The sequence below is a fragment of the Oncorhynchus mykiss genome, chromosome 6 (assembly GCF_013265735.2).
Source record: "Oncorhynchus mykiss isolate Arlee chromosome 6, USDA_OmykA_1.1, whole genome shotgun sequence".
In the NCBI taxonomy this organism is placed as follows: Eukaryota; Metazoa; Chordata; class Actinopteri; order Salmoniformes; family Salmonidae; genus Oncorhynchus; species Oncorhynchus mykiss.
Genome location: NC_048570.1, coordinates 77,966,230 through 78,110,408, shown reverse-complemented (window position 1 = coordinate 78,110,408; position 144,179 = coordinate 77,966,230). Strand labels below are relative to the sequence as shown.

The following is a 144,179-nucleotide window of genomic DNA, read 5'->3' as shown; positions in this document are numbered from 1 at the left end:
TATAAATGCACCTGCACTGTGATAGTCTCAGAGGTCCGTCAAAAGCGCAGAGAGCATCATGAAGAACAAGAAACACACCAGGCAGGTCCGAGATACTGTTGTGAAGAAGTTTAAAGCCGGATTTGGATACAAAAAGATTTCCCAAGCTTTAAACATCCCAAGGAGCACTGTGCAAGCGATAATATTGAAATGGAAGGAGTATCAGACCACTGCAAATCTACCAAGACCTGGCCGTCCCTCTAAACTTTCAGCTCATACAAGGAGAAGACTGATCAGAGATACAGCCAAGAGGCCCATGATCACTCTGGATGAACTGCAGAGATCTACAGCTGAGGTGGGAGACTCTGTCCATAGGACAACAATCAGTCGTATATTGCACAAATCTGGCCTTTATGGAAGAGTGGCAAGAAGAAAGCCATTTCTTAAAGATATCCATAAAAAGTGTTGTTTAAAGTTTGCCACAAGCCACCTGGGAGACACACCAGACATGTGGAAGAAGGTGCTCTGGTCAGATGAAACCAAAATTGAACTTTTTGGCAACAATGCAAAACATTATGTTTGGCGTAAAAGCAACACAGCTCATCACCCTGAACACACCATCCCGACTGTCAAACATGGTGGTGGCAGCATCATGGTTTGGGCCTGCTTTTCTTCAGCAGGGACAGGGTAGATGGTTAAAATTGATGGGAAGATGGATGGAGCCAAATACAGGACCATTCTGGAAGAATGATGGAGTCTGCAAAAGACCTGAGACTGGGACGGAGATTTGTCTTCCAACAAGACAATGATCCAAAACATAAAGCAAAATCTACAATGGAATGGTTCAAAAATAAACATATCCAGGTGTTAGAACGGCCAAGTCAAAGTCCAGACCTGAATCCAATCGAGAATCTGTGGAAAGAACTGAAAACTGCTGTTCACAAATGCTCTCCATCCAACATCACTGAGCTCGAGCTGTTTTGCAAGGAGGAATGGGAAAAAATTTCAGTCTCTCGATGTGCAAAACTGATAGAGACATACCCCAAGCGACTTACAGCTGTAATCGCAGCAAAAGGTGGAGCTACAAAGTATTAACTTAAGGGGGCTGAATAATTTTGCACGCCCAATTTTTCAGTTTTTGATTTGTTAAAAAAGTTTGAAATATCCAATAAATGTCGTTCCACTTCATGATTGTGTCCCACTTGTTGTTGATTCTTCACAAAAAAACAGTTTTATATCTTTATGTTTGAAGCCTGAAATGTGGCAAAAGGTCGCAAAGTTCAAGGGGGCCGAATACTTTCGCAAGGCACTGTACGTCAGCTGCGACAGTAAAATAAATAACTGACACCCTTAACAGAAAATGATTTGCAACGGAAAGCTTAAATCTGTGTCCCTATTGGTCAAGTTCAAGTGGTAACTCCCAGTTTCAAAATGTCTTCGCCCTACTAAACATGACCCCCCCCCCCCCCGCCTGGCTTTCACTAATCTACACGAGGAGATTTATTTAACTAGGCAAGGCAATTAAGAACTTTTTTTTTTTTTTTACAAAGGCGGCCTACCCCGGCCAAACCCGGACGACGCTGGGCCAATTATGCGCCGCCCTATGGGACTGCCAATCATGGCCGAATGTGATTCAGCCTGGATTCGAACCAGGGACTGTAGTGACACCTCTTGCACTGAGATGGAGTGACTTAGACCGCTGTGCCACTCGGGAGTTCAACTTGAGGGAAATAATTATGTTAATGAGGGGCTCTTATTTCAACACACTTGCCGTTACCCACAAGCACCATCTCACTGCACAAAACAACACTAGGCCCCCTATATCATCATATGCAAAAAAAAGATAATTTTGTTGAACCCTTCATTGCATCTATTGTCTACAGCTATCCTGAACCTATCACACCCTAAAAGGGATGAGATGTTTGAGTCCTCGTGGTGACCGGGACCAAGATGCTGGTTTGTTGGGCAGGTCTGTCTTTCCACGTGGAGCTGTGGGATCCCATGCCACTTCAGGGCCTGGTACGCTACATTTCACCATAGTGTGATAACATCTGGGTTAGGGAAGGACTGATACACACAGGAAGCTCATTAGCTGAGGTGGGCCGGTCAGATAGGGGCCTAAGACAACTGACTGGCTTTCTCTGAAAAGACTGGCTGCCAAGGATCCAGAGGTCAATGAGTCATCATCTGGGAGCCATGACAGATGACACACACTGTATGTCATATAGGTATCAACAGATACTGTAATGTATCTGGTAACATCTATGGTATAGAACCCAGTCATTGAAGTAGTCCCATAGATAATAGGACAAATATTAGTCAAGGAAAGTCTAGACTGACACAGTTGAGTATGTGACAAAGAGAGGAACAAAACAGCCCAAACAGGTTGAGGCGCTGTGGAATTCAAAATTATTCCTCTGTTTCGGGTGGTAGAGCATCATTCTCAGAAGCCATCGGATATTAAACATTTTTCTGTCACCTCAGACAGTGACATGCAAATATCTATCACATTTGTTTAGTTACCAAGAACCCTCTCCACACACACGTACAAGCAGGAACAGAGCAGGATGTGAAGGTAGTTGTGTTCAACCTAATGCATGGTGGGTGAGGTGTGGTGTTTGTTAGCTCACGGCTGTTTTCACATCTATGCAGCCTCACCTTGCACAACCAGCAGCAGGATAAGGAATAGAAACAAATGGTTAAGGAACTAAGCGACACACCCTTTACTCTATCCTCTCTGCCAAACCAGCATACTATTAGAGCAATGTCCAACAGGACAGACCTAACAAAGGAAACAGGTCTTGATAAATATGCCAACACTAGCAGCAAGGCTGTCAGAATAGGAAATGTTAACATACAAATGAGAACGTGCATAGACGGTCACTGTAATATACCTGACCTGGCCAGCCAAACCATTCATTGATTACCATTGGTTTCATTTTCCCCCAATGGGAGGTTCTCTGCTGCACTGTGCCATGGGTGAGTGAGGTAGGATTTTACCCTTGAACCTGGCCCCATCTGTGTTAGCTCTGTGGTATAAGCTATAGCTGGTGTGTTTGCATGGTGTTGAGGCTGGACCCAAGGAGAGAAGTAGAGCAGGGGTGGTGATGAGGCTCACGATAAGGGAGTAGAGAGTACCAGGCAGTACTCATGGCTAGGTCTGTTACAGTCACACCACTGTCCCAAACTTAAGTAATTTTATGACTGGACTGTGGAGATTAGATGTTTACAATCCTGGCTCTGTAGAGGATCCTCTGGCTTGTTCTCTACAAGGTACAATGATGTTGGAGAGCAGGAAGGGAGAAGACCGAGGGAGTGTTTTATTGCTGCTGGCACTATCTTTCATTATCTGCTTCTGCTGTGCACCTGCCCCAGTGCCTTCACAACCTGGAACAGGGTGACGCTGTCCCACCTATGAGAGAGACTTAGCAGCACAGAGAGCTGAACACGCTTTGCTCCGGGGTCCCTGGCACAGAGCAAGTCAGAGCCTGTGTACTATCACTGCACTGATCTGAGGCTCTTCACACTCAACACTGGCCCTAATAAGCGAGGGCCTAAGACTGACTGGGGTTCAATGAGTCAAAATCCCAAATGTCTTCCAGACAAACCCATTGATCTGAGAACAGTTAGAGAAACTACAACAGGATTCTGACTTTTTATTTTTTATAAATTCAATCTTAGGGAGAAAAACTTGTTGATATGTTGAATGGAAGGCAGGCTACAAGCCCACAAGGAACAGTAGGTATTTTAAGTCTCCCCCCCCAATGGAAAGGGTGCAGCCCAGTTCTAATCTCTATCGCCATTTTTCTCAGACTGAAGAAATATTTCACCAAAGAAAACAAATCTGCGTCCTTGGCTTGGCTACTCTGGCCTTATGACATTGACAGGTCCACTGAGATATGGTCTCTGCTAGGTTAGTTAGCTATTCCTACCTACAACCCCAAAGGCAGTCTCTCCTATGACTCACATTAGCTGAATGTAGCTTTATCTCCATTCCGCCACTGACTGCCTGACTTAAATCAATAGACAAATAAATAAACTAAACCTGACCAATGGCAAGAGAAAGTGACCTAGCAGACAGAGGTAAGCCAGTAAAAATGGATTGTTCTGGTTAATCTTTAAAGGGTCCACAGACTCACAAAACAAATGAATTGGGACGGCTTGCTGGTATAGAAACTCAAACTACAGATGACTTCAGCAACCAGAAATCAGCAGTGAGAGAGCATCTTGCGGTATGGATCTACTCTAAATCTATATTGTGTCAACAGCAAGAGCACTGTCAAACTCAGGAGCTATATTGCAAAACATTGTTGTTGAGGAAGGACTGGTCACTTCAACAAACCTGCTTGTTGCATGGGAGAGGACCACAGCATTGAGTCAGACAGCATCTCTAATCGTAACCCTAAATCACAAGGAGAGCCTGGTAATATGGGGTTTTCAATGATTGAAATACTGCTGGGGGCGGGGATGGGATTCGGTGTAACTACCTACCTACAGAGTGCATACAAATACTCTCAACACTGCAGGCAGACAGAGCGGTTGAGAAACACGTTTGGCAACATACACCCTTCTTTTGTCAAAACATACCAGGGGAGGTGGAACCTGAAAACACTTTTACATCCTGGTCATCATAAACAGGAACAGACTGCCTTCTCACAACTACCTGGCCTGAGAAAACAGGTGCTGGGCTATGGCAAGGGGTCTCTGTCATTCCCACACTTTCTCTCTCCGTCCTCTACCCAGCAGGGGTATTTCTTTGCATTCCCAGGTAAACATTCAGTCTTCCAGATGTCAGCAGCTCGCATCAGTCTGGGACAAGACTAGACCTGCTTGCCTCCCCGTCCCTACCTCAACCCCACGGCAGTCACTGCTTAGCCAAGCAAGCCTACTCAAACCAGCAACTACACTGAGCCGGTCCCAAATGATACCCCATTCTCATAGGGCTCTGGTCAAAAGTAGTGCACTTTAGGGAATAGGGTACCATTTTGGATGCACCTTCTCACGGCCTGTCAAAGAGTTTAATAGGCCAAACAGCAGCCAAACCAAGTGGAATAATTTGTAAAGGTCAGATACCTTTCAGGGGTTTCCATTTGTTGAGAAAAATCGACACACCTTGACATTTACCTAAAGCTTCATCATCAAGCTTGTCCTGTTACCTCCCTCCAGGTGGTTGGTGACACAGACCATTTGAATGCTGTCATTCTTATCATGCATGATTGTTTTTGCCAGTTAAAGTTCAGCCATTATCATATTAGAGATTAAATCCTTTGTTCAGCATCGTAAGCTTTTCTTTGAGTCAGGTTTAAAATATTTAAGTCTGAGAATGCAGGAAAGCAAAGGACAAGACTCCAGATTTGAGTCCTAAAATGTTTTAGGGCCTGAACAGGAATCTTCACCAGTAGCCTAATCAGTCTCACCTGTTGCAGAACTTTGTCCAGAGGTTCAGCCTTGTAGAGTTCCTCCACAGACAGCCCAGTCTCCTCTTTACTCTGGTCTGTCAACTCCAAAGAGTCGGGCTTCACAAGACGTCTCTGAAGTTTCCCAACCTGTGAACGGAATCAGTGTTTCACCATGGCATGTGCCACCCATTTTAGTTATGAACTACAGAGTACAGTTTGGTGAAAACGCAAATAATTTCCCAAGTCAGCACTAAACATAACAGGCCAATTTTATGAACTCAGACCATCAAACAAGCAGTTAATTAACAAAGCACAGTTGCCAATGTCAAGGCGTTGACATATAACCAAAGGTATGCTATCTTTCATCCTATATTTAAAGCATTTCACTGAAGTTAAATCTGACAGGTGTAGGCTACACACCCATGAGCCTATCGGTTGGATAAATTGAGGCCCATGCGCACTTTTAAAACTGTGACCCACAAATAATTACAGAACGCGTACCTTTGTTGATTAATATGTCAGCTGTCAAGTTAAAACATGAATCCACTACTTAGACACAAAAACACTAAAAAGTCAAGAAACCTTTACAACGGGTGAGAAAGTCCGTACCTTTTTCTCATGTAGATCCACAATTTGCCACACCAAGAGAATTATTTCCCTCTCATCCGAACCCAGTTTACCCCCATTTGCACCAGCTGTTGCCCCAAAGAACACCACCAGAGTATCACTGTGCGAAGCCATCAGGGACCACAAGGGTAAAAACTACAATTAAAAGCAAAGATGAAATAAAAATAACACGAGGATCCACCTTTTTCCAGTGATAAGAGAAGCAAACAAAAGGTCTGGAAATTCAATTGAAGTCAAGTAAACGAATAGGGGAAAAGAAAGATTACTTTCAAGAGGACACGAAAGAGATTTCGACCAAAGACTCTACCTGATCAAGTACTTGAGCGTGTTCTATCCAGAGATACTGGTTTAACTGGTAAAGAAAATTGGAAAAAAAATCCCTGTTTTCTTTTACGCAAACTCCATGACAAGCCTAGAAAAAAAAATCTGCCTCGCTATTTTTCTGAGTTACCTGTGTCTGATTCAGCCGCTAACTTTCAGTCAAGCTCCCAGAGGAGTTGGCCTATTGGCCGCTTGGCAAAGGTGAGGGCGGGACATAGCGCACCAATACCTATGTAACCTAACCTGATTGGTTTAGCATGTTTGGCGGAAGTAGTAGCAAATAAGAATCCGGCTGTTCACACATCTTTGAAGTAGCACAGCGCCTAAAGCCTCGATCACACCGACAGTGAGCTTGCGATTTGGCACACCAGAAGAAAGGCTACATTCAAATCAAATTCAAATCAAACGTTATTTGTCACATGCTTGGCAAACAACAGCTGTAGACTAACAGTGAAATGCGTACTTACGCGCCCTTCCCAACAATGTAGAGAAAACCAGAAAAATAATAACAGGAGGAATACATAAACAATGAGTAATGCTATATACATGGGGTACCAGTTCCAAGTCGATGTGCAGGAGCACGAGGTAATTGAGATAGATATGTGCTTATAGGTAGGGATAAAGTGACTAGAAAAATATAATAAACAATAGCAGCAGTGTGATGAGTCAAATGCAGTCTTTCAAAGGGGGTCAATGCAGATAGTCTGGGTAGTTATTTGGTTAACTATTTAGCAGTCTTATGAAATTGGGGTAGAAGCTGTTCAGGGTCCTGTTGGTTCCAGACTTGGTGCATCAGTACCGCTTGCAGTAGGGTAGATGAGAGAACACTGTGTTTGCCTTGCAGCATTGCTTTGCACAGGCAGTTGCAATGCATTCTGTGTTCTGTGTGGTGCATAGGTTGGATATATCTATGGTATGCATCAAATTGTATGTGTAGACTTAACAGAAATAGTAGCAAAATGACAATGTTAAACTTTTGTTGAATGCATATCCAGTAAAAATGCTGGATTACATAATGATCAAGTTTGACTGCAGAATTTATTACCCAGCATTGATGCAATGCGATGCAATGCGTCTGTCCATGTTTTTCAAAGAATATAGGAATGTTAGCTTCTCTTGTGCCAAGTTTGAAAGTGAAACTCTGTTGCACCACCTAATACAGAAAATACATGTATGTCCCTGGCTGGTAATGACTAACCATCACCAGGTTTGTCAAGCTCCTATTTATGCTGGCAGCATACCACCCTGCGTACCACTGCTGGCTTTATTTTGAAGCTAAGCAGGGTTGGTACTGGTCAGTCCCTGGATGGGAGACCAAATGCTGCTGGAAGTGGTGTTGGAGGGCCATTAGGAGGCACTCTTTCCTCTGGTCTAAAAAATATCCCAATTCCCCAGTCCAGTGATTGGGGACACTACCCTGTGTAGGGTGCTGTCTTTTGGATGGGACGTTAAACAGGTGTCCTGACTCTCTGAGGTCATTAAAGATCCCATGGCACTTATCGTAAGAGTAGGGTGTTAACCCCGGTGTCCTGGCTAAATTCAGAATCTGACCCTCAAACCATCACGGTCACCTAATAATCCCCAGTTTACAATTGGCTCATTCATCCGCCTCCTCTCCCCTGTAACTATTCCCCAGGTCGTTGCTGTAAATGAGAATGTGTTCTCAGTCAACTTACCTGGTAAAATAATGAATAAATTAAAAAAATAGAATCAAATAATGTATTTGTCACATGCGCCAAATACAACGGGTGTAGAATTTACTGTGAAATCCTTACTAACGAGCCATTTCCCAACAATGCAGAGTTAAAAAGGAAAGAGGTTTTAAGGAAATAGTAACAAGATAAAATAGCAATAATGAGACTGAATACAAGGAGTACCGGTACTGAGTCAATGTGCAGGGGTACGAGGTAGTTGAGGTAGTATGTACAGTTGAAGTCGGAAGTTAACATACAGCAAAGCACCCCGACAACAGGATGCTGCCACCCCTGTGCTTCACGGTTGGGATGGTGTTCTTCAGCTTGCAAGCCTCCCCCTTTTTCCTCCAAACATAACCATGGTCATTATGGCCAAACAGTTGTGTTTTTGTTTCATCAGACCAGAGGACATGTCTCCAAAAGTGCGATCTTTGTCCCCATGTGCAGTTGCAAACCGTAGTCTGTCTTTTTTATGGCGGTTTTGGAGCAGTGGCTTCTTCCTTGCTGAGTAGCCTTTCAGGTTATGTCGATATAGGACTAATTTTACTATGGATATAGATACTTTTGTACCCGTTTCCTCCAGCATCTTAACAAGGTCCCTTGCTGTTGTTCTGGGATTGATTTGCACTTTTCGCACCAAAGTATGTTAATCTCTAGGAGACAGAACGCGTCTTTTTCCTGAGCGGTATGATGGCTGCGTGGTCCCATGGTGTTTATACTTGCGTACTATTGTTTGTACAGATGAATGTGGTACCTTCAGGCGTTTGGAAATTGCTCCCAAGGATGAACCAAACTTGTGGAGGTAAACTTAGTGCATGTAAACTTCTGACCCACTGGAATTGTGATACAGTGAATTCTAAGTTAAATAATCGGTCTGTAAACAATTGTTGGGAAAAAATACTTGTGTCGTGCACAAAGTAGATGTTCTAACCGGCTTGCCAAAACTATAGTTTGTTAACAAGAAATTTGTGTAGTGGTTGAAAAACGAGTTTTAATGATTCCAACCTAAGTATATGTAAACTTCCGACTTCAACTGTACTTGTAGGTAGGGGTAAAAGTGACTAGGCAATCAGGATAGATAATAAACAGTAACAGCAGTAACAGCAGCGTGTGTTTATGTGTGTGGCATCAACGTGTGTGTGTGTGTGTGTGTGTGTGTGTGTGTGCGTGCGTGCGTGCGTGCGTGTGTGTGTGTGTGTGTGCGTGCGTGTGTGTGTGAGTGCATGTTGTCTTAAGTAGTCTATGTGTGTTGGTGTGTCAGTGTAGTATATGTAAGTGTGTGGGTAGAGTCCAGTGAGTGTGCACAGAGCCATTGCAATTAAAAACGGTGTCAATGCAAATAGTCAGGGTAGCCATTTGATTAACTGTTCAACATTCTTATGGCTTGGTGGTCGGATCTGTTCAGAGAAACTGGTTGTGTGAGTGACAGCACACCTGTGTGGAAGGACATAAAATAACTCAACGGTATGTCTTGGGAAAATGTCTCATAAAATGCATTGTATTTCCTAAGGCTTATACATACAACATACCAGTGGTGGAAAAAGTACCCAATTGTCATACTTTAGTAAAAGTAAACATACCTTAATAGAAAATTAAAATTTCTCTCAAGTAAAAGAGAAAGTGACCCAGTAAAATGCTACTTGAGTAAAAGTCTAAAAGTATTTGGTTTTAAATATACTTAAGTATGAAAAGTAAATGTAATTGCTAAAATATACTTAATTATTGAAAGTAAAAGTAAAGGTATAAATATATTTTTTTAAATCCTTATATTAAGCAAACCAGATGGCACCATTTACTTGTTTTTTTTAATTGACGGATAGCCAGGGGCACACTCCAACACTCAGACATAATTTACAAACAAAGCATTTGTGTTTAGTGAGTCCTCCAGATCAGAGGCAATAACTGTGGATGTTCTCTTGATAAGTGTATGAATGTAACGAGTACTTTTGCGTTTCATAGAAAATGTATGGAGTAAAAATAACATTATTTTCTTTAGGAATGTAGTGAAGTAAAATTAAAAGTTGTCAGAAATAGTAAAGTAATGTACAGTTACCCCCCAAAACGACTTAAGTAGTACTTTCAAGTATTTTTACTTAAGTACTTCACACCACTGGAACATACAGTATGATGTGTTGCATGCAATATTTTTCCTAAGGCTTATACATACCTCATAGCTAGGCTACAAGAAAAAAAACTTCTGTACATTCCTACAGGTACTTGTCCAGGCACATGGCACACGTCTGCTGCCTCTTGGGAGCCCTGTGAATTGTTAATCCATGGCCTGGTTCCCAGGATGGTGTGTTTTGTTGCTCTCTAGGCCCATTCCTTCTGTACTTTAGGTAACTATGGGCTGTACACAATACAAAGGAAAGGACTTTTGTCTCATCACCTCTTTTCACCCTATTGTTTCCCCAAGCCTCAGGAGTGGTGGATCCCTTCACATTGAAATTCTTCTGGTGAAGGTCTCTCTCTCTCTCTCTCTCTCTCTCTCTCTCTCTCTCTCTCTCAGCCTCCCTCGCACTGAGTGTATGAAACTCAGATGAAAGCTTTTAGGCCCTGCTGTGTCAGAGAAAGTGTGTTTAAGACAGTATGTGGTTGGTGGTTTCCTATATTACAGTGACTGTGATGTATGATGGGACTGTGATTTATGATGTCTCATAAAATACATTATATTTCCTAAGGCCTATGCATACAACATACCAGTGGTGGATGATGGGACTGGGATGTATGATGGTACTGTGATGTATGATGGGACTGTGATGTATGATGGGACTGTGATGTATGATGGGACTGTGATGTATGATGGGACTGTGATGTATGATGGGACTGTGATGTATGATGGGACTGTGATGTATGATGGGACTGTGATGTATGATGGGACTGTGATGTATGATGGGACTGTGATGTATGATGGGACTGTGATGTATGATGGGACTGTGATGTATGATGGGACTGTGATGTATGATGGGACTGTGATGTATGATGGGACTGTGATGTATTTTTTATTTTTTATTTTATTTCACCTTTATTTAACCAGGTATGCAAGTTGAGAACAAGTTCTCATTTACAATTGCGACCTGGCCAAGATAAAGCAAAGCAGTTCAACACATACAACGACACAGAGTTACACATGGAGTAAAACAAACATACAGTCAATAATACAGTATAAACAAGTCTATATACGATGTGAGCAAATGAGGTGAGATAAGGGAGGTAAAGGCAAAAAGGCCATGGTGGCAAAGTAAATACAATATAGCAAGTAAAACACTGGAATGGTAGATTTGCAATGGGAGAATGTGCAAAGTAGAAATAAAAATAATGGGGTGCAAAGGAGCAAAATAAATAAATAAATAAAATACAGTAGGGAAAGAGGTAATTGTTTGGGCTAAATTATAGGTGGGCTATGTACATGTGCAGTAATCTGTGAGCTGCTCTGACAGTTGGTGCTTAAAGCTAGTGAGGGAGATAAGTGTTTCCAGTTTCAGAGATTTTTGTAGTTCGTTCCAGTCATTGGCAGCAGAGAACTGGAAGGAGAGGCGGCCAAAGAAAGAATTGGTTTTGGGGGTGACTAGAGAGATATACCTGCTGGAGCGTGTGCTACAGGTGGGAGATGCAATGGTGACCAGCGAGCTGAGATAAGGGGGGACTTTACCTAGCAGGGTCTTGTAGATGACATGGAGCCAGTGGGTTTGGCGACGAGTATGAAGCGAGGGCCAGCCAACGAGAGCGTACAGGTCGCAATGGTGGGTAGTATATGGGGCTTTGGTGACAAAACGGATTGCACTGTGATAGACTGCATCCAATTTGTTGAGTAGGGTATTGGAGGCTATTTTGTAAATGACATCGCCAAAGTCGAGGATTGTTAGGATGGTCAGTTTTACAAGGGTATGTTTGGCAGCATGAGTGAAGGATGCTTTGTTGCGAAATAGGAAGCCAATTCTAGATTTAACTTTGGATTGGAGATGTTTGATATGGGTCTGGAAGGAGAGTTTACAGTCTAACCAGACACCTAAGTATTTGTAGTTGTCCACGTATTCTAAGTCAGAGCCGTCCAGAGTAGTAATGTTGGACAGGCGGGTAGGTACAGGTAGCGATCGGTTGAAGAGCATGCATTTAGTTTTACTTGTATTTAAGAGCAATTGGAGGCCACGGAAGGAGAGTTGTATGGCATTGAAGCTTGCCTGGAGGGTTGTTAACACAGTGTCCAAAGAAGGGCCAGAAGTATACAGAATGGTGTCGTCTGCGTAGAGGTGGATCAGAGACTCACCAGCAGCAAGAGCGACCTCATTGATGTATACAGAGAAGAGAGTCGGTCCAAGAATTGAACCCTGTGGCACCCCCATAGAGACTTCCAGAGGTCCGGACAGCAGACCCTCCGATTTGACACACTGAACTCTATCAGAGAAGTAGTTGGTGAACCAGGCGAGGCAATCATTTGAGAAACCAAGGCTGTCGAGTCTGCCGATGAGGATGTGGTGATTGACAGAGTCGAAAGCCTTGGCCAGATCAATGAATACGGCTGCACAGTAATGTTTCTTATCGATGGCGGTTAAGATATCATTTAGGACCTTGAGCGTGGCTGAGGTGCACCCATGACCAGCTCTGAAACCAGATTGCATAGCAGAGAAGGTATGGTGAGATTCGAAATGGTCGGTAATCTGTTTGTTGACTTGGCTTTCGAAGACCTTAGAAAGGCATGGTAGGATAGATATAGGTCTGTAGCAGTTTGGGTCAAGAGTGTCACCCCCTTTGAAGAGGGGGATGACCGCATCTGCTTTCCAATCTTTGGGAATCTCAGACGACACGAAAGAGAGGTTGAACAGGCTAGTAATAGGGGTGGCAACAATTTTGGCAGATAATTTTAGAAAGAAATGGTCCAGATTGTCTAGCCCGGCTGATTTGTAGGGGTCCAGATTTTGCAGCTCATTCAGAACATCAGCTGAGCAGATTTGGGAGAAGGAGAAATGGGGAAGGCTTGGGCGAGTTGTTGTGGGGGGTGCAGTGCTGTTGACCGGGGTAGGAGTAGCCAGGTGGAAAGCATGGCCAGCCGTAGAAAAATGCTTATTGAAATTCTCAATTATGGTGGATTTATCAGTGGTGACAGTGTTTCCTATCTTCAGTGCAGTGGGCAGCTGGGAGGAGGTGTTCTTATTCTCCATGGACTTTACAGTGTCCCAGAACTTTTTTGAGTTAGTGTTGCAGGAAGCAAATTTCTGCTTGAAAAAGCTAGCCTTGGCTTTTCTAACTGCCTGTGTATAATGGTTTCTAGCTTCCCTGAACAGCTGCATATCACGGGGGCTGTTCGATGCTAATGCAGAACGCCATAGGATGTTTTTGTGTTGGTTAAGGGCAGTCAGGTCTGGGGAGAACCAAGGGCTATATCTGTTCCTGGTTCTAAATTTCTTGAATGGGGCATGTTTATTTAAGATGGTTAGGAAGGCATTTGAAAAAAATATCCAGGCATCCTCTACTGACGGGATGAGATCAATATCCTTCCAGGATACCCCGGCCAGGTCGATTAGAAAGGCCTGCTCCCTGAAGTGTTTCAGGGAGCGTTTTACAGTGATGAGTGGAGGTCGTTTGACCGCTGACCCATTACGGATGCAGGCAATGAGGCAGTGATCGCTGAGATCTTGGTTGAAAACAGCAGAGGTGTATTTAGAGGGCAAGTTGGTTAGGATGATATCTATGAGGGTGCCCGTGTTTAAGGCTTTGGGGAGGTACCTGGTAGGTTCATTGATAATTTGTGTGAGGTTGAGGGCATCAAGTTTAGATTGTAGGATGGCTGGGGTGTTAAGCATGTTCCAGTTTAGGTCGCCTAGCAGCACAAGCTCTGAAGATAGATGGGGGGCAATCAGTTCACATATGGTGTCCAGAGCACAGCTGGGGGCAGAGGGTGGTCTATAGCAGGCGGCAACGGTGAGAGACTTGTTTTTAGAGAGGTGGATTTTTAAAAGTAGAAGTTCAAATTGTTTGGGTACAGACCTGGATAGTAGGACAGAACTCTGCAGGCTATCTTTGCAGTAGATTGCAACACCGCCCCCTTTGGCAGTTCTATCTTGTCTGAAAATGTTGTAGTTTGGAATTAAAATGTCTGAATTTTTGGTGGTCTTCCTAAGCCAGGATTCAGACACAGCTAGAACATCCGGGTTGGCAGAGTGTGCTAAAGCAGTGAATAGAACAAACTTAGGGAGGAGGCTTCTAATGTTAACATGCATGAAACCAAGGCTATTACGGTTACAGAAGTCGTCAAAAGAGAGCGCCTGGGGAATAGGAGTGGAGCTAGGCACTGCAGGGCCTGGATTCACCTCTACATCGCCAGAGGAACAGAGTAGGAGTAGAATAAGGGTGCGGCTAAAAGCAATAAGAATTGGTCGTTTAGAACGTCTGGAACAGAGAGTAAAAGGAGGTTTCTGGGGGCGATAAAATAGCATCAAGGTATAATGTACAGACAAAGGTATGGTAGGATGTGAATACAGTGGAGGTAAACCTAGGTATTGAGTGATGAAGAGAGAGATATTGTCTCTAGAAACATCATTGAAACCAGGAGATGTCATTGCATGTGTGGGTGGTGGAACTAATAGGTTGGATAAGGTATAATGAGCAGGACTAGAGGCTCTACAGTGAAATAAGCCAATAAACACTAACCAGAACAGCAATGGACAAGGCATATTGACATTAATGCTCAGTCGAGTGATCAGAAGGGTCCAGTGAGTGGAGAGGTTGGTTGGGGGTCACGGCGATTTAGACAGCTAAATCGGTAGCAAGCTAGCATAGGAGCAAGCTAGCATAGAATGGAGGTCTGTTATTAGCCAACTCTTGCGTTCCGTCAGTAGATTAGTGGGTTTCCGTGTGGTAGAGGGGATGAATCCAAATCACACAACAACAACAAAAATAAAAACAATAGATATAGTTATAGAGGCCCAAGAAGAAAAATAAATAAAAATAAAATAAAAATTGTCCGATTGTCTATTCAGATAGCAGCCGATAAGATAGCCAACGGCTAGCAGGCCGCAGATGGGCGCCCAGGCAACGTTGCGCCGGAGGAGCCAGCCGGACAATTCCCTCGGGTAGACAACGTCGGCAGTCCAACTGTGAAGGCCCGGTGGGGCTCAGCGTAGGCAGCAAAACGGGTCCGGATAGGTGACTGCAGCCCAGGAGTGATTGATGGAACTCTTCAGCTGGCTAGCTCCGGAACAATTGATGTTAGCTCCGGAATCGACGAAAGCCGATAGTCACACGGATAGCAGCTAGCTAGCTGTGAGATCCAGGTATGGATGTCCAGAGCCAGCGGCCCGAAATCCGGTATGTTCCGTTCCGAGCCGCGCTGCGCTGCACCGCGGCGTACAAAACTGGCGATAGATTCTCGAGCCAAAGGACAGCCGATGACCACAAACCGTGGTTATCTGAGTACTAACGATTAGCCAGGAAATAAGCTAACTAGCTTCTGAACCAGCTTCAGAGTAGCTTCTGGACCAGCTTCTGGCTAGCTCCCGGCTAGCTTCTGGCTAATTTCTGGCTAGCCTCTCGGAGGATTACAGATCTGAGGTAAATAATACTTTTTTATATAAATATAAATTGGTGAAGCGGATTGCAGGAGAGTGTTCTGAAGATGAGTTTTTGGAAAATTAAAAATGTATGTGAAAAAAAAAAGTTGTAAATATATCTATATATTTATATACACGACAGGACGAGGACAAAAATACGTCTGAACTGCTATGCCATCTTGGGATGATCTGATGTATGATGTGACTGTGATGTATGATGTGACTGTGATGTATGATGGGACTGATGTATGATGGGACTGTGATGTATGATGGGACTGTGATGTATGATGGGACTGTCATGTATGATGTGACTGTGATGTATGATGTGACTGTGATGTATGATGGGACTGTGATGTATGATGGGACTGTGATGTATGATGTGACTGTAATGTATGATGGGACTGTCGTGTATGATGGGACTGTGATGTATGATGTGACTGTGATGTATGATGGGACTGTGATGTATGATGGGACTGTGATGTATGATGTGACTGTGATGTATGATGGGACTGTCGTGTATGATGGGACTGTGATGTATGATGGGTCTGTGATGTATGATGGGTCTGTGATGTATGATGGGACTGTGAAGTATGATGGGACTGTGATGTATGATGGGACTGTCGTGTATGATGGGACTGTGATGTATGATGGGACTGTGATGTATGATGGGACTGTGATGTATGATGTGACTGTGATGTATGATGTGACTGTGATGTATGATGGGACTGTGATGTATGATGGGACTGTGATGTATGATGTGACTGTGATGTATGATGGGACTGTGATGTATGATGGGACTGTCATGTATAATGGGACTGTGATGTATGATGGGACTGTCAGGTATAATGGGACTGTGATGTATGATGGGACTGTGATGCATGATGGGACTGGCATCTATTTCCCACTTGTTTTTATCTACACATAACGGGAATTGCCATAAGGTAGTCGGTTTCTATGTTTTGTGTTTCCTTCAGTGAGTGTTAATGGTGAGAAACTTCAATTCTGAATGAACTTGTCCTTTCTCTCAAGACTAGAGAGACAATCCTACTCTGGCAAGCTGTGACTTGGTTTACATGTGTTTGACACCCTGCTAACTTTTTCTCACGCACTGACGGTTGTTTCCTCATTTTGCACCACACGTTCAGAGCTTGGCAGAGTCCTCTTGCTGATGTGCACTGCACATATAACTCACGTCACACCATTTACCCACTGTAATTTCCCATAATTACATTGTCACACCAATAACTGGGACTCACAGAAAGTCAAAGAGGAGATGATAATCAGTGTCAAACCTGTTTACACCTCATTTTCAGTGTGCAGTTGAGTGTAGCCTATTACACTCTATGCAAGAAACATCAGTGAAGCAAGACATGAGCCAAGGCCATTGGTTAGTTGACAGTCATATGATGTAGGTAAGCCTCAGGCTGTTTCGGCCTCTGTCAGTGTGACACAAGTGGATTTTAGTCAGCAGCCCCAGGCCCCAGAGCAGTGATGAAGACCAGAAGTGAAACTGTGAACTCCACAGGAGCCACAGGCTCATCCTCACATAGACTGACCAGGCTGGCTGAAACATTCACATTGATTGGTTAGGCTTAGGTTCAGACAAGACAGGAGCACCTGCTGGGGCAGCAGCAAGCACCACCACACCCACAGCTGTGATTACTGGAGACAGTGTCACAGTATAATTTTTCACAAATATACAGAGGGTAAAAGAGATCACCGCACCCCTTACATTAATATTGTACATACTACAGGAGCAGGTGAAAAACAATTTAGGCAGTGTTGTCCTGTAATTGGGTTGTGTTGACACAAGCTGCCCTGCCCAGCCCTGGAGTAGTCTCCTGCAGTAATTCTTCCATTCAGTGTGTGTGCGTGTGTGTGTACGTGTGTCTGAGTGACAGCGTGACACATTGAATAGAGCCAAGCTTACTGGAGCAGGATGAGACAGAGCCCCGTCTGACTCCCAGCCAAACGCTGTGTGACTCACTCCTTCAGAAGAATACATGCAGAGACACTGTGGAGCCTCTTGACGGTCAACACAGATATAAAGCTAATCACATCTTACCTAATATATAGTGAAATTACACCTTAGCGTACATCTTTTAGGCGGGTTCATTTCCAGTTGATTGAAAAGTTATGTAGAAACTGTGCTATTAAATGGAGAGAGAGGACAATGACTTGTGAATGTGTCAGAATTCCACAGTCATTGGAAAATAGGTACACTGCCACCTATTGGACTATAAGGACTGATGGATCATCATTTACAATCAATAGTATGATATTGATGAAAATAAAATGTATCCTATTTGAATAAAATGTTTAACTAGATTTAGCTGACATAGGAAACCCCCTAGCCCAACAAAAACAATGTAGTTTTCTCTCCAATATGACTGTGCCAAAGAGTAGTACACAATTCCTCATTTCGTCAATGGTCAAAGGGGACACAAGGCAGGTTTTCATGTTGCAATCTCCGTAGATGAGAGGGAAGTTGAAAGCATGACTCGTGCTGTCGCTGAACAGATGTTTCGTGTAGACCGGAACAACAGAACTAGAGAATTTATACTTTCTAACTGAAAAAACATTTTTGTAACACTTTTAATTAAAGCGATAAGGCACAAGGAGGTGTGGTATATGGTGAATATACCACGGCTAAGGGCTGTTCTTAAGCACGGCGCTTTGTGGAGTGCCTGGACACAGCCCTAAACCGTAGTATATTGGCCATATACCACAAACCCCCGAGGTGCCGTATTGTTATTATAAACTGATTACCAACGTAATTAGAGCAGTAAAAATAGATGTTTTGTCATACCTGTGGTATACGATCTGATATACCATGGCTGTCAGCCAATCAGCAATCAGGGCTTGAACCATCCCAGTTAAAAATGGTCTTTGAAACACTTTCAACACATTTTTTTAAGTGATATTTTTTTTAATAAGTATTATTTTATTTAATAAATGCATAAAGGACTCCTGAGTGGTGCAGCGGTCTAAGGCACTGCATCTCAGTGCAAGAGGTGTCACTACAGTCCCTGGTTTGAATCCAGGCTGTATCACATCCGGCCATGATTGGGAGTCCCATAGGGCGGCGCACAATTGGCCAAGCGTCGTCCGGGGTAGGCCGTCATTATAAATAAGAATTTGTTCTTAACTGACTTACCTAGTTAAATAAAGGTTAAATAAAATATATAAATAAATATGGCATGGGGTACATACACGTGTTCATTGACTTCAACTATAACAATGAAATGATCAGTATGAAGACAGTTGGAAAGCTCAGTATGACAGGAAGAGGCTGATATCTGTGGTTGCCGTTATCATTAAGGCTAAAGCTGTGGGTGAAATATATTCTATCCAGATCAGGAGGGTCTAAAATAAATGTATTGAGGCAAGGCCTCAAGATAAGCAGCTGAATACATACAGTACACTCAGTCATTATACTCGTATCATATAGCTTCAGACAAACGTATACAGTGACACTATGTTATTTTTTTCTATGAAGCTCTTTCTTCTGTGGCACATGGAATATAAAAACATTTGAGCATGAAATGAGCATTATACCACAACCGAAAAATGTGTCTAACACAGTGGGGCCTACATAGAAAAATGTGTCTAACACAGTGGGGCCTACATAGAAAAATGTGTCTAACACAGTGGGGCCTACATAGAAAAATGTATCTAACACAGTGGGACCTACATAGAAAAATGTGTCTAACACAGTGGGGCCTACATAGAAAAATGTGTCTAACACAGTGGGGCCTACATAGAAAAATGTGTCTAACACAGTGGGGCCTACAAAGAAAAATGTGTCTAACACAGTGAGACCTACATAGAAAAATGTGTCTAACACAGTGGGGCCTACATAGAAAAATGTGTCTAACACAGTGGGGCCTACATAGAAAAATGTGTCTAACACAGTGAGACCTACATAGAAAAATGTGTCTAACACAGTGGGGTCTACATAGAAAAATGTGTCTAACACAGTGGGGCCTACATAGAAAAATGTGTCTAACACAGTGGGACCTACATAGAAAAATGTGTCTAACACAGTGAGACCTACATAGAAAAATGTGTCTAACACAGTGGGGCCTACATAGAAAAATGTGTCTAACACAGTGGGGCCTACATAGAAAAATGTGTCTAACACAGTGGGGCCTACATAGAAAAATGTGTCTAACACAGTGGGGCCTACATAGAAAAATGTGTCTAACACAGTGGGGCCTACATAGAAAAATGTGTCTAACACAGTGGGGCCTACATAGAAAAATGTGTCTAACACAGTGGGACCTACATAGAAAAATGTGTCTAACACAGTGGGGCCTACATAGAAACATGTGTCTAACACAGTGGGGCCTACATAGAAAAATGTGTCTAACACAGTGGGGCCTACATAGAAAAATGTGTCTAACACAGTGAGACCTACATAGAAAAATGTGTATATGTTAAAAATTATTTCAAATGTTAATTCAAATTCACTACAGGTAAAATGATATACAGAACCTATTTTAATGTTTTTATATGCATTATGTTTGACATAGACATTACTAACAATTGCTATTCTACATTTTAAGTTAATTAACATATAGAAACAATGTGACAAATCAAACTTTGTAATTTACACACAAAACTCTTTATCAAAAACATGTGATAAACATCATTTTCAATCTCAGGAAGAAACATTTTCACATACATTTATAAGTACATCCATTTGTTCCTTAGGCTCTGTGACACACTGGGAGCTGTGGCTCTGGGTCTGAGAGATGCTTGGTCTCTTGGTCACAAAGAACAGTTCTTTAGTCCCCTCTCCAGGAGCTGTGCTTGAGATGTGCCAGAACAATTTCTGAATGCCTGTCTCCCTCAGAGAACTCCGGAACGTACGTGCCACAAACACATAGAGCAAAGGGTTGACCGAACTACTGATGAACACGAGCGCTCCAGCAATGAAAGTCATGGTGGTTCTGACGCTCTCTATACGCGCTGCGGCCTCTCGGTGGGACCCCTTGATGGTGAGGATGACGAGGGAGAGCACGTTGCCGACGTGGTGAGGGGTCCAGCATAATGCGAACACCACTACCATGCTTGCAATCAACCCCATGGACTTACGCTTGGACTTAAAGGTCATCTGTGCGATGCGGCTGTAGAGACAGCTGTAGCAGACCACAAGAATGCAAAAGGGGACAGCAAAGCCCACCAGCGTCTCCAGTAGAACACACACTGCCTCCTGGCCGTCTGAGGTGTAGTCCCTGTACAGGCAATGCTCCTCCCCAGGGTCCCCCTCCACCACCTGGGTGGGAAAGACCGGGGTGCTGAATAGGAACGCAGCAGCCCACAGAACAAGAAGAACTTTATTCAAGGCCTTCTTCCTCCTCCAGCCGGCTGAGGCAAAGGGGTGTCGGACAGCGACAAAGCGCTCAACGCTCATGAGGGTGATGAGGAAGACGCTGCTGTACATGCAGGTGTTGATGACGTACACCATGGCCTTACAGGATGCCTCCCCGAACACCCAGGAGCGGGCCAGGGAGTAGATCCACAGGGGCAGGGTGATGAGCACCAGCAGGTCTGCAGCAGCCAGGTGGAGGATGAGCACCACGGTGTGGGAGCGCTGCTGGACGTGCCTCAGGATGGTCCAGATCACCAGCAGGTTCCCTGGGACCCCCACCAGGAACGACAGGCCCAGGATCACACAGGCCACCACTGTCCCGCCAGGAAACTCATCAGGAGCCATGGTGGACTCTGAAGCTGAAGACAGCTGATGATCGAACGGTTCTGGTTGATGCTGCCGATCGCCTTGCCTCACCTCGCTTTACGTGCCTTCTATCTGGTGTACATACTCAGACAGAAAAAAAGTGCTGCACCAGCAAGCTTTCACTTCCCTTTAACTTTGCTGAGGAGAACAGGAAAGAGGTTGGTTTTTCACAGAGCCATCACTCTGTGAGAGACATAGCACTGAGTCATCCAGTGGGTCCTTATTGTGGCACTGTCTGGAAAAATATATATTCTGAGCTATTTTAAGAGTTCAAACAATTGTATTGACCACAAATGACTTTTATTGAAGTCATATGAGCTTGAGATCAGATGATATGTTTTTATTGTGATCAAATAGAGTAAGGCAGTGTGTTATTTTATGTAACATGAATTTCAAGACAAAATAAAGGTTAAATAAAATAAATCAAATAATATTCAAGGAATTGTAACATGACCATGAATAAATGTTATTTAGATTATACCACTTTATGAGAAAATGCAATCGCTTTATTGTGTTGAAATAGTCACAATTGAATTACTTGTGTGAGCTTTTCTCACCGTATATCACAAGGACCACAACAATATCTACATTTTGTACCATGATCATAAAAATACAACTGTTAATCAAACTTCTAGATTCTAGACATATTTATTTCTCATCAATGCTGACATCTTAATCAATGATCAGGTCACAGTTTTCATTTGACATTTTAGTCATTTAGCAGGCGCTCTTATCCAGAACGACTTATCCAGAATGCTCTTATCCAGCGCCACCATCTCTGTAGTCCTACACGGTAGTTATGTCTGTGGTATTGTTGCAGTCTGGCCTTACTGAGGACATTGTGTTTTCCAATCCTATTGTGTTGCCAGATCCTATTGTGTTGCCAGATCCCCTTAGCTTGGAGGAGGTGTGTGAGAAGAGTTCCTGGAACAGCCTGATCATGCGGGACTCCTGGAGACTGCCCTGGAAGTTCCTTGCAGCGAAGGAATAGAACACAGGGTTCACAGAGCTACTAATGAAGGCCAGCACTCCAGAGATAAACACTATTGCAGTCTGGGCCACTGAAACAGGCACAACATCATCTGGATCCTCTGTCAGGATGCTGACTAGGTCTACAGTGTTGAGGACATGATGAGGAAGCCAGCAGAGAACGAAGGCTACCACCACACACACTACTGATCAGAACTGTCGACTTCTGTTTGCTGCTGCCGAAATGCATTGTCCTCATGTGTGTTGCTACTAGACAGGAACAGACAGCCAGGGTGGAGAAGGGGACCACGAAGCCCACCAAGGTCTCCAGGCATAAGAACACCACCTCTTGGGCCACTGAGCTGTACTCCCTGAAAAGACACTGCTCAGTCCCATCGATCTCATTGATGGAGCGGGTAAGAATGGATGGGATCCCTAAAAGGAAAGCCAGAACCCAGAGTCCATAATGGCCTTGGTCTTCCAACGCAACATCTTGAACGGGTACCGGATGACAAGGAAGCGCTCAACGCTCATGAGGGTGATGAGGAAGACGCTGCTGTACATGCAGGTGTTGATGACGTACACCATGGCCTTACAGGATGTCTCCCCGAACACCCAGGAGCGGGCCAGGGAGGGAGTAGATCCACAGGGGCAGGGTGATGAGCACCAGCAGGTCTGCAGCAGCCAGGTGGAGGATGAGCACCACGGTGTGGGAGCGCTGCTGGACGTGCCTGAGGATGGTCCAGATCACCAGCAGGTTCCCCGGGACCCCCACCAGGAACGACAGGCCCAGGATCACACAGACTACTGATCGCCCTATGGTTGATGTTTCATTAAACAATGCATCATCATCGTCTGAGATGGAGGAGCCCGAGCTCTTCATTTTGCACTGCAGTCAACTGCTGTTTCCTAAGAAATAATGATTTTGTCTGGGGAGTACTTCCTTATATCACCCTTGGCCTCAAAAGCAGTAACGGTCACTTTACTTCTGTAATAAAACAAACAAGGGTTTCTGAGTGTGACAGTAATGTGGTTAGCTAGATGTGACAAAGAAAAATGAAAAGGTTGTTAAATATTTGATGTATTTTGTATTGTATTTATTTTTTACAGTAGATTATGTATGCCTTCCCCATTACAGTTTATACAATAATAATTTTTTGTGCGTGAGTGCATTGTGTTGGGCGCATTTTACATTGATCCCCCCTCCACCCCTCCCCCTTTTTTTGCACGCAAGCATGCACACACACACACACACACATGCATATTGACACCACACACACACACACACACTACATACGCTCACACAAAACACACACATGCATATTGACACCACACACTCACATATAGACACACTTTCACACTTTTTCACTCTTCACATGCACTGTTGCTACTCTGTTTATTATCTTTCCTGATTGCCTAGTAATTTTTACCCCTACCTACATGTACATATTACCTCAACAACCTTGTACACATTGACTCATTGTGCACATTGACTCGGTACCTGTACTCCTTGTATATACTGTAGCCTCGTTATTGTTAATTTATTGTGTTAACATTTTTGCTAAAGAAAAATAGTTTCTTACTTTTTAACTCTGCATTGTTGCAAGTGAGCATTTCACGGTAAAGTCTACACCTGTTGTATTTGGCGCATGTGAAAAATAACATTTTATTTGACATAGGGTTGACTCTTTTCATTGTTATTATTGATTACTCTACTGCATTGTTGGGGAAGCTAGTGCATAAGCATTTGACTGCAGCTTTTATACCTGCTGTAAACAGGGTTTGTCATGAATTAATTCAACAAATGTATTAGATTTTATGGATGGGTAGGTTACGTTCTGAATGTAATCTATTACAAACTAGTAATCAGTAATGTAACTAGGATAACACAAACTCAGTAACATAATCTGATTACTTCCACAGTTACCAACCTGTCCAAAACTGTAATCCTAGTTACATTACTTTTGGATGACTGTTTCCTTAAGAGTCATTAGAAAAAAAGATAAAAAGGATCCATCAAACTAATTTGGTGTGTCGTCATACTAGTCTCTGACTTGAACAAACTTAAACTTGCACCTTTTTTATGTTGAATTGAAAGTCATTGAGAAAACAGAGACGTCAGAATTTATTTTTTGCAAACATCCTTTCTGAATAAAAAAATAATCATATAGTTTTTCAAAAGCATCTGTAATCTGATTGCAATATTTTTAGCTGGTAAAGTAAGTGATTACAGGTAGTTGTTTTTCCTTATTAGACATGTAGTTGATTACGTGTAGTGTACCCCAACCCTGATTTTACTGGACAACATTGCACTTGATAGACTCTTATTTTGAAAGTTGTGATGACGCTCAGAATTTCATGTCCAGGGGCCTGTTGCACAAAAGTAGAATTAAGACATCCGGGATAAATGACTCAGCTGAGCTCAATGAAGCCAAAACATGTGCGTCCAGGCTTAATTGGTTGCACAAAAACCAAGCCAGGATGAGCAGACACGGATTCATTAAGCCAGGTGAAACCAATCCTGGATAGGTGCGCGCTCACGGCTCACTCAAATAGACCCCGCCACAGATCACAGATTAACTGATTTACCATGGCAACTAGAGCCGCGTACTTTTCCCCGTCGGAAGCACAAATCCTCATGGAGGCATACGAGGAGGTAAAAGATATAATTAAGAAGAAAGGCAACACCGCCACAGTGATAAAGCAAAGAGAAAAAGCGTGGCAAAGTATTGCAGACCGCCTGAATGCGTAAGTAGTGCACAATTACACACTCACCGCTCCGCTGAAACATCACAATTACAATTCAAATATTTAATTCACATCTCCAAAAATGCAGTTGTACTGTAATTATGAAACGGTTAATTTTTTTTATTGAAATGCACTGCAGATATGAGTGAAATTGTGTAAAGTAACTCCATCACACTGTATAAAGCTATGATAAAATTTTTGATATTTTTACTGAAAACAAGACAAAAATACCAAGTAATTTTTTGCAGTGTGACTCCATTAAGTGTGTGTGTGTGTGTGTGTGTGTGTGTGTGTGTGTGTGTAGATTAAACATGAACGGGCCAAAACGGACATGGCAGCAGGTCAAAATCAAATACAAGAACATTCTGCAGAATGGTATGGTCCCTGACTAATATTTAACAAAGCACAAGCATATATTGTACCCAGAAGGTGCCTGCTCACACATTGTCTGTACTGTTTTAGCAGTGAAAAAGAATACCCACAGACAAGGCACGGGTGGTGGGTCACCAAAGCCTGACCTTACCCCAGCAGAGGACATGGCCTTGGAGCTAAATAAAGGCAGGCCCGTCTTAGAGGGGATCCCTGGGGGGAAAGAGACGAGCATAGGTTCCTCCCAAGATGCCACCCGCTTCATTCAAGGTATGTCCTTCCATCTCTACATGGGATACAACCACATTCATATTGAATCAATTTGGACTGTCTGACTTTGGTTTACCTATTGCCTTGCAGTGTCTGGCAGCACTGTGTTCCTGTTAGAGCCACCAGCACAAGCACCAGACGATGCTGATCCAGTGAGTACTCCATCAAAGGCATACTGTAGGCCTGGCATGTCTTGTCTACTAGCTTCAATATGAATCCGATTAAATGTGATAGGGTGAAGGCCCCAGTGCAGCAGCAACAGCACATGATGGAGACGATGATGAGGAGGAGACCATCTCTCTGGATTCCAGAAGGCATGAGGTATCATGTTAAGACTGTGAAAGTACTATTTACTCTACAATGGTGAGGAGTCCTCATCAAAATCAAAAAATCTAATTTCTTTTACAGGACCCAGATGCTATACAGTGGGAAAACCAGCCTGGCAACATAGTGCGTATTAATAAAAGGACACCACATCCTGCCAAATTCCAGCTGCGCTAATTGTATTGTGTTCACAGAGCTCACAAGCTATCAGAAAGTTGTATGGCAACCACCTCCGGTGCCAAATAGAACTGGCAGACATAGACATTCAGTACAAGAAGAAAAAGATGGAAAATCTTGCACTGGAGTTCGAAATAAAAAAGAGGACAATTAGGAAACTGGACCTTGAAATAAAAAAACTTGAGAGGGAGGTGAGATATGCCTTCAATGTACACTGTATGCTAACTGTAACACAAATGTATTAATCATTATTTTTCTTTCCTCCCCCAGCTCCAAGAAGATGACACAGCTCAAAATAAAAATTAGGTATATTCTCGTAAAGTCAAGTGAGCCATGACATATGAGCTCTTATTGTGAGCACACAGGACGGTGGCATCTTTCTAAGGTTTTTTTTATTTTCCCAGCAATCAGTACAACCAAGTCATCGTTATAAGGCATCGCCCTCTTTTGCCCACCCCCCCCAGCACCAGGTGTGGCCACTAGCCTATATGAAGGCCCAAAATTGTGTGTTCCTTTCTGCTCTGACAATGGCATGCCCATTCGTGCGAGATGTGGTGGATGAAGAAGCACTTGTGCTGAGGAGAGCCTTCAGGTGAGAAAGGGTCTTCAGGGACCGGTTGGACCCACTGGCCTTCCCTGATGACCATCTATATGAAAGATACAGGTTTTCTGCAGATGGCATCAGGTATCTATGCAGACTACTGGGTCCCAGGATTAAGCACCGCACTGCACGGAGCCATGCACTGAGTGTGGAGCAAATGGTTTGTGTGGCCTTGCGCTTTTTTGCTAGTGGAGCCTTCCTGTACTCAGTGGGGGATGCAGAACAGCTGAACAAGGCCACAATTTGCCGCACAATAAGGAGTGTGTGTCTGGCTATCAAAGCATTAGCAGATGTCTTCATCTCCTTCCCTGGCCACAGAAGACTCTGTGACATCAAAGAGGAGTTCTATAGGATTGCAGGTAAGAGGATCTACAAATTACAGGACAACTGTTAACACATAGTAGGATACTCATTACTTTGTGTGACAGGTTTCCCCAATGTCATTGGTGCAGTGGACTGCACACACATAAGGATAAAAGCCCCCTCAGGTGCCCATGAGGCCGATTTTGTGAATAGGAAATCCTTTCACAGCATTAATGTTCAGGTGAACATAACTTTTTGATATTGTCCATTGACGAACACTCTGCATTGCCAGTGATGTGCATTGATTGGTGTAATATTCCTCATCTTATGATTTCAGATGGTCTGCAATGCTGACTGTGTGATCAGCAATGTTGTGGCAAAATGGCCTGGCTCAGTCCATGACTCCAGAATCTTTCGGGCCTCTGAAATCTATCAGTGCCTATCACAAGGTAAGCCACACAACCCCTATTTATAACCATCATGGCTGTGTCAAGAATATCACTGTGTTTATGAGGTAGTAATGATGAGATTTTGTGTTGACAGGTGAATTCTCTGGTGTGTTGCTGGGAGACAGGGGGTATGGCTGCCAGCCTTTTCTCCTGACACCTTTCACAGACCCCCAGGAAGCACAGCAGGCCTACAACCATGCCCATGCCAGGACCAGGGCCAGAGTTGAAATGACCTTTGGCCTCCTGAAGGCACGCTTTCACTGCCTTCACAAATTAAGGGTCAGCCCTGTTAGGGCATGTGATATTACTGTGGCTTGTGCTGTCCTCCACAATGTGGCCTGCCTGAGGAAGGAGAGGGCCCCCAGAGTGCCACCAGCCATGGACTGGGACAATCCGGCAATCTTCCCTGATGACGACAGTGGTCGGCTGCTGAGGGACCAATATGTGTTGAATTATTTTAGTTAGTATGTGTGCTTTCAATTTTGGTTAAATATGTCCTGCGGTGGCAGAGGAATTTGGGTTTTTTTGGGTTCGTTTTTTGACGAATTTGGCCTCTTATGATGTTTGTGCGGTATACTGTGTGTAATACAAGGCTGCAGGGAGGCTACTGCATCCATTCATTTGTCTGTTCAGTTGATGTGTATGGATTTGTCCTGCATTTATTTTAGTGTGCAGACATGCAGGGTGTGTTATACACATTCAAAGGTCTGTATATGTATCATTTTGTATAATATGCTTAGATTCTGTGCTTTCCATCTTGTAGAGTCACTGTGACTTCAGTTTTGAAAGGAGCTGATGGTTTACCTGCTTTGTTTTGTCCTTATTCAATAAAGGAACATAATGTTACACATTGTGTTTTTATATTCATATGGAATGTGTATTTGTTTATATGACAGAGTACTAGGGCCACACTGAAGAAAAAGGATAAAGTCATAAATTTATGAGGCTGGTTCTTTCTGCAGAAAAGCTACATATTGTTTTTACAGTTTTGATACTTATGACAATGTGATACTTAATATTCTGGCACATCAGCATGTCTTTGTTTATGAAACCATACTGAAGTACAATTTCACGAAATGCCCCACATCTGTCATTTTAACAACTGTCCTCCTTTAAAACAACTGGTTACAATATTATGACTTGTGTTTTTTTCCCCTCTGTGGCCCTAATATTCTAGCATTTTATATATAGCCTTATAGTCTATGGGAAACTGTAAATTATCTAATGATAGCAACATCATCTAAAAATCATTTTTTTATCCAAAATCATTGAAATTAATGATCACAAACGTTTAAATAACAGTGGGTCTAGTTATATGTGATAACAATGTATAGTGAGCAGTGAAATAACTATTGGTTTCCATTTGTGGTGACTGCTGACTGACATTAGGGATGAGATTAAATAGATCCTGGAATTTAGCCTGGTCTGGAGCAGGCTAGCTCCACAGAATAAATCTCCATGGTAATTTATACCATAACATATCCTCCTGCCCCCTATCCATCTTTAGTGCAACCGGATTACGGATCAATTGAGCCAGGATCACCAAGATATCCTGGCTTAATCCCTTATCCTAGTTTTGTGCAACAGGCCCCTGGGGTTTCAGCATAGATTGTTTTTCAACAGCCAGTGAGAAATAAACAAGATGTCGTCAACATATGCCGCGTTCATACACTAGACGGAACTAGGAAACTCGGAAATGTCCGACTTGCTAACTGGTATACACGTGCCGCGGTCAACGACTTAGAAAAATGGAAATTACCGAGTTTCCTAGGTCCGCCTAGTGTGTGAACGCAGCAATAACAACGGATCGGGGAATTTTAACGTAGTCTACTGTCAACCTCAACAAGAGGAAATTGGATGTTGGACATGAAGTTAGCTAGTTAACGTCAAATTGATTAATTTGTAAGTTGAGTGAAATGTCTTTGCTCAAATTTGAACCAGACTGGTTCGGTGTATTTCATAATCACCAGCTGGCTAACTAGCTAGTGCTAGCTAGTTAGCAACCTCTACCGAGTACGGAAACTGATAGACTCTGGGACAGGTAACGTTAGCTAGCTAGAGAGTTTGGACTTTTTAACTAGACAGCCAGCAAGCTAAAGTGCTAATTTATAAGCAATATCAGGTCCTCTATAGGAGTTTATTGTTTTATTTGAACTATACAACATTGGGTAGCTAGCTAGCTGTCTAAACTTGTAGCTAACAGCTAGCTAGCTTCCATGCTAACATTAGTCCAGCACTCACTAGCTAGCTGGACCAAAATGGACGTTGTTTTGATAGCGGTAGATAGGTAGTTAGCTAATAACAATATGAACTTAACTAGCAAGTTTAGCTTCTCAGCTAGCCCTCTACCACTGTCTCTGGTCAGTGAAACAACACTAGAAACTAGTACTAGACAGAGAGGGCTTGTTGCGCAGGCTTACTACCGTTACACTAACTAGCTAGTTCCATGCATTACCATTACCTACAGTAGCATTACTAATTTGTTTTCCTTCCCTGCAGGTTGTGGACAGAGCTAAGGTGTGGTGAAAAACAGTGTCAAGCCTATTAGGCCTAACTTCACAAGTCTTGTCTTGTGTGTGAGAGACCTCCAATATTAACATTCCAATGCCTCTGCTATTCCTGGAGAGGTTTCCCTGGCCAAGTCTGCAGACCTACACAGCGCTGAGTGTGGCTCTGCTGGCTGGAAGCATCTTCAGCGCCTACACTACTGTGACAGAACAGGGGTTTGGGGTTCCAGACATGGACGAGCCTCTACCACCGGCACCCTTAGTAGGGGATAATAGAGGCGGCCTAGAACATGTGACTAGCGATGATGTTGTGGGTGCAGATACAGAATTGGCGACCACTGTTATGTGGTACCTGGTCACTGACAGTCTCTTTGTATGGGTAAGTCTTATTTAAGATAGGCTCAACTCAGCCAAGCAGCCAATATTGTTGTTACGTTACTTAGTTGTTACATGGTTGCTAAGTGGTCTGCTCTTCTCTACTCCTCAGGTGTTGGTGAATACAGCTTTCTGTTCCCTGATGTTAATTGCTAAGATGATCCAGTGCATGGTTTTTGGGCCCCTTCGAGTCAGTGAGAAGCAGGTGAGGCTTGGAGTTGTGGTGGTAACCTAATAACTGATATTTGGGATAATTTGATGTCACCTTATTGAAGGTTAGGCATCTAACTGTGTTTATGTAAACAATAGTACAAATGTCCTTCACAAGTAGTCCACAAAACAAGATTTTATCATTGAAACCCACACTGGTGTTTTGAGTCTATTAGTGTACTCTGACCACTCCATCCATGTTCTAATGTCTTGACCTCTCCTCTCTCCACCCCTCTCTCTTCCCATCTCCTCTCTACTCCACTCCCCTCCTCTCTCTCCTCAGCACCTTAAGGACAAGTTCTGGAACTTCATCTTCTATAAGTTCATCTTTATCTTCGGGGTGCTGAACGTTCAGATGGTGGAGGAGGTGGTCATGTGGTGTCTGTGGTTCTCTGCCCTGGTCTTCCTCCACCTCATGGTCCAGCTGTGCAAGGACCGCTTTGAATACGTACGTCTTATCAACCTCTAACAGTACATTTTAGTCATTTAGCAGACGCTCTTATCCAGAGTGACTTAAATTGGTGCGTTCATCTTAAGATAGCTTAACACTTTACTGTAGGTGTTTTTATGAATGCATTCATAAAGCCTTTATAATAGCTATATAACATTTGTCATAAGTAGTTTTAAATAATTATGAGTAACGGCATGATATAAAGGTAAAAAAAAAAAAGATTGTTATAAAACTAGTTATATTGGGTAACAAGTGCTATTACACAGTATGCATGACAACTTATTAGAGTACTGAATAAAAAATAAAAAACTGAAATAAGGAAATGACAAAATGTAGATGGGCCCACCCACTGTACTGTAGGGAGAGTGACCTTGTTGACTTGTTTACCCTGTAAACATATATACCTATGTTAGATGCCAGTGATATGACGCTGTTGGCTATACATTCAGTCACAGTGATTGCCATAGACCTGGTCTCTTTCTGGTCCAGGCCAGACCTATTAATAAGCCTAGTTCTTGCTGTATGTATGTAGGCCAGGGTCTTAGGTTTAGCTAATGTTTCAGTCACTTCATAGACTCAAACTACAGAGTGGGGGACTACAAAAAAACTTAAGATGAACATTTAGGTAGTGTGCTGTAGCTATAGGAAAACAGAACATCACACCATATTGTGAAGAATGACATCTCTTTGTCTGCAATCAATGGGTGTTAGGTTTGACCCTTATCATATCAGCTGACATGGTACCTGTTGTAATGCTGTACTTTGTTGCTGCTGTCTGCAGTAAAAGTTAGATGAAAGGCTGAATAACAAGCCTGTATGTGTGTCACTGTACCTGTGTCAATATTGTGTGTCACTAGACATGTTATTTGAGCATGTGTTAGTAGTACAGTATGGGGCTGCAGTGACACTGCCCAGATAAAGCTTACCTCTTGACCAAAAACATGCTCAACGGGAAAGTCTAGTACCCATGAAGTCTGCAACCACCCCTAAATTGTTATTCTGTGTGTCGGTCGCTCTTTGTATGAAAGTACAAGTTATATGTAGGTGTGCATGTCCGTCTACATCTGTGTGTGTGTTTAGTAATTTCTCTTTCTGAATGAGTGTATACAGTAGGTTAATGTGTACCTGTTCCCCCTTGCAGCTGTCCTTCTCCCCCACTACTTCTATGAACAGCCATGTGCGTGTCCTTACCCTACTGGTGTCCCTGCTGCTGGGCTGCTGTGGTCTGGCTGTGGTCTGTGGTCTGCTGGGCGCTGCCCATGGCATGCACACCCTCTCCTTCATGGCTGCCGAGGTGAGGACCTAACCCTAAAGAGCTCACCAGCATGTAGTCCTAATAAATGGAAATTAGTTACCTCTGGTTCATTCAGAAATTCCTATGGGGAAAGAATAGGGTTTTAGAATAGACACCGAAAATAAGGTCTGAGGTTAACACAGGCTTAGGATATGTTATTCATTTTGTTCTTTGAGAGAATATCAGTCAGTTAACATGACCCTAATGAATTATGAAGCCTTTGTGCTTTTTCTGATTACATAAATGTTTCAAAATGCACAAAAAGTGACGTTAGCTGATGAAGATTCTTATAGAACAAAACGTTTCGGATCTCCTAAGACTACCATCCTGCAGGAGTTTGTTCCAGCTGTTGTTTTATTGTAAGTTACAGTAACAACGAGGTTTACTCAGTCACAAATTAGTATTACGTCATTGTCATCAGTTACATTTGTTTCCCACAATAAAGGATGTATAAAATACTTATGTATAATTCCTATGTCTTTCTCTGTCTTTCAGTGTCTGCTGGTTACTGTGCGGACTGGACATGTCATCATGAGGTAAGACCCTTCCTTGCAGAATGCAGACCCTTCCTTGCAGAATGCAGACCCTCTTGCACTGCAACACAGATGACGTAGCGGATCTAGAATGAACCAGTTCTAATATTAGCGTACTATTAGATGTGTTACCATGAGCACCCGTTGAAAGACTGCTTTGTGCTACAGAAGGTGATCATGATGACTTGCAGTCAGCTGTATTGGAGCGGTTCATTAATTCGTTATGCTAAATCATACAAAAACCCTGTAAACAGGAGCCAAGTGTATGAGTTGTTGCTTTGCTTTGTGTTGTCTGGACACCCATAGCATTAAGCGCATATCAGAGTTCCAACCATGTACGCACAGTGTTCTAGAATGTTGGACTGTTGGCTTTTGCACTTTTTGAATTCTCAATGCGGATCAATCAATTTCTCCAACTGTCAACACATTAAAATGAATAGAGGAGCGCGTGCGCAGAGCTACGTTGGTTGGGCATTTTGGGGAGGTTCGCGTTCTGCCTGGCCCAGTGAGAGTTACGCTAAGTGATGATCTACAACTACTGATTAGCGCAAGCAAAAATAAGTTGATGCTGGTCTGGCCTTAATGACTATGTACTCTTATCTCCATCTGGCACAGTTGAGGACTGGTGAGCCTGGTTCCTCTCGACAGTGGCAAGAAAGTATGTGAACCCTTTCGAATTACCTGGATTTCTGCATAAATTTGTCATCAAATTTGATCTGATCTTCATGTAAGTCACAACAATAGACAAACATAGTGCGCTTAAACTAATAACACACACATTTTTGTATTTTTCTTGTCTACATTGAATACATCATTTAAACATTCACAGTGTAGGTTGGAAATAGTATGTGAATCACAAGGCTAATGACTTCTCCAAAAGCCGATTGGAGTCAGGAGTCAGCTAACCTGTAGTCCAATCAATGAGATGAGATTGGAGATGTTGGTTAGAACTGCCTTGCCCTATAAAAAACACTCACAAAATTTGAGTTTGCTATTCACAAGAAGCATTGCCTGATGTGAACCGTGCCTCGAACAAAAGAGATCTCAGAATACCTAAGATTAAGAATTGTTGACTTGCATAAAGCTGGGAATGGTTACAAAAGTGTCTCTAAAAGCCTTGATGTTCATCAGTCCATGGTAAGACCAGTTGTCTATAAACGGAGAAAGTTCAGCACTGTTGCTACTCTCCCGAGGAGTGGCCGTCCTGCAAAGATGACTGCAAAAGCACAGCGCAGAATGCTCAATGAGGTAAAGAAGAATCCTAGAGTGTCAGCTGTACGACTTACAGAAATCTCTGGATAATGCTAACACCTCTGTTGACGAGTCTACGATATGTAAAACAATTAACAAGAATGGTGTTCATGGGAGGACACCATGGAAGAAGCCACTGCTGTCCAAAAAAAAACATTGCTGCACATCTGAAGTTTGCAAAAGTGCACCTGGATGTACCACAGCGCTACTGGCAGAATATTCTGTGGACAGATGAAACTACAGTTGAGTTGTTTGGAAGGAACACTATGTGTGGAGAAAAAAAAGGCACAGCTCACCAACATCAACCTCATCCAAACTGTAAAGTATGTTGGGGGGAGCATCATGGTTTGGGGCTGCTTTGCTGCCTCAGGGCCTGGACAGATTGCTATCATTGACGGAAAAATGAATTCCCAAGTTTATCAAGACATTTTGCAGAAGAATGTTAGGCTTTCTGTCTGCCAATTGAAGCGCAACAGGAGTTGGGTGATGCAACAGGACAACGTCCCAAAACACAGAAGTAAATCAACAACGGAATGGCTTTAACAGACGAGAATACGCCTTCTGGAGTGGCCCAGTCAGAGTCCTGTCCTCACCCCGATTGAGATGCTGTTGCATGACCTCAAGAGAGCAGTTCACACCAGACATCCCAACAATATTGCTGAACTGAAACAGTTTTGTAAAGAGGAATGGTCCAACATTCCTCCTGACCATTGTGCAGGTCTGATCCGCAACTACAGAAAACATTTGGTTGAGGTTATTGCTGCCAAAGGAGGGTCAAGCAGTTATTAAATCCAAGGGTTTGCATACTTTTCCCACCCTGCACTGTGAATGTTTACACGGTGTGTTCAATAAAGACATGAAAACGTGTAATTGTTTGTGTGCTATTAGTTTAAGCGGACTGTGTTTGTCTATTGTTGTGACCTAGATGAAGAGCAGATCAAATTCTATGACCAATTTATGCGGAAATCCATTTCCAAAGGGTTCACATACTTTTTCTTGCCACCAGTAGGTTTCTTCCTAGGTTCCTGCCTTTCTAGGGAGTCTTTCCTAGCAACTGTGCTTCTACATCTGCATTGCTTACTCTTTGGGGTTTTAGGCTGGGTTTCTGTATAAGCACTTAGTGACAGCTACTTATGTAAAAAAGGGCTTTATAAATACATTTGATTTGTGTTGTGTACAATTCAAAAGCATAAGTGCTAAAATGTTCAAATAAAAAGGAATGATTGTGACCAGGGCAGGGTTCTGACTAAGGCTGTTTCTCTGCAGGTACACCATTCACCTGTGGGATCTGAACCACCCAGGCACCTGGGAGAGTAAGGGTTCCTACATCTACTACACTGACTTCATCATGGAGCTGTCTATGCTGTCTTTGGACCTTATGCACCACATTCACATGCTGGTGAGTGACAGAGCTGGGAGCACTACGGGATGGTATTAGTAAGGGAACTAACTGAATGGGTAAGAGCACCAGTGAGAGGCACACAAGATGGCTGACTGAACTAGCCTGAATTTAAAATAAGGGCTCTATCTCAATTTGTCTTTCTTCGATTCCTTGCATTCTATCTCCTCGCCTTCAACTGAATTGGAGAAGAAGGTCCATAGTGTCTCCTCTCAGATGAGAGTAATCGAGGAAAGATGAATTGAGAGAGAACCACAGTATTCAGTTAGATGAGAGTTGTTTGATTGTAGAGCTGTTTTAACATTTGACTCCCCTCAGCTCTTTAGTAATATCTTAGAGCTGTGTTTAATATTTGACTCTCTTCAGCTCTTTAGTAATATATTAGTTGTGTTTAATATTTGACTCCCCTCAGCTCTTTAGTAATATATTAGTTGTGTTTAATATTTGACTCCCCTCAGCTCTTTAGTAATATATTAGAGCTGTGTTTAATATTTGACTCCCCTCAGCTCTTTAGTAATATATTAGTTGTGTTTAATATTTGACTCCCCTCAGCTCTCTAGTAATATATTAGAGCTGTGTTTAATATTTGACTCCCGTCTCCCCTCAGCTCTTTAGTAATATCTTAGAGCTGTGTTTAATATTTGACTCCCGTCTCCCCTCAGCTCTTTAGTAATATATTAGAGTTGTGTTTAATATTTGACTCCCCTCAGCTCTTTAGTAATATATTAGAGTTGTGTTTAATATTTGTCTCCCCTCAGCTCTTTAGTAATATATTAGAGTTGTGTTTAACGTTTGACTCCGGTCTCCCCTCAGATCTTTAGTAATATATTAGTTGTGTTTAATATTTGTCTCCCCTCAGCTCTTTAGTAATATATTAGAGCTGTGTTTAACGTTTGACTCCGGTCTCCCCTCAGATCTTTAGTAATATATTAGTTGTGTTTAATATTTGTCTCCCCTCAGCTCTTTAGTAATATCTTAGAGCTGTGTTTAATATTTGACTCCCCTCAGCTCTTTAGTAATATCTTAGAGCTGTGTTTAACATTTGACTCCGGTCTCCCCTCAGCTCTTTAGTAATATATTAGAGTTGTGTTTAATATTTGACTCCCCTCAGCTCTTTAGTAATATATTAGAGCTGTGTTTAACGTTTGACTCCGGTCTCCCCTCAGATCTTTAGTAATATATTAGTTGTGTTTAATATTTGTCTCCCCTCAGCTCTTTAGTAATATCTTAGAGCTGTGTTTAATATTTGACTCCCCTCAGCTCTTTAGTAATATCTTAGAGCTGTGTTTAACATTTGACTCCGGTCTCCCCTCAGCTCTTTAGTAATATATTAGAGCTGTGTTTAATATTTGACTCCCGTCTCCCCTCAGCTCTTTAGTAATATCTTAGAGTTGTGTTTAATATTTGACTCCCCTCAGCTCTTTAGTAATATATTAGAGTTGTGTTTAATATTTGACTCCCCTCAGCTCTTTAGTAATATCTTAGAGCTGTGTTTAACATTTGACTCCTCTCAGCTCTTTAGTAATATATTAGAGCTGTGTTTAATATTTGTCTCCCCTCAGCTCTTTAGTAATATATTAGAGCTGTGTTTAATATTTGACTCCCCTCAGCTCTTTAGTAATATCTTAGAGCTGTGTTTAATATTTGTCTCCCCTCAGCTCTTTAGTAATATATTAGAGCTGTGTTTAATATTTGACTCCCCTCAGCTCTTTAGTAATATATTAGTTGTGTTTAATATTTGACTCCCCTCAGCTCTTTAGTAATATATTAGTTGTGTTTAATATTTGACTCCCCTCAGCTCTTTAGTAATATATTAGTTGTGTTTAATATTTGACTCCCCTCAGCTCTTTAGTAATATATTAGAGCTGTGTTTAATATTTGACTCCCGTCTCCCCTCAGCTCTTTAGTAATATATTAGAGCTGTGTTTAATATTTGACTCCCCTCAGCTCTTTAGTAATATCTTAGAGCTGTGTTTAATATTTGACTCCCCTCAGCTCTTTAGTAATATCTTAGAGCTGTGTTTAATATTTGACTCCCGTCTCCCCTCAGCTCTTTAGTAATATCTTAGAGCTGTGTTTAATATTTGACTCCCGTCTCCCCTCAGCTCTTTAGTAATATATTAGAGCTGTGTTTAATATTTGACTCCCCTCAGCTCTTTAGTAATATCTTAGAGCTGTGTTTAATATTTGACTCCCGTCTCCCCTCAGCTCTTTAGTAATATCTTAGAGCTGTGTTTAATATTTGACTCCCGTCTCCCCTCAGCTCTTTGGTAATATCTGGCTGTCCATGGCCAGTCTGGTGATCTTCATGCAGCTGAGGTATCTGTTCCATGAGGTGCAGCGCCGCATCCGACGCCACAAGAACTACCTCCGTGTCATCAACAACATGGAGGCCAGGTCTGTCTACTGACCAGCCTACTGATGGCTCTCACTGTCTTGTATATAATACATCCCTACTGTTACTTATTAGTTGATGGGTGGTGTTCTTTCAGTCTTAGCTGAGACTCAGTGTATGAAGCTGTAGCAGTGTGTGTTGTGTGAATCTAGTCTCTCTGCTTTCTTATGACGGGCTATCTAGCTGTTAGCTATTCATGAGACTAGTGCAGTTGTTGATCTAGATTTGTTATCCTCTGTACCGCTCAGGTTTGCAGTGGCCACAGCCGAGGAACTGGTAGCCAACAATGATGACTGTGCCATCTGCTGGGACACCATGCAGACAGCACGTAAACTGCCCTGCGGACACCTCTTCCACAAGTAAGAGACTGACCCAGCCACCTTGGCACCTCACACTTGATTGAATGTGGCATTATGTGGGTGATGTTTTGATTGACACTAAGAGTGTTGTGTCTGTACCTGTGTTTGATACGTATCTGTGTACATTAACGCTCCTGTTTGCTATTCCTCAGTTCCTGCCTGCGGTCGTGGCTGGAGCAGGACACGTCGTGTCCAACATGCAGGATGTCCCTGAACATCAGTGGTGATGGAGGCCCGGCCAGAGGCCAGCAGCAGGGGGCTGGCCTCCCACTGGAGAACAACCTGGGCCCCGCTGCAGACGCCAGACCACACCTCAACCAACACAATCACTTCTTCCACTTTGATGGTAAGTCCATACAGACTTGTTTTACAACACAGGTGATCTCACTGAATGGACTACTCTATTGAGTATGGTTGATGATGATGATGATGAGTTCTGGCATATAACATGTTGATAGTCACATAGACAGACATCACACTGTTAGACATTTCTTATAGTGCACATTTCAGGTAGTGATTATTGTGGTGATGTCTCCTCCCAGGCTCCCGCATCGCCAGCTGGCTGCCTAGTTTCTCAGTAGAGGTGATGCACACAACTAACATCCTGGCTATCGCTCAGCAGGCCAACAACTCTCAGCTCAACACCATGGTGAGTCACAGCCTTACTCTAATCCCCTCCTGGGACACCAGGGGATTCTCCTTTCAGCATGTTTTTTAGTCCTGGACTAGGTTTAATCCTTCCAAGAGGTCTCGCAAGCATCATCTGAGCTTTGAAGATTGTTTTTACACCTGCCCTTCATCAACAGCTTTGTTTTCAATGTTCTCATTGCAGCAATATGACTTGACTAGAATAGAGGTGGCTGCTGGGTAACATAGTGTTCTACTCCCCACAGGCCCATCAGATCCAGGAGATGTTTCCTCAGGTTCCCTACCACTTGGTGCTGCAGGACCTGCAGTTGACCCGCTCTGTGGAGGTCACCACCGACAACATCCTGGAGGGACGCATCGTGGTGCCCTTCCCTGCTCTGGTAGGTCCTCCAGTTCAGTTCATTGGGTATTTTGGCCATGGTGGTCCACATATAGACCCCAGAAGGCCTACACTTTCCCCTTGTGTGTGATTGTACTGCATCTTTCTGAGGGTTAGGTTGAAAAAGAGAGGGAATGAGTTCAGGATCTAGTCAAATGTGTTTAAAGGTGTATACTGTGGTGTTAACTGGTGTTGATTAAAGATGTCTTGCCTCTACCACTCCAGGCGGCTGAGCGTTCCCCCGTGCAGGTGAACCCAGGCCCAGAGGAAGGGGCAGGAGCCAGTGGGGGGGTGGATACTGCTCCCAGAGAGCTGAACAACCTGGAGGTCAGAGGGAGCCGTTTCTCCAAGTCTGCAGAGGAGAGACAGAAGATGCTGCTGCAGAGGAAGGATGAGCTGCTGCAACAGGCACGCAGGTACTGTACTGTCACCACCGGCAATACTAGACCAGTCTGTCAAATGAAACAGGTGTATTCAGTGAGGGAAAACCTTCCCAGCTTTGCAGATAGAAATATAGCCTACCCTATTCAACTTCGCAGACAATCATATCTTATTACGCAATCAATTTCTGTCTGAATGTTTTGCAACTGTGACCCGGCATCCTGAACAGGCCTCAGCTGACAATCTTTTCAAAATAAGAGTCTTAGATGAGAGCAAACACCTGTTGCTGTCTTGGTGGTGGTTTCTTGTCTGTTAGGTCAGGGTTCAGTCACTGGCTCTTTTACTGAGTAACTACAGTAGCAGAATAGCTCTATTGTAACTAAATACCTGCGATCACTGTTATGTTTATAAGGACACACCATAGCAAAAGTTTAGCAAAATTACATTTCTTATTGGACTGGTTCAGACAGTTTCTCCCTGCCATGAGCATTTCCTTATGTTTCGTGTCTGCTGAACACAACCCACATTGACCTCAAATAAATAAAGGTAAATAAAATTCATTTCCCCACAGGAGATACTTGAGAAAGAGCCCAGAGGACGAGGAGGACCTGCCCACTCTGGAGGAAGACGCCCCTGTCTCAGACGTGACCATGCTGAGACGCAGGACCATGGCAGCAGCTGCAGAGAGACGCATGCAGAGCCAACCAGACCCTGCTCCCTGAGACTATACTGGGCTGTAAACTCCCACCTGGACAGTCTCGCCTCGAACCCACACCTAATGCCCTTGGAGTGTCCACCAAACTCCTCACGTCCCACCTAAGAGGCACCTCCAACGAAAGAGCTCTTTACATTATATGATCAATGGAATTACCTAAATAAAATGACATTACATTACAAAGTGTTACAAGAAGCATGGGCTTTGGCTGCACATGGCACAGGGGCTCTGCTGTTTTAGGCTGCCCTAGTGAGATATGAGAACTGGGCCTTGGGAATGGTACCAGCCTCCTCTGAACTTTCACCAGGCACCAGAGGCTTAATTGGACATGGATCACCAGCGTTTTAAAGGAGTGGTGGGTGTCTGTCTGAGTTTCTGAAGTGCACACCTGTCATCACATAGCTCTAGCCCCCCAGCTTCACTAGACTTACCTGCCATTCTCTTTACTGGCCATGATGGGGAAGGAAAGAGCATGGTGTCACAGTCCGAGGATGCTGCTGAGGTTAGTTAGGGTTTGTTAAGGTGCATTCGCTACATACAGCTCATAGTGTAATGGAGTGGGACATAGTTTGTATTGGTTTTATTCAACAACAAAAATATTTGTGTTGTAGTGGGCTGAGATTGATATGAGATTGATTCATTTGTTGGGTTGATAACAAACTGATGTTATTTTATAAAAATGGAGTGAAAACTGTGAATTAAGAGTAGGTTTAATAGATTAAAACATTGTGAAGCTTTTTTTATTTTAATTAAGAGAATGTCACTTTAGTATTACAGCCTCTTTGAAATATGAATGTACTTTATCCACAATTTGATTTGACCTTTATTTAACTAGGCAAGTCAGTTAAGAACAAATTCTTATTTTCAATGACGGCCTAGGAACAGTGGGTTAACTGCCTGTTCAGGGGCAGAACGACAGATTTTGTACCTTGTCAGCTCGGGAGTTTGAACTTGCAACCTTCCGGTTACTAGTCCAACCACTAGGCTACCCTGCCACCCCATAATGCTGCAGAGAGAGTAGAAGAGTTTAAATTCTGGCCGTTGTGGAGACCTGGTTGTTAATAATGTGTTAAAAATGTCACATATCCACCCAAGAAAGAACACTAACTAAATAGCAAGACGGAATAGTTTTGTCTCCTGACAGACAGTAAAACTCTCACCAGTACAGCGTTATAGAAGAGTGGCTCCCTGACCTCTAGGTCAACCAGTGGTTTCTATCTGCGGTGTGTATACCTCTAAACCTCTAGGTCAACCAGTGGTTTCTATCTGCAGTCTGTAAACCTCTAAAACTTCCCAAAGCATACCTACACTGTATTAAACATCCATTGCTAGAGGTACAGAAGACTGTATGGGCTCAGGAGTTGGGTTGAGGTTGGAATACTGAGGAACCTATCTGATTCACTCACTCACACTCCATTCCTACACTCCATGTACTGGTAGGTTCATTCTTGCAGACGATATATAGGCCTATGTGTTGGATGTCTTTGATAACTCTAAAGGCTTTTTAATGTTGAGTGGGTGTTGTGTGTGAATCACAATGGAATGCTTTAGTTTACTTTTACCCCAAAGAACATTGATCCCATGAACTTCCACATGATGCAGATGTCTTTCTTTGAGATGAGCATCTTTTTGTGTGTTTGGTTGGTGCAAAATATTTCTCTTTCAGCTTGTTTCATCTGTGGGATTGTAAGAAGTTTCTACTAACTGTGTTTCAGTGAAGCACCTTTTGTCAAAAACAAAATACACTAGTCTGGTTTTCATTGTTTCAAGCTATTTATTGATCAACTAATATTTTCATATCCATGTCATATTTTTATATTCACAAGGGGTTATTTTTGTAACCATTGTATATTTGATCTAATCAAAAACATGAATGAATCTTTTGGACTGAGCTTTCCTCATATTTTGTGCCTAAATCAAGAATAGTTATATGGTTTGATTGTGTAAATAATGTAGTTTTTGTAAGAACTGCTCAAGTAACATGAACAAATTATCAATAATAAACAGAGCTTCTCTACAGCCTTTTAACAAACTAGTTTTTCTTTGCCTCCTATGGATAGGCCAAGTACCCCTAGGTGTCCTAATACCCCAGGTTGGGAACCACTGCTATAGACATTGAGTAATCTCTTTCTAGACAGATGGGTTGCCTCCCACAATGTTACCACTGAGGGAGCTTGATTCAGCTGAACCGCAGTGCACCGGGCTATGCAGTGAGGGAGGAGCACCCTTCTCAAATGGAACAGTAATCTGCTCCGCTTGGTCATGTTGTCAACAAGGCAGCATGATGCATCGTTCAGAAACCTACATCCTCTTTAACCATTTTTTTTCCTAACTCTTTCATTGGGAATGCAGATAGTGTTTTTATCAAAAGCAATAATTTTTGCACGTGAAAACAGAGTCCTACAATTTATTCAACATGCTTAACCTATGGCCACTTTTGTTTTGAGCCGAAATGGAGCACCTGACTCACGCCCGGGAGGCAGCCAGTTCCAAAACGAATGCAATCTACACTAACCCAGTTTAACCAGGTCATTAATCAAATACCCTCAGTGTTCCAGCATACACACCTAGGTCTGGGATTTCTGAGATTAGGCTATGAGTACAATACTTAAAGGGGCAATCCTTAGTTGAAATAATAACAAAGCGGTCGCCCCCCTCTGTTCCGGTAAAAAGCTCAAGGATGGGCCTAGATAAATGTAACCACTCTCAAATGCATAGACATAGCTGTGGATGCAATATATGAACCTTATAGTTTTAAGCATGTTTTGAGGCTATACAGTGTTTGTTTACGTTTACAAGGTTTACCAACATTGGAGAAAAGCACGTTTATATTTTGGGTTCTGATGGGGTATGACAGTTGAATTAAACTCATGAAGCATAAATTCTATATTATTTAAAAAATCAATGGGTACATATTAATTTATATATCCAAAAATGTATGTGGCAACTGCAGATTGTGCCTTTAAAGGGCTGGCTTCCTGGACACAGCTGGACAAAAAAACATGACCAATGGGGATTTCCATTGAAATCATTTTTATTTCTAGATCTAGGTTTAGGCTAATCTATCTCTGGGAAACTGGCCCATAGTGTTCTTAGTTAGATTGGACAGTAGATGGCACTAATCCCATCTCTATGACCACACTGCGTAATGTACTCGATCTATTATATACGTTACAGTACGATGTATTTCAGTTACTCACGTAGCCTACATCTGGGCGGAGGGAGCTAGAAAGTTCGCATTATTGAATTGTGATGTTCGGATTTAGCTGATCGAACAACTTGCACTGTGAGTTTTGTTTTTCTAAAAATACTTTACTGTTTAAATAATTATGTTGGCTAGATTTACTGAATTATTATGTTTTTTTTAAATAGAATTTCCGTAATTTATAGGCCTATTTGCATCATATTTTTAGTTACGTGATGTTTTTGTTCACTCGTTAAAACTGTTAAACCCATTAACTGTAAAAGTTACTTTAAATGTTATGTTCAAATTTAAACGAACTACAATTTTTAACGATTAATGAAGCCTTCATAAACCCTTTATAAAGCCAATAGGCCTATAGATGCTTATGAAACCATCACTAAAGCGAAAGTCAGCAGAATAAATAATAACTAAGCCGTCATCCCGCCTATGTTGCAGTAAAAAACTGAGGGATACAGCTGGAGAAATGTAACCACTCTCTTATTCATAGACAGAGCTATGTATGCAAGGACTGACCATCCATAATAACATTATATTTAAACAATAAGGCACGAGGGGTGTGCGGCTAAGGGCTGTTTTTAAGCACAAGACAATGCAGAGTGCCGTGGTGTATTGGCCATATACCACAAACCCTGAGGTGCCTTATTGCTATTACAAACTGGTTATCAACGTAATTAGAGCAGTAAAAATAAGTGTTTTGTCATAGCCGTTTTGTCATACCCATATGACAAAAATAAGTGTTTTGTCATACCCGTGTCTGGTATACCACGGCTGTCAGCAAATCAGCATTCAGGGCTTGAACCACCCAGTTCATCATGTAGTTTTAATCATGTTTTGAGTGTTTGTTCACATTTACTTTATTTACAAACATTGGAGTACAACAGGCTTATATTTTGGATTCTGATGGGGTACGACAGTTGAACTAAACTCATGAGGCATTCTATACATTTTATTCTTCAAGAATCAATCTGTACATATTGTAAAATCTATTGGTCGCTAAATCCAGAGAAAATACAGACCATGTAAAGAACTGTTGGTCACTAAATCCATAATGGGCTCCCGAGTGGCGCAGCGGTCGAAGGCACTGCCTCGTCACTACAGACCCTGGTTTGATTCCAGGCCGTATCGCAACCGGCCGTGATTGGGAGTCCCATAGGGAGCGGCACACAATTGGCCAAGCGTCGTTCGGGTCTGGCCGGGGTAGGCCATCATTGTAAATAAGAATTTGTTCTTAACTGACTTGCCTAGTTGAATAAATGTTACATAAAAAATAAAAATCTGTCTAGACCAAGAAAAAACGGTTGGCTGGTATGCCCTCACCCATCTGAGCGGTTGGCTGTGAATGCCCTCACCCGTCTGAGCGGTCGGCTGTGAATGCCCTCACCCGTCTGAGCGGTCGGCTGTGAATGCCCTCACACGTCTGAGCGGTCGGCTGTGAATGCCCTCACCCGTCTGAGCGGTCGGCTGTGAATGCCCTCACCCGTCTGAGCGGTTGGCTGTGAATGCCCTCACCCGTCTGAGCGGTCAGCTGTAAATGCCCTCACCCGTCTGAGCGGTTGGCTGTGAATGCCCTCACCCGTCTGAGCAGTCGGCTGTGAATGCCCTCACCCGTCTGAGCGGTCGGCTGTGAATGCCCTCACCCGTCTGAGCGGTCGGCTGTGAATGCCCTCACCCGTCTGAGCGGTTGGCTGTGAATGCCCTCACGCGTCTGAGCGGTCGGCTGTGAATGCCCTCACCCGTCTGAGCGTTCGGCTGTGAATGCCCTCTCCCGTCTGAGCGGTTGGCTGTGAATGCCCATCTGTTGAGTTAGGGCATTCACAGCCGACCGCTCAGACGGGTGAGGGCATTCACAGCGTCTGAGCAGTCGGCTGTGAATGCCCTCACCCGTCTGAGCGGTCGGCTGTGAATGCCCTCACCCGTCTGAGCGGTCGGCTGTGAATGCCCTCACCCGTCTTAGCGGTCGGCTGTGAATGCCCTCACCCGTCTGAGCGGTCGGCTGTGAATGCCCTCACCCGTCTGAGCGGTCGGCTGTGAATGCCCTCACCCGTCTGAGCGGTCGGCTGTGAATGCCCTCACCCGTCTTAGCGGTCGGCTGTGAATGCCCTCACCCGTCTGAGCGGTCGGCTGTGAATGCCCTAACTCTGGTTTGGTTCTGTCCTCTATAGTGCTGTCCAGTTAGAACCTGATGTTGAGGCCCATCACAGTACTCTTGACAGTCACCACCATACACACACACGCAGACACATCTGTTTCCATTTGAAGAGGTTTATATGGATTTGGTAATCTGATTGACGTGGGATCTTATTGTTGTGGTTCTATAAGCCAAAGATTTTCACACATGTTAACAGTATTAGTTAAGGATTATAACTATACACTATACCTATATGTACATAAATAAATGGAAATGGCATTACACTTACAACATGTCTATAAAGGGCTATAAACACAGTATCAATATAAACATGAACTTAAACATTCTCCTCTTGGAGAGAGAGAGAAACCAGTTACTTGGCACAACATTCAGACATTCCTGTTGCCGTCGACAATACAAAGCTCTCCAAAACATGCGTCTTCTCCCTTCGGATGATGATAACAGTCTGATCTGAGTGGGTGGGTACGGTGTTCAGAGTCCAGATGCACATTTCCAAGAGCTCTGATTGGTTGGGAATGGCAGGGCTATGATGGGTGAGGGATAACGAAGGTAGGCTGAGCAGCCAAACTAACGGGACTGAAGGGAAACTGAAGGGACTGTGCGGTGAAGTTAGGTAGAGAGGCGAGGAGCAGGACGGCCTTTTTACGCATACTATTAATTTGTAAAAATAAAATGTATGTAGCCTGTGCTGATTGCCCCTTTAAGCAAATTTCATACTTCATAATTAGTAGCAAAGGATCACATTTGCCAAAGCCCTGGATTTATATATAGGCCGAGACCTTTCATATCACACGTTATACAGTATTACTTTGTTTATAAATTATGTCAAGCTTATTAAGGCTTTATGAATGCCATATAAGCAGAATTGCGCCGGAGGAAATGGTCGCCATTTTATGGGCTCTAACTTATTTTTTACATAATGTTTCTGCCACTGTCTCTTATGACCCCCGAAAAGAGCTTCTGGATATCAGGACAGCAATTACTCACCTCGTACTGGACAAAGATTTTTTCTTTAAGGAGTCGGACGCCAGTGATTTACTTCAGACACTGGACAAGTCCCAAATCCCCATCATTTGCATGAAGAAGAGACAGATATCGGTGACATAAGTCGTGGTGCCTTGTAAGAATTCGACTGCAAGTGGGTAATCCGCCTCTACCATCAGTCCTATTAGCCAACGTGCAATCATAGGATAATAAAATGGATGAGCTCCGATCAAGACTAACCTACCAATGGGACGTTAAAAACTGTAATATCTTATGTTTCATCGAGTTGTGGCTGAATGATGACATGTATAACATACAGGTGGCTGGGTTTTCCGTGCATCGGCAAGATAGAACAGCTGCCTCCGGTAAGGCAAGGAGTGACGGTCTGTGTCAATATGTAAATAACAGCTGGTGCACGAAATCTAATATTAAGGAAGACTTGAGGTTTTGCTCGCCTGAGGTAGAGTATCTCACACTATTTACCAAGAGAGTTTTTCGTAGCTGTCTATTTACCACCACAAACTGAAGCTGACACTAAGACCACACTCAACGAGCTGTATAAGGCCATAATAAAACAAGACAATTCTCATCCAGAGGCGGCGCTCCTAGTGGCTGGGGACTTTAATGCAGGGAAACTTAAATCTGTTTTACCTCATTTCTACCAGCATGTTACATGTGTAACCAGAGGGAAAAAAACTCTAGACCACCTTTACTCCACACACAAGGATGCGTACAAAGCTCTCCCTATCCCTCCATTTGGCAAATCTGACCATAACTCTATCCTCTAGATTCCTGCTAACAAGCAAAAACTAAAGCAGGAACTACCTGTGACTCGCTCAATACGGAAGTTGTCAGATGACGTAGATGCTAAGCTACAGGACTGTTTTGCTAGGACAGAATGAAATATGTTCCGGGATTCTTCCAATGGCATTGAGGAGTACACAACATCAGTCACTGGATTCATAAATAAGTGCATCGATGATGTCGTCCTAACAGTGACCGTTTGTACATACCCCATCCAGAAGCCATGGATTACAGGCAACATCCGCACTGAGTTGCCGCTTTCAAGGAGTGGGACTCTAACCCGGACGCTTATAAGAAATCCCGCTATGCCCTCTAACAAACCATCAAACAGGCAAAGTGTCAATACAGGACTAAGATTGAATTGTCCTACACCATCTCCGTCACTCGTCGGATGTGGCAGGGCTTGCAAACTATTATGGACTACAAAGGGAAGCACAGCTGCGAGCTTCCCAGTGACACAAGCCTACCAGATGAGCTAAATGACTTCTATGCTTGCTTCGAGGCAAGCAACACCGAATCATGCATGAGAGCACCAGCTGTTCTGGATGACTGTGGGATCATGGTCTCAGGAGCCGATGTGAGTAAGACCTTTAAACAGGTCAACATTCACAAGGCTGCAGGGCCAGACAGATTACCCGGACGTGTACTCAGAGCATGCACTGACAAACTGGCAAGTGTCTTCACTGATATTTTCAACCTTTCCGTGACCAAGTCTGTAATACCATTATGTTTCAAGGAGACCACCATAGTCCCTGTGCCCAAGAACACAAAGGTAACCTTCCTAAATGACTAATGGCCCGTAACACTCATGTCTGTAGCCATGAAGTGCTTTGAAAGAATGGTCATGGATCACATGAACACCACTATCCCAGAAACCCTAGACCCACTCCAATTTGCATACCACCCCAACAGATCCACAGATGACTCAATTTCTATTGCTATCCACACTGCCCTTTCCCACATGGACAAAAGGAACACCTACGTGAGAATGCTATTCATTGACTACAGCTCAGCATTCAACACCATAGTGCCCTCAAAGCTCATCACTAAGCTATGGACCCTGGGACTAAACACCTTCCTCTGCAACTGGATCCTGGACTTCCTGAGGGTAGGTAACAACACATCTGCCACGCTGATCCTCAACACTGGGCCCCACAAGGGTGTGTGCTCAGTCCCCTCCTGTTCTCCCTGATCATGCATGACTGCATGGCCAAGCACAACTCCAACACCATCATTAAGATTGCCAACGACACAACAGTGGTGGTCACCAACAACGATGAGACATCTTGAGAGCATCCTGACTGGTAACATCACTGCCTGGTATGGCAACTGTTCTGCCTCCGACCGCAAGGCACTACAGAGGGTAGTGTGTGCGGCCCAGACCATCACTGGGGCCAAGCTTCCTGCCATCCATGACCTCTATACCAGGTGGAGTCAGAGTAAGGCCCTAAAAATTGCCAAAGACTCCAGCCACCCAAGTCATAGACTGTTCTCTCTATACCACGGCAAGCAGTACAGGAGCACCAATCTAGGTCCAAAAGACTTCTTACAGCTTCCACCCCCAAGCCATAAGACTCCTGAACAGCTAATCAAATGGCTATCCGGACTATTTGCATTTTTACGCTGCTGCTACTCTCTGTTTGTTATCTATGCATAGTTACTTTACCTCTACCTACATGTACAGTACCAGTCAAAAGTTTGGACACACCTATTCATTCCAGGGGTTTTCATCATTTTTAATATTTTCTACTTTGCACAATAATAGTGCAGACATCAAAACTATGAAATAACACATATGGAATCATGTAGTAACCAAAAAAGTGTTAAACAATTCTAAATATATTTGAGATTTGAGATTCTTCAAAGTAGCCACCCTTTGCCTTGGTGACAGCTTTGCACACTCTTAGAATGTCTTTGTGAGACGCAGAGTAGGTGAACAGATGATCTTTACATGTGTGGTTCCCACCGTGAAGCATTAAGAAGGAGGTGTGATGGTGTGGGGGTGCTTTGCTGGTGACACTGTCAGTGATTTATTTATAATTCAAGGCACACTTAACCAGCATGGCTACCACAGCATTCTGCAGCGATACACCATCCCATCTGGTTTGCGCTTAGTGGGGCTATCATTTGTTTTTCAACAGGACAATGACCCAACACACCTCCAGGCAGTGTAAGGGCTATTTGACCAAGAAGGAGAGGGGTGAAGTGCTGCATCAGATGACCTGGCCTCCACAATCACCCAATCTCAACCCAATTGAGGTTTGGGATGAGTTGGACCGCAGAGTGAAGGAAAAGCAACAAGTACTAAGCATATGTGGGAACTCCTTCAAGACTGTTGGAAAAGCATTCCAGGTGAAGCTGGTTGAGAGAATGCCAAGAGTGTGCAAAGCTGTCATAAAGGCTGTCATAAAGGTGGTTACTTTGAAGAATCTGAAATCTAAAATAAATTTGGATTTGTTTAACACTTTGGATACTACATGATTCCATATGTGTTATTTCATAGTTTTGATGTCTTCACTGTTATTCTACAATGTAGAAAATAGTAAAAATAAAGAAAGACCCTTGAATGCGTAGGTGTGTCCAAACTTTTGACTGGTACTGTATATATTACCTCAATTACCTTGACTAACCTGTGCCCCCACACATTGACTCTGTACCGGAATCCCTTGTATATAGCCTCACTACTGTTATTTTATTGTTGCTCTTCAATTATTTGTAATTTTTCTATTTTCTAACAACAACAAAAATATTCTTAAACTGCATTGTTGTTTTAGGGCTTGTAAGTAAGCATTTCACTGTAAGGTCTACTACACCTGTTGTATTCGGCACATGTGACTAATACAATTGGATTTGATTTGATAAAGAGTTTATACATTGTAGTTTGTTTAAAGTGGTACCAAAAGTTAAAAGTACTGGACTAATTGAAGTTACCACGTCTTAAAATAATTTTATTTATAGAATATGATATCGTGGATACTCCATGGAGGTGATTTTCTAAACCTGGGGACGAACTTGATGCTGTGTTTTCTCTGTGGGATGACATCGGGAGATCCTACAACAGGAAGTGCATTTGGCTTGATGACAAAATATCCTTTGATTGATGGGTAAGTAAACAGAGGAAAGTTGTCTTAGTTATTCTATTCCTAAAATAGAGACAAGTTTATCCTACAGTATCCCTTATTATTGGTTGATGATATATTTGTCTGTGCATAGATACATAGACCTTTTTTGCCATACCATATGCATGCAGCCTAAAATATTAATAGCTCATGGATTTTCAACAGTAAACTTTTGGAACTTCACCACCAAGTATCCAGAACAAGTGCGGTTCCAAATACAAATACTTATCATCCCATACTGAGTAATTCAGTATGTAACTCGCCCACACACACGTGGTACTGTATGGAGCTGTCGCTTTAGAAATTTGATACATAAAAATGTCTCCCTCCGGCTCCACCTTGAGTCCCTCGCCTCTATTACATCTGACTGCCTCATCTCTCTCTCTCCTAGACATAATGACCTAGCTTTGATGCTGAGGATTCTCCACGACAACAGACTGAGTCAGGTTGACCTGCACAACATCAGCAAAGTGGCCACGGACATCAACAGACTCACAACAGGACATGTCGGCGCTCAGGTAGGTTAATATATGGTTAATAGTAGCCTAAGTGTGTGTGTGTGCGTGTGTATGCGTGTGCATGTTTGTGTGAGTGTGTATGTGTGTCCGTGCATGTGCACACTGAGTTGTACTAAAGCCATAATACCCTTCTAACTCAAGTGTTGCTCTCTGACCCCCTGCTTTGTCTCTGCCCCATCCCATGCTCTGATCAGGTGTTTGCAGCCTACGTGTTGTGTGGCGCCCAGGCGAAGGATGCTGTGAGGCTCACACTGGAACAGATAGACGTGATCAACCGTATGTGTACAGAGAACCCAGAACTGGAGCTAGTTACATCTGCTGAAGGTATGATTCAGCCACGGGCTGATATTTTTTGGTGAGAATGGTCGTTGGCCGGTAACATAATTATAATAATTTGTACACTGTAAATGGACCACAAATAGGCCCAATAAGAGATATCATTTGAAAATAACAATAGTTTCATACTTTGATTACATTGAGACATGATCATGTTTCTTTTTTTAGTTGTGAGAATACTTGGGTTAGTTATTATATATTCTTTCTGAATTCCTGGGGATTTTAGTATTTGTTCTCCCTAAAAAAAACTAAAAGTGTACGTACAGTGCCTTGCGAAAGTATTTGGCCCCCTTGAACTTTGCGACCTTTTGCCACATTTCAGGCTTCAAACATAAAGATATAAAACTGTATGTTTTTGTGAAGAATCAACAACAAGTGGGACACAATCATGAAGTGGAACGACATTTATTGGATATTTCAAACTTTTTTAACAAATCAAAAACTGAAAAATTGGGCGTGCAAAATTATTCAGCCCCTTTACTTTCAGTGCAGCAAACTCTCTCCAGAAGTTCAGTGAGGATCTCTGAATGATCCAATGTTGACCTAAATGACTAATGATGATAAATACAATCCACCTGTGTGTAATCAAGTCTCCGTATAAATGCACCTGCACTGTGATAGTCTCAGAGGTCCGTTAAAAGCGCAGAGAGCATCATGAAGAACAAGGAACACACCAGGCAGGTCCGAGATACTGTTGTGAAGAAGTTTAAAGCCTGATTTGGATACAAAAATATTTCCCAAGCTTTAAACATCCCAAGGAGCACTGTGCAAGCGATAATATTGAAATGGAAGGAGTTTCAGACCACTGCAAATCTACCAAGACCTGGCTGTCCCTCTAAACTTTCAGCTCATACAAGGAGAAGACTGATCAGAGATGCAGCCAAGAGGCCCATGATCACTCTGGATGAACTGCAGAGATCTACAGCTGAGGTGGGAGACTCTGTCCATAGGACAACAATCAGTCGTATATTGCACAAATCTGGCCTTTATGGAAGAGTGGCAAGAAGAAAGCCATTTCTTAAAGATATCCATAAAAAGTGTTGTTTAACGTTTGCCACAAGCCACCTGGGAGACACACCAAACATGTGGAAGAAGGTGCTCTGGTCAGATGAAACCAAAATTGAACTTTTTGGCAACATTGCAAAACGTTATGTTTGGCGTAAAAGCAACACAGCTGAACACACCATCCCCACTGTCAAACATGGTGGTGGCAGCATCATGGTTTGGGCCTGCTTTTCTTCAGCAGGGACAGGGAAGATGGTTAAAATTGATGGGAAGATGGATGGAGCCAAATACAGGACCATTCTGGAAGACCTGATGGAGTCTGCAAAAGACCTGAGACTGGGACGGAGATTTGTCTTCCAACAAGACAATGATCCAAAACATAAAGCAAAATCTACAATGGAATGGTTAAAAAATAAACATATCCAGGTGTTAGAATGGCCAAGTCAAAGTCCAGACCTGAATCCAATCGAGAATCTGTGGAAAGAACTGAAAACTGCTGTTCACAAATGCTCTCCATGCAACCTCACTGAGCTCGAGCTGTTTTGCAAGGAGGAATGGGAAAAAATGTCAGTCTCTCGATGTGCAAAACTGATAGACATACCCCAAGCGACTTACAGCTGTAATGGCAGTAAAAGGTGGCGCTACAAAGTATTAACTTAAGGGGGCTGAATAATTTTGCACACCCAATTTTTCAGTTTTTGATTTGTTAAAAAAGTTTGAAATATCCAATAAATGTTGTTCCACTTCATGATTGTGTCCCACTTGTTGTTGATTCTTCACAAAAAAATACAGTTTTATATCTTTATGTTTGAAGCCTGAAATGTGGCAAAAGGTCGCAAAGTTCAAGGGGACCGAATACTTTCGCAAGGCACTGTATGTGAATGTGTGTGGTTTCGTGTGTGAATGTCAGTGTAGTGTGTGTAAGTGAGTGTATGCTGTATATAGTGTATACAGTATATAGTCTAGCGAGTGTGTATAGAGTCAGTGCAAGATAGAGTCAATACAGATAGTCCAGGGATAGTCCAGGGTAACCATTTAAGGAACTATTTAGCAGCCTTATGGCTTGGGGGTAGAAGCTGTTCTGTAGCCTGTTGTTCTGAGTGCCCATGCTCTGGTACCGTTTGCAGGGCGGTGGCAGAGAAAACAGTCTATGTCTTGGGTGGCTAAAGTCTTTAGCAATTTCTGGGAATTTCCTATGACACTGCCTGATATAGAGGTCCTGGATGGCAGGCAGCTCGGGCCAAGTGATGTACTGGGCCGTCCGCACCACCCTCTGTGGCGATTTGCCATACCATACCAAGTGATAATGCAGCCAGTCAAGATGCTCTCAATGGTGCAGCTGTAGAACTTGTTTGAGGATCCGAGGGCACATGCCAAATCTTTTCAGTGTGTGTGGACCATGTTAAGTCCATAGTGATGTGAATGCCAAGGAACTTGAAGCTCCCAACCTGCTCCACTACAGCCCCAACGATGTGGATGGGGGCGTGCTCTCCCCCTTTTTCCTGTAGTCCACGATCAGTTCCTTACTGACATTGAGGGAGAGGCTGTTGTCTCTGATCTCATCCTAGTAGGATTTCTCATTGCTGTCGGTAATCAGGCCTACCACCATCGCGTTGTCAGCTAACTTGATGAAGGTTTTGGAGTCGTGCGTGGCCACGCAGTCGTGGGTGAACAGGGAGTACAGGAGTGGACTAATCACACAACCCTGAGGGGCCCCTGTGTTGAGGGTCAGCATGGCGGAGGTGTTGTTGCCTACCCTCACCACCTCGGGGTGGCCTGTCAGGAAGTCCAGGATCCAGTTGCAGAAGGAGGTGTTCAGTCCCAGGGTCCCGAGCTTTGTGATGAGCTTGGAGGGGACTATGGTGTTGAACACTGAGCTGTAGTCTATGAACAGTATTCTCTCATAGTGATTTCCCCTCTTGTCCAGGTGGGAGAGAGCAGTGTGAAGTTTAATTGAGATTGCATCATCTGTTGGAGTGGGTCCAGGATGTCTGGGATGATGGTGGTGATGTGTGTCATGACCAGCCTTTCAATGCACTTCGTAAATACAGATGCGAGTGGTACTGGACGATAGTCATTTAGGCAGGTTACCTTGTAGTTCTTAGGAACAGGAATAATGGTGGGCAGCTTCAAACATGTTGGGCTTACAGACTGGGCAAGGAGACACTTGCCAGCTGGTCTTCTGGCCTGTAATTTACGCTCTCTGAAGTAATTTGATGAGTTTTCCAAATGGATCTTTCCACCAGCATATGGAAATGCGTGGATGTGTAAGTGGGTTGATGCCTGGTAAAAACATATTTCTGCCCAATTTACAGCAGTATGATGATGATGATGTGTGTGTATCGTGTGTGTATTCAACAGGACTAAATGACACTAAGAGGATAGCATGTCTGATCAGCATTGAGGGAGGTCATTCTATAGACAGCAGCCTGCCAACCCTGCGTATGTTTTACCAGCTGGGGGTTCGCTCCATGGCCCTCACACACACCTGCAACACGCCTTGGTGAGCACATGCACACATGCACACACACACGCACACACACACACACATGCACGCACACACACACACACACACACACACACACTTATGACCTCCTCGCAGTCATCAAACGAGCAAAAGGACAATATAGGAATAAGGTGGAATCATCTTAAACAGGCTCCGAATACCACCGAATACCAACAGGCTCCGAATACCACCGAATACCAACAGGCTCCGAATACCACCGAATACCAACAGGCTCCGAATACCACCGAATACCAACAGGCTCCGAATACCACCGAATACCAACAGGCTCAGAATACCACCGAATACCAACAGGCTCCGAATACCACCGAATACCAACAGGCTCCGAATACCACCGAATACCAACAGGCTCCGAATACCACCGAATACCAACAGGCTCCGAATACCACCGAATACCAACAGGCTCCGAATACCACCGAATACCAACAGGCTCCGAATACCACCGAATACCAACAGGCTCCGAATACCACCGAATACCAACAGGCTCCGAATACCACCGAATACCAACAGGCTCCGAATACCATCGAGGCTCCGCCGGCAGACATATTCACAGTCATTTCCAACCTCTCCTTGTCCCAGTCTGTAATTCCCACGTTTTGAGATGACCACAATCCTCCCTGTTCCTAAGAACTCTAAGGCTTCATGCTACAATGATTACCGCCTTGTAGCATTCACTTCTGAAATCATAAAGTGCTTTGAGAGACTGTTTATTGCACACATTATCTCTACCATCCCAGCCACCCTAGACCCACTCCGATTTGTATACCGCCCAAACAAATCCATAGATGATGCAATCTCTATTGCTCTCCACACTGCCCTCACCTACCTAGATAAGAGGAATACCTATGTGAGAATGCTGTTCATTGACTACAGCTCAGCGTTCAATCTCATCAATCTCACCAATCTCACCACCAAGCATAAGACTCTGGGTCTGAAAACCTCCTTCTGCAACTGGATCCTGGTCTTCCTGACGGGCCGACCCCAGTTGGTGAGGATAGACAACATCACCTCCAGTACGCTGACCCTCAACACAGGGGCCCCACAGGGGTGTGTGCTTAGTCCCCTCCTTTGCTTCCTGTTCACCCACAACTGTGTGACCACGCACGACTCCAACACAACAGTGGTAGGCCTTCACCCCGGCGGTGATGAGTCAACCTACAGGGAGGAGGTCAGTGACCTGGCAGTGTGGTGCCGGAGCAACAACCTCTCCCTCAACGCCAGCAAGACCAAGGAGCTGATCGAGGACTGCAGGAAACGGGGGGTGAGCACGCCGCCATCCACATCAACGTTGCGGCAGTGGAGCAGGTAGACAGCTTGAAGTTCCTTAGTGTCCAAATCACTAAAGTCTTAAAATGGTCCAAACACACACGCACAGTCGTGAAGACGGCGTGACAGTGCCTTTTCCCCCTCAGGAGGTTGAAAAAGTTTGGCATGGGCCATCAAATCCTGAAAGATTCTACAGCTCTACCATTGAGAGCATATTGACTAGTTGCATCATTGCTTGGTGTGGCAATAGCACCGCACTCGATCGCATGGCACTACAGAGGGTTTAGGCAGAAAGCCCAGTGCATCACTGGGGCCGAGCTCCCTGCCATCCAGGACCTCTATTTCAGGCAGTATGAAAAGAAGACCCAGAAAATTGTCTAAGACCCCAACCACCCAAGCCATAGACTATTTTCTCTGCTACCGCATGGTAAGAGGTACCGGTGCATCAAGTCTGACACCAACAGGCTCTTGAACAGCTTCTATCCCCAAGCGATACAACTGATAAATAGCTACACGGACTGAGTTTACCTTGTATCTTTATTTACCTTTTATTTCAATATTTGCCCTCTCACAGAGTGCTACACACTCACACACACTGTCACTCCAACACACACACAAACACTCACTCCTTAATTTGCTCACTAACACATACATACAGTTGAAGTCGGAAGTTTACATACACTTAGGTTGGAGTCATTAAAACCCATTTTTCAACCACTCCACAAATGTGTCGTGGCAGAATCAGAATTATTTAGGTAACATTTATAAATAAAATGCTTTATTTATTTTATTTTATGCTTATGTGAGATATGTCATTAGAATGTCTATTATTGGATAATACTGTTGGCCGGTTGCAGTTATCTGTTCTCTGTCAGGGTTCAGTTACTTGGGCCGCAGAGAGGGGAGAGGTCAAGCTTGTCTTCATATGTTAACATATCTTTTAAACCATGTGAAGGGGTGATCGAGGGGGAACAAATTATCTCTTGGCTCCACAATGTCTGTGTGCCAGTCACTGTGTCTCCAGAATGGGAGTGTCAGTTAAAGCTTGGTCGCAAATGGGTCTTCCAAATGGACAATGACCCCAAGCATACTTCCAAAGTTGTGGCAAAATGGCTTAGGGACAACAAAGTCAAGATATTGGAGTGGCCACCACATAGCCCTGACCACAATCCTATAGAACATCTGTGGGCAGAACTGAACAAGAGTGTGTGAGCAAGGAGGCCTACAAACCTGACTCAGTTACACCAGCTCTGTCAGGAGGAATGGGACAAAATTCAAATTTATTTACATAGCCTTCGTACATCAGCTGATATCTCAAAGTGCTGTACAGAAACCCAGCCTAAAACCCCAAACAGCAAGCAATGCAGGTGTAGAAGCACGGTGGCTAGGAAAAACTCCCTAGAAAGGCCAAAACCTGGGAAGAAACCTAGAGAGGAACCAGGCTATGTGGGGTGGCCAGTCCTCTTCTGGCTGTGCCGGGTGGAGATTATAACAGAACATGGCCAAGATGTTCAAATGTTCATAAATGACCAGCATGGTCCAATAATAATAAGGCAGAACAGTTGAAACTGGAGCAGCAGCACGGCCAGGTGGACTGGGGACAGCAAGGAGTCATCATGTCAGGTAGTCCTGAGGCATGGTCCTAGGGCTCAGGTCCTCCGAGAGAGAGAGAGAAAGAGAGAATTAGAGAGAGCACACTTAAATTCACACAGGACACCGAATAGGACAGGAGAAGTACTCCAGATGTAACAAACTGACCCTAGCCCCCCGACACATAAACTACTGCAGCATAAATACTGGAGGCTGAGACAGGAGGGGTCAGGAGACACTGTGGCCCCATCCGAGGACACCCCCGAACAGGGCCAAACAGGAAGGATATAACCCCACCCACTTTGCCAAAGCACAGCCCCCACACCACTAGAGGGATATCTTCAACCACCAACTTACCATCCTGAGACAAGGCTGAGTATAGCCCACAAAGATCTCCGCCACGGCACAACCCAAGGGGGGGGGGGGATGATCACATCAGTGACTCAACCCACTCAGGTGACGCACCCCTCCCAGGGACGGTATGAGAGAGCCCCAGTAAGCCAGTGACTCAGCCCCTGTAATAGGGTTAGAGGCAGAGAATCCCAGTGGAAAGAGGGGAACCGGCCAGGCAGAGACAGCAAGGGCGGTTCGTTGCTCCAGAGCCTTTCCGTTCACCTTCCCACTCCTGGGCCAGACTACACTCAATCATATGACCCACTGAAGAGATGAGTCTTCAGTAAAGACTTAAAGGTTGAGACCGAGTTTGCGTCTCTGACATGGGTAGGCAGACCGTTCCATAAAAATTGAGCTCTATAGGAGAAAGCCCTGCCTCCAGCTGTTTGCTTAGAAATTCTAGGGACAATTAGGAGGCCTGCGTCTTGTGACCGTAGCGTACGTGTAGGTATGTACGGCAGGACCAAATCAGAGAGATAGGTAGGAGCAAGCCCATGTTATGTTCCAAAATTCACCCAACTTATTGTGGGAAGCTTGTGGAAGGCTACCCGAAACGTTTGACCCAAGTTAAACAATTTAAAGGCAATGCTACCAAATACTAAGTGAGTGTATGTAAACTTCTGACCCACTGGGAATGTGATGAAATAAATAAAAGCTGAAATAAATCATTCTCTCTACTATTATTCTGACATTTCACATTCTTAAAATAAAGTGGTGATCCTAACTGACCTAAGACAGGGAATTTTTACTAGGATTAAATGTCAGGAATGGTAAAAAACTGAGTTTAAATGTATTTGGCTAAGGTGTATGTAAACTTCAAACTTCAACTGTATATACTGACTCTACACACCTGCACACTCACTCACATGAAAGCTGCTGCTACTCTGTTTATCTTATATCCTGTTGCCTAGCTCCCTTACCCCTATACATATCTACCTTCATCACTCCAGTATCCCTGCACATGGAATATGGTATTGGATATGACTTTTTAAGTATTTCTTGTACAGTATGCTTACTTATTTACTTTATTGTGTATTTCGTATTTCTTCTTATTTCTTGTGTTTTTTTGTTGTTGTAATACATTGTTATTGATTATTGCATTGTTGGGTTTTGAGTTTGCAAGAAAGGCATTTCACTGTACTTGTGCATGTGATATTAAAACTTAGACTCATGCACAATATTTGTTATATTTTGGTTTGACATCATAGTTTCTTGCTACTGGGCTGAAAAACACAGTCGTTTTTTATTGCTTCAGGGCTGAGTCCTCCTCAACAATTTATGATGTCTATCAAAGAGAAAATGACAGCCTAACAGACTTCGGTAAGGTAAGGTCAACCTTTAACACTAAGTCTGTGTTCAAGCCAATACTTGTAGCCTACGCTGGTCACTTCAGGCGTAATGACATTTCGGTACACTTATGTCTTCAGGGACACCTGAAGTCAACAAGCTGGAGAGGTTAGAACGCAGGGGCGGTCCCTTCAGGCCTCCTACATACTTTTACACAGACGAGTTATATTTGCATGATTGACATGATTTATTATTCATCATTGGCTCCTGCATGTGATGGACCAATACCTCACGAGGCTTCCTCTCTCCAAGTTGAGACCTTGAAACTGAAATACCTGAAATAACTGAAACAGTCAGAGTAATGTTCTGGGTGTACTGCCAAGTTGCTTATTAGTGATAGAGAGGATTCCTCCATACACGTTCAGTCAGTCACTCGCATGAACCCATCCAAATGGTTATTAGAAAAGCAGCATTGATTTGATACACAAACATAACATTTTCCTTCACAGTCTCTAGGAGTTGTACACAAACATTCTTGATCCTTGACGATTTTTAGGGAGCTGTGTAAGACTGATGTGATCCTCAGTCGCAACTGAGCGTTTTACTGTTTGTAGTGTTTACTGTTTGTAGTGTTTACTGTTTGTAGATAAGTGGCGCAGTGTTGTATGTTTGTCAGCAGATATGCACAATGACGTACATAGAGCACGTAATATATAATTACTGGGAAACTTCACAGCAAGTGGTAACATGCTTTTCCTGTTCTCTCTCTCTCTCTCTCTCTCTCTCTCTCTCTCTCTCCCTCTCTCTGTCTTTCCCTCTCTCTCTGTCTTTCTCTCTCTCAGGATGTGGTGAAGGAGATGAACAGATTGGGGATGATAGTAGACCTGTCCCATAGTTCCTGGGCCACAGCCAGGGCAGTACTGCAGATCTCTAAGACTCCAGTTATTTTCAGCCACTCCTCAGCCCATGCCGTGTGTAACCACAGCCGCAATGTTCCTGATGACCTGCTCCGCGAACTGGTGAGACCCCTGGCAAGAACTTTCTGTCTCTGTCTGTCTCTCTCTTTCTCTCTCTCTCTAACACTCCTCCATCACTCCCCCCTTTCAACCACCATCGGCACGGTCACTCATTGTGGGTGGCCTGTGTTTACTCCTTATCAGGAGAGTCTTTTGGAATTATATTTTGACGATGTGTCCTTTCTGCAATGTTTCTTTAATCCACTTGTCCTTTATGTGCATTTCCTGTTTTGCAGTGCCTTCAGAAAGTGTTCACACCCCTTGACTTATTCCACATTTTGTTGTGTTACAGCCTGAATTCAAATGGATTAAATATACAGTATGAGTCAAAGGTTTGCACACACCTACTCATTCCAGGGTTTTTCTTCATTTTTACTATTTTCTACATTATAGAATAATAGTGAATACATCAAAACTATGAAATAACACATTTGGAATCATGTAGTAACCAAAAAAGTGTTAAACAAATCAACATATATTTAATATTTGAGATTCTTCAAAGTTGCCAACCTTTGCCTTGATGACAGCTTTGCACACTCTTGGCATTCTATCAATCAGCTTCATGAGGTAGTAACCTGGAATGCATTTCAATTAACTGGTGTGTCTTACATTTCTGGAATTTCTTCCTTCTTAATGCGTTTGAGCAAATCAGTTGTGTTGTGACAAGGTAGGGGTGGTGTTACGCACTTCTAGGAGTAGTGGGTGCGGAGTCAGGTGCACAGAGCAGGGGGTAAAGGACAATCGTGTTTATTCCGGCACAGAAAACGGTCACACCAAAACACCAGGCGCATACAAATGACCGGCCCAAAAACAGGATCCAAACAGTCCGGAGAAAACAAGAAAATAGCACAACTACAAAAATGAACAGAGGAACAAGCCCTCACAAACACAGGTGGACATAACCGTCTTAAATAGCCCTAACCAAAACCTAAACAAGAAACAGGTGTAACCAATAAGACAAAACTAACAGAAAAGGAAAAGTGGATCGGTGGCAGCTAATAGACCGGTGACAACGACCGCCGAGCGCCGCCCGAACAGCAAGAGGAGCCACCTTCGGTGGGAGTCGTGACAGGTGGTTTACAAAAGATAAGCCTATTTGGTAAAAGACCAAGTCCATATATGGCAAAAACAGCTCAAATAAGCAAAGAGAAACACCAGTCCATCATTAATTTAAGACATGAAGGTCAGTCAATACAGAAAATGTCAAGAACTTTGAACATTTCTTCAAGTGCAATCGCAAAATCCACCAAGGGCTATGATGAAACTGGCTCTCTTGAGGACCGCCACAGGAAAGGAAGACTCAGAGTTACCTTCGCTGCAGAGGATAAGTTCATTAGAGTTACCAGCCTCAGAAATTGTATCCCAAATAAATGCTTCACAGAGTTCAAGTAACATACAATCTCAACAGCAACTGTTCAGAGGAGACTGCGTGAATCAGGCATTCATGGTCAAATTTCTGCAAAGAAACCACTACTAAAGGACACCAATAAGAAGAAGAGACTTGCTTGTGCCAAGAAACACGATCGATGGACATTAGACCGGTGGAAATCTGTCCTTTAGTCTGATGAGTCCAAATTTGAGAGTTTTGGTTCCAACCGCTATGTCTATGTGAGACGCACAGTAGGTGAACGGATGATCTCTACATGTGTGGTTCCCTCCGTGAAGCATGGAGGAGGAGGTGTGATGGTGTAGGGGTGCTTTTCTGATGACACTGTCAGTGATTTATTTATAATTCAAGGCACACTTAACCAGCATGGCTATCAAAACATTCTGCAGCGACACGCTATCCCATCTGCTTTGCGCTTAGTGGGACTATAATTTGTTTTTCAACAGGACAATGACCCAACACACCTCCTGGCTGTGTAAGGAGAATGATGGAATGCAGCATCAGATGACCTGGCCTCCACAATCATCCGACCTCAACCCAATTGAGATGGTATGGGATGAGTTGGACCGCAGAGGGAAGGAAAAGCAGCCAGGAGCCAACAAGTGTTCAGCATATGTGAGAACTCCTTCAAGACTGTTGGAAAAGCATTCCAGGTGAAGCTGGTTCAGAGAATGCCAAGAGTGTGCAAAGCTGTCATCAAGGCAAAGGCTGGATTTGTTTAACACTTTTTGGGTTACTACATGATTTTTTTCATAATTTTGTCGTCTTAACTGTTATTCCACAATGTAGAAATAGTAAAAATAAAGAAAAACCCTTGAATGAGTAGGTGTCCAAACTCTTGACTGGTACTGTATATTTTTTCCATCTACACACAATAACCCATTAAGACAAAGTGAAAAACATGTTTTTAGAAATGTTTGCTAATTTATTGAAACTGAAATCCAGAAATATCTAATTTACAAAAGTATTTACACTCCTGAATCAATACATTTTTGAATCACCTTTGGCAGCGATTACAGATGCAAGTCTTTCTCGGTAAGAGCTTTGCACACCTGGATTGTAAAATATTTGCACATTATTATTTTCTAAATTCTTCAAACTCTGTCAAGTTGGTTGTTGATCATTGCTAGACAGCCCTTTTCAAGTTTTGCCATAGATTTTCAAGACGATTTAAGTCAACACTGTAACCAGACTACTCAGGAACATTCAATGTCGTCTTGGTAAGAAACTCCAGTGTATATTTTGGCCTTGTGTTTTAGTTTATTGTCCTGCTGAAAGGTGAATTTGTCTCCCAATGTCTGTTGAAAAGCCGACTGAACCGAGGTTTCCTCTAGGACTTTGCCTGTGCTTAGCTCTATTCCATTTATTTTTATTTAAAAAAACTCCCTAGTCCTTGCCGATGACAAGCATACCCATAACATGAGGCTACCACCATGCTTGAAAATATGAAGAGTGGTACTAAGTGATGTGTTGTTTTAGATTTGCCCCAAACATAATGCTTTGTATTCTTTGCCACATTTTTTTTGCTGTTTTAGTTCAGTGCCTTACTGCAAACAGGATGCATGTTTTGGAATATTTGTATTCTATACATGCTTCCTTCTTTTCACTCTGTCACATAGGTTAGTATTGTGGAATAACTACAATGTTGTTGATCCATCCTCAGTTTTCTCCTATCACAACCATTCAACTCTGTAACTGTTTTAAAGTGACCATTGGCCTCATGGTGAAATCCCTAGGTGGTTTCCTTCCTCTCCGGCAACTGAGTTAGGAAGGACGCAAATTACAGATGCAAGTATCTTTGTAGTGACTGGGTGTATTGATACACCATCCAATGTGTAATTAATAACTTCAGCATGCTCAAAGGGCTATTTAATGTCTGCCATTAAAAATAAACTATTTACCAATAGATGTCCTTCTTTGCGAGGCATTGTGATTGAATCTGTGTTTGAAATTCACAGCTCGACTGAGGGACCTTACAATTATCTGTATGTGTTGTACAGAGATGAAATAGTAATTAAAAAAATAATGCTAAACACAATTTTTGCAATCCGAGTGAGTCCATGCAACTCAAAATGTGATTTATTAAGCACATTTTTACTCCTGAAATGATTTAGGCTTGCCATAATAAAAGGGGTTGAATACTTATTGACTCAAGACATTTCAGCTTGTCATTTTTTATTAATTTGTAAAAATGTCTAAAAACATAATTCACTTTGACATTATGGAGTATTTTATGTAGGCCAGTGAAACAAAATCTCAATTTAATCCATTTTAAATTTGGGCTGTAACACAACAAAATGCAGAAACCGTCAAGGGGTGTGAATACATTCTGAAGGCACTGTATCTACATGGCTGGAAGGTCACTGGAAGTGTGGAATGTTTTTTTAATGTTCTCTTCTGGGTGTGTTGTTGTTTCAGAAGGAGAACGGAGGACTCATCATGGTTAATCTGCACAGTGGGTTTGTGGCTTGCCATGGCCAAGCCAATATCTCCATTGTGGCTGGTGAGCAGTTGCCTTTGATTAGTGTTTATTGGCATCAAACAATTAAGCGCAAAATTGGCTGCCTTGTTATCAATCAAGACCTGTTTAGAAGACCAGTATCAAGAACATCAATAACATGTGTACACATGATTTATCTTATGATTATCTTACAGTGCCTTGCGAAAGTATTCGGCCCCCTTGAACTTTGCGACCTTTTGCCACATTTCAGGCTTCAAACATAAAGATATAAAACTGTATTTTTTTTGTGAAGAATCAACAACAAGTGGGACACAATCATGAAGTGGAACGACATTTATTGGATATTTCAAACTTTTTTAACAAATCAAAAACTGAAAAATTGGGCGTGCAAAATTATTCAGCCCACTTAAGTTAATACTTTGTAGCGCCACCTTTTGCTGCGATTACAGCTGTATGTCGCTTGGGGTATGTCTCTATCAGTTTTGCACATCGAGAGACTGACATTTTTTCCCATTCCTCCTTGCAAAACAGCTCGAGCTCAGTGAGGTTGGATGGAGAGCATTTGTGAACAGCAGTTTTCAGTTCTTTCCACAGATTCTCGATTGGATTCAGGTCTGGACTTTGACTTGGCCATTCTAACACCTGGATATGTTTATTTTTGAACCATTCCATTGTAGATTTTGCTTTATGTTTTGGATCATTGTCTTGTTGGAAGACAAATCTCCGTCCCAGTCTCAGGTCTTTTGCAGACTCCATCAGGTTTTCTTCCAGAATGGTCCTGTATTTGGCTCCATCCATCTTCCCATCAATTTTAACCATCTTCCCTGTCCCTGCTGAAGAAAAGCAGGCCCAAACCATGATGCTGCCACCACCATGTTTGACAGTGGGGATGGTGTGTTCAGCTGTGTTGCTTTTACGCCAAACATAATGTTTTGCATTGTTGTCAAAAAGTTCCATTTTGGTTTCATCTGACCAGAGCACCTTCTTCCACATGTTTGGTGTGTCTCCCAGGTGGCTTGTGGCAAACTTTAAACAACACTTCTTATGGATATCTTTAAGAAATGGCTTTCTTCTTGCCACTCTTCCATAAAGGCCAGATTTGTGCAATATACGACTGATTGTTGTCCTATGGACAGAGTCTCCCACCTCAGCTGTAGATCTCTGCAGTTCATCCAGAGTGATCATGGGCCTCTTGGCTGCATCTCTGATCAGTCTTCTCCTTGTATGAGCTGAAAGTTTAGAGGGACGGCCAGGTCTTGGTAGATTTGCAGTGGTCTGATACTCCTTCCATTTCAATATTATCGCTTGCACAGTGCTCCTTGGGATGTTTAAATCTTGGGAAATCTTTTTGTATCCAAATCCGGCTTTAAACTTCTTCACAACAGTATCTCGGACCTGCCTGGTGTGTTCCTTGTTCTTCATGATGCTCTCTGCACTTTTAACGGACCTCTGAGACTATTACAGTGCAGGTGCATTTATACGGAGACTTGATTACACACAGGTGGATTGTATTTAACATCATTAGTCATTTAGGTCAACATTGGATCATTCAGAGATCCTCACTGAACTTCTGGAGAGAGTTTGCTGCACTGAAAGTAAAGGGGCTGAATAATTTTGCACGCCCAATTTTTCAGTTTTTGATTTGTTAAAAAAGTTTGAAATATCCAATAAATGTCATTCCACTTCATGATTGTGTCCCACTTGTTGTTGATTCTTCACAAAAAAATACAGTTTTATATCTTTATGTTTGAAGCCTGAAATGTGGCAAAAGGTCGCAAAGTTCAAGGGGGCCGTTCAAGGCACTGTATCTTCTGATATTCCTCTTACTTTTTGCAGACCATTTTACCCACATTAGGAAGGTGGTTGGATCTCAGTCAATAGGAATAGGAGGGGACTTTGATGGAGCTTCTAAGTAAGAACCTTTACCTCAGAGTAACAGCAGCACATTCAGCGTTGGTTCATTAATACAGCCATGTTATGCTCCAGCTTGAATGCTATCAGAATGACTAACTTTTTTGTAAGCAGACTGGTAACAGATAGCAGCTGCATTTTAAGTGGCCTGAGGGTTTGAGTAATACATAGCCTGTTATGTTCTACTGTCTGAAGGTTTCCTCTTGGATTAGAGGATGTGTCCAAGTATCCCGCTCTGATCCAGGAGCTGCTGAAGAGACACTGGACAGAGAACGAGTTGTCCGGGGTCCTCAGACACAACTTCCTACGTGTGTTCAAGGAGGTCGAGAAAGTGAGTGCTAAATGAACAAAAGCTCTGTGTTTTTGCTCGTTATAAAGGCTCAATGCTACAGTGTGAGTATTGTATCAAAGCCATCAAAACACCTGCAGTAGTAACATCAAAGGAATGAATGGAATGAAAGGCATCTCTGTCTGGGACTGAATGTCCATCTGAGTACTTTGTGGTATGAAGGGAACTGAGAACTGGAAAAAGAGCCGTGTATAGTGCATGGAAAATCCCACTTGTTTTTTCTTGTTCAGTAGAGTCACTGTCACAGCATCATAACACAGTGTAAACTTCTCTCTCCCTCCCTCCCCCAGGAGCGTGACAGGCAGAAAGCGAAAGGAACTCTCCCCAGTGAAGCTCAGATCGACTTGACTGGGGTTCAGAACCCCTGCAGACTGGTACTCAGGCGACCTGACCACCAGACGACAAAGATGGAACAGATGTACTCCAAGGGCCACAGTGAACTGGTGGTCCCCAGGAGTCTGGTCTGGACCATGGTTATACTAATCTCCTGCCTCTGTGTCCTGATGGACCATTAAGACTATAATATGGCCTGGATTCAATCAGATCCAGCGGTAACCCACATTGACCGATATCCTGATAGCGGATGTTTTGGCAGTATTGGAGGTGTAGCTGCAGTGTGAACTGACAAATAAGTGTGTGGCTGCTCTTTTGTCTCACCAACCACTCCCTTCCTTATTATCCCTACACATTAGATGTTCAAAACGACAATAGAAAGTGCAGGCTCTATCGACAATAGATATTATGAAATGCATGTTTTCATGTTAATATGGATGGCGGGATTTGTCAGTCTATGTAGACAATAGACCATTACGCATTAGAGTGTTTGAACTTGTAATGTGGCTACATGAACTTCTAATGCGGCTGCATGGGATTTGTCGGATATAAAGTCGGTGTGGTTTAATTTCATTCAATGACAGAGTCTGCATAATGTAACATAAGTAGTAGCTCTAACGCAGTTCCACCTTCAACACTGGCAAAACAACCGGATGTCGGCTAGCACGGATCTGATAGAATTTAGCCCTTAGTGTTACTAAACTAGCAGTGCTTGACTTGCGCAGGAGCCCACTGGAACTGTGTACCGGCACCTCAAATTCTCTACTGCTTGAGCTCGTTTTACTCTTATGGAATATTAGCTCAAAAGTATAGTGGAGCTCCTGCACCTAAATATAAACAGTACTTGCACCCAAAATGAGTACCGGAACCTATTTAGTAGTACTACTAGTGTTGTATTACAATACACTATCCACTACAAACATGTTTCTCCGACAGTGACAAGCTTTAACGTGTTTACTGTGTCACTTGCTTACATGTGATCTTTCCTACAAAGATCTTTATCTCATTTTTAGTTTTGGTCATTTTGACCTTGAAGGAGTTGTATATTTACACAAAGCTCTGCACACACTTGATACTATATTACATTGAGTTTAATGTAAAAATCACTTTTAACTTTTTTTTTTACATATCTCATTCTAAAAATATCTCTGTGTTATGTTTGTTTAATGATACGATCAAGGCCACAAGGTCATACTGAGGCCTTTACAAACTATCTTTATTTCTCTGAGGACACCAGAGACACCATCAGACAAACTTGAGTTTCACAATGAAACTATTTCATAGAAAGTGACGATTTCATCTTAAAATTAACATTAATGTAACATTTCCTCACAAGGGTGTACAGTGAAACAGTATGTAACATGTTAATATACTGTAATGCCTCCTACAGTCATCTCAGGAATGTTGCATTCTGTATTCATAGGTTATATCGTATTTATTTTGCCTTTCTCTTAAGTAAATAATTATTTGTGTTTTCTGTTTTTCTACCATCTTATTTTATGAACACATTGATATATCTGAAGTCAAGATGATTCATTTTCCTATTCAACTAGAATTGAACTATGATTTTATTGCTAAGTTCAGATAAATACTCTTCGCCTTTACAGCTCTTGCAGTCTACAGGAAAGAAAAGGAAATGTGTGCATATGCTACTCTGTTCAGTTGCCCCTGTAAGTCGTCTTCATACCTATAATAAAGACTTTTGTACAGAAATAGTAGATTCAATGTAATGTATAATTGTCAATTATTTAAAACCTCTTCTCTTTCAACAATTACAAATAATAATCCAGTAAAATTATGTTTCGATACAATCTCTGGAACCACATTTACAAGCCCTCTCTGTGCCATCTGTTGAAATACCCCAACGGGCATTTTATTATCTACAATACGAAAAATCTTATCCTCATCGGGGGAAGGTTGAGAAAATAAATAAGAAAATAAATACAAAAGTTACTATTCCACCAACCATAAAAAGGTTGTGAAAAAAGAACTCAAATTGGCACTCTACACAGATGCCTTCATAAGGACCACCCAAGACTGTGCTATCTGGCAAGCTAATCCTTGATGAGGGAAAGCCCACCATAACTTATTTTCTGCAAACAACACAAATACTGACTCAGTCGAACATAGAACATTCATGTTTGATGGATGTATGTGTAAAAGTAGCAGTTGTTAATGGTCTCCTATTGCAGAAATAGGTTTGTGAATGACCCAAGCTTTAGTTGCCTTGGCAATAAGGGATTCATGAGGGAATTATAGCATGTAATCTATAAAAGCTACTGTCCTCATGGAAGGCAATACATTCCGCAGAAATGCCAGACAAATTATTATTGCTTTCTGTGGTCCTCAAATTCCACAATAAAAGTCCTCTTAATTCCATCATTAATTGGCGCAGTTTGTATGTACTGTATGTTGAGGATCGGCTGGATGCTGCTGCCGGTGCTGCAGTGCCCCCGGTGATCGGGGTGGAATGTCTCCTGTCGAGGCAGTGTCGTGACCTGTGACCCGAGTGGTTTCTGATAGGTCAGGAGTAGATAGTGATGACCTCTCGTCCTCCTCCTCTCACCAGCAGCACTCTCTCCAGACCTTCCGTCAGCACCTCCAGAAACTCCATATCTGGGCCAGAGTTAAGCACTGTTATAACCAGCAAATCTGCATCACTGCACCTGCGATTACATCTGCAAATCTGTGTACGCAACAGATTTGATGTTCAGCTTAAAAGCCAGTCGTCTTTCATCTCGGGTCACATTGCCAAATCTTTTGTGTATGCTGGCTGGCCATCTACCCCTACTCATTCTTTCACCTTTTACACAACTCATGCTACACTCAACCCCAAATTACACTCCCCAAATTACACTCCCTAACCACATAATGAGCCCTAAAACATTGTCCTAAAAAATTAAATATTGTACCACACAGACCTCTAAGACCAGTGTTGTCCAGTACAATGAGAGCGGCTGTTAGTGAAGGATACAGTTCTCATCTCCGTCTGTGTTGCGTGGCGGCCCCGGCATGTTGAGCAGCACCAGGCGAGCATCATGGGACTTGTTGACAATCACCTCGTTCAGCTTCACTGCTGTGTGCATCCGCCGCACATTGGACTGGTCCCTGGGACACAACCACATACAGATGTTACAAATGCAATCCAGAACATTCAATTATTTAAAGGGATAGTTCACCCAAATTACACATTGGTTTCCTTACCCCGTATGTAGTCTATGGACAACGAATGACAGCAATCCAGTTTCCCTGGCTCTGTTTCCACATGCTCACGTCATGGGACCGATATTATAATTGTTCACTCATCGTGTCCAAATCATCTGAAAGTATCTACAATTGATTTTGAACCTCAAAAAAATACCTTATAGAAGTTTTGAACATGATGCGCACAAAATGTGAATATTGGTCCCATGATTTTAATGAGATTTGTGCCACAAATGCTAAAACGTTAGTATGTGGAAAAGGTGCCAAGGAAACTATACCAAAGCATGTATTGCTGTCATACCTTGTACATAGACTGCTTACAGGGTAAGAAATCCAATATGTCATTTTGTAATTTGGGTGAACTATCCCTTTAACAATGCATTGGAATAATGTTCAGATATCCAACAGTGGACAGCATGAACCAACTCAGTCATAAAGCAGAAAGACATCAAGTGCAGTTCACATAACAAAGCACACCCCACCCCGCCATCCAATCCATTGCATGGAATTTACAGACTGAGTGATCAGAATAACATATCATTAAAAGGAATTTACAGACAGAGTGATCAGATTAACATATTACTCGCAGGAATCTACAGACAAAGTGATCAGAATAAAATCATTAAAAGGAATTTACAGACAGAGTGATCAGATTAACATATTACTCACAGGAATTTACAGACAGAGTGATCAGAATAACACATCACTCAAAGGATGAACAATTCTCTGTCTGCAAGATGACAGATGAAGAAAAGAGAGAGGAGATGAGGAGGAGAGAGTAAAGAAGGAAGACTAGCGAGAGTGGAATACCTCAGATGGGGCCGGATGGAGATTTTCCTAACCATGTGAAAGGCCTGGGGGTTTTCCAAGTCAGATCACGTATCTCAAGAAAAACTCCTGGCCTTCCAATAGACCAACAACAAGTGACTCACGGTTTGAGGCTCATGAGTTCTCTGAAGTTTTCTGGTGCATTGTTCCTGTTCCTCCTCTCTGCCTCGTACTTCTCCTTGGTCCAGGTCATCTGGATCTTATCAGCTACAGGCTCCACCACCTCCTCCTCCTCGTCTGAGTACAGGCTGCCCATACGGATCAGAGAGTGTCTGTCCTTTACCAGCTGGGCCTATAGGGGGCAGAGTGCAGGGGATACAATGTCATAATGTCCATACTAGAGTGACTTGAAATGCATGGCTATACATTGCTTCATTTAATTATAGTGTAGATACACTAAATATACAAAAGTATGTGGACACCCCTTCAAATTAGTGGATTTGGCTATTTCAGCCACACCCGTTGTGGACAGTTGTATACTCGAGCACACAGCCATGCAATCTCCATAGACAAACCTTTGCAGTAGAATGACCTTACTGAAGAGCTCAGTGACTTTCAACGTGGCACCGTCATAGGATGCCACCTTTCCAACAAGTCAATCCGCCCTGCTAGAGCTGCCCCGGTCAACTGTAAGTGGTGTTATTGTGAAGTGGAAACATCTAGGAGAAACAATGACTCAGCTGCGAAGTGGTAGGTCACACAAGCTCACAGAATGGGATCGTCGTCCTCGGTTGCAACTCTCACTACCGAGTTCCAAACTGCTTCTGGAAGCAACGTCAGCACAATAACTGTTTGTTGGGAGCTTCATGAAATGGGTTTCCATGGCCGAGCAGCAGCACACAAGCCTAAGATCACCATGCGCAATGTCGAGCATCGGCTGGAGTGGTGTAAAGCTCACCGCCATTGGACTCTGGAGCAGTGGAAATGTGTTCTCTGGAGTGATGAAACACGCTTCACCATCTGGTAGTCCAACGGACAAATCTGGGTTTGGCGGATGCCAATGAGAATGCTACCTGCCCCAACTGTAAAGTTTGGTGGAGGAGGAATAATGGTCTGGGGTTGTTTTTCATGGTTTGGGCTGGGCCCCTTAGTTCCAGTGAAGGGAAATATTAATGTTACAGCATACAATGACATTCTAGATGATTCTGTGCTTCCAACTTTGTGGCAACAGTTTGTGGAAGGCCCTTTCCTGTTTCAGCATGACAAAGCAAGGTCCTTACAGAAATGGTTTGTTGAGATCAGTGTGGAAGAACTTGACTGGCCTGTATAGAGCCCTGACCTCAACCCCATCAAACACCTTTGGGATGAATTGGAACGCCGACTGTGAGCCAGGCCTAATCGCCCAACATCAGTGCCCGACCTAACTAATGCTTGTGGCTGAATGGAAGCAAGTCCCTGCAGCAATGTTCCATCATCTAGTGGAAAGCCTTGCCAGAAGACTGGAGGCTGTTACAGTACCAAAGGGGGGACCAACTCCATATTAATGCCCATGATTTTGCAATGAGATGTCCGACGAGCAGGTGTCCACATTCTTTTGGTCATGTAGTGTATTGGTTCCCAGCCCCAGATTAAACCTAAACCAGCTCAATATGTCCTTCACTGTGGTCCACAACTATTGTTATGTATGTTTGGTCTGACAGGTGTAATTCTGTGGATGTTGTTGATGTGTAATAGGTACCTCTCTTTCTCTCTCTGCGCTGGACAGCCTCATCTGTCTGAGCATCTGAGACCTCTGCTCCATCATCAGAGTCCTCTCATACGTGTAGGCCGAGATGTCGCTGTCATGCTGAAATTATTAATATGGTAGTATGTAAATACCAGACCTTTGAAAACACTAAGGGGAGAGAAGTGATTTAAAAATGGAAACTCTTAGTTGGATTGCATGTTTGACTCCTGGCATGAGGGACTTCTCTCCCCATCTCCACCATAATGACATAATTAGATTTAAGGAGGTTCATCTCTCACCGTCTCCACCATCATTACATAATTAGCTTTAAGGAAGAACATCTCACACCATTTCCACCACCTCCACCTCTGCCTCTATTCTCAGCTGGTACAGAAACGTAGCCAGGTCCTTCTTCATCTGAATACTGTTGTCATCCATCTGGGCCACAGTGAAGATACGCATCTTACACTTCCTCCAAACCTGAAACACACACCATGGTAAGAATGGAGTAGTCTAGCAGTTAAGAGCATTGGGCCAGTAACTGAAAGGTTTCTGGTTCCAATCCCTGAGCCGACTAGGTGAAAAATCTGCCCATGTGCCCTTGAGCACTTAACCCTAATTGCTCCTGTAAGTCACTCTGGACAAGAGCTCTGCTAAAATGTAAATGTAGATCCTTTTTTAATTTTTAAAAATTTGAGCCCCTTTCCTCCCCAATTGTTAGTAGTTACTATCTTGTCTCATTGCTACAACTCCCATACGGGCTCGGGAGAGATGAAAGTCGAAAGCCATGAGTCCTCCGAAACACAACCCAACCAAGCCGCACTGCTTCTTAACACAGCGCGCATCCAACCCGGAGGCGCGCATCCAACCTGGCACCAGGTTAGCGCGCACTGCACCCGGCCCGCCACAGGTGCGCGATGAGACAAGGATACCCCTACCGGCCAAACCCTCCCTAACCCGGACGACGCTAGGCCAATTGTGCGTCGCCCCACGGACCTCCCGGTCGTGGCCGGCTGCGACAGAGCCTGTGCGTGAACCCAGCGTCTCTGGTGGCACAGCGCCCTAGACCACCGCACCACCCGGGAGGCCCTGTAGATCCTTTTCTGACCAACAAATCCATTCTTCTTTAGTCTCTCTCAAGTCATGGTGGCCAAACAGTAAATGCTCCCAGAGTTTCTGCATTGATGTGCGCGGGACTTTACCTTGTGCTGTTTGAGCAGGAAAGGTAGCAGCATGAGCATTCCTCCGTCATGGACGATCCACCACACATCGATGGTGCCTTCTGTGAAGCGTTCGTGGTTGCTGGGGTAGAAGGAAACATTCTTGGGCACCATCAGAGCCAGGTGGGCTGCTGTGGTACAGCGGACTGTGTCTGTGGGGAGGGGCACAGAGAGCTAAATATGTTCACTTTGTGTAATATGTAATGTAATACAATTCAATGCTGATGCTATCAGTTAACTAAAGAGTCAGCACGTAATGTTTCAAATACCATACAGGCTGAAGGACAGTCCACCAAACCAATAGAAACATAGAGATGGCCAATGCTCTCATGGAGAAACTGGGATGAGGTTATTGTTAGGAATTTTATGAATAATGACTAAACAATATCTACATTTTAAATATAACTATAACTAATTAAACTTATACTCTGTTTTATTATATCTGATTAATAATATTAATTCATAAGGAAGGGATTGTGGAGCATGAAACAGGGGGTAATTAAATAAAATAAATACCATTCCAGCCAGGTTGGAGAAGACTGGAAGTGTTTTTTTTTAAGAAAGCAAAAAGGGTCGTTAACCTATGGTTGAACCGACTCAACTTAGCTCTGGGATGTTTAGATAAGGCAGAGAGTGTTTTCCTGGGTTTTCCATTATCTGGAACTGTCTTCTAAATAGTGATGGATGAAGGTGAAGATTCCAGAAGTTAAGTGTGTGTCTGGAGTGAGTGAGCTAGTGGGTTGGAATGAACTTTTCAACTTGTTGGGTCCTGGTTGATAGGAGGAAAAACGTTTTATAACCTATGACGTCATATTTTGTATATAAATGGTTGTTCGTGGCTACATGGCAGCGCACTCCGAGAATAAATACTATTATCTAATTTTGATAAGACTGGCCTCTGTCTATTTTATGCAAATAGGAATCTTACAAATTCTTATAAAATAGACTGAGTGATTTAATTAATGTATAATTAATAGGAATTATGAAATTCCAGTGACAGTTATGGTTTGGAATATTATTATGGGAACGGGTCAGATCCATGTGTAGGACCAGGCTAGTTTACAGTAAATCAGTGTCTTACGAATGAATGTCTTCCATGCGCGGGGGTCTTCACTTTGCCTCCAGCCGTAGGGCCATCCCATCACCACTGTGTTGTGCTTCATGCCCCCCAGGCCACATGACTGGATCAGGTGGGCAATGCCCTCCCTCACCTTGGACGCCACAACCACCTGGCAGAAACCCTTCACCCGCTCGATCTCCATCATGTTCTTTACGGCCTGACGAGGTTGAGCAGACAATGCAGGTAATCATGAAGCTGGCAATAAACTCACTTATTCTTATTGGCACAGAGGAGACAACAGAAATTCGATCTCTTTCTTATAGCTTTATAAAGTGGACTGTATGACCTAGCGAGGAAGTTAACAGCCTTCAAACAATCCTGAACTGATTCAATAAAGCTACAGTACGGCAACATGTATTTTCCTTGTACACACATTAGGCTATCGGATAAATAAGTTACAGCTCTATCCCTACCTGTTCAGAGGCCTGTGTTTCTCCGTAGCTGTCCAGGAACTGTCCCTGGATGACAGAGCCCACTATGGTCAGGCCCTTCCCTGCCTTCAGCTGGGAGACAAAGGTCAACAGACGGGGATACTTCACATGGAGGTCCTCATCCAGCTTCAACAGCACCAGGACCTGGGGCCTGGAGAGTGGAGGGGCAAGAGAGACAAAGAACATGAGAATCTACCTGGAAGTACTAATAAACAACTACAAAACAACAGTAAAAACTGTAGAGTGTTAGAAAGTACAGAATGTATGAAGAGGAAAAGGTAGTTATGCATATCTGAAGTTGGAGATACCGGATATCTAAGACTATGGACGAGGAAGGATGTTTACCTCCAGTTTTTAGTGTGAGGTGGTCCATGCTCCAGCCGTAGCAGAGAGTAGCGCGCAGCACTGAGGGACAAACCTCGTATCCCATCTCCCCACTCCTTCTCCGCTCTGAGAGAGAGACAGAGAGAGTGACAGCATCAGAATATATACTCTGGCCTAAATAGCTAACTCATACATTGACCCAATGATATCCAATTATGATATGAAATGGATAAGAGTCCAGACATACCCCTGGTACTCAATGTACTTGTAGATCATGCCAGCGATGCACATGGCCACGATGGCATAATACCAGGAGGAGATGAACATCAGAGCCAGACACATACTCATACCCAGAAAAGACAGAGCCCTGTGGGGGAAACACACAGATATACTGTAGTACTCTTTATACTATACTATTGGACACATGAAAGGAGATCACCAGTTGTGGTCATTCCAAAAAGCACCCACAGATCTTACAAAGCTCAGTACCCTCTTAGCAAAGAAGCCAAAAAGGGTATCATTCCCATAGTGCATTAGTTGCGCTCTGGTTCTCTGCCCGAATTTGCCCTGTAAACACACCAATTTTACCTGTTAGGAAACCATCTGGTGAATATCATTTTGTGCAAGACCTTAGAATAATAAACAATGCTGTACATGCTAGAGCACCCCTGGTGCCTAACACTGTTACCATTTTATCCCAGGTGCCTCCAGGTAGTTTGTTTTTTAGTAATTGATTTAGCTCATGCTTTCTTTCTTTCTTATCTTCTCTTGTTTTGTTGATCCTGGAGGCAGTGTTTTGGTTCAGTATGTTGACCATTTGTTGGTTTGCTCACAATCAGAAGAGATATGACACGAGGACACTCAGGCATTGTTGATTTCTTTTGGCAGAAAATGGTCATAAAGTTTCCCCCAGTAAGATGCAATTATGCCAGTTAAATATTTGGGTCATGACATCACTTCTGAGGGTCACGCCCTCTCCACTGGTAGATTAGAGGCAATTAATAAGTTCAACCGCTGCAGGATTGTAGTTATGGGAGAAAGATGGAGGCAAGTGAAGCTGTGGTCTGGACTGGTGAGATGTTCTGATATTGTGGCAAAGTCTCTTCTAACCGTACATATGCCCCATGTGGTGGAGGCAATTATTAAACAGGCAAAAACGGCTCATTTGATGTCCGCGAGACTGCTAAGACTATCAGAACATTCTTAACCCTTCAACTCTTCTCCCTGCAGCAGAAACCGGTGAAGACCATGACTGTGATTTAGCTATTGAAGCTGACTGTAGCTCTAGGTTGGACTTGAGAGACACCCCATTAGACAATCCAGACTTTTAGTTTTTTTGTAGATGGGTCTGCCCAGAGAAACGAAAAAGGGAATCAATTAGTTGGTTATGCTGTTGGACTGTTTTGGAAACTGTGGAAAGTTCTCGACTCCCCTCACACGTATCTTCCCAGGCAGCAGAACTATTTGGCATGACTATAGCTTCTATTTTGCTCAGTTAACATTTACACTGATAGTAGATCTGAGTTCGGTGTTGTGCATGATTTTGGAACATTGTAGAGGATTGCACAAAGTAGAGATTGCACAAAGTAGAAATTTCACAAAGTAATCTTGTTTTGTCTCTCTTAGAGGCGGTCCAGGTGCACTCCTCTGTTTCTGTAATCAAGTGTCAGGAGCATTCTTCCTCTAATGACAACATTCCTCTGGGGAACACTAACGCTGACCACGCTGCTAAATTGGCCGATTTCTCTTCTGTTTCCAGCTCCTTCACATAGCAGCAGTTCCAGCTTCCACTAACCCTTTCTCTGTTAATGACTCTGCAGGCAACGGCTGATGCATCAGAGAAGGACGCCTCGGGTGTATGGCTGGATGAGTGGAGCAGACCAGCCATGCCCCGCTGTACTTTCCAATTCCTTGCCAAATTGTCACATGGTCAAAAAGAGGGATGGTGGATCCTGTAAATAAATGAATAAATAAGGGAAAGGGGGATACGTAGTCAGTTGTACACCTGAATGCATTCAACTGAAATGTGTTTTCCGCATTTAACCCAACCCCTCTGAATCAGAGAGGTGCGGGGGGCGGATATTGGTGTACAGTAGGTTTTACTGTGCTTGCAGGACATTTCTCTGGTGGTGGGGTTGTACAATGTTTGATTTGCATGACTAACAATGTTGAACCAAACTCTGAAAACAAACTTGTTTAAACTAATTGGTGAAACAAGCCTGACATGGGTAAAGGTGCTTCCATTGGCACTGAGTATGAGGGGCAGATCCCACACAGTCACTGGTCTCTCTCCACACGAGATGCTGACTGGCCATCCCACGAGGATGACTAATACACCTTTTCTCAAGAACAGATTGTCACTGCAAGAAATGGAGGAAGACATGGTTGAGAATTGTGTCACCCTTAACAGTGTTCCTAAGAGACGTTTGCCCCGGGTGAAGGTGTCTTTGCCGAACTTGGCAGGTGGAGCTCAGCACTATTTCAACCCAGGTGATTGTGTGGTGGTCAAAGACTTCAGGAGAGAGAGTTGGAAGGACCTCTGTTGGAGAGTGCCGTACCAAGTTCTTCTGACAGAGGGTGAGATGAGTCCTGAGCCAAAATGACCAACACAGGCCTAGAGTAGTGCAGAAGAGGGTGAGATGAGTCCTGAGCCAAAGGGACCAACGCCAGCCCGGAGTAGTGGCCCAGAAGTAGATGGTCATTGGAGAAGGAGAACCCTGCTGGGCCCTCATAACCAAGAGGACTGATGGAATGGCCACTACCAAGTGTTCTGATGAGTATGACTGTCTAAAGGGTCTGGGAAATAAAGCCTCAGTGTTCTGATGAGTATGACTGTCTAAAGGGTCTGGGAAATAAAGCCTCAGTGTTCTGATGAGTATGACTGTCTAAAGGGTCTGAGAAATAAAGCCTCAGTGTTCTGATTAGTATGACTGTCTAAAGGGTCTGGGAAATAAAGCCTCAGTGTTCTAATGAGTATGACTGTCTAAAGGGTCTGGGAAATAAAGCCTCAGTGTTCTGATGAGTATGACTGTCTAAAGGGTCTGGGAAATAAAGCCTCAGTGTTCTGATGAGTATGACTGTCTAAAGGGTCTGAGAAATAAAGCCTCAGTGTTCTGATGAGTATGACTGTCTAAAGAATCTGGGAAATAAAGCCTCAGTGTTCTGATGAGTATGACTGTCTAAAGAATCTGGGAAATAAAGCCTCAGTGTTCTGATGAGTACGACTGTCTAAAGGGTCTGGGAAATAAAGCCTCAGTGTTCTGATGAGTATGACTGTCTAAAGGGTCTGGGAAATAAAGCCTCAGTGTTCTGATGAGTATGACTGTCTAAAGAATCTGGGAAATAAAGCCTCAGTGTTCTGATGAGTATGACTGTCTAAAGGGTCTGGGAAATAAAGCCTCAGTGTTCTGATGAGTATGACTGTCTAAAGGGTCTGAGAAATAAAGCCTCAGTGTTCTGATGAGTATGACTGTCTAAATGGTCTGGGAAATAAAGCCTCAGTGTTCTGATGAGTATGACTGTCTAAAGGGTCTGGGAAATAAAGCCTCAGTGTTCTGATGAGTACGACTGTCTAAAGGGTCTGGGAAATAAAGCCTCAGTGTTCTGATGAGTACGACTGTCTAAAGGGTCTGGGAAATAAAGCCTCAGTGTTCTGATGAGTATGACTGTCTAAAGGGTCTGAGAAATAAAGCCTCAGTGTTCTGATGAGTATGACTGTCTAAAGGGTCTGGGAAATAAAGCCTCAGTGTTCTGATGAGTATGACTGTCTAAAGGGTCTGGGAAATAACGCCTCAGTGTTCTGATGAGTATGACTGTCTAAAGGGTCTGGGAAATAAAGCCTCAGTGTTCTGATGAGTATGACTGTCTAAAGGGTCTGGGAAATAAAGCCTCAGTGTTCTAATGAGTATGACTGTCTAAAGGGTCTGGGAAATAAAGCCTCAGTGTTCTGATGAGTATGACTGTCTAAAGGGTCTGGGAAATAAAGCCCCAGTGTTCTAATGAGTATGACTGTCTAAAGGGTCTGAGAAATAAAGCCTCAGTGTTCTGATGAGTATGACTGTCTAAAGGGTCTGAGAAATAAAGCCTCAGTGTTCTGATGAGTATGACTGTCTAAAGGGTCTGAGAAATAAAGCCTCAGTGTTCTGATGAGTATGACTGTCTAAAGGGTCTGGGAAATAAAGCCTCAGTGTTCTGATGAGTATGACTGTCTAAAGGGTCTGGGAAATAAAGCCTCAGTGTTCTGATGAGTACGACTGTCTAAAGGGTCTGGGAAATAAAGCCTCAGTGTTCTGATGAGTACGACTGTCTAAAGGGTATGGGAAATAAAGCCTCAGTGTTCTGATGAGTACGACTGTCTAAAGGGTCTGAGAAATAAAGCCTCAGTGTTCTGATGAGTATGACTGTCTAAAGGGTCTGGGAAATAAAGCCTCAGTGTTCTGATGAGTACGACTGTCTAAAGGGTCTGGGAAATAACGCCTCAGTGTTCTGATGAGTACGACTGTCTAAAGGGTCAGGGAAATAAAGCCTCAGTGTTCTGATGAGTATGACTGTCTAAAGGGTCAGGGAAATAAAGCCTCAGTGTTCTGATGAGTATGACTGTCTAAAGGGTCTGAGAAATAAAGCCTCAGTGTTCTGATGAGTATGACTGTCTAAAGGGTCTGGGAAATAAAGCCTCAGTGTTCTGATGAGTACGACTGTCTAAAGGGTCTGAGAAATAAATTCTCAGTGTTCTGATGAGTACGACTGTCTAAAGGGTCTGGGAAATAAAGCCTCAGTGTTCTGATGAGTACGACTGTCTAAAGGGTCTGGGAAATAAAGCCTCAGTGTTCTGATGAGTATGACTGTCTAAAGGGTCTGGGAAATAAAGCCTCAGTGTTCTGATGAGTATGACTGTCTAAAGGGTCAGGGAAATAAAGCCTCAGTGTTCTGATGAGTATGACTGTCTAAAGGGTCTGAGAAATAAAGCCTCAGTGTTCTGATGAGTATGACTGTCTAAATGGTCTGGGAAATAAAGCCTCAGTGTTCTGATGAGTATGACTGTCTAAAGGGTCTGGGAAATAAAGCCTCAGTGTTCTGATGAGTACGACTGTCTAAAGGGTCTGGGAAATAAAGCCTCAGTGTTCTGATGAGTACGACTGTCTAAAGGGTCTGGGAAATAAAGCCTCAGTGTTCTGATGAGTATGACTGTCTAAAGGGTCTGAGAAATAAAGCCTCAGTGTTCTGATGAGTATGACTGTCTAAAGGGTCTGGGAAATAAAGCCTCAGTGTTCTGATGAGTATGACTGTCTAAAGGGTCTGGGAAATAACGCCTCAGTGTTCTGATGAGTATGACTGTCTAAAGGGTCTGGGAAATAAAGCCTCAGTGTTCTGATGAGTATGACTGTCTAAAGGGTCTGGGAAATAAAGCCTCAGTGTTCTAATGAGTATGACTGTCTAAAGGGTCTGGGAAATAAAGCCTCAGTGTTCTGATGAGTATGACTGTCTAAAGGGACTGGGAAATAAAGCCCCAGTGTTCTAATGAGTATGACTGTCTAAAGGGTCTGAGAAATAAAGCCTCAGTGTTCTGATGAGTATGACTGTCTAAAGGGTCTGAGAAATAAAGCCTCAGTGTTCTGATGAGTATGACTGTCTAAAGGGTCTGAGAAATAAAGCCTCAGTGTTCTGATGAGTATGACTGTCTAAAGGGTCTGGGATATAAAGCCTCAGTGTTCTGATGAGTACGACTGTCTAAAGGGTCTGGGAAATAAAGCCTCAGTGTTCTGATGAGTACGACTGTCTAAAGGGTCTGGGAAATAAAGCCTCAGTGTTCTAATGAGTATGACTGTCTAAAGGGTCTGAGAAATAAAGCCTCAGTGTTCTGATGAGTATGACTGTCTAAAGGGTCTGGGAAATAAAGCCTCAGTGTTCTGATGAGTATGACAGTCTAAAGGGTCTGGGAAATAAAGCCTCAGTGTTCTGATGAGTACGACTGTCTAAAGGGTCAGGGAAATAAAGCCTCAGTGTTCTGATGAGTATGACTGTCTAAAGGGTCAGGGAAATAAAGCCTCAGTGTTCTGATGAGTATGACTGTCTAAAGGGTCTGGGAAATAAAGCCTCAGTGTTCTGATGAGTACGACTGTCTAAAGGGTCTGGGAAATAAAGCCTCAGTGTTCTGATGAGTATGACTGTCTAAAGGGTCTGGGAAATAAAGCCCCAGTGTTCTAATGAGTATGACTGTCTAAAGGGTCTGAGAAATAAAGCCTCAGTGTTCTGATGAGTATGACTGTCTAAAGGGTCTGAGAAATAAAGCCTCAGTGTTCTGATGAGTATGACTGTCTAAAGGGTCTGAGAAATAAAGCCTCAGTGTTCTGATGAGTATGACTGTCTAAAGGGTCTGGGAAATAAAGCCTCAGTGTTCTGATGAGTATGACTGTCTAAAGGGTCTGGGAAATAAAGCCTCAGTGTTCTGATGAGTATGACTGTCTAAAGGGTCTGAGAAATAAAGCCTCAGTGTTCTGATGAGTATGACTGTCTAAAGGGTCTGAGAAATAAAGCCTCAGTGTTCTGATGAGTATGACTGTCTAAAGGGTCTGAGAAATAAAGCCTCAGTGTTCTGATGAGTATGACTGTCTAAAGGGTCTGAGAAATAAAGCCTCAGTGTTCTGATGAGTATGACTGTCTAAAGGGTCTGAGAAATAAAGCCTCAGTGTTCTGATGAGTATGACTGTCTAAAGGGTCTGAGAAATAAAGCCTAAGTGTTCTGATGAGTATGACTGTCTAAAGGGTCTGAGAAATAAAGCCTCAGTGTTCTGATGAGTATGACTGTCTAAAGGGTCTGGGAAATAAAGCCTCAGTGTTCTGATGAGTATGACTGTCTAAAGGGTCTGGGAAATAAAGCCTCAGTGTTCTGATGAGTATGACTGTCTAAAGGGTCTGGGAAATAAAGCCTCAGTGTTCTGATGAGTACGACTGTCTAAAGGGTCTGGGAAATAAAGCCTCAGTGTTCTAATGAGTATGACTGTCTAAAGGGTCTGGGAAATAAAGCCTCAGTGTTCTGATGAGTATGACTGTCTAAAGGGACTGGGAAATAAAGCCCCAGTGTTCTAATGAGTATGACTGTCTAAAGGGTCTGAGAAATAAAGCCTCAGTGTTCTGATGAGTATGACTGTCTAAAGGGTCTGAGAAATAAAGCCTCAGTGTTCTGATGAGTATGACTGTCTAAAGGGTCTGAGAAATAAAGCCTCAGTGTTCTGATGAGTATGACTGTCTAAAGGGTCTGGGATATAAAGCCTCAGTGTTCTGATGAGTACGACTGTCTAAAGGGTCTGGGAAATAAAGCCTCAGTGTTCTGATGAGTACGACTGTCTAAAGGGTCTGGGAAATAAAGCCTCAGTGTTCTAATGAGTATGACTGTCTAAAGGGTCTGAGAAATAAAGCCTCAGTGTTCTGATGAGTATGACTGTCTAAAGGGTCTGGGAAATAAAGCCTCAGTGTTCTGATGAGTATGACAGTCTAAAGGGTCTGGGAAATAAAGCCTCAGTGTTCTGATGAGTACGACTGTCTAAAGGGTCAGGGAAATAAAGCCTCAGTGTTCTGATGAGTATGACTGTCTAAAGGGTCAGGGAAATAAAGCCTCAGTGTTCTGATGAGTATGACTGTCTAAAGGGTCTGAGAAATAAAGCCTCAGTGTTCTGATGAGTATGACTGTCTAAAGGGTCTGGGAAATAAAGCCTCAGTGTTCTGATGAGTACGACTGTCTAAAGGGTCTGAGAAATAAAGCCTCAGTGTTCTGATGAGTACGACTGTCTAAAGGGTCTGGGAAATAAAGCCTCAGTGTTCTGATGAGTACGACTGTCTAAAGGGTCTGGGAAATAAAGCCTCAGTGTTCTGATGAGTACGACTGTCTAAAGGGTCTGGGAAATAAAGCCTCAGTGTTCTGATGAGTATGACTGTCTAAAGGGTCAGGGAAATAAAGCCTCAGTGTTCTGATGAGTATGACTGTCTAAAGGGTCTGAGAAATAAAGCCTCAGTGTTCTGATGAGTATGACTGTCTAAATGGTCTGGGAAATAAAGCCTCAGTGTTCTGATGAGTACGACTGTCTAAAGGGTCTGGGAAATAAAGCCTCAGTGTTCTGATGAGTACGACTGTCTAAAGGGTCTGGGAAATAAAGCCTCAGTGTTCTGATGAGTACGACTGTCTAAAGGGTCTGGGAAATAAAGCCTCAGTGTTCTGATGAGTATGACTGTCTAAAGGGTCTGAGAAATAAAGCCTCAGTGTTCTGATGAGTATGACTGTCTAAAGGGTCTGGGAAATAAAGCCTCAGTGTTCTGATGAGTATGACTGTCTAAAGGGTCTGGGAAATAACGCCTCAGTGTTCTGATGAGTATGACTGTCTAAAGGGTCTGGGAAATAAAGCCTCAGTGTTCTGATGAGTATGACTGTCTAAAGGGTCTGGGAAATAAAGCCTCAGTGTTCTAATGAGTATGACTGTCTAAAGGGTCTGGGAAATAAAGCCTCAGTGTTCTGATGAGTATGACTGTCTAAAGGGTCTGGGAAATAAAGCCCCAGTGTTCTAATGAGTATGACTGTCTAAAGGGTCTGAGAAATAAAGCCTCAGTGTTCTGATGAGTATGACTGTCTAAAGGGTCTGAGAAATAAAGCCTCAGTGTTCTGATGAGTATGACTGTCTAAAGGGTCTGAGAAATAAAGCCTCAGTGTTCTGATGAGTATGACTGTCTAAAGGGTCTGGGAAATAAAGCCTCAGTGTTCTGATGAGTATGACTGTCTAAAGGGTCTGGGAAATAAAGCCTCAGTGTTCTGATGAGTATGACTGTCTAAAGGGTCTGAGAAATAAAGCCTCAGTGTTCTGATGAGTATGACTGTCTAAAGGGTCTGAGAAATAAAGCCTCAGTGTTCTGATGAGTATGACTGTCTAAAGGGTCTGAGAAATAAAGCCTCAGTGTTCTGATGAGTATGACTGTCTAAAGGGTCTGAGAAATAAAGCCTCAGTGTTCTGATGAGTATGACTGTCTAAAGGGTCTGAGAAATAAAGCCTCAGTGTTCTGATGAGTATGACTGTCTAAAGGGTCTGAGAAATAAAGCCTAAGTGTTCTGATGAGTATGACTGTCTAAAGGGTCTGAGAAATAAAGCCTCAGTGTTCTGATGAGTATGACTGTCTAAAGGGTCTGGGAAATAAAGCCTCAGTGTTCTGATGAGTATGACTGTCTAAAGGGTCTGGGAAATAAAGCCTCAGTGTTCTGATGAGTATGACTGTCTAAAGGGTCTGGGAAATAAAGCCTCAGTGTTCTGATGAGTACGACTGTCTAAAGGGTCTGGGAAATAAAGCCTCAGTGTTCTAATGAGTATGACTGTCTAAAGGGTCTGGGAAATAAAGCCTCAGTGTTCTGATGAGTATGACTGTCTAAAGGGACTGGGAAATAAAGCCCCAGTGTTCTAATGAGTATGACTGTCTAAAGGGTCTGAGAAATAAAGCCTCAGTGTTCTGATGAGTATGACTGTCTAAAGGGTCTGAGAAATAAAGCCTCAGTGTTCTGATGAGTATGACTGTCTAAAGGGTCTGAGAAATAAAGCCTCAGTGTTCTGATGAGTATGACTGTCTAAAGGGTCTGGGATATAAAGCCTCAGTGTTCTGATGAGTACGACTGTCTAAAGGGTCTGGGAAATAAAGCCTCAGTGTTCTGATGAGTACGACTGTCTAAAGGGTCTGGGAAATAAAGCCTCAGTGTTCTAATGAGTATGACTGTCTAAAGGGTCTGAGAAATAAAGCCTCAGTGTTCTGATGAGTATGACTGTCTAAAGGGTCTGGGAAATAAAGCCTCAGTGTTCTGATGAGTATGACAGTCTAAAGGGTCTGGGAAATAAAGCCTCAGTGTTCTGATGAGTACGACTGTCTAAAGGGTCAGGGAAATAAAGCCTCAGTGTTCTGATGAGTATGACTGTCTAAAGGGTCAGGGAAATAAAGCCTCAGTGTTCTGATGAGTATGACTGTCTAAAGGGTCTGAGAAATAAAGCCTCAGTGTTCTGATGAGTATGACTGTCTAAAGGGTCTGGGAAATAAAGCATCAGTGTTCTGATGAGTACGACTGTCTAAAGGGTCTGAGAAATAAAGCCTCAGTGTTCTGATGAGTACGACTGTCTAAAGGGTCTGGGAAATAAAGCCTCAGTGTTCTGATGAGTACGACTGTCTAAAGGGTCTGGGAAATAAAGCCTCAGTGTTCTGATGAGTACGACTGTCTAAAGGGTCTGGGAAATAAAGCCTCAGTGTTCTGATGAGTATGACTGTCTAAAGGGTCAGGGAAATAAAGCCTCAGTGTTCTGATGAGTATGACTGTCTAAAGGGTCTGAGAAATAAAGCCTCAGTGTTCTGATGAGTATGACTGTCTAAAGGGTCTGAGAAATAAAGCCTCAGTGTTCTGATGAGTATGACTGTCTAAAGGGTCTGGGATATAAAGCCTCAGTGTTCTGATGAGTACGACTGTCTAAAGGGTCTGGGAAATAAAGCCTCAGTGTTCTGATGAGTACGACTGTCTAAAGGGTCTGGGAAATAAAGCCTCAGTGTTCTAATGAGTATGACTGTCTAAAGGGTCTGAGAAATAAAGCCTCAGTGTTCTGATGAGTATGACTGTCTAAAGGGTCTGGGAAATAAAGCCTCAGTGTTCTGATGAGTATGACAGTCTAAAGGGTCTGGGAAATAAAGCCTCAGTGTTCTGATGAGTACGACTGTCTAAAGGGTCAGGGAAATAAAGCCTCAGTGTTCTGATGAGTATGACTGTCTAAAGGGTCAGGGAAATAAAGCCTCAGTGTTCTGATGAGTATGACTGTCTAAAGGGTCTGAGAAATAAAGCCTCAGTGTTCTGATGAGTATGACTGTCTAAAGGGTCTGGGAAATAAAGCCTCAGTGTTCTGATGAGTACGACTGTCTAAAGGGTCTGAGAAATAAAGCCTCAGTGTTCTGATGAGTACGACTGTCTAAAGGGTCTGGGAAATAAAGCCTCAGTGTTCTGATGAGTACGACTGTCTAAAGGGTCTGGGAAATAAAGCCTCAGTGTTCTGATGAGTACGACTGTCTAAAGGGTCTGGGAAATAAAGCCTCAGTGTTCTGATGAGTATGACTGTCTAAAGGGTCAGGGAAATAAAGCCTCAGTGTTCTGATGAGTATGACTGTCTAAAGGGTCTGAGAAATAAAGCCTCAGTGTTCTGATGAGTATGACTGTCTAAATGGTCTGGGAAATAAAGCCTCAGTGTTCTGATGAGTATGACTGTCTAAAGGGTCTGAGAAATAAAGCCTCAGTGTTCTGATGAGTATGACTGTCTAAATGGTCTGGGAAATAAAGCCTCAGTGTTCTGATGAGTACGACTGTCTAAAGGGTCTGGGAAATAAAGCCTCAGTGTTCTGATGAGTACGACTGTCTAAAGGGTCTGAGAAATAAAGCCTCAGTGTTCTGATGAGTATGACTGTCTAAAGGGTCTGGGAAATAAAGCCTCAGTGTTCTGATGAGTATGACAGTCTAAAGGGTCTGGGAAATAAAGCCTCAGTGTTCTGATGAGTACGACTGTCTAAAGGGTCAGGGAAATAAAGCCTCAGTGTTCTGATGAGTATGACTGTCTAAAGGGTCAGGGAAATAAAGCCTCAGTGTTCTGATGAGTATGACTGTCTAAAGGGTCTGAGAAATAAAGCCTCAGTGTTCTGATGAGTATGACTGTCTAAAGGGTCTGGGAAATAAAGCCTCAGTGTTCTGATGAGTACGACTGTCTAAAGGGTCTGAGAAATAAAGCCTCAGTGTTCTGATGAGTACGACTGTCTAAAGGGTCTGGGAAATAAAGCCTCAGTGTTCTGATGAGTACGACTGTCTAAAGGGTCTGGGAAATAAAGCCTCAGTGTTCTGATGAGTACGACTGTCTAAAGGGTCTGGGAAATAAAGCCTCAGTGTTCTGATGAGTATGACTGTCTAAAGGGTCAGGGAAATAAAGCCTCAGTGTTCTGATGAGTATGACTGTCTAAAGGGTCTGAGAAATAAAGCCTCAGTGTTCTGATGAGTATGACTGTCTAAATGGTCTGGGAAATAAAGCCTCAGTGTTCTGATGAGTACGACTGTCTAAAGGGTCTGGGAAATAAAGCCTCAGTGTTCTGATGAGTACGACTGTCTAAAGGGTCTGGGAAATAAAGCCTCAGTGTTCTGATGAGTACGACTGTCTAAAGGGTCTGGGAAATAAAGCCTCAGTGTTCTGATGAGTATGACTGTCTAAAGGGTCTGAGAAATAAAGCCTCAGTGTTCTGATGAGTATGACTGTCTAAAGGGTCTGGGAAATAAAGCCTCAGTGTTCTGATGAGTATGACTGTCTAAAGGGTCTGGGAAATAACGCCTCAGTGTTCTGATGAGTATGACTGTCTAAAGGGTCTGGGAAATAAAGCCTCAGTGTTCTGATGAGTATGACTGTCTAAAGGGTCTGGGAAATAAAGCCTCAGTGTTCTAATGAGTATGACTGTCTAAAGGGTCTGGGAAATAAAGCCTCAGTGTTCTGATGAGTATGACTGTCTAAAGGGTCTGAGAAATAAAGCCTCAGTGTTCTGATGAGTATGACTGTCTAAATGGTCTGGGAAATAAAGCCTCAGTGTTCTGATGAGTACGACTGTCTAAAGGGTCTGGGAAATAAAGCCTCAGTGTTCTGATGAGTACGACTGTCTAAAGGGTCTGGGAAATAAAGCCTCAGTGTTCTGATGAGTACGACTGTCTAAAGGGTCTGGGAAATAAAGCCTCAGTGTTCTGATGAGTATGACTGTCTAAAGGGTCTGAGAAATAAAGCCTCAGTGTTCTGATGAGTATGACTGTCTAAAGGGTCTGGGAAATAAAGCCTCAGTGTTCTGATGAGTATGACTGTCTAAAGGGTCTGGGAAATAACGCCTCAGTGTTCTGATGAGTATGACTGTCTAAAGGGTCTGGGAAATAAAGCCTCAGTGTTCTGATGAGTATGACTGTCTAAAGGGTCTGGGAAATAAAGCCTCAGTGTTCTAATGAGTATGACTGTCTAAAGGGTCTGGGAAATAAAGCCTCAGTGTTCTGATGAGTATGACTGTCTAAAGGGTCTGGGAAATAAAGCCCCAGTGTTCTAATGAGTATGACTGTCTAAAGGGTCTGAGAAATAAAGCCTCAGTGTTCTGATGAGTATGACTGTCTAAAGGGTCTGAGAAATAAAGCCTCAGTGTTCTGATGAGTATGACTGTCTAAAGGGTCTGAGAAATAAAGCCTCAGTGTTCTGATGAGTATGACTGTCTAAAGGGTCTGGGAAATAAAGCCTCAGTGTTCTGATGAGTATGACTGTCTAAAGGGTCTGGGAAATAAAGCCTCAGTGTTCTGATGAGTATGACTGTCTAAAGGGTCTGAGAAATAAAGCCTCAGTGTTCTGATGAGTATGACTGTCTAAAGGGTCTGAGAAATAAAGCCTCAGTGTTCTGATGAGTATGACTGTCTAAAGGGTCTGAGAAATAAAGCCTCAGTGTTCTGATGAGTATGACTGTCTAAAGGGTCTGAGAAATAAAGCCTCAGTGTTCTGATGAGTATGACTGTCTAAAGGGTCTGAGAAATAAAGCCTCAGTGTTCTGATGAGTATGACTGTCTAAAGGGTCTGAGAAATAAAGCCTAAGTGTTCTGATGAGTATGACTGTCTAAAGGGTCTGAGAAATAAAGCCTCAGTGTTCTGATGAGTATGACTGTCTAAAGGGTCTGGGAAATAAAGCCTCAGTGTTCTGATGAGTATGACTGTCTAAAGGGTCTGGGAAATAAAGCCTCAGTGTTCTGATGAGTATGACTGTCTAAAGGGTCTGGGAAATAAAGCCTCAGTGTTCTGATGAGTATGACTGTCTAAAGGGTCTGAGAAATAAAGCCTCAGTGTTCTGATGAGTATGACTGTCTAAAGGGTCTGAGAAATAAAGCCTCAGTGTTCTGATGAGTATGACTGTCTAAAGGGTCAGGGAAATAAAGCCTCAGTGTTCTGATGAGTATGACTGTCTAAAGGGTCAGGGAAATAAAGCCTCAGTGTTCTGATGAGTATGACTGTCTAAAGGGTCTGGGAAATAAAGCCTCAGTGTTCTAATGAGTATGACTGTCTAAAGGGTCTGAGAAATAAAGCCTCAGTGTTCTGATGAGTATGACTGTCTAAAGGGTCAGGGAAATAAAGCCTCAGTGTTCTGATGAGTATGACTGTCTAAAGGGTCTGGGAAATAAAGCCTCAGTGTTCTAATGAGTATGACTGTCTAAAGGGTCTGGGAAATAAAGCCTCAGTGTTCTGATGAGTATGACTGTCTAAAGGGTCTGGGAAATAAAGCCTCAGTGTTCTAATGAGTATGACTGTCTAAAGGGTCTGAGAAATAAAGCCTCAGTGTTCTGATGAGTATGACTGTCTAAAGGGTCTGAGAAATAAAGCCTCAGTGTTCTGATGAGTATGACTGTCTAAAGGGTCTGAGAAATAAAGCCTCAGTGTTCTGATGAGTATGACTGTCTAAAGGGTCTGAGAAATAAAGCCTCAGTGTTCTGATGAGTATGACTGTCTAAAGGGTCTGGGAAATGTATTTTATAATTTCCCCGCATTACATATTCCTCTCAAAATAATAGACATTTAATGAGCGTGAAGCAGAGAGTGAATATCCAACAGAAATGGGTAATAAATATAGAGTAACATTGTTAGGGTAGACTCAAATTCAAACAATGCTTTCCAATAAGGAGAAAGTTATCATGTTTGCTTTTAAACCTTACAATAGGGGTAAAAGCAGAGCATTGTTTGAGAGTGATCCATGTGTATTAGCAGTAGTGATTGAGAGGGTTTTTCCTATTGGGAAGAGTAGAGGGGTCCTAGTTGAAGGAAACCGATATGGAGACTAGCATAGGTAAATAAAGACAGTCATAAAGAGAGTAAAATGGAAAGATTCATGGTGCTCATGGTCTGTCAGTGGATGTCACATTTAATGAGTGTTGACAGTATGCGAATGGTAATATTAGTTGTTTTCAAATAACACTCTAATAATGCAATATCTTAGTAATTTGAAGAAATAAATGTTTCAATACAAGGTCACATGACTGACAGAGGGAATGAGCATTGGGACTGATATTATATTAGAGGTCATCTGGTGTTTAGGTTAAAGATAAGCTTCCTGTGAACCAATAGATAAGCTGGCAGTAACAGTGAGTGGTACTCAATAAACTCAAACAGACCTTAGCCCTAACACAGTGGGAAAATTTGGGGCAGAGGTATGAATAATTGAATAAGATACGTTTTTGACAATTTTCAATTATTATTACTCAATTCGATAGTTTCAATATACCAGTGATTTAAACAAGAAGGTAATGTCATCTAAAACACACTTTTTCCATTACGAGGAACACTGTCCGGAATTGGAGTAGATCCAAGTAAATGTTTAAGTACCGAATATTGAGCTGATAAGTCAGCACCACCTTTTTGAAGGCCCTAGGGGATTTGTTAAACAACAGGTTTTATATATTCTGGGTCTACAGATCCCATGTGTATGTGTGTGTATTTAAGAATTTACAACCCAGAGTGAAGGGGTTTAAAAGGATAAAGTGTCTGGTTTTATGTGTTGATTCCGCTTACTTTAATAGACGTATTTTGATAGATCCTCCTTTGATAGTTTAAGCCATAATCTAATGCTTACCTTAAAATGTAACAATAATTATCACAAAGTGATAAAAGGAGGGAATGCATTGAATTGTAAACAGCATCTCCTCTCACTCTATCTTGGTTCGTGCAGGTGACTGTGACCTCCTCCTCAGACCAAATGGCCCAGAACATTGTTATGGGAGCCAAAAGGAGTATCTCAGTTTCAAAGTCCCAGCTTTGAGAGAAAAAGCCTTTTCAGTCACATGCAGGAACCAATGTTAATAATGTATAATGTAAATCATGCTTATATGACTTGTTTGTATAGCACTATAAAAGGACTGAGAGGGAAAGCCCATTTCAGAGTTTTCATCAAACTTTGATTGAGAATGTGAACCTCTCCGGTCATGATACTAAAGATTGATTCCTTTACACTGAGTTTCAGTGGTGAATTTCCACGACAGGTGCTATACTTGTTCAGCTACTGAAGCTTATTACAGTGAAGTTCCTTCTTTCTAGGCTACCATCAGAACACCAGAGAACAAAATGCCTCTCTAGCTGGAGTCTGCATAAAGTCCTCCAGTCAGTCAACAGGATATTTTGATAAGCTTCCCAATATGTCACCTGAGAAAGCAAAGTAGATTATTCAAATGGAGTGAAAGTGTACCCAACACCCACGCATATACAAATGAGTGTTACATCGCTCACATACAGTATGCACGGATACACAGCCACGCACATACACCTGTACTGTACTTACCAGTGGTAATATTTAAACCTAGGTCTCCAGTTTGGTGTCCGTAGTAAAGTCTGCACAGCACAGGCTAAGTTCACAAACAGATAGCACATCAAGAAGAACCTGTAGGAAAAAAAATCACACACCACAAAATGTAATTCAGTCCAAACCGATTTAGTCATTTAAATATTGATTTGGAATTCCAATATATTAATTTTGCAGTTATGTACTTGTTGCAGGATGTATAGGCCTGGTAGTCTGCTAAAATACATCTCAACTGATGGCAAAACACAAGAAAGTGCACTAGGTCAAGGTTTCCCAAACTTTTTCACTCAGGCCCCCCTTCCAGCATTGAGGAACATCCCGCATGTGCGCAATGTCTATTTCTATGGGCACAATTAGACATGGCATAATGTATAGAACTGCAGGAAATAAGCTTTAAACCTGAAAAATATTACCTACGCCAACAAGAGGGGTGTGAACAGTTTGTGTCCTGGCTCAGCCAGGAGAATATCGCCGCCCCAAAGAAGAACTGGAGGCGGCGAAAGCGGAGAGGCGCTGGTATGAGGAGGCAGCGCCGCGTCGTGGATGGAAGCCACAGGGAGTATGGCTACGCCAGGTAGGAGACCTGAGCCAACTTCCTGTGGTTACCGGGGGGCTAGAGAGACCGGGCAGGCACCGTGTTATGCTGTGAAGCGCACGGTGTCCCCAGTGCGGGTGCATAGCCCGGTGCGGTACATTCCAGCTCCACGTATCGGCCGGGCTAGAGTGGGCATCGAGCCAAGTGCCATGAAGCCGGCTCTACGCATCTGGTCTCCAGTGTGTCTCCTTGGGCCAGCTTACATGGCATCAACCTTGCGCACGGTGTCCCCGGTTCGCCTGCATAGCCCAGTGCTGGCTATTCCACCTCGCCGCACTGGCAGGTATTCATGTGATATTTGTGTGACTCGAACATTATTACAAAATGTATGGGCTAAAAAACCTAGCTGAAATGGGCTTGTTGATCTGGGCATTTCTGACATGTTATAAATAGAAATGTCCAGATCAACTAGCCCATTTCAGCTAATGACTGACATGACAAGAGGAATACTGATGATGCACTACCCAATTTCAAAATTTTACCTTACGCATTCTACTATTATAACTTTCAACAGTAAATTAATATACAGTGCCTTGCGAAAGTATTCGGCCCCCTTGAACTTTGCGACCTTTTGCCACATTTCAGGCTTCAAACATAAAGATATAAAACTGTATTTTTTTGTGAAGAATCAACAACAAGTGGGACACAATCATGAAGTGGAACGACATTTATTGGATATTTCAAACTTTTTTAACAAATCAAAAACTGAAAAATTGGGCGTGCAAAATTATTCAGCCCCTTTACTTTCAGTGCAGCAAACTCTCTCCAGAAGTTCAGTGAGGATCTCTGAATGATCCAATGTTGACCTAAATGACTAATGATGATAAATACAATCCACCTGTGTGTAATCAAGTCTCCGTATAAATGCACCTGCACTGTGATAGTCTCAGAGGTCCGTTAAAAGCGCAGAGAGCATCATGAAGAACAAGGAACACACCAGGCAGGTCCGAGATACTGTTGTGAAGAAGTTTAAAGCCGGATTTGGATACAAAAAGATTTCCCAAGCTTTAAACATCCCAAGGAGCACTGTGCAAGCGATAATATTGAAATGGAAGGAGTATCAGACCACTGCAAATCTACCAAGACCTGGCCGTCCCTCTAAACTTGCAGCTCATACAAGGAGAAGACTGATCAGAGATGCAGCCAAGAGGCCCATGATCACTCTGGATGAACTGCAGAGATCTACAGCTGAGGTGGGAGACTCTGTCCATAGGACAACAATCAGACGTATATTGCACAAATCTGGCCTTTATGGAAGAGTGGCAAGAAGAAAGCCATTTCTTAAAGATTTCCATAAAAAGTGTTGTTTAAAGTTTGCCACAAGCCACCTGGGAGACACACCAAACATGTGGAAGAAGGTGCTCTGGGCAGATGAAACCAAAATTGAACTTTTTGGCAACAATCCAAACCTTATGTTTGGCGTAAAAGCAACAGCTGAACACACCATCCCCACTGTCAAACATGGTGGTGGCAGCATCATGGTTTGGGCCTGCTTTTCTTCAGCAGGGACAGGGAAGATTGTTAAAATTGATGGGAAGATGGATGGAGCCAAATACAGGACCATTCTGGAAGAAAACCTGATGGAGTCTGCAAAAGACCTGCGACTGGGACGGAGATTTGTCTTCCAACAAGACAATGATCCAAAACATAAAGCAAAATCTACAATTGAATGGTTAAAAAATAAACATATCCAGGTGTTAGAATGGCCAAGTCAAAGTCCAGACCTGAATCCAATCGAGAATCTGTGGAATGAACTGAAAACTGCTGTTCACAAATGCTCTCCATCCAACCTCACTGAGCTCGAGCTGTTTTGCAAGGAGGAATGGGAAAAAATTTCAGTCTCTCGATGTGCAAAACTGATAGAGATATACCCCAAGCGACTTACAGCTGTAGTCGCAGCAAAAGGTGGCGCTACAAAGTATTAACTTAAGGGGGCTGAATAATTTTGCACCCCCAATTTTTCAGTTTTTGATTTGTTAAAGTTTGAAATATCCAATAAATGTCGTTCCACTTCATGATTGTGTCCCACTTGTTGTTGATTCTTCACAAAAAAATACAGTTTTATATCTTTATGTTTGAAGCCTGAAATGTGGCAAAAGGTCGCAAAGTTCAAGGGGGCCGAATACTTTCGCAAGGCACTGTCTATATATAAAATAACTGGACCCACAGTTTGTGAACCACTGCACTTGGTGACCTTCCACACAAAGTCACTTGTGCTGATTGTGTACAGAGTGCCTGGCTGGAATGAGGTGTTTCACTTGTGAAGTGGTTGTTAAAATGCAAGTGATTTGATTCAAGTATATTTTAGCAGACACTCTTATCCAGAGTGACTTACAGGAGCAATTAGGGTTAAGTGTCTTGCTCAAGGGCACATGAACAGATTATTTACCTAGTCAGCTCAGGGATTTGAACCAGCAACCTTTCAGTTACTGGCCCTGCTAGGCTACCTGCCGCCCAAACTACTCCTCAGAGGACCATAATGTTTTTTAAACATCTGTGAGATGTTTATGGTTTAAAATGGTTTATGGTTTATTAGCAGTGTTTGAGAAGGGAAGTAGAGTCATCAAGAGTCTGTTTTCTCCCATGTAAAAACTACATGACTTTGGCTGATGGGAGTAATTTCAGCAAATTCATTTTTTATTATATTTTTTACCCCTTTTTCTCCACAATTTTGTGGTACCCAATTGGTAGTTACAGTCTTGTCTCATCGCTGCAACTCCCATACAGACTGGGGAGAGGTGAAGGTCGAGAGCCGTGCGTCCTCCGAAACACAACCCAACCAAGCCGCACTGCTTCTTGACACAATGCCCACTTGACCTGGAAGCCAGCCGCACTAATGTGTCGGAGGAAACACCATACAACTGGCGACTGTGTCAGCGTACACTGCGTCCGGCCCGCCACAGGAGTCGCTCGTGCGCAATGAGACAAGGACAAACCCTCCCCTAACCCGGACAATGTTGGTCCAATTGTGCGCCGCCCTATGGGTCTCCCGGTCACAGCTGGCTGCGACCTAGAATTTCTAGTGGCACAGCTAGCACTGCGATGCAGTGCCTTAGACTTCTGCGCCACTCGGGAGGCCCCAAGTTCAGCAAGTTTACCCAACATATGATTTGAAATCAGCCCTATTTGCCTGCTTTTACATAATCATTTTTGATGTGTCTGCATGCATATGTGTGTGTTTAGTCTGTTTCGTGCATGTGTATGTGTGTGTGTGTGACTCACATGGAGAGGATGGGGGCCACCATGTCCAGAGAGGCTATGAGGATGCCCAGCTCAGCGATGAGCCCTGTCAGTAACAGTGCCCAGGTTGGCTCCCCATTGGCCTTGCCATGACCAAACACCTACACCAGAAAATAAAAAAACATACACTTTATAAATACATTCTTTTTTTTGTGATGGTTTGTTTTTTATTTGTTTTATTTCAGGCTGATTGTTGTATTGTAGCCAATGGGACCGATCATTTATGGATTGAGTGGCCTTAAAGGCCCAGTGCAGTCAAAATTCAATTTTTCCCTGCGTTTCACATCAGGTTGTACAACAGCTGATGAAACTAACACATGTGAAAACATTTGATCAGTGTTATTTCCTGATAGTTACTGGTTGAAAATACAATATACACAGGACCTCCTAATCAGCAGGTTTGCATGGGCAGGAGTTTCGGCTTGTCTGGTGACATCACCAACTTTTTGGGTGACCCGACCAAATTCACATAGAAATGTGAGTTATAGATCCGTCATTCACATTTAAAGTTATTCTAACAAGCGGTAAATGTGTTCTATGTGCACTATTTCTATGCTTCCAGTTCTTACATTTTGTTTTTGCATCTTTTACTTTCAGTTTTGTACACCAGCTTCAAACAGCTGAAAATACAATATATGTTTGGTTATTGAAAATATATTTCACAACGGTTTAGATGGTACAATGATTCTCTACACTATATGTGTGCTTGTTTTATCACATAAACTGAAATTAGGTGAACTACTTGAATTTTTGCAACCAGGAAATTGGCGGAGCGATTTCTGCATAGTGAAACTTTAAAAGACAAATAGGGTTCCAACCTCTCTGCCAATAACAGCTAGTTTTCAGTTTTCCCCTCCCCACTTGGACCACTCCCAGAAAGTCCTGTCTAACTTTTTGCTTGAGAAAAATGTTTTTGCTAAAAAAATCTATTTTTGTTGACTTTAATGGAAAACTATTATTGGTAGGTACTTAATTGTTACCGAGAAATGATTTGTTATTGATTGAAAAACGGGTGCATTGGGCCTCTAAGTACTGGTCCTAGGCCAGTTTTTTTACAAGAATTTTCACAGTCGCTTAACCTGATCCTAGAACAGGGTTACATAATGCCCTTCTTTTATATAGCTAATCCTCTTCTACCAACAATAATTTACATGTGGGAATGCAAATGAACTTCTATGTTCAGCTTCATTCAAATGAGTAAGCAAAGACAACCGCAACTCTATTCTCTTGTTCACTGTAGTTTTTAGTTGTGTATCATCATGTATCTAATAGTAGGGCCACTGTGAGCATACATGGGCATAGAGCCGAGCAATGTATCAAGCAATGTGTACAAACAGTGGTGGCAGCTAGAGAAACCTAGAGAAACCTAAATTATGGCTGTGTTTCTCAGGCCACTAGATGCTTTGCATTGTATAGGAATTACACAGTGTGTATGTACAGCTCCACCCACAAAGCCATAAGGAAGGGCACTGATAGCCAATGTATGATTTTTTACATTTGAGCAGACACTCTTATCCAGAGCAACTTACAGGAGCAATTAGGGTAAGTGCATTGCTCAAGAGCACATGGGTATATTTTTTACCTAGTCAGCTCTGGGATTTGAACCAGCAACCTTCTGGTTACTGCCCCAATGCTCTTAACTGCTAGGCTACATGTGGCTGGGCCTACCCTGAGGAAGGGGATAATGTTGTCCTTGGCGATGGCCTGTAGGAGACGAGGGGCGCCGGTCAGGGACTGTAGTCCAGCCCCTACAGTGGAGAAGAAGGAGCCAATCACGATGACCCAGGGGGAAGGCCAGGACAGAGTCCCCACAACCAGGTTCTTACTGACTGCATCCCCAAACCTACAGGACAGGAGAGGACATGGACCTGTTAGCGGGGCCATTATCAATACCAACAAACACAGCATCTGAAGTGCTTTGCCATACCAACAAATATAATTACAAGCTTGTACTGTATGTTGTTGAGAAGCAGACAGGCTATTGTCTGGACCTGAATGTATATTGTGATGTCAAAGATGTGGCTACAGACAAGTTCACTTACTTGTCCCTTAGGACCGCTCCTTCAATACAGGCCCCAAACAGAACCACAGAGCTGAAATCTGAAGACAGGATGTTAAGGAACACACAGAAACACATGCAGAATGGAAGACAGGATGTTAAGGAACACACAGAAACACATGCAGTATGGAAGACAGGATGTTAAGGAACACACAGAAACACATGCAGTATGGAAGACAGGATGTTAAGGAACACACAGAAACACATGCAGTATGGAAGACAGGATGTTAAGGAACACACATAAACACATGCAGTATGGAAGACAGATGTATCTAGACATTGAACAACTTGGGGAGAACACTGCCTATTGATATGGATGAGGAAGAGCTTGCAAGTAGGCATTTCACTGTACCGTTTACACCTGCTGTATCCTGTGCACGTGACAAATACATGTTGATTTGATTTTACTATTGACTCCATGAAAGGATACAGACAAGGGTAGTAGTGGTTATAGCCAAGATGGTTCCAATAGGGATGGACTTCTGAGCATCTTTCAGATCTCCTGATCTGTTGGAGCCTGCCATGATACCTACAGTACAAGGACATGAAGGACACGCATCAGTTACTGACAACTCTCAGAATGTTGACCAATCAGTGAACAAAAATGTCTCTGGGTTGCCAGCTGGGATTATTGGTCTGGTGTTGCCAGTTCATGGTCTGGGTTGCCAGTTATGGATCTGGGTTGCCAGGTCTTACCTGTGGCGGAGGGAAAGAAGATTCCCACCAGGAGGGTGAAGGAGGTAGTGATGTCAGCTGAGACGTACAGGCCGACGCTCTCCACAGCCCTGTGAACGTCTACTGAGGGCAGACCTGCCTTCTCCAAGATCTGACCCTTCTCCAGGTAGTCTCCCCACATGTTATCTAAAACATGCATCAGGAACCAAGTTTATAGAAATGCTAGTATCCCATCCACAAAGTAAGCAACGTAATGGCATCCACCTAACGGCACGACAACACCCATAGCTCTACAACATCACAAATTATTGTTATAATAACATAAAATGTTTTACAAAGTATATATACTCACTTTTTTAGATAGCTAAATCACTACAAACATGTTGTACACAAAGTCTATGTTTTACTGTAATTACATGTCATCACTATTGTAAAATGGCGTAGCAGTCAGGCGTCTTTTGTCTTCGTCCTGTATATATCTTTTTATATATTTTTTCTTCGCATATATTTTTAAAATATTTTTCTTAACCCCAACTTCAACTGCAACCCGCCTCATCCAATGTGGTATGGATCTGCTATTTTCTTTACTTCAGAACCGGAACCCCCAACAGAAGCTAACTAGCTACTAGCTAGTCATCAGCTAACCACTGCTAGCGGTCATCAGCTAACCTTTAGCCTGAACAACTTCTGCCAGTGATGCACAATGCGATTCAAACCAGAGCGTATCGGACTTCTTATTCTCCATATCTCTGGATTCCTATCGCAAGCTCTGAACCTCTTCACCTGGATCATCGCAGCTATCTTGCGGCTATCTGATTGGCTTCTCCTGGCTAACGTCTCTGTCCCGAAGCAAGCACCAATTAGCCCGGCTAGCTGAAGAGGTTCATCAGCCACTCCTTGGGCTACAATACCTATTTTGCCAATTGGCCTGGACCATTTTCTACACGGAGCCCTGCTGATCCATCACGACTGATCTACCGACATAACCGTATGAAAGGGCTACAACTGACTTCTTCCATCACAACGTCCCTCTAAGGCCCTTCTGCTAGCCTGCTAGGCCCAGCCCGCTAGCTGTCTGAATCGCCATGTCTCCAGCCCGCCCAGCTACTCACTGGACCCAATGATCACTCGGCTACGCATGCATCTCCTTAATGTCAATATGCCTTGTCCATTGCTGTTTTGGTTAGTAATTATAGCCTTATTTCATTGTAGAGCCTCAAGCCCTGCTCAATACGCCTTAGCTAACCCTTTAGTTACACCTCCCACACATGCGTTGACCTCACCTGGTTTAAATTATGTTTCTAGAGACAATATCTCTCTCATCGTCACTCAATGCATAGGTTTACATCCACTGTATTCACATCCTACCATACCTTTGTCTGTACAATCTATTACACGTGCCCAGAAACCTTCTCCTTTTACTCTCTGTTCCGAACGTACCAGATGACCAGTTCTTATACTTATCCTTATCCTACTCCTCCTCTGTTCCTCTGGTGTAGAGGTTAACCCAGGCCCTGCAGTGCCTAGCTCCACTCCCATTCCCCAGGCGCTCTCATTTGTTGACTTTTGTAACCGTAAAAGCCCTAGTTTCATGCATGTTAAAATTAGAAGCCTCCTCTCTAAGTTTGTTTTATTCACTGCTTTAGCACACTCTGGCAACCTGGATGTCCTAGCCGTGTCTGGATCCTGGCTTAGGAAGACCACCAAAAACCCTGACATTTCCATCCCTAACTATAACATTTTCCGACAAGATAGAACTGCCAAGGGGGCGGAGTTGCAATCTACTGCAGAGATAGCCTGCAGAGTTCTGTCTTACTATCTAGGTCTGTGCCCAAACAATTTGAGCTTCTACTTTTAAAATCCACCTTTCCAGAAACAAGTCTCTCACTGTTGCCGCTTGCTATAGACCACCTTCTGCCCCCAGCTGTGCCCTGGACACTATATGTGAATTGATTGCACCCATCTATCTTCAGAGCTCGTGCTTTTAGGTGACCTAAACTGGGACATGCTTAACACCCCGGCCATCCTACAATCTAAGCTTGATACCCTCAATCTCACACAAATTATCAATGAACCTACCAGGTACAACCCCAAATCCGTACACAGGGGAACCCTCATAAATATAATCCTAACCAACCTGCCCTCCAAATACACCTCTGCTGTCTTCAACCAGGATCTCAGTGATCACTGCCTCATTGCCTGCGTCCATAATGGGACTGCGGCCAAACGACCACCCCTCATCACTGTCAAAGGCTCCCTAAAACACTTCAGCGTGCAGGTCTTTCTAATCGACCTGGCCCGGGTATCCTGGAAGGATATTGACCTCATTACGACAGTAGAGGATGCCTGGATATTCTTTAAAAGTGCTTTCCTCACCATCTTAAATAAGCATGCCTCATTAAATGTAGAACCAGGAACAGATATAGCCCTTGGTTCACTCCAGACCTGACTGCCCTTGACCAGCACAAAAACATCCCGTGGCGTACTGCATTAGTATCGAATAGCCCCTGCGATATGCAACTTTTCAGGGAAGTTAGGAACCAATATAGACAGGCAGTTAGGAAATCAAAGGCTAGCTTTTTCAAACAGAAATTTGCATCCTGTAGCACTAACTGCAAAAAGTTCTGGGACACGTAAAGTCCATGGAGAATAAGAGCACCTCCTCCAAACTGCCCACTGCACTGAGGCTAGGAAACACTGTCACCACCGATAAATTCATGATAATTGAGAACTTCAATAAGCATTTTTCTACGGCTGGCCTTGCTTTCCACCTGGCTACCCCTACCCCGGTCAACAGCCCTGCACCCCCCACAGCAACGTGCCTAAGCCTCCCCCATTTCTCTTTCACCCAAATTGAGATAGCTGATGCTCTGAAAGAGCTGCAAAATCTGAGCCCCTACAAGTCAGCCGGGCTAGACAATCTGGACCCTCTCTAAAATGATCCGCCGAAATTGTTGCAACCCCTATTACTAGCCTGTTCAACCTCTCTTTCGTATCGTCTGAGATCCCCAAAGATTGCAAAGCTGCCACGGTCATCCCCCTCTTCAAAGGGGGAGACACTCTAGACCCAAATTGCTACAGACCTATATCTATCCTACCCTGCGTTTCTAAGGTATTCGAAAGCCAAGTTAACAAACAGTTCACCGACCATTTCGAATCCCACCGTACCTTCTCTGCTATGCAATCTGGTTTCCGAGCTGGTCATGGGTGCACCACAGCCATGCTCAAGGTCCTAAACAATATCATGATAAGAGACAATACTGTGCAGCTGTATTCATCGACCTGGCCAAGGCTTCGACTCTGTCAATCACCACATTCTTATCGCAGACTCAACAGCCTTGGTTTCTCAAATGACTGCCTCGCCTGGTTCACCAACTACTTCTCAGATAGAGTTCAATGTGTCAAATCGGAGGGCCTGTTGTCCGGACCTCTGGCAGTGTCTATGGAGGTGCCACAGGGTTCGGATACTTCAGGCCCTTCTTCGGACACTGTGTTAACTAACCTCCAGATGAGCTTCAATGCCATACAACTCTCTTTCCGTGCCCTCCAACTACTCTTAAATGCAAGTAAAACTAAATGCATGCTCTTCAACCGATCGCTGCCCACACCTGCCTGCCCGTCCAGCATCACTACTCTGGTCGGTTCTGACTTAGAATATGTGGACAACTACAAATACCTAGGTGTCTGGTTAGACTGTAAACTCTCCTTCCAGACTCACATTAAGCATCTCCAATCCAAAATAAAATCTAGAATCGGCTTCCTATTTCGCAACAAAGCATCCTTCACTCATGCTGCCAAACATACCCTCGAAAAAATGACCATCCTACCGATCCTCGACTTCGGCGATGTCATTTACAAAATAGCCTCCAACACTCTACTCAGCAAATTGGATGCAGTCTATCACAGTGCCTTCAGTTTTGTCACCAAAGCCCCATATACTACCCACCACTGCGACCTGTATGCTCTCGTTGGCTGGCCCTCGCTTCATATTCATTGCCAAACCCACTGGCTCCAGGTCATCTATAAGTCTTTGCTAGGTAAAGCCCCGCCTTATCTCAACTCACTGGTCACCATAGCAGCACCCACACATAGCACGCGCTCCAGCAGGTATATCTCACTGGTCACCCCCAAAGCCAATTCCTAATTTGGCCGCCTTTCCTTCCAGTTGTCTGCTGCCAATGACTGGAACGAAGTGCAAAAATCACTGAAGCTGGAGACTCATAACTCCCTCACTAACTTTAAGCACCAGCTGTCAGAGCAGTTCACAGATCACTGCACCTGTACATAGCCCTTCTATAAATAGCCCATCCAACTGCCTCATCCCAATACTGTTATTTATTTTTGTTCCTTTGCAACCCAGTATCTCTACTTGCACACTTATCTTCTGCACATCTATCACTCCAGTGTTTAATTGCTATAGTATAATTATTTCACCACTATGGCCTATTTATTGCCTTACCTCCCTTATCCTACCTCATTTGCACACACTGTATATATAGACTTTTCTATTGTATTATTGACTGAATGTTTGTTTATTCCATGTGTAACTGCGTTGTTGTTTGTGTCGCACTGCTTTGCTTTAACTTGGCCAGGTCGCAGTTGTAAATGAGAACTGGTTCTAAACTAGCCTACCTGGTTAAATAAAGGTAAAGCAAATAAAAACAAATAAAAGTGGATGTGGCTCGGCTGCCCCCTAGCTGGTTGGCCCACATTGGCTATGTAATTGGGTGACGCTGCCCCCAGATGCTAATCTTGGGTCAGTTATACATTTCCCCCCACTAATGGTTAAGGTAAGGACAGTGGGAGGGGGAAGCTGATCTTAGATCTGTATCCTAGACCCAGGAGTGTGGTAATAGCCATTTCATTACAAATATGGTCCATCCTCTGACTTTGGTCTTTACCTCTGATGATGCCGCTGGCCAGTCCTGGTATTCCCTGTATCTCTGTAACGTTGTTCTGGTTGAAGTAGTCGTCACATTGAGGACTACTCATGTTGCCAGAGCTACAGAAGTTCCTCCACAGCTGACTAGGTACAGTCACATTGCCCTCTAGAACCGTCTTACTACACACGTCAAACTGATCTCTCACCAGTGTCCTGTTACCCAACATACAGATCCTGGAGAAAGAGGAATATTATTGGTTCTGATTATAAACAGAGCGATGATAACATGTCATGATAATGTGATGATAATATCCGTGTTTTCACTCTACTTTAGATCAGATATTAGGTATATTATAACTACACTGAAAAAAATTACAGTATGCGTACAGTAGCTAGATCTTTAGGACAAAGTTCAACAATGGAAATACAATTATATCTCCCTTGACCATTCCAGCCAGCGGAACAGAAAGTGGTTTGGCGATATGTCAGGGGCAAACTGATCATTAACACCAAATTAAATCCACATCAATTATACCATTATCCCCATTGCCTGTTCAGACAAAGAAGTAAAAAAATCCCCAGTGCCTTACGAGAAGTTGGGTGGTTGGAAAACGGACTTAATGGCCCCGGCGTAGATGGAGACGATAGAGATGATGACACAGGCCAGGAAGAGAGAGGCCAGCTTGTTGACGTATTTCACCCCCACAAAGACCACCACGGCCATGAGGCTGAGACAGATGGTGCCGTACACCCTCATGTTGTTGAGGATGGCACTGTCGCCCCCGTGGTGGTCGCTGGCGTGGAAGATGGCCGCCTGAGGAACCAGATATTTCTGGGAGAGGACAATGACAACATAATTAATTAAGGTACACTTTCTGTGAGGCACACACATTTAATACCTTATATGTGCATTCATAATGCACTTATAATGGCTTCTACAACTCACTATACAGTAAGAGCAGAACAGAAGCCTTTCACTTTAAATGTATTTTGAGTACTCCGAATATACGAATATCAGTCATATACTACAGTCTACAACAGCAACATTATGTGGATCAAATGTATGTTCAGCTAATGTTATTGGATCCCATTTTGTTTCAAATATTTTTTTATTGAAGACACACAAGAAAAATAAAAATATATATATATTTTTTTTCCTTTTTAAGATTAAAAAAATAAAAAATAAAATATTTATATATATATATATATATATATATATATATATATATATATATATATATATATATATATATATATATATATATATATATATACATACATATACATACACACACACATATATACACATATACACACACACACACACACACACATATATACACATTTACACACACACATACAGTGGGGAGAACAAGTATTTGATACACTGCCGATTTTGCAGGTTTTCCTACTTTCCTACTAACCATCACCCCCAGTCCCCTGCAGCAATAAATAACTGGTATGGTAATAAGAAGGATTGAAAAATAAATAATGAAACAAAACAAAAATGGGGGAATATAAGTATATCCATCCGAAAGTGTCAATGATCAAACCTGGAAGGCCTCCCAAACAGGCATCGCTCTGAACACAGCCGGAATCAAATACTTATGTCATGCAATAAAATACAAATGAATTACTTAAAAATCATACAATGTGATTTTCTGTATTTTTGTTTTAGATTCCGCCTCTCACAGTTGAAGTGTACCTATGATAAAAATTACAGACCTCTACATGCTTTGTACTGTAAGTAGGAAAACCTGCAAAATCGGCAGTGTATCAAATACTTGTTCTCCCCACTGTACATATACACATACATACACACCCACACAAAATAAATGCATATATAAAAATATATATTTAAAAAATATATATATATGTGTATATACACACAAATACATCCATATGCACATATTCACATACACACATACACATACTCTGGCCATGCGAAGCGACCGTTCGAATGATGCTCTCAATTTTGGTGTCCAGTTCAGCAATAGTAGCCTTAAGATCCTCAGCTATAGCAACACGTAGCTCCCCCAAAGCCCGGGTAAGTTCTGTAAGTGTCACGTTGTTGCCCGTGCCTTCCGCCATGTCTGTCTCGTTGTTTAGTGGGGAGTAGGCCTCCGCTGTGAATTTATTGTCCTTTGGTCGCTTATTACTCGGCATTTTCATATAAAAAGTTACAATCTTGTATTAGAAAGAAATGTTTGTTGTAAAAAGTGCCATAAAGTAGGTTAAATTAGATTATTTCGCAAAAAAAGTTGCAGGAGCCTCTCACACACAGCCGTTCACTCCAACATGCTAGCTCCGCCCCTTGGATCCCATTTTTACATGTAAGTTACTCCATCTCAAAATGATTGAGTACATTGACCTATTTTACTGTGGTATATTGGTTGCATCACAAATTGCACCATATTCTCTACATATTGCACTACTTTAGGTCCTGATCAAAAGTAGTGCACTAAATAGGGAATAGGGTGCCATTTGGGAGCAGATGATAACTCACCAGGAAGATCTCTATAGCTCCCAGTATGTACATGGCAGCAGCGAAGGTTGTTCCCAGGTAGAAACAGATTCCTACAGCCCCCCCAAACTCAGCACCCAGGGAACGAGAGATCATGAAATACGCCCCTCCGGCTACAACAGAGAACAGCACAGAGTTAACATGGATGAAACTGGTCAGAATAGACTGACGGTGTGATCATTTGTTAGTCATGTCATAAAAAAATGATATTATCTTCTTAATGTCATGTTTATGTAACTGTTACAACTAAAGTGTTTTAAGTGTAAAATGTAAGTTTGGATTCTCAGTCTTCAAAGCTTGTACTGTACCCTCACCTGGGACAACACCATTTGTAGCTATGGCACTCATGGATATGGCAGTGAGCATTGTCTGTCAAATAGGAGAGAATATGAACACCATCAAATAAGGCCAGTCAGTCTTTATGAGAGAGTTCTGGATGTTTTATGTTGTGCCCATCAACCAATACACTCTGCTCTTTATCCACATAATAAACACACTTAGCAACTTGTCATTGGACAACTGAACATAATTCATCAATCATATTGGAAAGGTTGAGACATAAACCACAAATATATTACATGTCCTTTGGAGTAAACAGCAGGATGTGGAAACTGCTGTGGGTTCTATTCAGCCTGGTAATGTTAACTGGCTGGCTGGTGACCCAGTTTTAACAGGGGGTTTGGCAAGTGGACAAGAACAGTGTGTCAATGGTCTTCTAACATTGCCAGACAGTATGTGTGTGTGTGTGTGTGTGTGTGTGTGTGTGTGCGTGCATGCATGTGAGTGTGCCTATGTGTGTACAGTGCTGTGAAAAAGTATTCGCCCCCTTCCTGAGTTCTTATTTTTTTGCACATTTGTCACACATAAATGTTTCAGATCATCAAACATTTTTAATATTACACAAAAATTACACAAAAAAAAAGAAAAACTTTTTCACAGCACTGTGTGTGTGTGTGTACTAACACATGAGCAGCACATGAGGACGATGAGGAATGACTGGACGATGCCGGCTGTGCCCACAATCCACGTTAGACGAAGAAACAGGATGACACCAAAGATGTTCTGTAGACAGGGCAGGTAGACTCCCATCAGGGTACCCATGTTGGGGGACTGCAGAGAGAGTGAGAGAGTGAGAGTGAGAGGGAGTGAGAGAGAGAGAGAGAGAGAGAGAGAGTGAGTGAGAGAGAGAGAGAGAGAGGAAAACAACATTTAAAAAAAGAACCAAACATAAATAGTGACATAAAGAAGACAGGAAACAGATGTGAGTGATTTGGTTGTCAAGATAACTATGACTGTACTACTGTAGTTTTCCATATTTGTGTGAGTAGTGTGTTTCAATGTCTATGTTTTTATGTGTGTTTCAGTGTCTATGTTTTGATGTGTGTTTCTGAAAATGGTATGTAGCACAGATAGACCCACAGGAAATAGCTAATTGATCAGAATTATTGATCAGGTAAGATATTGATCAACTCTCACCAGGGGGCCCACAGGGCAGAAACAAACAGGCTCCAACACAACCCAAAGCACACGCATGCAAGCTCAGATCCAAACATGTGCAGAGACAGAGGGGTAGAGAGAGAGAGAGACTAAAGCCTGTTTAAATCTCAAAAGAAGAGAAAGAGAGGTGGTGTTTGTGACTTCTGACCTTTGGGGCCTTCCTGCGTGACGTCTCTGTGTTCTCGGCCTCCTCGTGCTCCCTGGCCCCCTGGGTAATGTTGGTGTAGTTGACCAGCCGGCTGAGGAGGGACGACACCTTGGGACGGATGTCCAATTCCTCCTGCAGGACAGGGACAGCAGAACAGGGAACAGTTAGAGCTGGATGGGTACCTGATGTGTCTGTGGGGTGTAATAGCCTACAGTAAAATGGTATTATAGTGCAGTGTAAGGAACTGAATTTGTATAGGTTGAAGTAGGAGTGGTGGTCTATCTAGTGATCGATCAATCTTGGCAGTTGAGATTAGCAAATATTGATGTTGTGTATAATCACGTCATGTATTAGTATCAGAGTCACTGTGAGCCACTTACAAAGTAACTGTCCAGTGAACATCTCACTTTTAAAAGTCCATATTCTGTTAACTCACACCCAAATAATGTTGTTGACTCATCCTATACTCCTATCTGTAGCCAAATCATAATTTGGAGAACAAACACCCACCAACATTCCAACACACACACAAAAAAAAGCAGTTAACATATTTTTTTTGGAAGGAAAACTTTTCACTCAAATTGTAATTCATTATAGATCATATTTCCTAGAAATCTGGAAACACTGGACTGTTACTTTAAAGACAGACCTCAAACAAGGCCAGGTTCCTGTCATAGAAATCAGTCTTCCTGTCAGTATCTGCACTGCTGAGGAAAGGACTATCCTCCTTGTGATTTCCATGGCCTGAAAAAAGAGATAGAAGAAGAGAAATAAAACATTTATAAAGTAGGCAAGGATAACATTTTCAACCAGTACCTTGGTAAGATAAACAGGGGTCATTGTAAAGTATGAAATGTGATAATGAGAGAGTCAGTTTGTGATCAGTTCCCATTCATGCATGCTGGTGCTCTATTGTAAAACAGCAGTCTGTTTGTTTTCATCTCAACCAACACGTTGCAATATAAAAACACAAAAAATGACATTTGAGACAAATAAACTTTAGCGATATCTGTAGAGGTTACAGGAAAAGAGACGACTAATAATAACTACAATACAATAGCCATCACAAAACAATGCAACGATGCAACTCTGTCAACCACAGTATATACGGTCTATGGTGCTAACTGTGACGAATCTCCAAGTTAGTTCCCACAGTCTGCCTACAACCTACAGTGTGACATCACTGTCTGTCTCAGTCTCCCACTCCCACGTTCAAAGTCATCAACCCCGGCAGCTGCTATGTGAGGTATACGGTAACCAGAGACCTGCATCCTACACTATTATACTGCTTTTTAATGTTTTCAGCATATCAGGCACAGAGAAAATAGGAAGGAATTCACTCAAACCCTCTATTGCAAAATGTTTCAATCCATCATTGCTGATCAAGATTGTGATGTCATTAAACAAGATTGAGCAATTGAGTGACTTCTCTTGCATCACCAGTAAGCAAAGCATTCACCCAAAGATAAATTCATATCCAAACATCATCCAGGCCAAAACTAAAATCAATCAATGTTAAATAGAGCAGAGACGACAAAAAAGTTCCTTAGTAATTTCTCTCTGGTTTAAACTCTGTTCTCTGTTTCTCTTGATACATCAAGCTGAGGCAGGATATGAGCCTGGGGCTACTGGCAGTGCACACAGCATCTGTGTGAATATGATAATACACGACACACAAACCAATCTATTTCTAGAAATTAGGATCCTGACCTTTGGATCATCCGAGAACATGACAAGTCGTCCAGTCTCTTCAAACATTATTTGCTTGCAGCCCAAATCCAACCGGTTACAATACTAACATCCCGAGCCACAGACATTTACCCGACTGCCGTACCCTATAAGTAGGGCTGAACACGAGACAAAAAAAATGCTAACTTCTCTCCTGCATCTATTCTAAAACTAGACCCATGCTGGTTCAGTGGTGCCAAGCTTCTCTACTTACCTGTCTCCGGCACCACAGTGTTCAGTACCTCAGTGCTGCTGAGGGTGACCATGCTGCCACAGTGTGTGCAGAGAGCAGTGTACTGTGATCTCTGGCTCGGGACATAGTCAGGCGCCATTCAGAACACACTGTCACACAGGGCAAACTGTCACTCACTGAGGGGCTTGGGCCAGAACACACAGTGTGAGGCTGCATACACACACACACACACACACACACACACACACACACACACACACACACACACACACACACACACACACACACACACACACACACACACACACACACACCGGAGGGGGAGTGCACACACAGGAGCGAGTACACACAAGCAAGCACGCAGGCACAAATACATAAAAACTGTGGGTTGTAGAGCAGAGGCCAGAGCAAACACACAGTAAACACACAGTATGCATATGAAGATCTTAAAGTATTTCACAACTACGTACAGCACATTGATATTACAGTTTTTTACAATCACTTTGGCACTAATTTCAGAACCTTGATGTCATCTTTAAAACTCTAGACACAAAACTCACAACCAATGATCAAAATGCTAATTTTTCAAAACTCTAACACTTTTTCCAATTGCTTGGATACAATACACATAAAGCTAAGATCATTTGTTCATTGAACTTAAATCACCTGTTCAAAATAAACACAACTTAACATCAAAGTATTACCATTTCAAAATGCAATGCACACATTACATCTGAGATGACTGTCTATTCATTTCATTACAATGATCTAACTATCAATTGATACAACTGCTCAAAATGATAAGTGACTGTTGCGTTACTCATAATGCATAGTTTTACGGAAACTGACAAACGATATATAGATCATGAAGGTTTCAGGATAACGAGATCCATTGACACCAATTACCGTGGAACATGAACCAATTGGACTACATTATCTATGGATGTAATATTTCATCATCATTCTTTATCAGACACTGTTTCTATGGTCCCATGTACCACTTTCCCAGACCATGTTTTCAGATTTGACATTACTTATACACTCACCGGCCACTTTATTAGGTACACCTATCTAGTACTTTTGCCTCCACAACAGCCTGAATTATTCACGGTGTTGTATGTTAAGAGATGCCCTTTCTTCACACCACTGTTTTGAACAGCTGTTATTTGAGCGTTTGTGGCCTTTCTGTTAGCTTGAATGAGTCTGGACATTCTCCCCTGACCTCTCTCATTAACAAGGTGGTTTTGCCCACAGAAATTCCGCTCACTGAATGTGTTTTGTTTATCGTACCATTCTCTGTAAACTCTAGAGACTGTAGTGCATAAAAATCCCAGGAAGGCAGCTGTTTCTGAGATGCTGGAATCACCATGTGTGGCATCAACAATCATACCACGGTCAAAGTTGCTTAGATTACGCATCTTGCCCGTTCTAATGTTTGGCCGAACAACATCTAAAGCTCTCTACTCTATATACTCTATATATTGAGTTGCAGGCAGCCACATGATTCGCTGTTCGAATGTAACCGTCTTTGATGAGCTACAGTGCCTTGCGAAAGTATTCGGCCCCCTTGAACTTTGCGACCTTTTGCCACATTTCAGGCTTCAAACATAAAGATATAAAACTATATTTTTTTGTGAATAATCAACAACAAGTGGGACACAATCATGAAGTGGAACGACATTTATTGGATATTTCAAACTTTTTTAACAAATCAAAAACTGAAAAATTGGGCGTGCAAAATTATTCAGCCCCCTTAAGTTAATACTTTGTAGCGCCACCTTTTGCTGCGATTACAGCTGTAAGTCGCTTGGGGTATGTCTCTATCAGTTTTGCACATCGAGAGACTGAAATGTTTTCCCATTCCTCCTTGCAAAACAGCTCGAGTTGGATGGAGAGCATTTGTGAACAGCAGTTTTCAGTTCTTTCCACAGATTCTCGATTGGATTCAGGTCTGGACTTTGACTTGGCCATTCTAACACCTGGATATGTTTATTTTTGAACCATTCCATTGTAGATTTTGCTTTATGTTTCGGATCATTGTCTTGTTGGAAGACAAATATCCGTCCCAGTCTCAGGTCTTTTGCAGACTCCATCAGGTTTTCTTCCAGAATGGTCCTGTATTTGGCTCCATCCATCTTCCCATCAATTTTAACCATCTTCCCTGTCCCTGCTGAAGAAAAGCAGGCCCAAACCATGATGCTGCCACCACCATGTTTGACAGTGGGGATGGTGTGTTCAGCTGTGTTCAGCTGTGTTGCTTTTACGCCAAACATAACGTTTTGCATTGTTGCCAAAAAGTTCAATTTTGGTTTCATCTGACCAGAGCACCTTCTTCCACATGTTTGGTGTGTCTCCCAGGTGGCTTGTGGCAAACTTTAAACTACACTTTTTATGGATATCTTTAAGAAATGGCTTTCTTTTTGCCACTCTTCCATAAAGGCCAGATTTGTGCAATATACGACTGATTGTTGTCCTATGGACAGAGTCTCCCACCTCAGCTGTAGATCTCTGCAGTTCATCCAGAGTGATCATGGGCCTCTTGGCTGCATCTCTGATCAGTCTTCTCCTTGTATGAGCTGAAAGTTTAGAGGGACGGCCAGGTCTTGGTAGATTTGCAGTGGTCTGATACTCCTTCCATTTCAATATTATCGCTTGCACAGTGCTCCTTGGGATGTTTAAAGCTTGGGAAATATTTTTGTATCCAAATCCGGCTTTACACTTCCTCACAACAGTATCTCGGTCCTGCCTGGTGTGTTCCTTTTTCTTCATGATGCTCTCTGCGCTTTTAATGGACCTCTGAGACTATCACAGTGCAGGTGCATTTATACGGAGACTTGATTACACACAGGTGGATTGTATTTATCATCATTAGTCATTTAGGTCAACATTGGATCATTCAGAGATCCTCACTGAACTTCTGGAGAGAGTTTGCTGCACTGAAAGTAAAGGGGCTGAATAATTTTGCACGCCCAATTTTTCAGTTTTTGATTTGTTAAAAAAGTTTGAAATATCCAATAAATGTCGTTCCACTTCATGATTTTGTCCCACTTGTTGTTGATTCTTCACAAAAAAATACAGTTTTATATCTTTATGTTTGAAGCCTGAAATGTGGCAAAAGGTCGCAAAGTTCAAGGGGGCCGAATACTTTCGCAAGGCACTGTATGTCATTGTGTGGGATAATGTCAGGTTCCACCATGCTCAAATAGTGCAAGCATGGTTTCAGGCCCATCCACAATTTACCACCCTGTGCTTACCCCCATACTCTCCTTTCCTTAACCCGATTGAGGATTTTTTCTCCACATGGAGGTGGAAGGTATATGATAGGCGCCCTCACGAACAAGCCACCCTTCTCCAGGCCATGGATGACGCATACAATGACATCACGGCAGACCAGTGTCAGGCCTGGACTCGCCATGCCCGAAGATTCTTCCCAAGATGTTTGGCTAATGAAAACATCCATTGTGATGTGGATGAGAACCTGTGGCCAAATCCACAAGACAGGGTTGATGGAAATATAGAAGTACAGTAATCAAGCCTTTGTTTTGCTATTTACAGTAAGGCAGGTGAGGAACACTGCAATGATGTTTTACAGTAAGTCAGGTGAGGAACACTGCAGTGATGTTTTACAGTAAGTCAGGTGAGGAACACTGCAGTGATGTTTTACAGTAAGTCAGGTGAGGAACACTGCAGTGATGTTTTACAGTAAGTCAGGTGAGGAACACTGCAGTGATGTTTTACAGTAAGCCAGGTGAGGAACACTGCAGTGATGTTTTAGAGTAAGCCAGGTGAGGAACACTGCAGTGATGTTTTACAGTAAGCCAGGTGAGGAACACTGCAGTGATGTTTTACAGTAAGTCAGGTGAGGAACACTGCAGTGATGTTTTACAGTAAGTCAGGTGAGGAACACTGCAGTGATGTTTTACAGTAAGCCAGGTGAGGAACACTGCAGTGATGTTTTACAGTAAGTCAGGTGAGGAACACTGCAGTGATGTTTTACAGTAAGCCAGGTGAGGAACACTGCAGTGATGTTTTACAGTAAGCCAGGTGAGGAACACTGCAGTGATGTTTTACAGTAAGCCAGGTGAGGAACACTGCAGTGATGTTTTACAGTAAGCCAGGTGAGGAACACTACAGTGATGTTTTACAGTAAGCCAGGTGAGGAACACTGCAGTGATGTTTTACAGTAAGCCAGGTGAGGAACACTGCAGTGATGTTTTACAGTAAGTCAGGTGAGGAACACTGCAGTGATGTTTTACAGTAAGCCAGGTGAGGAACACTGCAGTGATGTTTTACAGTAAGCCAGGTGAGGAACACTGCAGTGATGTTTTACAGTAAGCCAGGTGAGGAACACTGCAGTGATGTTTTACAGTAAGCCAGGTGAGGAACACTACAGTGATGTTTTACAGTAAGCCAGGTGAGGAACACTGCAGTGATGTTTTACAGTAAGCCAGGTGAGGAACCAGCAGTTGACCTTTAACTGTTTTTTATTTTTTTGTAGCTAATTATTTTTGCTTTGATTCAAAGAAACCTGTTTTGATTTTATTGCATTTCATCAATAAATTTAAAGTTTTGTTCAATGATTCCACTGTGTCTGTAGTATTCTCTCTAATAGTCCTTTTACAGTGATGTATTTACGTGTAGTAGCATAATAAAGCATGTGTCACATATTTTGTACTACAATATTTAATGATTGTACGAACAACTACACAGTGAAACGATCGGTATCTTGTGTGTGGGTGATCTAAATGAATGTTCCTATGGTAGTTCATGATAAATTAGTTATTTGAAACAATGATTCTGCAAGTGCAAGGTTTCTTTAAAGATATGAATGCACAATACAATGTTTTGAACATTGGACAGCCTGTGTTACAAGTGATGACCGTTTTGAGTTTCATGTCTAGAGTTTTGAAAAAGGACCACAAGGTTCTGAAATTAGTGCCAAATTGATTGTTAAAAACTGTACTATGGGCCATGACGGGCTTGTCATTGGATGCTAACAACGCATAATGGCAACTCAAAATGCTATGCTGTGAAACATTTAGAAAATATGTCCCACTTAAGCACTAATGATGAGGGAGTCAACTCCTCATACCCTTTCTGAGATTAGATGGGAATAAGTGTGTAAAGACCTAACCCTCACCCACTAGTATGATGTCATTGAAAAGGGGCAGGGAAAGAGACAAGATCAAATCAATTAAAATACTGTCCTCTAGTGTCAGTTTGCTGCTAGTGCCATGTGAGAACATTGTAATACAGGAAGGATGTCACTGTGTTTGTGTTTACATTGCAATGTGCATGCCATCATAGCGTCAGTTCTAAACAATGACCGAAGGATGCTGAACTTGTAAAACAACATATAATCCTTTATCTCTGTCTGTACTGTTCGCTTATATGTTTCCAAATGTCTCTCTCTCTCTCTCTCTCTCTCTACCACAACACCCTCCTCATGTCGGTCTATTAATAAAAGGATGGAGGGTATGGGGACCGGGTGGCGTTCGTAAAGTTGAATGGTCCGGAGGGGGTTCTCCTGACCTGACGTTTGATGTCTAATTAAAACAGATTAAAGATGAACAGAACTGTTATGAATGACTCACAGAGAGCTGCGCTGAAAAGAACAGCACACAGGGATTTACAACGACAGGTCCCAACAAGTCAACGAACAAACGGTGCCTCCACAAAAATGCCTCTGAGCCACAAGATCAAACGACTGCCAACAAAGTGAGACAGACTGCCAACCCTGCCGAGCTTCCCGCCTCCTCCTGCTGTACTGAACAGTCACCTCTGTCTGAACGCCTTGTCACTATTAGACAAGTCAGCACATTACTGGCAGCACTCACTTTAGCTTTTTACAGAGAGAAATAACATGACTACCCAAGTTCCTAAAGCTATCCAGACATATAATGAAGTTGTTTCATATGTGCTTGACTGAAGAGGTCGTTGAACTAGGCCTATTACTGGAAGTGTCAACATATCACTGGTGTAGTGAAGTTACAGGCCAACTTAAATCTGCAGAATGAATTTTGGAAGATCATATCATTCTTTACTCTGTTTCTAGTTCCATCAGCTTCTTTCTTTGTCTTTTTTACATTTAATACAAAGCAGAGACTATTAGCCAAGATATTAACAAATACCATATTTGCAGATTAATTTTAAGCTTCAAACACACCAGCAAAATTATCACACATTCGGTTGTCATATTTTTAATATGGTCCCATTCAAACAAAGGAAACAGGAAAAGGAAAGTTGAAATGGTCTAGTAAGCACTAGGGTGGGGCATTAATTGAGGTTGTGTCTATTTCTGTAAAGGCCTATGATCAGTGCTGCTGTGTTGCCACCGTAAAAACAACCACTAAGACAAAAGTATTCCTGACCTGTTATTTAACAGTCAATCCATAAACAATCAATAGAAGAGCGGTGAAGTCCACCTAATGGAAACACAGGCTGTATCTGCTTGATTATCTTCTCCCTGATAGATAAGGAGTTCTCTAAAATACACTCTTCCCCTGGATTTAAATATACAATGAACCAATACCCTAGACTAGAGTCTGACTGACACAGAACTATACCCTAGACTAGTCTGACTGAAACAGAACTATACCCTAGACTAGAGTCTGACTGACACAGAACTATACCCTAGACAAGTCTGACTGAAACAGAACTATACCCTAGACTAGAGTCTGACTGACACAGAACTATACCCTAGACTAGAGTCTGAATGACACAGAATTATACCCTAGACTAGTCTGACTGACACAGAACTACACCATAGACTAGAGTCTGACTGACACAGAACTACACCATAGACTAGAGACTCACTGACACAGAACTATACCCTGGACTAGAGTCGGACTGACACAGAACTAAACCCTAGACTAGAATCTGACTGACCCATAACTATACCCTAGACTAGAGTCTGACTGACACAGAACTATATCCTAGACTGGTCTGACGGACACAGAACTACATCCTAGACTAGTCTGACTGACACAGAACTATACCCTAGACTAGAGACTCACTGACACAGAACTATACCCTGGGCTAGAGTCTGACTGGAACAGAACTATACCCTAGACTAGAGTCTGACTGACCCATAACTATACCCTAGACTAGAGTCTGACTGACACAGAACAATACCCTGGACTAGAGTCTGACTGACACAGAACTACATCCTAGACTAGTCTGACTGACACAGAACATTACCCTAGACTAGAGTCTGACTGACACAGAACTACATCCTAGACTAGTCTGACTGACACAGAACTGTACCCTAGACTAGAGTCTGACTGACACAGAACTTTACCCTAGACTAGTCTGACTGACACAGAACTATACCCTAGACTAGAGTCTGACTGACACAGAACTATATCCTAGACTAGTCTGACTGACAAAGAACTATACCCTAGACTAGTCTGACTGACACAGAACTATACCATAGACTAGAGACTGACTGAGCCAGAACAACACCCTAGACTAGTCTGACTGACACAGAACTACACCATAGACTAGTCTGATTGACACAGAACTATACCCTAGACTAGAGTCTGACTGACACAGAACTACACCCTAGACTAGTCTGACTGACACAGAACTATACCCTAGACTAGAGTCTGACTGACACAGAACTAAACACAAGACTAGTCTGACTGACACAGAACTATACCCTGGACTAGATTCTGACTGACACAGAACTAAACCCTAGAGTAGTCTGACTGACACAGAACTATTCCCTAGACTAGAGTCTGACTGACACAGAACTATATCCTAGACTAGTCTGACACAGAACTAAACCCTAGACTAGTCTGACTGACACAGAATTATACCCTAGACTACAGTCTGACTGACACAGAACTATACCCTAGACTAGTCTGACTGACACAGAACTACATCCTAGACTTGTCTGACTGACACAGAACTATACCCTAGACTAGAGTCTGACTGACACAGAACTAAATCCTAGACTAGTCTGACTGACACAGAACTATACCCTAGATTAGTCTGACTGACACAGAACTATACCCTAGACTAGAGTCTGACTGACACAGAACAATACCCTAGAATAGTCTGACTGACACAGAACTATACCCTAGACTAGAGTCTGACTGACACAGAACTATACCCTAGACTAGAGTCTGACTGACACACAACTATACCCTAGACTAGAGTCTGACTGACACAGAACTACACCATAGACTGTGTGTCTATGGTGTAGTTCTGTGTCAGTCAGACTCTAGTCTAGGGTATAGTTCTGTGTCAGTCAGACTCTGACACAGAACAATACCCTGGACCAGAGTCGGACTGACACAGAACAATACCCTAGACTAGTCTGACTGACACAGAACTATACCCTAGACTAGTCTGACTGACACAGAACAATACCCTACACTTGTCTGACTGACACAGAACTATACCCTAGACTAGAGTCTGACTGACACAGAACAATACCCTAGACTAGAGTCTGACTGACACAGAACTACACCCTAGACTAGTCTGACTGACACAGAACTAAACACTAGACTAGTCTGACTGACACAGAACTATACCCTGGACTAGAGTCTGACGGACACAGAACTACATCCTAGACTAGTCTGACTGACACAGAACAATACCCTGGACTAGAGTCTGACTGACACAGAACTATACCCTAGACTAGAGTCTGACTGACACAGAACTACATCCTAGACTAGTCTGACTGACACAGAACTATACCCTAGACTAGAGTCTGACTGACACAGAACTATACCCTAGACTAGAGTCTGACTGACACAGAACTGCATCCTAGACTAGTCTGACTGACACAGAACTGTACCCCAGACTACAGTCTGACTGACACAGAACTTTACCCTAGACTAGTCTGACTGACACAGAACTATACCCTAGACTAGTCTGACTGACAAAGAACAATACCCTACACTTGTCTGACTGACACAGAACTGTACCCTAGACTGAAGTCTGACTGACACAGAACTACATCCTAGACTAGTCTGACTGACACAGAACTGTACCCTAGACTAGAGTCTCACTGACACAGAAAAATACCCTAGACTAGTCTGACTGACACAGAACTATACCCTAGACTAGTCTGACTGACACAGAACAATACCCTACACTTGTCTGACTGACACAGAACTATACCCTAGACTAGAGTCTGACTGACACAGAACAATACCCTAGACTAGAGTCTGACTGACACAGAACTACACCCTAGACTAGTCTGACTGACACATAACTAAACACTAGACTAGTCTGACTGACACAGAACTATACCCTGGACTAGAGTCTGACGGACACAGAACTACATCCTAGACTAGTCTGACTGACAATGAACTATAGCCTAGACTAGAGTCTGACTGACCCATAACTATACCCTAGACTAGAGTCTGACTGACACAGAACAATACCCTGGACTAGAGTCTGACTGACACAGAACTATACCCTAGACTAAAGTCTGACTGACACAGAACTACATCCTAGACTAGTCTGACTGACACAGAACTATACCCTAGACTAGAGTCTGACTGACACAGAACTATACCCTAGACTAGAGTCTGACTGACACAGAACTACATCCTAGACTAGTCTGACTGACACAGAACTGTACCCTAGACTAGAGTCTGACTGACACAGAACTTTACCCTAGACTAGTCTGACTGACACAGAACAATACCCTACACTTGTCTGACTGACACAGAACTGTACCCTAGACTGGAGTCTGACTGACACAGAACTACATGCTAGACTAGTCTGACTGACACAGAACTGTACCCTAGACTAGAGTCTGACTGACACAGAACTACATCCTAGACTAGTCTGACTGACACATAACTATACCCTACACTTGTCTGACTGACACAGAACTATACCCTGGACTAGAGTCTGACTGACACAGAACTATACCCTAGACTAGAGTCTGACTGACACAGAACTATACCCTGGACTAGAGTCTGACTGACACAGAACTACATCCTAGACTAGTCTGACAGACACAGAACTGTACCCTAGACTAGAGTCTGACTGACACAGAACTTTACCCTAGACTAGTCTGAATGACACAGAACTATACCCTAGACTAGAGTCTGACTGACACAGAACTATATCCTAGACTAGTCAGACTGACACAGAACTATACCCTAGACTAGTCTGACTGACACAGAACTATACCCTAGAGTAGTCTGACTGACACAGAACTATAGCCTAGACTAGTCTGAATGACACGGAACTATATCCTAGACTGGTCTGATGGACACAGAACTAAACCCTAGACTAGTCTGACTGACACAGAACTAAACCCTAGACTAGACTGATTGACACAGAATTATACCCTAGACTAGAGTCTGACTGACACAGAACTATACCCTAGACTAGTCTGACTGACACAGAACTAAATCCTAGACTAGTCTGACTGACACAGAACTATTCCCTAGACTAGTCTGACTGAAACAGAACAATACCCTAGACTAGAGTCTGACTGACACAGAACTACACCCTAGACTAGTCTGACTGACACAGAACTATACCCTAGACTAGAATCTGACTGACACAGAACTATATCCTAAACTAGTCTGACTGACACAGAACTATACCCTAGACTACTCTGACTGACACAGAACAATACCCTAGACTAGAGTCTGACTGATAGAGAACTACACCCTAGACTAGTCTGACTGACACAGAATTATACCCTAGACTAGAGTCTGACTGACACAGAACTAAACACAAGACTAGTCTGACTGACACAGAACTATACCCTGGACTAGAGTCTGACTGACACAGAACTAAACCCTAGACTAGTTTGACTGACACAGAACTATTCCCTAGACTAGAGTCTGACTGACACAGAACTATATCCTAGACTAGTCTGACTGACACAGAACTAAATCCTAGACTAGTCTGACTGACACAGAACTATACCCTAGACTAGTCTGACTGACAGAACTATATCCTAGATTAGTCTGACTGACACAGAAAAATACCCTAGACTAGTCTGACAGACACAGAACTGTACCCTAGACTAGAGTCTGACTGACACAGAACTTTACCCTAGACTAGTCTGAATGACACAGAACTATACCCTAGACTAGAGTCTGACTGACACAGAACTATATCCTAGACTAGTCAGACTGACACAGAACTATACCCTAGACTAGTCTGACTGACACAGAACTATACCCTAGACTAGTCTGACTGACACAGAACTATAGCCTAGACTAGTCTGAATGACACGGAACTATATCCTAGACTGGTCTGATGGACACAGAACTAAACCCTAGACTAGTCTGACTGACACAGAACTAAACCCTAGACTAGTTTGACTGACACAGAACTATTCCCTAGACTAGAGTCTGACTGACACAGAACTATATCCTAGACTAGTCTGACTGACACAGAACTAAATCCTAGACTAGTCTGACTGACACAGAACTATACCCTAGACTAGTCTGACTGACAGAACTATATCCTAGATTAGTCTGACTGACACAGAAAAATACCCTAGACTAGAGTCTGACTGACACAGAACTACACCCTAGACTAGTCTGACTGACACAGAACTATACCCTAGACTAGAGTCTGACTGACACAGAACTATATCCTAGACTGGTCTGATGGACACAGAACTATATCCTAGACTAGAGTCTGACTGACACAGAACTATACCCTAGACTAGTCTGACTGACACAGAACTATACCCTAGACTAGTCTGACTGACACAGAACTATAGCCTAGACTAGTCTGAATGACACGGAACTATATCCTAGACTGGTCTGATGGACACAGAACTAAACCCTAGACTAGTCTGACTGACACAGAACTAAACCCTAGACTAGACTGATTGACACAGAATTATACCCTAGACTAGAGTCTGACTGACATAGAACTATACCCTAGACTAGTCTGACTGACACAGAACTAAATCCTAGACTAGTCTGACTGACACAGAACTATACCCTAGACTAGTCTGACTGACACAGAACAATACCCTAGACTAGAGTCTGACTGACACAGAACTACACCCTAGACTAGTCTGACTGACACAGAACTATACCCTAGACTACTCTGACTGACACAGAACAGTACCCTAGACTAGAGTCTGACTGACACAGAACTACACCCTAGACTACTCTGACTGACACAGAACAGTACCCTAGACTAGAGTCTGACTGACACAGAACTACACCCTAGACTAGTCTGACTGACACAGAACTATACCCTAGACTAGAGTCTGACTGACACAGAACTAAACACAAGACTAGTCTGACTGACACAGAACTATACCCTGGACTAGAGTCTGACTAACACAGAACTATATCCTAGACTAGTCTGACTGACACAGAACTAAATTCTAGACTAGTCTGACTGACACAGAACTATACCCTAGACTATTCTGACTGACACAGAACTATATCCTAGATTAGTCTGACTGACACAGAACAATATCCTAGACTAGAGTCTGACTGACACAGAACTACACCCTAGACTAGTCTGACTGACACAGAACTATACCCTAGACTAGAGTCTGACTGACACAGAACTATATCCTAGACTGGTCTGATGGACACAGAACTATATCCTAGACTAGAGTCTGACTGACACAAAACTATACCCTAGACTAGTCTGACTGACACAGAACTATATCCTAGACTAGAGTCTGACTGACACAGAACAAAAACCTGGACTCGAGTCTGACTGACACAAAACTATACCCTAGACAAGTCTGACTGACACAGAACAATACCCTAGACTAGTCTGACTGACACAGAACTACATCCTAGACTAGTCTGACTGACACAGAACTATACCCTACACTTGTCTGACTGACACAGAACTATACCCTGGACTAGAGTCTGACTGACACAGAACTATACTCTAGACTAGAGTCTGAATGACACGGAACTGCGGGAGACACCATGTGACCACTTGCTATATATGGTCCCTTACGGCTATTCTTCAATGGAAATGCGTAAAAAGACTTCACAATGCTGTAGACACCTTGGGGAATACTTGGAAAACGTAAGCTCATTCGTAGCTCATTCACAGCCATATAAGGAATCATTGGCATGAGGCGGTTTAAAAAAATGCGGCACTTCCTGGTTGGATTTTTATCTGGGTTTCGCCTGTAACATCAGTTCTGTTGCACTCACAGACAATATCTTTGCAGTTTTGGAAACGTCAGAGTGTTTTCTATCCAAAGCTGTCAATTATATGCATAGTCGAGCATCTTTTCGTGACAAAATATCTTGTTTTAAACGGGAATGTTTTTCATCCCAACATTTTTAATAGCGCCCCCTTATGCTTGAGTTGAGGTATCTTGGAATTTAAAATGTTTCCAAGAAGAAATCCAAGAACATTATTTTCAAGAATCAAATTTCTTCGCAACTTTTTTCTTAGGAAGAAACATAGGAAGAAACTTTATTGAGGAATACACATTAAGTATAACTTAAGGAAAAAAGTGCACTTAAGAATACATTTCTTCTTAACAAGGTTTTGTGAATCTGGGCTCTAAACTCTGGAGTTGTGACTTTTCAGTGGCTAACCATTTATATAACCAATAATGCAAAAGAAAGCAAGAAAACTTCAACATGTCAGCATTCACCAAAGCTGCTTATCCATGAAAAACACTTTGTCACCCTATTAGCTCATTCGGTATGAAAGCCTCTTTGCTAAACTTCTCCTTAAATGAACATTTAAGACTTTATTAAGCAGCATAGAAGTCATGCAGCTTAGACCTCTCTATGGCTCTACCTCGTGTGGTTAGCTGGCAGAGATGCTATTCTGATTAGTGCTGTTCAAAGGCAATGTGTGTGTGATTGAGAGAAAGTGTTGGCAGGATCACAATGTCCTGACAAGTCACCAGAATGTTCTGACAAGGTAGGAAAACAAGATAAAAAATGTATTGTTCAAATGCTATTTTAGGCTTAAGGGTTAGGTTTAGGGTTTGGGGTTAAGGTTAGGCTTAGGGTTTAAGGTTAGGGTTAGGGTTAGGTTAAGGGTAAGAGTTAGTAGGATTTTGAATGGGAATAAAATAGTCCCTGAAAGTTCACAAAAACAAGACTGTGTGCGAGTACATGCAAGCACAGATTCAAACGCAAGCGAGATAGAATGCCTAAATGTGAGTGTGGTATGTGAGTGAGCATTTGGGTGTGTGTAAGAACACTAGTCAGTTAGCTACAGTAGCTGTCAACACTGGTTAGACTCTCAACGGACACCAGGGTCCACAACAGAGATGCTGCTAGCCTGCTACTTACTGTACCAACCAACACTAAGGTGGGTACACAACTATACCAGAGCCTTAGGCAGTTAAGTTACAATTGATTTGATACTGTAATACTGTGTATTGTATAATAACTTGGTGTTAGTTTGTCTAGCTCATTTGAACTGATCCATGATCTGCTTGTATATAGCCTTGTTATTGTTTTTATTGTGTTACTATTTCCTTTTCTATATAGAAAATATTTGTCTTACTTTTTAACTCTGCATTGTTGGGAATGGCCTCGTAAGTTAGCGTTTTACTGTAGTCTACACCAGCTGTATTCGGCGCATGTGACCAATAAACTTTGATTTGACTTGTCCTTACACATTTATAAAGGATGGTGAAGTGCTCAACTAAGTCATTGTGAAAATATACTTCATATTTCATAGTTAGAAATGTGTCTACTTAGTCACTGTCTGGACAGTGTTACTAATCATACAAGCAACAATGACTGACTGATAAGATGTTAGATTGTGTTTAATGACACTGGGGAAAAGAAGAGGTAGAAGAATTTGTGGATCCAGTTCTGTTTGATATATTGTTTATCAGATGAACTTAATCAGACTAACTGTTTCCTTACCATGTCACACCCTGACCATAGTTTGGTTTGTATGTTTCAATGTTTTGTTTGGTCAGGGTGTGATCTGAGTGGGCATTCTATGTTGGATGTCTAGTTTGTCTGTTTCTGTGTTTGGGACTGATATGGTTCTCAATCAGAGGCAGGTGTTAGTCATTGTCTCTGATTGGGAACCATATTTAGGTAGCCTGTTTTGTGTTGGGTTTTGTAAGTGGTTGTTTCCTGTCTTTGTGTTTGTTGCACCAGATAGGGCTGTTTCGGTTTTGCCACATTTATTGTTTTGTATTATGTTCATGTTGAGTTTACCTATTAAAAAACATGAACTATAACCACGCTGCATTTTGGTCCGTCTCTCCTTCCCAGGAGGAAAGCCGTTACAGAACCACCCACCACAACAGGACCAAGCGGCGTGGTGAAAAGCAGCAACAGCAGGAGAGGCAGCAGCAGCAACAGCAAGAGAGGCAGAACTATTTGGAGAAATGGACTTGGGAGGAGATTCTAGACGGGAAAGGACCCTGGGCACAGCCAGGAGATTATCGCTGCCCCAAAGAAGAGCTGGAGGCAACGAAGGCGGAGAGGTGTTGGTATGAGGAGGCAGCACGGCAGCGTGGATGGAAGCCCGAGAGTCAGCCCCAAAGATTTCTTGGAGGGGGCACACAGGGAGTATGGCGAAGCAAGATAGGAGACCTGCGCCAACTTCCTGTGCTTACCGGGGGGCGAGAGAGACCGGGCAGGCACCGTGTTATGCTGTGGAGCGCACGGTGTCCCCAGTGCGGGTGCATAGCCTGGTGCGGTACATACCAGCTCCTCGTATCGGCCGGGCTAGAGTGGGCATCGAGCCAGGTGCCATGAAGCCGGCTCTACGCATCTGGTCGCCAGTGCGTCTCCTTGGACGGCGTACATGGCACCAGCCTTGCGCATAGTGTCCCCGGTTCGCCTGCACAGCCCAGTGCGGGCTATTCCACCTCGCCGCACTGGCAGGGCGACCGGGAGCATTCAACCAGGTAAGGTTGGGCAGGCTCGGTGCTCAAGAGCTACAGTGCGCCTGCACGGTCCGGTCTATCCAGTACCACCTACATGCACCAGCCCTCCGGTGGCAGCCCCCCGCACCAGGCTGTCTCTTCGTCTCATCCCTCCAGCGCTGCCGGAGCCTTCCTCCTCTCCAGCGCTGCCGGAGTCTCCCGCCAGAGTCGCCAGTCAGCATGGAGCCGCCAGAGTCGCCAGTCAGCATGGAGCCGCCAGAGTCGCCAGTCAGCATGGAGCCGCCAGAGTCGCCAGTCAGCATGGAGCCGCCAGAGTCGCCAGTCAGCATGGAGCCGCCAGAGTCGCCAGTCAGCATGGAGCCGCCAGAGTCGCCAGTCAGCATGGAGCCGCCAGAGTCGCCAGTCAGCATGGAGCCGCCAGAGTCGCCAGTCAGCATGGAGCCGCCAGAGTCGCCAGTCAGCATGGAGCCGCCAGAGTCGCCAGTCAGCATGGAGCCGCCAGAGTCGCCAGTCAGCATGGAGCCGCCAGAGCCGCCAGTCAACCTGGAGCCGCCAGAGCCGCCAGTCAGAATGGAGCCGCCAGTCAGCCAGGATCTTCTAGAGCCGCCAGTCAGCCAGGATCTTCTAGAGCCGCCAGTCAGCCAGGATCTTCTGGAGCCGCCAGTCAGCCAGGATCTTCCGGAGCCGCCAGTCAGCCAGGATTTTCCAGAGCCGCCAGTCAGCCAGGATCTTCCAGAGCCGCCAGGATCCGCCAGAGCCGCCAGTCAGCCAGGATCCGCCAGAGCCGCCAGTCAGCCAGGATCCGCAAGAGCCGCCAGTCAGCCAGGATCCGCCAGAGTCGTCAGCCAGTACGGAGCTACCCTTCAGCACTGAGCTGTCCCTCAGTCCCGAGCTGCCCCTCTCTCCCGAGCTGCCCCTCTCTCCCGAGCTGCCCCTCTGTCCCGAGCTGCCCCTCTGTCCCGAGCTGCCCCTCTGTCCAGTGGGGTCATTTAGAAGGGTCGCCGTGGTCAGGAGGCCACGGAGGCGGACAATGAGGCGGACTAAGACTATGGTGAAGTGGGGGCTACGTCCAGCACCAGAGCCGCCACCGCGGACAGATGCCCACCCAGACCCTCCCCAATAGGTTCAGGTTTTGCGGCCGGAGTCCGCACCTTGGGGGGGGGAGTACTGTCACACCCTGACCATAGTTTGCTTTGTATGTTTCTATGTTTTGTTTGGTCAGGGTGTGATCTGAGTGGGCATTCTATGTTGGATGTCTAGTTTGTCTGTTTCTGTGTTTGGGCCTGATATGGTTCTCAATCAGAGGCAGGTGTTAGTCATTGTCTCTGATTGGGAACCATATTTAGGTAGCCTGTTTTGTGTTGGGTTTTGTAGGTGGTTATTTCCTGTCTTTGTGTTTGTTGCACCAGATAGGGCTGTTTCGGTTTTGCCACATTTATTGTTTTGTATTATGTTCATGTTGAGTTTACCTATTAAAAAACATGAACTATAACCACGCTGCATTTTGGTCCGTCTCTCCTTCCCAGGAGGAAAGCCGTTACATACCACTAATGGGGAAATTAAGTTGAGATTCAATTTAAAACTAAAAGTTGCACATGCTTATCAGTGGGTTGGTTATACATTTCAAAGCACAGCCATCCAGTCTCTGTAGGTCTTTCAAGTATGATATTGACCACTCTTTCACTCAAATCACATCAAATCAAACTTTATTTGTCACATGCGCCGACTACAACAAGTGTAGACTTTACCATGAAATGCTAACTGACAAACCCTTAAACCAACAGTGCAGTTGGTTAAAAGAAATACTTGGTTAAAATAAATATTTACCAAGTAGACTAAAATAAAAAGTCATACTAAAAAGTAACACAAGAAGAATAATTAGGTTATATACAGGGGGCATCAGTACTGAGTCAGTGTGCGGGGGTACAGGTTAGTTGAGGTAATTTGTACATGTAGGTGGGGGTAAAGTGACTATGCATAGATAATAAACAGTGAGTAGCATCAGTGTACAAAAGGCGAGAGGGGGTGGGGGGGGGTTAATGTAAATTGTCCGGTGGCGATTTTATTAATTGTTTAGCAGTCTTATGGCTTGGGGGTAGAAGCTGTTGAGGAGCCTTTTGGTGCTCCGGTACCGCTTGCCGTGCGGTAGCAGAGAAAACAGTCTATAACTTGGGTGACTGGAGTCTCTGATCATTTTATGGGCTTTCCTCTGAAGCTGCCTATTGTATAGTTCCTGGATGGCAGGGAGCTTGGTCCCAGTGATGTACTGGATTGTTCGCACTACCCTCTGTAGCGCCTTACAGTCAGATGCCGAGCAGTTGCCATAGCAGGCGGTGATGCAAAGCTTTAGAACCCTTTGAGGAGCTGGGGACCCATGACAAATCTTTTCAGTCTCCTGAGAGGGAAAAGGTTTTGTCGTGCCCTCTTCATGACTGTCTTGGTATGTTTGGCCCATGATAGTTTGTTGGTGATGTGGACACCAAGGAACTTGAAACTCTCGACTCGCTCCACTACAGCTCCGTCAATGTAATGGGGGCCTGTTCGGCCCGCCTTTTCCTGTAGTCCACAATCAACTCCTTTGTCTTGCTCACATTGCGGTTGAGGTTGTGGTCCTGGGACCACACTGCCAGTTTTCTGACCTCCTCCCTATAGGCCGTCTCATCATTGTCGGTGATCAGGCCTACCACTGTTGTGTTGTCAGCAAATTTAATGATGGTGTTGGAATCGTGTTTGGCCACGCAGTCGTGGGTGAACAGGGAATACAGGAGTGGACTAAGTAAACACCCCCGAGGGGCCCCAGTGTTAAGGATCAGCGTGGCAGATGTGTTGTTGCCTACTCTTACCACCTGGGGGCGGACTGTCAGGAAGTCCAGGATCCAGTTGCAGAGGGAGGTGTTTAGTCCCCAGAGTCCTTAGCTTAGTGATGAGCTTCGTGGGAACTATGGTGTTGAAAGCTGAGCTGTAGTCAATGAACAGCATTCTCACATACAGTAGGTGTTCCTTTTGTGAGAAAGGGCAGTGTGGAGTACGATTGAGATTGCGTCAACTGTGGATCTGTTGGGGCGGTAAGCAAATTGTAGCGGGTCTAGGGTGTCCGGGAGGATGCTGTTGATGTGAGCCATGACCAGTCTTTCAAAGCACTTCATGGCTACCGACGTGAGTGCCACGGGGCGGTAATCATTTAGGCAGGTTATCTTCACTTCCTTGGATACAGGGACTATGGTGGTCTGCTTGAAACATGGTGGTATTACAGACTCAGTCAGGGAGAGGATGAAAATGTCAGTGAAGACACTTAACAGTTGGTCCGCGCATGCTTTGAGTATACGTCCTGGTAATCCGTCTGGCCCAGCGGCTTTGTGAATGTGGACCTGTTTAAAGGTTTTGTTCACATTGGCTACCGAGAGCGTTATCACACAGTCATCCAGAACAGCTGGTGCTCTCATGCATGCTTCAGTGTACTTAATAAAAGGCATTTAGCTCGTCTGGTAGGCTCGTGTCACTGGGCAGCTCGCGTCTGGGTTTCCCTTTGTAATCTGCTATGGAGATGAAGATATACTGATTGAGAGGACTGAAGTGGGATTGTGGATATTTTTGATATATACATAAATTGTTCAATTACTGTCATCTAAAAAATAAAGACAATTATATCCAAATTCACAAGTAATATTCTTCAGAATTCTGAATGACTGAAGTATTTTTCATCACAGTTAATTTTTCTTCAAGGTTTTAAGAACATCTTGAGCTACCTAGGAGAAAGTTATTTAAATGGACTGTTCCATTTTGTTGTTATTATCTACCCTCATCCCTTTTTCCCTGGAAAAAAACCTGTGTTTTCTGCGACAACAATAGGCCATCGTTAACTATAGTGGTGTTTTTCATGAACAACAGCAGCTGCCCAGTAGAGCAGAGGAATGCTAGCCCGCTGTGCTGAGGCGCTGTGTGCTAGCTTTGATGTGCGCTAATGATGGAGAACGGCGTAGAAGGAGGGTGGTTAGGATTACAGTAGGTTATGGTTATGGTTAGTAAAGGGTGATTACAGCACCACAGTGAGTGGCAGAGGAGCACTGTGCAGTACAGTTGTAGGATCTTCACCAGCTACAGCAGAAAAATAATCCTGCAGCAACAGGAAATGTGAATTAATATGTGGATTATAATTCATGAACATGCTTGTAGGGGTTGATACCTTTTTCTTTAGGGCAAATTTCAAAGTGGAAATTACAAACTTTAGAAGCCTTTTTAAAACTCAAATACACTATAGGTTTGCTGTGCAGGAAAATGATCAGCAACAAAAGAGTGATCAAATTAAGATCCTACATCTGTACAGAGGAGGGGGGCCACCAATTGGACAATCAAACTGACACAAAATTGGCACAAAAGGTGGATCCAGAAACAGGGCAGACAGAAACAGCAACAGGTGAACATTATTTGGATACAGGTATAACAAGGCAAAGTGACAAATATATACAACATAATTGCACATCAGGTCATGACTTTCTTCAGAGAGTTGTGTTATGTAGGTGTTGTTTTTGTGCATGCTGTTAATTCCTCAAGTCAAGCTATTATACATTACAGTGACACTCTCCTGAAGACTTAGGGTTAGTCCCAAATTGCATCCTATTCCCTGTATGGTGCACTACTTTTGATCAGGGCCCAAAGGGTTCATTCAATAGGGGATAATGTGCCATTTGGGACACAGTCTTTGAGGACTGTTTGTCTTTCAACAGAAGCTAATACACTGTAGCAGCCCAATCAGGAGTGAGGGGATTCATTGTTACCGGGCAAGCTAGAGGCTGTGGAAAACACACAGTCATTCCCTACATAAAGGACTGCCAACTCCCACTTTAAAATAGCCCCGTTTGTTGTTACATGTCTCTCATAGCTCTAACCCAAGGGGCTCTAGTAGAATAATACAGCTAACCCTACCCTACCAGCAGTGCTATGCTATAGCCACTCAGGGAGACAACTGTAGCTGTAGCTAGTGGGGTTGTGTCCTAAAATGGTACCCTATCCCTGTAATAGTACACTACTTTTGACCAGAGCCCTATGGGGAACACAGGGTAATGTGTAAGCCACATGGGACAGCAGAGCAGAGTACACTCTATAGGGCATTATTTGTATGCATTTTTCTCAGTCTAAAATCATATGTTTAACAGTTCTAAATACAGGAGCTTGGTCACCACTTCTATCAACGGAAGCATTGATGTGATGTGAAGTAACACATTGCCTACAGATTTACAGAAATAAATGGTTTTGAGAAAATATTGTCATGTAACATGAATGTATAGAAGAAATGTATAGTGGAAAGTCCCCTAATCAACACAGCCAACTAGCCATCCTTATTCTACTACAAATCAGTAACTGACACCGGTCTGCAAGCCATCCTTTACACTTCAGTTTCCCTTCATGATACATTCTTTTGACTGACTCTTTATCTGTCACTGGTCTCAGGGTTCAAATTAGCAGTCCAGCTGTCCAGAGCCCATCGGTCATCACTCAGTCCACACACACAGAATCAGCTGTCTGCAGAGTGGGTGTTTATCTCTATGAGGTCAAGACTATCTATGAAGCATGTGGGACAGAATGACAGGAATGGACACTGTTCTCCTGAAGACAGGCTGGGAAGACCCAGGAAGGAAAACAATGATACTCCCCTCACGTAATCTACTGTTCTGTTCTGTACTGTACCGTTCAGTATGAGGCTAACTGTTTTCTGTATAGAAGACAAAACTAAAGATTCCTTCAATAGTGGATTAGATTACAGCAAGACAACAATACTGTAGGACATGATGATAATGCTGATGCAGACATTCACTCAGACACACTCTCTCACACACATTCACTCAAACACACTATTTCACACACACAAATTCTCACAACTAATTCGGTCATGCGCAAATGCAGCCTTGCCAGATATTGTATAGTGGATAAACTGACTGGCTGACTGACTAGAACTGACTGACTCCTAGGTAGCTACCACTCTAGTGGAAGGCTTCTCTGGTACAATGGCCACAGTGTGTAGTCCAGTCCAGACCAGCTCTGGAGAGAGCAGGGCGATCAGCCTGGAACAGAGTTAGCACTGTGACTGTGGCTGTCTCCCTCCTCTCCTCCACCCTCTCTACCCAACCATACCAGACTCACACATCTCTTCCCTCCATCACACCATCTATGATAGCCTCCTTTACTTCAACAATCTCCTCCCTCACTTCACCTCACCAACAACTCCTCCTTTTCCTACAAACACATACGCAACACGCCACCCAAGATAATAATATACATTTTTACTAGTTCCTAGTCATCTGTTTCCATCTCACTTCCTAGATGTTATTCTTCCTGTCAGTGGGAAATGGTGACATAGCTCTCTCTGTCTATCTCTCTCTCTGGAAACCTCACTGCCCGAGAGAGAAAGACAGAGAGAGAGATTAAGAGGAAGAAGAAGGGGAGAGTTCACAGTCATCTCAAAACAGGGATGTGCAGAAAGAGAGAGCTCAACAGGCTTGGAGAACCATTCCAGGTCATTTCATGCCATCAGCTGTTTTATTCATTCAGGAGCCCCTCTTATGGACAAAACATGAACTGCCAGTAATAACACATAACAGCTGTGTTTTTGCAAACTGGGTTAAATTGAGGTTGCCTGTGAACACTAGATTGTGAACACTAGATTGTAAACACTAGATTCTGAACACTAGATTGTGAACACTAGATTGTAAACACTAGATTCTGAACACTAGATTGTGAACACTAGATTGTGAACACTAGATTGTAAACACTAGATTCTGAACACTAGATTGTGAACACTAGATTGTGAACACTAGATTGTAAACACTAGATTGTGAGCACTAGATTGTAAACACTAGATTCTGAACACTAGATTGTGAACACTAGATTGTGAACACTAGATTGTAAACACTAGATTCTGAACACTAGATTGTGAACACTAGATTGTAAACACTAGATTCTGAACACTAGATTGTGAACACTAGATTGTGAACACTAGATTGTAAACACTAGATTCTGAACACTAGATTGTAAACACTAGATTGTGAACACTAGATTGTGAACACTAGATTGTAAACACTAGATTGTGAGCACTAGATTGTAAACACTAGATTGTAAACACTAGATTGTAAACACTAGATTGTGAGCACTAGATTGTAAACACTAGATTCTGAACACTAGATTGTGAACACTAGATTGTGAACACTAGATTGTAAACACTAGATTCTGAACACTAGATTGTAAACACTAGATTGTGAGGACTAGATTGTAAACACTAGATTCTGAACACTAGATTGTGAACACTAGATTCTGAACACTAGATTGTAAACACTAGATTCTGAACACTAGATTGTGAACACTAGATTGTAAACACTAGATTCTGAACACTAGATTGTAAACACTAGATTGTGAGGACTAGATTGTAAACACTAGATTCTGAACACTAGATTGTGAACACTAGATTCTGAACACTAGATTGTAAACACTAGATTCTGAACACTAGATTGTGAACACTAGATTGTAAACACTAGATTCTGAACACTAGATTGTAAACACTAGATTCTGAACACTAGATTGTGAACACTAGATTGTAAACACTAGATTGTGAGCACTAGATTGTAAACACTAGATTGTGAACACTAGATTGTAAACACTACATTGTGAACACTAGATTGTGAACACTAGATTCTGAACACTAGATTGTAAACACTAGTTTGTGAACACTAGATTGTAAACACTAGATTGTGAACACTAGATTGTGAACACTAGATTGTAAACACTAGATTCTGAACACTAGATTGTGAACACTAGATTGTAAACACTAGATTCTGAACACTAGATTGTGAACACTAGATTGTAAACACTAGATTGTGAGCACTAGATTGTAAACACTAGATTGTGAACACTAGATTGTAAACACTAGATTCTGAACACTAGATTGTGAACACTAGATTGTGAACACTAGATTGTGAACACTAGATTGTGAGCACTAGATTGTAAACACTAGATTCTGAACACTAGATTGTGAACACTAGATTGTGAACACTAGATTGTAAACACTAGATTCTGAACACTAGATTGTGAACACTAGATTGTAAACACTAGATTCTGAACACTAGATTGTGAACACTAGATTGTGAACACTAGATTGTAAACACTAGATTCTGAACACTAGATTGTAAACACTAGATTCTGAACACTAGATTGTGAACACTAGATTATAAACACTAGATTGTGAGCACTAGATTGTAAACACTAGATTGTAAACACTAGATTGTAAACACTAGATTGTGAGCACTAGATTGTAAACACTAGATTCTGAACACTAGATTGTGAACACTAGATTGTGAACACTAGATTGTAAACACTAGATTCTGAACACTAGATTGTAAACACTAGATTGTGAGGACTAGATTGTAAACACTAGATTCTGAACACTAGATTGTGAACACTAGATTCTGAACACTAGATTGTAAACACTAGATTCTGAACACTAGATTGTGAACACTAGATTGTAAACACTAGATTCTGAACACTAGATTGTAAACACTAGATTGTGAGGACTAGATTGTAAACACTAGATTCTGAACACTAGATTGTGAACACTAGATTCTGAACACTAGATTGTAAACACTAGATTCTGAACACTAGATTGTGAACACTAGATTGTAAACACTAGATTCTGAACACTAGATTGTAAACACTAGATTCTGAACACTAGATTGTAAACACTAGATTGTGAGGACTAGATTGTAAACACTAGATTCTGAACACTAGATTGTGAACACTAGATTGTGAACACTAGATTGTAAACACTAGATTCTGAACACTAGATTGTGAACACTAGATTGTAAACACTAGATTCTGAACACTAGATTGTGAACACTAGATTGTGAACACTAGATTGTAAACACTAGATTCTGAACACTAGATTCTGAACACTAGATTGTGAACACTATATTGTAAACACTAGATTCTGAACACTAGATTGTGAACACTAGATTGTAAACACTAGATTGTGAGCACTAGATTGTAAACACTAGATTGTGAACACTAGATTGTAAACACTAGATTGTGAACACTAGATTGTGAACACTAGATTCTGAACACTAGATTGTAAACACTAGATTGTGAACACTAGATTGTGAACACTAGATTGTGAACACTAGATTGTAAACACTAGATTGTGAACACTAGATTGTGAACACTAGATTGTAAACACTAGATTCTGAACACTAGATTGTGAACACTAGATTGTAAACACTAGATTGTGAACACTAGATTGTAAACACTAGATTGTGAACACTAGATTGTGAACACTAGATTGTAAACACTAGATTGTGAACACTAGATTGTAAACACTAGATTGTGAACACTAGATTGTGAACACTAGATTGTAAACACTAGATTGTAAACACTAGATTGTGAGCACTAGATTGTAAACACTAGATTGTGAACACTAGATTGTAAACACTAGATTGTGAACACTAGATTGTGAACACTAGATTCTGAACACTAGATTGTAAACACTAGATTGTGAACACTAGATTGTAAACACTAGATTGTGAACACTAGATTGTAAACACTAGATTGTGAACACTAGATTGTGAACACTAGATTGTAAACACTAGATTGTAAACACTAGATTGTGAGGACTAGATTGTAAACACTAGATTGTAAACACTAGATTGTGAACACTAGATTGTAAACACTAGATTGTGAACACTAGATTGTGAACACTAGATTGTAAACACTAGATTGTAAACACTAGATTGTGAGCACTAGATTGTAAACACTAGATTGTAAACACTAGATTGTGAACACTAGATTTGCTTTGTTTCACTTGTATTTCAGTTTGTTCCCAGGCCAAAATCCAACAAAACAAGTCATGAATGAATTCCATACCAATTTCATTCCAAAGATGTCCCATAATTCCAGGGTGTTTGAGATTATGATGATGATATCAGTCCTGTGGTCTAGTGGAGAATATCTCTACGGCATAGGTTCCCGCCACATGCAGGGACACAGTCACAAAGATGTGCACCACAAACGTACACACACGCATTCTCCCTGCCCACGCTTTCTCCCTGCCCACGCATTCTCCCTGCCCACGCTTTCTCCCTGCCCACGCTTTCTCCCTGCCCACGCATTCTCCCTGCCCACGCTTTCTCCCTGCCCACGCATTCTCCCTGCCCACGCATTCTCCCTGCCCATAAAACTGCTCAACCAATAGTAACTATCTTGGAAACAATAGTAATTCATTCCAGGCCAGAACATTGAGCACCCACTTCCTCTATAACTCAGTACTGTGTACACGCCCGGTGATGGAGGTGTATTCACTACCCTGGCAGTAATGGATGGAAGGCCATGCAGGGGTAGGTTTGTGTGCCCAGCCGGCCAGCCTGTGATGGTGGTGTATTCATTACCCTGGCAGTAATGGATGGAAGGCCAGGCAGGGGTAGGTCTGTGTGCCCGGCCGGCCAGCCTGTGATGGGGGTGTATTCATTACCCTGGCAGTAATGGATGGAAGGCCATGCAGGGGTAGGTCTGTGTGCCCAGCTGGCCAGCCTGTGATGGTGGTGTATTCATTACCCTGGCATTAATGGAAGGAAGGACAGGCAGGGGTAGGTCTGTGTGCCCGGCCAGCCAGCCTGTGGTTTTGTGTGGGTGCTTCATTATGAGGCAGCTCCCTTTTATTAAAGCTCTCCTTTCTCTCCCTCATACAGCAGACTCACGCTTGGTCGGTTCCCATGTCAGCCTTGCATATCAGCAGTCTCATATAATCCTGCCCCCCGGCTACAAACTCCTCTCCTCTCCACCTAGGAGTGGTTTATCCACTTTCTCGCACTTGATACAGAAGCGATTTGAGAAACTGAAAGAGGGAAAAGAAAGAAAAGGGAAAAAAAGCTGTTTCTCACTGGTTTAACAGCCTGCTCAACCCCTGTGTGTGAAAAGAAATAAACGCTATGCACAAAGAGTGCTCCATCTTTTGTCAGATGGAACACTTGAGGCCTAAGCAGGGCTGGTCCCCCTGCCTCTCCGCCCCCTCTACCCCCTCCTCCTCACCCCCCACCCTCGCCCTCCAATTATGTTCCCTTTGTCACCACAGACATATTTGGCATGAGGGGGCTCATGATGGGGTAATCTTCTTGAGTCTGTCATGAATCTCTGAAATCCCACGATAACACCCCACAGAAAATTCCCTGAGCTGTCAAAAATAGGCTGGAAAACTGTCTTCAAGAAAAGGAAATCTACCAGGTAGGTTGGAGGATTGCCATGGTAAACATACAACCAGCTGTTCTGTCTCAGCCAGCCCCCAGGACAATGTAAAGCATTCCCACAACTTCTCCTCAGGTCACACTCATAACAACACACTATAGAAAACATCTCAGTTGTCTGTCTGTTCTTCCAAGCAGTTCTTAGTTAACAAGACAACTATGTTGTTCTACTTTGTAAAGAGTTGAGAGGAACAGTTGTCTGAGAAAGAGCGAGAGAGAGAGAGACTCACCATCAGAGCTGACAGTGTCTAGATGTCCAGGGTGTCCCCCCTGTCCTGTGTCTCTGTAGTCCACCCAGTTAATTCCTTCCAGACTGTCATAGTTGGACGTAGCGCTGTCCTCTACCGGTACCACTGTGAAATGGGGCATGTTTTCATATGCTGGTTAGGCCCTGATGCTAATAATCCCCAGTATCTCCGGAAAGGCTTTCAGCAGCTAGCGGTTAGTGCTGTCCTGCCAACCTTGATCAGCCAGCTCAACTCCCAGGCAGTCAGTCAGTCCTACTAATCTCAGCAGCATTCCACTACCCTGCGCTCACTTCCTCTGAGCACATTACCATACCATAGCCCTGCCCCCTCTACCAGCCCCGACCAGGCCGGCCTCCTGGGCTGCTTGTGTGAATAAAAGAGGTGCTGCCTGTCATGTAGCCTGGGATACACAGTCTGGCAGGGGAGGAGAGGACTCTGAGACACAGTCAGTGTCCCACTGTCGTCAGCACCACTGACTGATAGCATATACTCAGTGGTCATATACTGAGAGAGAGGGAGAAAAGAGGGACAGCAGGGAGACCCATTCCATGGATATGTTGTTAATTAACTCTCTCCACACTGAACACTGTCTCTCTCTCTCTCTCTCTCACACACACACACACACACACACACACACACACACACACACACACACACACACACACACACACACACACACACACACACACACACACACACTCAGACAGGCAGACAAACAGTCCTCTGTGTATGTGGGTCTTTACCAAAACACACACACAACTCTGAGACGTGGCAGTTTGGAAAATAATCAAATAAACCACGTGTTTGAGAGAGAGAGAGAGAGAGTGCGAGAGAGAGACGAGAGAGAAAAGAGAGAGAGAGAGATAAAGAGAGTCGAGAGAGGGAGTGAGAGAGAGAGAGCGAGACGGAGAGAGACGAGAGAGAATGAGAGAGAGAGAGAGATAAAAAGAGAGACGCAAGAGAAAAGAGAGAGAGAGAGATAAAGAGAGTCGAGAGAGGGAGTGAGAGAGAGAGAGCGAGACGGAGAGAGACGAGAGGGAGTGAGAGAGAGAGAAAGTGTGTAACACAAACCCTGCGTTTGGCATAAGCAGAGGAAAATATGACACAGGGAACTACCCAACTCTCCCCCTCCTATTCTTACAAACAACATAATGCTGATGTCATATCAGCCTTTGACCTGAGGAACAGACAGCAACATACTCTGTATTCCTAAACTGTATAGGCCTACAGTATAAATTATACTGCTTTCCTTTTAGGCCTTATAGCTGTAATACAATACAGTAAAATTATACAGTACAATTACTGTATACAGTAAAATAAACATGAACGGAATCTTTACAAAAGAATCTTTACAGCGTCTTTACCACAACGACCCAACCCAAAGCATCAGTAACAGACTGCAGCTGGAAGAAAAACCTCATGTGCTCTCATGTCTTTGGCACTCCTCCCTAGAGCTGTATGGTTTGTTTTAACTTTCTAATCATTGTTTTTTGTTTGACATAAATTTAAAGTGAAATGTAGGGTACTGTGGCATTAAAGTAACAATGTAAATTATAGGTAAGAGAATGTTGGCCTCCTGTAAATATAAATAACCATCTAATACATTTTTACCCATAATCCAGAACAGGCCATTTTAGTTGTGAGTTTCATGGAATCTATTTAAGATATCAGGGGAACCAACCTTAAATAACGTCATCTCTTTCCTTCCCTCTTTCACTGAGAGCCAGAAGTCCCCAGGAAGACAGATCACAGGGCCTACAGCAGCCTGTAATTACAGAGGCCCATTAAACGTCCTATTTTAAGTCATTTGAGCTCTACTCTTCTGCTCTCTTTGGACTTCTGGGGCCTCTGTAGAAAACGGTGTCACAGTTGGTAGAGCATGGCACTTACAAGTTGCAATACCAGGGTTATGGGTTCAATTCTCGTTGGGGTCACTCAAGACTCACCCGTACGGATATGTTTGTGCTCCCTCAATACTGTAAGTCACTTTGAATAAAAACATCTGCTAAATGGCACATACTATTATTATTATATTATGTAGTGGGTGTCATGGGTTTACATATTTACCCTCTTCTATCTTATTGCACAACAGCCAAACTGACTGTTTTCCGTTTATGGTTCACAGTTCAATGACTGTGTTAGGAAATGAAACAGTCTGACTTTCTTGTGTAATCCAGGCAATGTTGGCAATGTCACATATCGTACTTTGGCCTGCCTAGTAACAGTAACAATAATAAGCAGGACAGTTCAATATACAGTACATTGTGTCTTTAAGTTCAATTCAGTAATACAGAATCTGTTTCAATAGACCTTTTTGGGTCCAAATATCAGACCTGGGTCCAAATATCAGACCTGGGTCCAAATATCAGACCTGGGTCCAAATATCAGACCTGGGTCCAAATATTATTACAAATATCTCAATGACTTTCACATACATTCGAAGTAAGTATTCCGATATATTTGATTTGAAAAGACAATTAGTTGAACATGTTTATGTATTTGGAAAGACACTTGGAAAGTATTTGAAATACTCAAATACACTCCCATGCAGGTATTTGAAAATAGTATTTGAAATAAGTATTTGAAAATCCTGTCAAATACAATTTGGCAGACTTTTTGGTTTTTACAAGTAACTATTAAAATACTCATATAAAAGTACTTGTTTGGGCTGTGTATTTGAACATATTTAATTACCAGATATCAGGTCTGCAAAATACACTTTGACAAAAACTGACTCCGAATGAAAGCGGTGGTCCTTTGTCGAACATTCGGTAGCACTTTACTTTACAGCATGGAATAAAGTTATTACATGGTAACAGTTTGGTAACAAGTTAGTTACTCACAGTTCATTCATTCAGTAGTATTACCCAGCCCTCTAAACTAATTGTCACCTCTGTGTCTCCCCAGCTCCCCATCAAACATTTCCCAGTTCTTCACACAGACTCTCTCTCTCTCGTCTTCACTGACAGAAGCCTTTGACGTAGTAGAGGAGATTTTTCCTAACTACTTGCCTACGTTGCACATACCATGCCTGTCCTGGAGTGTAATTGCCACCGGGATGCCAGTGAAAGGCCATATAAAGCTCTGGACTGCCCAGCCTCAGCCTGCCAAGCCCTAACCCAAGCCCTAACCCAAGCCCCAGCCACAGTCCCAGCCCCTGCTCCAGTCCCAGCCGCTGCTCCAGCCCCAGTCCCAGCCCTAACCCAAGCCCCAGCCACAGCCCCAGCCCCTGCTCCAGCCCCAACCACTGCCCCAGTCCCAGCCGCTGCTCCAGCCCCAGTCTCAGCCGCTGCTCCAGCCCCAGTCCCAGCCCCTGCTCCAGCCCCAACCACTGCTCCAGCCCCAGTCCCAGCTGCTGCTCCAGCCCCAGTCCCAGCCGCTGCTCCAGCCCCAACCACAGCTCCAGTCCCAGTCCCAGCCGCTGCTCCAGCCCCAACCACTGCTCCAGCCCCAGTCCCAGCCGCTGCTCCAGCCCCAACCACTGCTCCAGCCCCAGTCCCAGCCGCTGCTCCAGCCCCACCTCCTAGGCACAACCCCAGCTTCAGCCCACTGCTCACTGTGTACGGCACATTTCAAATTAATTCCACGGCGGGCCGAGTGTCTGCGGGTTTTTTGCTCTTTCCTTGTACTTGATTAATGAGGTCACTAATTAGTAAGGAACCCCCCTCACCTGGTTGTCTAGGACTTAATTGAAAGGAAAAAACAAAACCAGCAGACACAATGGAATGACTTTGACACCCCTGGTGTGCGGTAAGTGCAGCGTCAATGAACACTAAGTTTACTAGGGACAGACGCACTCAGCTCTCCCACTCACAGTGACCCAGTCATGGGGAAAAAGCTCCTGTAAACAGGGGTCAGCTTATTCACAGCAGGAAGTGACTTGACTAAAGGAGCTGCTGGACATAGTTCTCCACTGCACAACCTCTTGTATAGACCCAGTGTGGCGTTTCCTCAGGGTAGAGCAGAGCTATGAACGTGTGCTGTGTGATGTGGTGCAGATCAGGGGGATAGAGCAAGGCCACTGTTAACTTATGGTTAGAGTGCAAACAGAAGCGTTGAACAAGCAGCAAAGCCATGTGTTAAAAGCCACTTGATTAGTTGTCTGTGCCATCTTCTAGCGCCCTCTTTTGGATAAATAACAAAGTACAGTACCTTGACAATCATGAATGAGTTCTGTGCTTGACAGATATGTCTAAAGAAAAGCCCATACTAAAACAAACTATTGCGTTTAGACAACAAAGGCTTGTTTTATCATTAACAAGATTAAACAAACTCTGGGAATTATGTCATACAACTGACACTACAACTGACACTACCAACTTAGTGTAAATCCCATGTCACAACTTTAAGTTAAAGATGCAGTCTGGGATCTTAAGCACAACACATTTGTAACATATTGTATGAATTGGATTCCTAACATAATGTACGAATTGCAAAAAAAATTCAACAACATCTCATATGAAATGGATGACGTAATACACAATTGGATGACGTACTGTAGTACCTAAAAATGAGCACCACTTTCAAAGCTACTGTCTGAAACTATACAAAAGTTCTGGAGCATCACTTGAATGTTATGTGAGCTTACTAACCCATTGATCAAAATGCTGTTCATTATTGTTCTTGCCATTCTCCACCCCCGACTCCTAATTCGTCAATGGTCACTGCGGGAATAGGAAAGATCGCAATTGCATACTCCTCAAGTCCTCTCTCCTTGCCTCCTTCTCAAAACCCATTGGAGGAGAAGGTCAGAGGGGAGGAACCTCTGGCATCCTCATCCAATGGGTTTTGAGAAGGAGATGATGAGGAGAGAAGAAAGAGGACGCACAGAGTATGGAATTGAGATATTCCCATAGTCTACTGCCAGAACAATAAACAGGTGCGCAGTTCTAAATGAACCACTAGATGGAGGCATTTACATACACGTTATCATGTTAAAACCACACATCTGTTAGAGAAGAAAGGGTTTACTCACTCAACCACAGAGTATCTTTGACTCAACTCAACATGTATAGCAGTTAGATAGTAATATTTCTTTGAACTAGAAAATCTGGGACATTTAAGATGAACTTACCAATATGACCAATAATGCTCCTCGTTGACATTACAGAGCAGTGCAGTCAGGAGCTGACAATGAACAATAGATGGAGATGATGGTGTTATCCAGTATTAATATGTTTCATTCAGTAAAGAGTTATTGATAACAAAACACAGCCTGGGGAAATAATTATTCAAAAGATGAAGGATTGGGAATCTAGGAGAGGTCTAAATGTCACTGCATCATATTGGTTCTCATTGTTTTCTTAAATGAAATGGAACCTATACTTCAACATACAGTACATAAGAGAAAGTTGTGACAAAAGTAACAGCTCTACATCATAGCTGTGATTTGTCAGTTGATAACTGACAACATGATGTCTGTTGCCCTAGAACGATGCATGAAGAGTGTCTACTACCCAGATGCAATTTCTCTATCTCCATCTCTCTCACACACACACACACCTCCAGATGAATGATGGGGACCAGGGTGCTTCATTAAAAGCCTGCTGTTAGACAGACCGTGATTGCCAGCTGTGATTTCCACCTTCAATTGGATTTAACCTTTTAAAATGTACAGAGCCCATTTAATTTTAATCACAATTAAAATCAATTACATCACATTGTTGTTGTCTTGTCTGGTGTTGTTTTTCTCCTACTCTCTCTCTCTCTCTTTCTCAGTCTGTTCTGCATCTCTCTCGATATTACCGTATCCATTCCAACCCTACCTGAGGGTAAACCTGTCTGGTTAGATTGCAGGCGATCAGTGTTTGTAATCAGGTTTGGTCTCCTCTCCTGCAGAGATGTGGCTGGTCATTGGGGCTGTGGCTGGACCGAGCGGTCAGACAGATGAGAGGCCTCAGTGCTGGCCAGAGCCATAAAGAAAAGGTCATCCCTGACAGCAACAACAGGCTAATTGACACGCTGCAATTGAATGGCTTTTATTTATCTCACCAGGAAGGTAGGAGGAGTCAGATGGGCGCGTGTTCTCCTTTGTGCTGACGGCTTAATTATACAGACAACAAACACTGAAAGATGAACTTATGTGTGTTTCACCCTTTTCATGCCTGGAGGTTCCCACTAAAAACATGTGTGCCGAGTGTCTCTCAATCAATCTAGATGGGTGCTATACACTGTAAGTAGTAGGACACTCCTGTGATTGTAAAGGACAGTGACCTAGTGTCTATCTGAGTGTATACACATTTTGATTCATGTGTTGATATTTAAGATGGAGCCTATGTGTGACATCTATGCCCCCCTACAGAGTCCACCACCCCCCAGTCAGGCATTGCACATAGATGTGTGACATAGAGTCACCTAAAATATGATTGACACCCTTGATAAAGACGAGCAAACAAGACTGTATAAAATAAATGATATAAATACTGAGCTATATTATACGCTAAACAAACATTTTAAAATTATATAATTTTTTACTAATACAACTGCTCAGGAAATATATTTTGTTTAACAAAATAATTAATAAAATAATTCTCTAAAATATTTTTGGGAGCATGAAATATTCACTGAGTGTACAAAACATTAAGAACAGCTGCTGTTTCCATGACAGACAGACCAGGTGAATCCAGTTGAAAGTTATGATCCCTTATTGATGTCACTTGTTAAATCCACTTCAATCAGTGTAGATGAAGGGGAGGAGACAGGTTAAAGAAGGATTTTTAAGCCTTGAGACAACTGAGACATGGATTGTGTACGTGTGTCATTCAGAGGGTGAATGGACAAGACAAATCACTTAAGTACCTTTGAACAGGGTATGATAGTAGGAGCCAGGTTCACTGGTTTGTGTGAAGAACTGCATCGCTGCTGGGTTTTTCACGCTCAACGGTTACATTTTTTATTTTACCCCTTTTTCTCCAAAATGTCATGGTATCCAATTGATAGTTTACAGTCTTGTCACATCGCTGCAACTCCCGTACGGATTCGGGAGAGGCGAAGGTCGAGAGCCGTGCGTCCTTGAAACACAACCCAACCAAGCCGCATTACTTCTTGACAATGCCCACTTAACCCGGAAGCCAGCC

The 144,179-nt window shown here is 43.0% G+C and overlaps 5 protein-coding genes and 1 pseudogene across 12 annotated transcripts in view; 2 read left to right on the top strand and 4 right to left on the bottom strand.

The window, feature by feature from the left end:
- The window catches only part of LOC110526621 (epithelial splicing regulatory protein 2), a 23,532-nt gene extending 17,018 nt beyond the window's left edge, over positions 1–6,514 (bottom strand). For 2 of the 3 annotated variants that reach the window (XR_005052243.1, XM_036981001.1), the window contains exons 1-3: positions 6,313–6,514; positions 5,988–6,140; positions 5,397–5,525 (exon numbers count right to left, since the gene is read on the bottom strand). Coding sequence is in view for 2 of the 3 variants with exons in the window: in XM_036981001.1 (XP_036836896.1) it covers positions 5,397–5,525; positions 5,988–6,119 (261 nt within the window). In the remaining variant the exon portion in view is untranslated. The remainder of the gene's footprint in view (positions 1–5,396; positions 5,526–5,987; positions 6,141–6,312) is intronic. The other variant, XM_036981002.1, reaches the window with a different exon arrangement.
- Positions 6,515–20,107: 13,593 nt separating this feature from the next.
- Positions 20,108–21,502, bottom strand: LOC110526620 (leukotriene B4 receptor 1-like). The gene has a single exon (XM_021607739.2). It carries the CDS (start codon positions 21,287–21,289, stop codon positions 20,231–20,233), a length of 1,059 nt encoding a protein of 352 aa, XP_021463414.1. The 5' UTR covers positions 21,290–21,502; the 3' UTR covers positions 20,108–20,230.
- A 160-nt stretch (positions 21,503–21,662) lies between these two features.
- LOC110525051 lies at positions 21,663–23,193 on the bottom strand (annotated as a pseudogene).
- A 5,918-nt stretch (positions 23,194–29,111) lies between these two features.
- On the top strand, positions 29,112–42,449 carry LOC110526619 (E3 ubiquitin-protein ligase AMFR). 2 transcript variants are annotated; one of them, XM_036980999.1, is made up of 14 exons: positions 29,112–29,561; positions 30,020–30,406; positions 30,515–30,607; positions 30,896–31,060; positions 32,205–32,357; positions 32,853–32,893; positions 35,408–35,540; positions 37,804–37,937; positions 38,184–38,294; positions 38,447–38,640; positions 38,837–38,943; positions 39,188–39,322; positions 39,547–39,737; positions 40,274–42,449. In XM_036980999.1, the coding sequence occupies exons 2-14, from the start codon at positions 30,125–30,127 to the stop codon at positions 40,422–40,424; spliced, it is 1,890 nt and encodes a 629-aa protein (XP_036836894.1). In that variant the 5' UTR covers positions 29,112–29,561; positions 30,020–30,124; the 3' UTR covers positions 40,425–42,449. The 2 variants fall into 2 exon arrangements, with proteins under 2 accessions (XP_036836894.1, XP_021463413.1); XM_021607738.2 differs by having other exon boundaries at positions 29,113–29,422.
- A 1,040-nt stretch (positions 42,450–43,489) lies between these two features.
- LOC110526618 (dipeptidase 2) lies at positions 43,490–68,776 on the top strand. Its single transcript, XM_021607736.2, has 11 exons — positions 43,490–43,703; positions 50,518–50,663; positions 51,070–51,196; positions 51,391–51,520; positions 54,899–55,040; positions 59,566–59,635; positions 60,440–60,616; positions 64,419–64,503; positions 66,298–66,373; positions 66,568–66,703; positions 67,012–68,776. Exons 2-11 carry the CDS (start codon positions 50,521–50,523, stop codon positions 67,234–67,236), a joined length of 1,311 nt encoding a protein of 436 aa, XP_021463411.2. The 5' UTR covers positions 43,490–43,703; positions 50,518–50,520; the 3' UTR covers positions 67,237–68,776.
- Positions 68,262–142,242, bottom strand: LOC110526617 (solute carrier family 12 member 4). Of its 5 annotated transcripts, none has more exons than XM_036980998.1 (24): positions 142,178–142,242; positions 108,506–108,600; positions 107,857–107,988; positions 107,175–107,321; positions 106,526–106,580; positions 106,194–106,324; positions 104,278–104,519; positions 103,707–103,921; positions 98,827–98,991; positions 98,561–98,659; positions 98,114–98,171; positions 97,740–97,914; positions 96,054–96,172; positions 92,216–92,314; positions 76,095–76,214; positions 75,869–75,973; positions 75,506–75,674; positions 75,054–75,249; positions 73,955–74,124; positions 73,101–73,232; positions 72,765–72,872; positions 71,191–71,378; positions 70,029–70,162; positions 68,262–69,670 (listed from the first exon to the last, which is right to left on the bottom strand). In XM_036980998.1, the coding sequence occupies exons 1-24, from the start codon at positions 142,206–142,208 to the stop codon at positions 69,579–69,581; spliced, it is 3,177 nt and encodes a 1,058-aa protein (XP_036836893.1). In that variant the 5' UTR covers positions 142,209–142,242; the 3' UTR covers positions 68,262–69,578. The 5 variants fall into 5 exon arrangements, with proteins under 5 accessions (XP_036836893.1, XP_021463408.2, XP_021463409.2 ...); XM_021607733.2 differs by lacking the exon at positions 142,178–142,242 and adding an exon at positions 137,086–137,575; XM_021607734.2 differs by lacking the exon at positions 142,178–142,242 and adding an exon at positions 109,799–109,952.
- Positions 142,243–144,179: the final 1,937 nt, after the last annotated feature.

What these genes read in the sequence shown, in the direction of transcription:
- LOC110526618 (XM_021607736.2), top strand. Translation starts at nt 50,521, where the DNA reads ATGATATCGTGGATACTCCATGGAGGTGATTTTCTAAACCTGGGGACG. An exon ending in GCTAGTTACATCTGCTGAAG is followed by an intron (nt 51,521 to 54,898) that starts GTATGATTCAGC and finishes TGTATTCAACAG; the next exon opens with GACTAAATGACACTAAGAGG. An exon ending in GCCTAACAGACTTCGGTAAG is followed by an intron (nt 59,636 to 60,439) that starts GTAAGGTCAACC and finishes TCTCTCTCTCAG; the next exon opens with GATGTGGTGAAGGAGATGAA.
- LOC110526617 (XM_021607733.2), bottom strand. Translation starts at nt 137,224, where the DNA reads ATGCCCCATTTCACAGTGGTACCGGTAGAGGACAGCGCTACGTCCAAC. An exon ending in AGGTTTAAATATTACCACTG is followed by an intron (nt 76,215 to 92,215) that starts GTAAGTACAGTA and finishes TTTCCCCCACAG; the next exon opens with GGCTCTGTCTTTTCTGGGTA. An exon ending in AAGTACATTGAGTACCAGGG is followed by an intron (nt 75,974 to 76,094) that starts GTATGTCTGGAC and finishes TCTCTCTCTCAG; the next exon opens with AGCGGAGAAGGAGTGGGGAG.
- LOC110526620 (XM_021607739.2), bottom strand. Translation starts at nt 21,289, where the DNA reads ATGGCTCCTGATGAGTTTCCTGGCGGGACAGTGGTGGCCTGTGTGATC.
- LOC110526619 (XM_036980999.1), top strand. Translation starts at nt 30,125, where the DNA reads ATGCCTCTGCTATTCCTGGAGAGGTTTCCCTGGCCAAGTCTGCAGACC. An exon ending in TTCGAGTCAGTGAGAAGCAG is followed by an intron (nt 30,608 to 30,895) that starts GTGAGGCTTGGA and finishes CTCTCTCCTCAG; the next exon opens with CACCTTAAGGACAAGTTCTG. An exon ending in TCACTTCTTCCACTTTGATG is followed by an intron (nt 38,641 to 38,836) that starts GTAAGTCCATAC and finishes GTCTCCTCCCAG; the next exon opens with GCTCCCGCATCGCCAGCTGG.